The 137,775-nt window shown below is 48.0% G+C and overlaps 3 protein-coding genes across 11 annotated transcripts; 2 read left to right on the top strand and 1 right to left on the bottom strand.

Moving 5' to 3' along the window:
* Positions 1-16,261: 16,261 nt before the first annotated feature.
* zgc:158464 (uncharacterized protein LOC791139 homolog) lies at positions 16,262-84,568 on the top strand. 5 transcript variants are annotated; one of them, XM_055507205.1, is made up of 8 exons: positions 16,262-17,053; positions 29,999-30,131; positions 64,561-64,779; positions 65,477-65,575; positions 71,972-72,118; positions 77,232-77,406; positions 77,502-77,621; positions 81,540-84,568. In XM_055507205.1, the coding sequence occupies exons 1-8, from the start codon at positions 16,625-16,627 to the stop codon at positions 81,724-81,726; spliced, it is 1,509 nt and encodes a 502-aa protein (XP_055363180.1). In that variant the 5' UTR covers positions 16,262-16,624; the 3' UTR covers positions 81,727-84,568. The 5 variants fall into 5 exon arrangements, with proteins under 5 accessions (XP_055363180.1, XP_029001317.1, XP_029001318.1 ...); XM_029145484.3 differs by lacking the exon at positions 65,477-65,575 and having other exon boundaries at positions 16,264-17,053; positions 71,975-72,118; XM_029145485.3 differs by lacking the exon at positions 71,972-72,118 and having other exon boundaries at positions 16,265-17,053.
* Positions 84,569-87,634: 3,066 nt separating this feature from the next.
* Positions 87,635-90,807, bottom strand: ubl7b (ubiquitin-like 7b (bone marrow stromal cell-derived)). Of its 2 annotated transcripts, none has more exons than XM_029145487.3 (11): positions 90,649-90,807; positions 89,605-89,785; positions 89,371-89,490; positions 89,207-89,292; positions 88,991-89,075; positions 88,852-88,909; positions 88,635-88,768; positions 88,508-88,557; positions 88,242-88,418; positions 87,981-88,091; positions 87,635-87,838 (listed from the first exon to the last, which is right to left on the bottom strand). In XM_029145487.3, exons 1-11 carry the CDS (start codon positions 90,790-90,792, stop codon positions 87,698-87,700), a joined length of 1,287 nt encoding a protein of 428 aa, XP_029001320.1. In that variant the 5' UTR covers positions 90,793-90,807; the 3' UTR covers positions 87,635-87,697. The 2 variants fall into 2 exon arrangements, with proteins under 2 accessions (XP_029001320.1, XP_029001321.1); XM_029145488.3 differs by lacking the exon at positions 90,649-90,807 and adding an exon at positions 90,118-90,333.
* On the top strand, positions 90,653-133,400 carry cd276 (CD276 molecule). Of its 4 annotated transcripts, none has more exons than XM_029145490.2 (8): positions 90,653-90,793; positions 93,499-93,565; positions 101,003-101,353; positions 103,002-103,298; positions 118,784-118,921; positions 121,703-121,744; positions 125,720-125,759; positions 132,573-133,400. In XM_029145490.2, the coding sequence occupies exons 1-7, from the start codon at positions 90,791-90,793 to the stop codon at positions 125,740-125,742; spliced, it is 921 nt and encodes a 306-aa protein (XP_029001323.1). In that variant the 5' UTR covers positions 90,653-90,790; the 3' UTR covers positions 125,743-125,759; positions 132,573-133,400. The 4 variants fall into 4 exon arrangements, with proteins under 4 accessions (XP_029001323.1, XP_029001324.1, XP_029001326.1 ...); XM_029145491.3 differs by lacking the exon at positions 132,573-133,400 and adding an exon at positions 126,003-126,341; XM_029145493.3 differs by lacking the exon at positions 93,499-93,565.
* The last annotated feature ends 4,375 nt before the right edge of the window (positions 133,401-137,775 follow it).

Below are 137,775 nucleotides of genomic sequence, written 5' to 3'. Positions count from 1 at the left end.
CCCCCATCACGGCCGTAAGGCTTCTTCCCTCCATTAAGTGGATTTGATTTCCCGCGGAGGGGCCAGAGATGTGACAGCGGCGCCGGAGGCCGCGAGGGCAGCTCTCGCCAGCATCGTTTCCACTGATGTGTCCGGGAGCGGCGGGAAGGTGGCGACGCTTATACAATTAGAGCGCAGACTTTGTCGGACCTCATTTTTGAAAGAGGTTCGAGCCGCAGCCCTCAGAGAGTGTTATTAATTCACTGGCCGCGCAGATAGGAGGATTATACGGCGGCGGATGACAGAGCGACAAGCTAAGAGGAGCGCGGAAGCAACTTCGCCGTGATTATAAGAATGGATTGAATCAGTCACAGGGGAATTATCCAGAACGTGGAGGTCGTCCGGACAAACGTTTAGGAGCCGAAGCCACGGGTTCAATTCATCAGGTGCATCAGCATGTGTTGCTCAGCTTTCCATTAGACCATGATTGAATTAGATGATTTAAAAGCATCTGTTGGTTTCTGGCCACGCCCATCATGACATCACACCTGGATTGGGTTCCATCTGTTCTTCTTTCCATCTGATCTTTCCTGGCGAAGAGTGTAAAAGATGTTTAGATTAAATATCATTTTCACCACATTTAGAAAAACCCCCGGCTATGAATCACAGACACCGATGTGTCTGGAGTCTCAAAGCAGTGTAGGAAGTGCACTGTCATTCATCTCTGGAAGTAGGAAGCTCATGACATGTTTACAATTGATCCACACACACCTCAAGCAACAGTTTTATTTCTGAGTTGATGAACGCTGCATAGGAGGAAAACTGGGAAAATGGATTTCTTGTCAGAAGGTATTAAGTGGAACCAGAACCTCCAATTAGCCATATTTCACATGTCAGCGTGCATCAGTGAGGCTGTAGCAACGACTCAAACGGAGACGAAGGGGGACAGAAAACAGAAGGATGCTTGAAGACGTGAGACAAAGCGAAGGGCGAAAAACGCTACTGAACAAAAAACAAATTAAATGTAAATTATTCGAATCCTTTTCAAGTATTTTGCCGCCTTTGCTTTGTCATTAAGGAGCTGAGTCCGGGACTGTAGAGTCCCATTAAAACCCAGTAGCGGCGTCTCTCTGGAAGCTGCTGCCTCACTTCAGATGAGGGAGCACAAAAATGTTAATGCAATCATGGAGTAATGAAGCAAAGCCCACTCAGTGTGAAGCGGCACCAACGTTGGAGCCACTTTAACCCAAAGGTGATCAGAAAAACCCACCACACAAACAGATACCTCATAGGGATCCAGTAAACATAGGTAGCATCATATTATACTGCCTTAGAATGAGAAAAGTGGGAATATGATTTAGTTCCTGAACCGACTGAGGCGTGTGTGGGTTTGGGTGTTCTGTAAAAACATGACAACACGAGCGCTGAGTGGGTCAACATGAGCTGGAGTCCGTTCTGTCAGCGCTGAGGAGACAGATGGAGCCACGGAAAACTGTCTGGCTCTATGAAGGCAGGGAGACACACACACACACACACACACACACACACACACACACACACACACACACACACACACACACAAACAGTGGTAAACATTTCCAGGTTGAGAAGCCGGAGCCCAACAGCGAGCCAGCACTTTGTGATATGAATCACAGATTGGACGAGAAGACGAGGCACTCGGAGCAGGTGTGCGTGGGCCCCGAGCTCGGCGTCTGCCGGAGGGAAGGGAAGCGGCTTCCTCTCTCCTTCAGGGGCGTGTCTGTACAGGTGGGCGTCGGCTTCTGCTCGCTGCGCTGGAGTCGTCGTCGTAAGAATCCAGAGACAGGCTGCTGCTGGGAAGTAACGGGTTGTCTGTGGATGCGAGGCATCAGGTAGACGAAATCCCGTTTCCATGGCGACGCACGGTCACGAAACATGTCCACAGTTTCCTCTGTGAGTTGTTTACTGGACAGACTGGCACCGGGGTCCAGTTGAGGCCAAACTAATTGGCCGTCGGCCCCAGACGACCCCCGTGTGTGGAACCATGTGGAGTCAGTGATGGAGCCGAGTGAGGAGACAGAGCGGCCCCATGAGCGACGACCGCCTTCAGAGCCCAAAGCTACTGCTGTGCTCGTTGTTTCCACGTCTGAAGCCACTGTGGCCCATAAGTGACCGGCGTGGGAGCACAGACAGACAGACAGACACACAGAGACACACAGAGACACACACACACACACACACACACACACAGAGACACACACACACACACACACACACACACACACACACACACACACACACACACACACACACACACACACACACACACACATAGACCCTGTGCGTTTCCACTATTGAACCAGAGCAAAGAAGCCGGCGAACCAATAACCTGACAGGATCCTAGAGCCACAGATTGGATCTAACATGTATTTGTCCTCGTCTTCATGGATCTGATTAAACTCAGGAATGATTCCCAGAAAGCGGCGTTCTCATTAGTCGGTATAAAACATGAGAGAAGTAATTACACAGTTCTTAAAGGGGGAAAGGCGACGGCGTCCCCACAGTTCCTTATCGCCGCCACTGATTCATGGCTTTTAATGGGCTTTTAAGCCAGATTAAAAACCTGATGCCCCCACTGTTAAAGCAGCCGTTTCACAAAATCACATTCATGAGATTCCCAATAAAGCTAGAGCACCTCAGAGGAATGTAAATGACTGATGAACCCACTTCAAATCGGCAGATGCCTTTGAAGCCTGAAACATTATTAGAAATAATCACGGATATTGCTTTGAAATGCAACACGGCATCTTTCTGTGTTTCCTTAATTTCTCATTTTTCATCGCTGCATGTCCAATATTTATAATCTCAAACGCCTTCGTGGCGAGTTCATCTGAGAGACGACTGGGTGGGTGAATAATTCATTCTCTCATCTCTTTGTTAAAAAGGATTTCTGAGTAGATATTGTGTTAGTTCATCAATGACTTCAGGCCACGAGTGACTGTTGCCTTTATTCTGCTTTTAAATCCACTGCATGAGGGGAAAAGCTGAAAATGGATTTTTAAGGTCAGCTTAGTGTTACTGAACTGCTGTTAATCTTCGGTTGTGTCAATAAATATTCATTTTCTCGGTGGGGGACGGTGATGATGGACTCACTGGAAGCGCTGGACTTTTCCCGTCACACCGCGAGTGACTCATCGGCGCAGAGCAGTTCTGCACGGGGCCACGAGCCACTGAGTCCACGACAGCCTGAACCCTGGCTCCGCTCATATCTTTCACCCCAGCCAGCTCTGCAGTGGTCAGGCTGCTCAGATTGATTGCCCTGCTTGCAGTATATGAGCAACAGCCACTGTGGGACTTAGTTTGCTGGGGGGGGGGGGGGGGGGGGGGGGGTTGTTTACAGCTCAGGCTAACGAACCCGGGTGCTGAACGTGAGGTCATCACTGACAACACATCCTGACGGTCAGTGTTTAATTAGCAAACGCGCCTTTAATCAGTGGATATTTGTTTGACTGGTGAAGAACTGGAGGCTCTTCGGCGCCGGCTCTCTCTGGGTCCGCCACCTTGCCGAGGACCAGCTGTGGTCTGCGATGCCGCTGATAACCACTTTGTTTGACTTTGTTCTAGCTTTAACCATTCCATGATTTCATTGTCAGTTAAAAATAGGAGGAAAATGATCCACACATTTTGGTTTGTTGGATAATGGTTTCAACTAAAAACGAGGAAGAAGTGTCTTGTTATTTTCTCCCCCCGGTCTCTAAATAGTGTTTTGTTGCTATAATGAGCTCCTCTGTGTTGGGGTTTGTTTGTGGGGAGCGGGTGGAAGCGTTTCACATGAGCTGATGCTGTGCGAGGGTCTGTAGAGAGCAGAGGAGAGAGAGAGTGGAGCGTTTGATGATAAGGTCATGGTAGAAAATGTCTCCTTGCTTTTAGACCTTGTTCTGGCAACGTGCGCACAAATGCCACAGACGTGAATATTATTTAGGCAGCGACTTTGACATGATGCGTCGACACACACAGCAACAGAGCAGGAGCTTCTCAGGGATCATGTGTCAGATAAAAAGACCTGAAACATGCTAACGTCAGACAGCATCGCCCTCAACGGACGGAGTTATTTACAGTCTCACGAGGTTTTACACTATGGCACCGAACTGAAAACATGTTCACAAGCTGAAAGAAACAATCCATAACAGACGCAGGCTAAATAAACAGCGTAGCTGCAGGTTTGGGCCGGTTCTGGATGCGCAACCTTCAGCGATCAGTGAGAATTCACAGCCAAATGTAGCGGAGTGTGGGAGGACTGGGCCGCTTCCAGTTGCTGCACATTCCTCCAATCGACAATATTTAATGTACTGGATGCCCAAAACCAGGCTGAGAAGACAAAAACCAGTAGCTGACCTACTGTATGTATGAGTAGACACACTGTGACTGTGAGCCGGAGGCGGAGGAGAGAATCTAAAGAAAAGGGACTCGATGCTCTGTCCACTCCACTTACTTCTCATTTTAAGTCTGGGTAATTACACCTGAAATAGGGGGGAGTGGGAGCAGCTCCAGTCAGAATCACTGTGCAATGTTTCTACAGGCCATTTCTGGACACACACACACACACACACACACACACACACACACACACACACACACACACACACACACACACACACACACACACACACACACACGCGCCTCAGTTTGCTCTGTTGGAGAAATGTGTTCGTGCAAACACACCAGAAGTTTAATAGACCCTTTTTTTCTTGCTTTGACTCCTCTCCTCTTTCCCGTCGTCTCCTCCTCCTTTTTCCTATTTCCTCTCTCCAGCTCTGTATCTATTAGGCGTGACACTCCATTCTGCTTTTAATCACCTCTCTGCTTGGTCCTTCCACAGCCAAATAACTTCATAGATGATGGTCATAAAGGCCATACGTTACCTGTCAGGATACGGCAGATATGAACTAATGATGCTGGACCTGATGAGTTTTAACCCCGTCTTTGCCCCACGGGACCCGGATCAGCTGATTGAACTGATGAGATCAGTGAGGAATTAAGCAGGTGAAAAGGGAACCGCCATGATTTATTCCCACTGTTTAATAATGCAGTAGTTTTACCAGATGTGCATAAAATGTGTGAGACTCTACAACAGGCATCTGCTGATGAAATAAATATGGAATGAAAATTAAAAAGCAGAACTTTTATAAATAACTTTCCAGACACTTTAGTCCTGTTTTTATCAACATGCAGCATCATTAACTGGACTTTTTAACTTGGCTCACTTATCTGCACCATGACATGTGCCTTATGCTTTGGATTTGTGACCTACAAAAGTGTCCTTCTGCTTTTGTCCTTGCCACCAATGAAGAAAGACAAATATGTGTGCGTGTGTGTGCGAGACAGCAATTCGAACCCATGCATTCAAAGTCTCAATCTCAGTGCAGCTTGGGAACGCGCCGGCCTCGGATGGTCGCGTCAACGCTGCCATGTTGTGACGGCTGGAATCACTCCTATCTGAGTCCGGAGGATGTCTTTGCGTGTCCTTGGAGGGGAGCAGTCAAGGATGGAGGGGGGAGGAGGGGGGAGGAGGGAGGCTTCAGGGACTGCAGCCATTTGTATTCCTCTCTCGTCGGCGGCGCGGGGAGAAAGGTGGAGCGACACGGGAGCAGGGCGCAGCGGGAGATTTGGCAGAAGAGCGACGAAGGTGCAGGAATCAAAGCTGCAGCGCTACAGGACACTGACGCACAATGGAAATGAGCCTTCTAGAAGGAACGCACACTGGAGAGTTTGGTCTGTCTCAGGCTGTTTAGATGCTGGTGAATGTAATTTACAAATGCTGGAGTCCGTTGTTATCACCATGGCAACCACACATTCGTCCACCATCACGGCCTGTTTGCATCTGCACCACTATTTTTTTTAAGTTTGGTGTTTTTTTTAGCAAAGTGAGTTTCCTGTTTCCTTTGGATTCTTTCAAGGAAATGTAATCGGTGTCATTGACCAGAGCTGGACCCGACAGATCTGGGCTCTATGCTTACACAGTGTCACCCACTCAGCTGATGACCTCAAGCAGCATGTCTGAAGAATCGATCCTCTAATAGACCCCCACTGTGCCTCATCAGGTTCACCAGAACGGATGCTTGACCCAAACACTCTGTTCTCTGCTACCGAGCGCACATTTGAATGCGAGTGATGAAGAGGTGGCGCTAAAAAGAAATGCGGTCAGTGTAAATAATACCAAACCTGGACTATTGATCTGGTGGCAGAGCTAAGTGGCTCAAACAGCCTCTCTGACATCACCACTGATTTAAAGCTGACGGGGCACTTTTCACAAAAGCACATGTCATAAAGTCATACAGAATCCATCCTGAGGACGAGGATGTTACTAACCACCTAAACAGGTGAGAGTTGCAATTTATAGATTGGTCTTAGCTGAAAGAAACTATTGATTCATCCTTCGATGGAAATGATGAAATATGAGTTGCTTCCCTAGTGATGATTTTATAATCATGCACTGTGCTGAAGTGAGACGGGCTCCATCATCTAAAGGCCGTGGACACTCTCCCTCTGTGTCACCCTCGATCTCACTACCTGCTGCGTTTAGGAACATTCTGAAAACTCGCTTTCAATTTCAATGAGTCAGATAATGTTCCCTTAATGAAGCTTCAGTGATTCATTACATAGTTTTACTACTGACTTTCTGCCAGCCTTAATTCATAAATGTCCCTCTCTTCATTTCGTTTGCTATAATATCAACCAATTCATTTTCTGCTCTAGAATTTGGGGAGGATCCTGTAATAAACTCCCACAGTCAGCCGCATTATATGATGAAGAACAATTTATACAGAAAGGCGTTTTCAATTTCTCAGTTTTTCACTGGGACGGGGAGCAGGACAGAGGAGCACCAACGCCTAAACAGTTTCAGTGCCTGGAACCATTTCATTTAATAAAGGCTCCAAAGAAAATGACTGTAGCTTGTATAATAGTTTATGGTTGAACCCTCTGGTCACGGCAGCTCGATATAACTCACGATTTATCCTTTCATATCATTTACTTCAATTAAATATATTGTGAGTGGACAGCTCCCCTGGGGCCCGGTTTTATCACCGGGTATTAATTACGCTCCCTCAGATGGAACAAGGTTTGCATGTTCAGATGGAATTATTGAGATGAAGTCGGCATGAGAGGAATAGGAAGTGTGTCTGTTCATAGAGCAGTTTGAAGTAGGACTTCATCTGTCATTGAATCACAGCTTAATCCATTAATTACCAGTTCCAGTGACGTGCATCTTCACCTCATTGAGCTCTAGTTCATTTTGGTCTCCTCAGGTCGTGACCTCCGAGCAGTGTGTTACAGGAGAGGATTCTTTCCACGTTTGGGTATTTTTAGCAGACTAAACCCAGATTTCTCCCTGTCTGTCTCTGTTCCCGGAGCCATTTCACCACGGAGATACGGAACCGTGTTCCCAGGAGAAGAGCTGTCACAGGGATTGGATCCCGAGGGAAGCGGTGAAGGTGAGCGCTGCTCTATTTAGGGCCCGGGTTCTGTCATGCTGCAACTATCCAACGGAAAATGCAAAATAGCCCCCAGTCATTTCGTGCTCTTGGTCCGGTCGGCTTGGTTGATGTCCTGCATCGTGTTTTCATTTTGTGCTTTCTGAGGAAACGCTACAGCTCATGCAACTGCTACCAGTGGACTTGAAATCCTTAATCTTCAAACGTATTCACCCACACGCTTTGACTGTATTCTAACCCTTCACCTCCATCACAACATCCCAATCCAGTGAGCTCAGGTTAAACCTCTAATCTGATATGTTGTGCAGCCACATACACATGGGCGGATGCAAACATTTAGGGTCCAGCTGCAGAGGAGATTTATGATATTCCAATCAATAAATGTCACTGCCTGGATAATAAAAATGTTTTCCACTACGGAGAAGACCTCACATTGTGATGGCGTATAGAAACTTGTAGAAACTGTTCAATCCACAGGTAACAGCCTCAAGCAAAGATGAGCTGCTGTTACCAAGACACTGCTAATTGCATGATGAGCACCAATCAGCACTCGGGTGTGTGACGATCTCTGCGTTCAGCTTCCGATTGGTCACGTTCTCCTGCCACTCACCTTGGCCACACCCACTGAGTGTACAGTACGTCCTGGTTTTCCTCCGTCGTTCCCGCGCTCCTCACAGACGATGACTCACACCTGGACTCACCTCATCTTTACATTTCTGTCTTGTTAGGTTGTTTGTAGGTTGGTCCAACGTTCTTCTTTTGATCTCACATGTGTAGATTAAATGTGTCATGGTTCACCTCACAATGAATTCCTCGAGTATCTGAAATTAATCACTGTAACACAGAGAAAACAATGTAGCAAACAATTTAATTAACACAGTATGCCCTTGAATTCATAGGAGCATCGTCCATGTGAGACACTGAAGTGTGGAAACAAACAATGTGAGGACTAATGAGAAACATCTGGACTCAATGAACTGAAAGAAGACTGGAAAAGGATGTTTAAACTACGGGGCCATTTTTTAAAAGCGTTTCTGAACATAATCACTGGCGGACTGTCGCTCTGCGCTGTGCTCTGCTCAGGTACGTGGTCAGTGTGATGGTTTCTGACAGCTGCTATCAGCCTGTAACAGGCCTGGAATTACAGCTGCTTAAAGACAATAGTAGGAGAAAATGAAAAGGGAGAACTGCCTGGAGCCGTCTCAGCTGTCCCAGCACATAAACATACATCTAATAAAGTACTGCTGCTTATTGCCAAGGTGGCAGCTTCCCAGGGAACAGAAGCCCAGCTCTTTCAGTAGGAAGTGCACTATTGTCTCATGTGCTTCACCGTAAATGACGCTGGCAGATTTAATCAGGAGCTGCGGTCACTAGGGAGGTGAAGGTATGTTTCCAAAATGATAATGCTGCAAGTTTCACGGCCGAACACGGAAACATAATGAGGCTCAAACATGCAAATAAACACGGTTTTATGTTACTCAGCGATGCAGCTGACTGCTTTGCTGTGCTGTTGTCTGGAGCGTGTGGAAGGTGGTGGGATTTACTCTGTAGCAGCTGTAGCTACTGATTCTGTCATTTTTATACCTAATATTCTGTTATGTTTTTTTCTGGCGTGGTATCTGGTTTATGTGAGAAATAATTGGATCCTGTTGCTAATTAACCCCTGGTTGCTAACGAAACGCTGTAATATGTCGGCTGATGGGTTCTGCAGCCCAGTCTGAAGAGGGTGTTGGACCCCTTTAGCCTCAACGCCGCCTTCAACCTACAGGTCTGGTTCTTCCTTCCCTGTGTGAGACACCTGTGGATGTGTCACAAAGATGGGTTATGTTTGAAATTAAATTAGTTTAAATAAAAAAACAGAATAGAACCCTAGACACTCTTGTATGGCAGATTGTTCAAACTCATCCACATGTCTTTAGGAGGGTAAACCTTGGAACCTGGACTCTGTGACGGCCGGTTAGAGACTGGATTATTGTCCCGCTATGAGCCAGCAGTGACCCAAAGCTGTGCTGCTAACAGTTTTCCATGTTTCACTCCTTATCATGTGGTGGCAGTCGCTCTGTGGGTAAAGCTGTCAATCAATTGCAGCTCTGACTCATTCTTCCTGACAACATGTCAGAATGTCTGACAACGATTTACTCAAGGAGATTAATAAAACATGTCATTGTTACAATTTTTGTCATGATCCCTGCACCTGAACAAGGTTCTCTGTCCCCAGTGCAGCAAAGCCATTTCCAGTATTATGTTCTCACCATCATGTTTAACGGTTTGAGGACGTTTAAGGTCCTTTGTCAAACAAAGTAGCATCTGTGTGTTTAAATAGCTCAGGTTTGACTCAGTGAACTTTAGTCTGAGTGCTTCCTGCTCCTGTTAACTAATAACTGCTCCCCCGCTAACCTTGTGTTGTGTTTGGCGCTGAGCAGCACGTCCTGCATCAGAGCAGAGTGGACAGCAGATAAAAGTGGAAAGAAAGTGTCAGTGGTCACTGTTTTTCTGAGCGCGTCAGGAAAGGCTGCCGTCAGTGAGAAATGAAGCCAACAGCAGACTGAATTAAAGTCCAATATATTATAATAATTAGTCAGGTCAGGTTGACTCACGCTGGTACTAGCTCTAATACTCCATAAAGTCTGATCCACAGGTTCTAGTGCCTGGAAGCTCAGGTAGAGACTGATACAATGCTCTTTGTAATATCCTCCTTCACGGCTTGAAAGCCTTCTGTCGAGCTTGTGAATCCTGCTGCCTAATTGAGCAGGACTGCGAGATCACCTGTCTACCGTTCACGCCGCGGGATAAAGAGTTCATCTCCTGCTATTTGTGTAATGGAGCTGCGCTCCAGCCGCCGGTGGCCAGTCATCGGCCGCTGAGCCGCCTGGACGTCCTCCCGTCTCCCACGTCGGCCGTCGTCAGGACGTACTCGCGCTCGTTCATGCACAAACCCTCAAGCAAACGACTTTTCATTCACAGCCCTGTGATGCCGACATCTGTGTTTTCGTAAGGAAGGTTTGCAAACTGTTTTTTCTCTCAGCCCGTTCCTTCCATTTTTCTCCTCAGAACATAAAACGAAGATGAGAAGCCCATTGTGCTGTGATAATTTCCCAGGGGCGAAGCCCATTGAGTGCTACTGAGCTGTGTCTAATTTGTCTGGGAAGGTGTTAGAAAGGTGCTCAAGAATGCCGCATGCTCGTGTTTAGTGGCCTGTGAGATCTCACAGCAGAGACTTTCAGCCGCTGTAGTTTCTCACAACCCTGACGTTGCCGACGGAGGCGAACAGTCCGCGTCTCCTCGCGCTTCGTCTTCAGGTGTGTGGCAATGATGGCGATTATGCACCCGGATCTTATAGCTCAGCAGATATTGAGTAATTAAATTAAATCTACGGGGGAACGTTTTGGTCACAACCGTGAACAGAACGTACAAATACATTTGTGTTTACATTGTACGTAACACGACTTAGAAAATGGAGATTCCATCTGGTCATCAGATTTATACCCTTTTTAAAAGAGGTTTTAGCAAAGAAAAGTTCCACTACCAGCCACAGTGACTTTGACCTGAACTGGATCAATATGCAATTATAAGAAAAACTAGTTATTGACATATTATAAGATTCAGAACAGCAAACCAATGGAAACATTAAAATGTAAGCCAGGAATCAATACATAATTAATTCAAACACAGCAACCACATTTTTTATATTTCACTCAACAACATAAAGTTATCTTAAGACAACAAATATCACACAATCATCTCCGAAATGTGCAGGACATTCACTGATTTCTTCTCTACATTACTTCCAACAACATGACAGCAAAGAATGTATAGAATCATTTAGGAAAGCGATTTGAAAGATATTGATGATGGTGAAGATAATAAGAGGTCAGCTCCAACCTTGCTGCCAATCAAAGCCATTTTCAACCTAAGTAACACTTTGGCACCTAATTATCAGTCAGCCACATCATCTTCTATGTTTTCACTTGCCTCCCGGCAGCCACCTATGTACACACTGGGGGGGGCACCAGATGAGGGGGTAAAGTGAAATAGGCAGCAATGAATTTAGGACCCTCATCACCCGTTTGACGCCATTAAACAGAAACGCAGATCAGTCAGTTAGTGGTTGTGGCACGTGCACGGCCTTTGCTGATGCGTTGATGACAGCAATAAAGCAGGAAGCCGCTGGGCAGCATTTCATATCATTTACAGCCCCCAAAATTACAACGCACAGTATTTCAGTGAGAAACACCCCAGAGACCATGGCGGGCTCTTTATAGCTCTCTGCAGCTCCGTCATTAGAAAAAAAAAACCCTCCCCGTTGCACCACCCACCCCTAGACTGGCACTAATACATTGCTATGAGAGCAGCTTCCAAGGACCCAAATTCACTTTATCGCTGGCCAGCCGCAGTTTACCTGCACAGCAGGAGCTCCTCTTTGTCAGAGAAACACATTAGAAAGTAAAATTAAAATGAAAAAGAAAATGAGCACGGGTGCAATGGGGAAAAGAGGGCGTGGCGTCCAATCACGGCCTCCAGCAAGGCAATCAATACGACTTTAACTGCTGGCGATTCTCACGTTGGTAATTGTGCTTTGGAATAATGAAATCGCATTCAAGGTGAAGCATGACCGACATGACGATCGTTGTGTTGATGCGAGAACTGGGCCGACACTGAGACGCAAGACATAAAGACTGGGTAACAACACAAACAACCTGTGTGTAAGATGTCGAATTATGGAGGTAAGATAAAGGTTTTAGAGACAATTATTTTGAAAAACAAATTCATGCCCCTACAATATAATAATTGATATTCATGCTAGCATTCTAAAAAGCTCCCCACACACGCCAGCGCATTATGAGACGGGAGCGCTGGCAGTGAGTCCTCATTGGTCAGAGGCCATTGACTGCAGAGGCTGGTGAGCCACTGCTCTGATCCATCACAGCCTCTGCAACGCGCTCCCGTCGCTAACAACTGTCACTCCTGCAGCCGCGCGCGCAGCCAAAAGCCCACAATGCAAAGCCTGTTGTTGCTTATTCAAACTGAACTGTTTTGATGTTTTATTCTTTCATTCAGCGTGCTTTTAATCACCACTTAAATATGTAATCCATCTTTAGAATTTGCAAATCAGCATGTGATTCGCCTTTGACGTCCTGCATAAAGGCCACGCATCAGCCAGGATTTAAGCCAAATGCTCAGCTTCAGCCAGGCTTCGTAGCATCCTAAGCGTTGCTGCTTCACACTGGATTCCTCCTAAGAGCCAGTAAATCCTTGCTTTGCATGGGCCCACAGTGTGACACACTTAACTGGGTTCAAAAGGTAACATGTTGACTGCAGCCTCTCTTGGCATCAACTTTAAGGCTTCCACAGCCGCGGGAAAGGACCAACAGAAATCATTTCGGTGATTCACAGACACTTCTCCTGAAAAACCCGACAGGGCTTCAAGTCTGCCGCTGCACAACGTTAGATCTACAAACGGCGCGAGGGGGGGGGTTCCGCTGAGGCGTGATTCCATCAGACGTCTGCGAGCGAGCGAGCGAGAAGGTGCCGCCGAGCAGAGGTCACGCTATGCCAACATCAAAACAAGTGAGATTAGATCGGTCCCCGCGCCGGGCCTGCACGCGCTCTGTTTACCTCGCAATAACGCCGCTTTCATTATTTGTGCAATGTGTCTGAAGCTTTAGGAGAACCAGTGAGAAGCCTCCAATAATCCCACAGACAAAATGGACTTTTCAGTTCAAACGCAACATTTTGACACTTTATCAAGTGACTTAGTAACAGTATTTCCTATAGACATAGAGTGCAGTAGTAGTTTGTCTTGTAGCTGCTGGATGTAGAGCTCCACTAGACAGAGGTCAGGCCTCATATGATGACACACTCCACCTGTTTCCATTGTTTCCATCAAGGGCTGTGATGAAGCGCTGAAGGACCACACACATATATCTGATCTGCAATCTGTTCTTGTCCTCCTTCATTAGCACCTTGCTTCTTCTGGTTTCTGGAACAACAGGTGACGGTGGTGCAGTCGCTGGATGAGGAGGTGGAGGTGCTGGCGTTCAAGGCCTGACAGATGCGTGAAAGCGAGCAAACTAGAGGAACGAGGTCGACAGCTCCATTAGGAAACACCTTCTATCAGATGAGGTTCACTTTAAGGTTTGCTTCCTCAGTTTGCTTCATGCTTCGTGTCTTAAATGTTAAGTGTCACGTCCCCCCGTCCTTTTTCCAGCACCTGCTTCATCTCATGTTCAAACTGTTTGCTACGCTCGCTAGCCTCTGCTGTTTACTACACCCATTAAATATTGATTATCCTGCATGTGACCCTGGGGATGCGCGTTGACAGACAGGAGCTTGTTACACCTCCACAGATGTTGTGACCACCTGAAGGGGGAAAAATGGCTTCAAGTGTTCAGAACCTGCTTAAATCACTTAATTGTGTTTCCATGGAGACCACTGGCGCGTGGATGTTGGTATGTGCACTTGACAAGGTACAAATGTTTGAATAAGTAAGAAGAAACACAGTATGAAACCACATTACATTTTCAAAAGACGACAAAACGAAGCCGTGGAGGAGATGATAGATGCAGAGTGTCAGCGTGTGTGCCTGCGGGAACGTTAGAAGCACAACAGACGAGAGGAATATTCATCTGGTTGTGTTTCCCTGCTACTATTCTGTCTTCATTTTAGTTTATTGCATTGGAAGGTTTCAGGGCTATATGTGCATTTGCCTGGTAGGGGTCTCGGTGGATGCTGGAGCCAACCCTGTCACTGGGCAACAGGCAGGATACGGCCCAGACACGCTGCCATTGTTACTGTTAGACACGATAAGGCAAAACGCAGCCTAACAACAACGCAATATTATGTATAATATGTAATAATATGTATTATGTTGACAAGGCGAGAATAGCAAAGCATTCTTGAGCAACGCTCTTATGGATTCATTTCTCAGGTTTTTCAGTTTCACTACCAAATATCCAACACTGCCTGAAAAAGCCCTAAAGCCATATATATTTAAAAGCAAAATGAATTGGATGACATTCGCTACATACAGTAGCATGTTGAATATTTTTGCTTTGCTACAACAGTGAGCGTGAGGGTAAGGTATTAGCATTCACCTATAGCAGGAGGTTTAGGTTCCTTATAAAAACGTGCTCACATCCCTGTGACTTCTACATATATTGGAGGAAAGTTTATTCAACCTATGTCACACGTTCAACCAAAAAAAATAAATAGTTTAAGCTTGGTATCGTCAGCAGATTCCCCTACATTCATACAGGACATACATTCCCCGCAGCCAGCTCTGTGCCTGCGTAGGCTACTTAGAAGTATTTGTGTCCTATGAGGTGCTGGATTACAGGATTTGCATTTTAAAGGGTGTCAGTAATGACAGCCAGAGGAAATTGGTGAATGCAATTGTAGCAATGCAATAAAAGATCTGTGATGTGACTTATGCTCAGTAACCTAAATGACACACCTGCTCCTGCTCACCAAGATCCTCTAATACTTACAGCCTATTACCCTGCGGCACAGCCGGTATTTATATCACATCCTCCATGGATAAGCTACAGCTGCAGAAACACTCTGAATCCTGCTACTGGAACAGGCCTTTCCCTTTGTTATTGTTTTTTTCCCAGAAACTGCAACCAAACCCCATTTTCTCCCGTTTTAAAGCTTTTAGTTCAATATAATACAGTGGTTAAACAGATTAACGTTCTGGCTGTGGGGTGAAATTATTTCTGCAAAGTGCGGGAAATTGCGCGGGTCAGATCGCGCCGTGCAAAGTGCCCAAAGTGCAACGATGGCAGGATTTCAGGACAGGAAAAATAGATTTTGTTTTGTTCTCCGGAGCATGAAGTTGTCTCTCCCAGAGGCCTGCCAGGGTTAAACTGTGATCTGTACACGGTGACTTGCTCAAGGCTGTGTGTGTGGTGTTATTAAAAAGAAATATGGCTTCATAAAACCCCACTGTGCTGCAGCCATGACTCCTGCTAATGCAGACCGTTGCTGGAGAATGTCTCCGCGAGGAGCGAGGGCTCCTCTTTGCCGTCTGCTCTCTGAATGCAAAGGCAATTAGCGTTTAGCACGTGGACCCGTGACCCCCCGAGAGGCTGAAAGACACTTCTGAAATGTTTACTCGCATTGTTGCTTTGAACAATTCACCCGCATCTACTTATTGATTCGCGTTAACGATTTTCAGCTAGAATGATGGCAGCTGTCGGCGTAAAGTCAAGGCTCATTTTTTACTGGTCACTTACAATCAGATTTGCTTTTAAAACAGTCTGCAGTGACCATCTGTCCATGAAACCGCTGGGGACGACACCTGGTTGTGTCTCAAAAAAGTCTAGATGTCTGAAAATATACATGTACATATGAGTACAAAGTAAACTGAGGTCAGCTAGAGTGAATATACAGTTTTAGATAGTTTTAGTTTTTGTGTTATTTTGTGTATTTCTGTTGCACATTTAAACATAACTAGTGTAAAGAAAAATTACATATATATTTATATATACATATATATCCATTATATTGTAATTTTTAGCCAAAAAACAACTCAGTGTGGGGTGAGAGCCCCCTAAAGATCTGATTATAGATTCGCCCCTGCTCTTAAATAATATACGCTGACATTTTATACTAATGGGGACTGACTCTTTCTCGCCTCCAGCCGCTCTGCGGATGAGGCCAGGGGGCGTCCGTGCGTCTGGAGCTCCGGCTGGTGTAGTTCCACTGTCCGGTAGGTGGCAGTGAACGTTCTCAGGTGGGGAGGGCAACTTGTACGCGCTCGTGTGCGTGTGCGTGTGCGTGAAGGGGGGCGTGAGTTCCTCCAGCACCAGCGCTCCCGTGTTGCGTAGTCTGTAAACCTGACGTGACGTGGACAGCAGCCGAGCGGCGACGGCGAGCGTGCGAGCGCGCGCCGAGCGAGCGAGCGAGCGAGCGCGTGCGTGTCTGTATATGTGCGCGCGCGCGCGAGTGAGTGACGAAGCGTGCGGCGGCGGGGCGCATCTCGAAGTGCCCGCGGCTGCTCCCTCCCGAATGCCAGAGTCGCACGAGACCGGCGACGCGCTCCGAACCCCGGTCGGCTGGCCGCGCGTGACCCCGCGCGAAGATCCCGCTCTGACGAACAGGCTCGGGCTCCGCAGGCAGGAAGAGGTGCACCCGAACTCCATTCACCGACCCGTGCGCGATGCCCTGGCAGCATGGCCAAGTGGTTCAAGGAGCACCTCGGATTCAAAACTACCAAAGCACCCCCTCCGGCGCCTCCCAAGCCGGACTACCGCCACTGTCACACCGGCGTGCCCGTCGCGCCCGGCTTCCAGCAGGGCAGCTCCGGGGCCACGTTCCCGAGCGCCGCGCAGCCGGACATCCTCGCCGCCTACAAACTCCAGAAGGAGCTGGACTTCGAGGACCCGTACACGCCGAGTGGACATGTGGCGTTCGCGCAGAGCCTGAACGCGGCGGGCTCGCCGGATGTAAAGTACGTGTCTCCGAAGCACCGACTCATCAAGGTGGAAACAGTGGAAAAGAGCAGCCCGGCGGCGGGCGGCGGCGTCGCGGTCGCGCAGGCGGCCGCCGCCGGGAGCGTGAAGTCTCCCACCTCCCCCCCCGCGGAGCACGACAAGGAGAAGGTGGGTGAAGTTTGACTGCTTCTGATATTAAACTTAAATTCATTTTACTCCCAGTTTCCCAACTACAGTATAAGAGTAGAAGAAGCTGTCGTTAACGCAACCCTCCCATTCTCCGTAGTAAGTACGCTACAAGTACGAATGGCATTTCTCTCTGGTGAATGGGGATGTTTTTCTGCTCTAAGAAAACTTGACCTACTCCTGCGAGGAATGGATCGTTACAACCGGCAGAACTTGTTACCGCATCCGCGCACCGACTGCCCGCACGGGTTGCGACATCCGCCTCCGTCTAATAACTAACCTGCACCGCAGGGAGTGGAGCCGCCGCCGCCGCGTGTTGACACACGGCTCAATATCCGAGCCCGTGTACGCACTTTACGTAGGAACCGCGTTTCCACAGCGCGTCTGCGTCAGATTCCGAAGCAACAATGTGATTTAGACTATTTGCCTTTAATCTAATCCGGTTTAATGAGACATATTCATTTCGTGAACGTTCTTGTGTGCGGCGATGCTTTCGCCGGAGGGGAAGTTTGTTGTGTGGAGTTTATTGATGCGTGATCCTTTAAAAAAAAACACCCTTGCTTCTTTAACACGTGAGCGTTTGTGGTCCGTGCACGGTTTTGTCGCGCACGCGCACGAAGGTACACACAGGATGGACGCAGGCGGCGCCTCGGGGAGGGGGGGGGGGCATGCTGTCACGTCAAGCCTTCCAGGAATTCACACGCAACAGGTTTATTTGGAGAAACCCGAGATGTTCGGTGTCAGCGAGGTTACGGCGCTGCTGCGCGACAAAAACCCCACCTCCACCTTCACATCAGGCCTCCGTCGGCAACTGCGATCCAGAACATTTGTGGTCATTTTAACTTTTACTGCCGCTCTGCTTCCTCCTGCCCGTGTTTACAGTGCACCTGGCGTTTATGACATGTGGCAGGCTCCCAGTTGGCTTCACACTGGGACGTGTGAAGGGCCAGTGCCCTGTTTTCATCATGGGTTTGAAGCCCAACTGCTCACGTCGTCCGCAGTCCCTGCACGTCTTCGACGCCGAGATCCGGAACCAAGTGTAGCTCGTGATGTTCGTTCTCCCAAAATGCCAGTCACTGTTAATGATCTCAGTCTGCAGTATTCATGCGTTATATTCATGCATTACTGTCTCCGTCGCTGGTGAAACAAGCAACAGCGCCGTCATTCACAATTTCCACTGCAGCCATTTAAGCTGATTAAACAAATTACAGTTGTCTCCCTTTTTAATTGAAGCTTGTTTGGATCTCCCTCAGTCAGAAATACAGTCCCCCCCCCCCCAACCCCTCCATATGGCATAGTGTGGCGTAAACACGGGCCCTACATGTAACACTATGAATGATATTACATGTAATCTAAATCAGTACTGACAGCTGGTGGGCTTAAAGACCGTGGTGGGATTTGAGGGTTTCTTTTTAGGTGCTGAGGGTTGAATCAAAGCGACTTAGACCCGGGAAGCAATGTGTGATGAAATCAAGATAAAAATGTTTTCTATTGCTATTCTTTGGTACCTGTTGTCCAGGCGGCTCCTTCCCTCGGCTGAAGCCTGCGAGCCGGAGATACAGAGGATGTGTCGCGCCGCCTTGAGGGATTGTTTCCATTTATCTTCAAGGGTATTAAAGAAAATCTTCCGCAGACATGGCTGCTGTATAATCTCTCCTAATAATCACGGTGACTTAATTTGACCTTGCGTAATTGTCTTTCGTATGAGTCGAGAGCTTTAACTCGCTGTCAGTCACGTCGCAGCCTCAGGGGACAACGAATGCACGACGGGAAACACCTCTGGAAACAAAACGTGATGCCTCTCAGAACGTGTCGTCTCATTTGTTTACATTCGTTTCAAGGTGAATTATTTTTTTTCAAGCAACCAATGAGCCCTTTCATTACTGAAAGGGCTCATTAATAATTAGGCTGAAAACGCACTTATTGAACATCCTCTGTGTTGCTTCAAAGGCCGTTTGGGGCTTTTTGTTCAAAGTTTGGTTGAGGATTAAAGTTTGGCCTGAGGCTGGTGCTTGTCTTTAAACCGTGACCGTCCATGATAATTGTTTTGTTCTACATTTATTTAGATATTTTGAAGGGCCTCCGTGGGCAGATGCAGTGTTTAATACACTCTCCCTTCAGGGAGGCGTTAAAAGGTCAAAAGTGGAGCGAGTTGACAATGTGTTCTTGTATGGAGAAGATGCTTCAGGTTATAACTGCTTTAACAGAAAATTCTGTTGAAGTGAATTCACAGACAAACAAAAAGTCTGTTGTCGTTTACCTCCACAGACCAAACGCTGAGTGCCGGACTCTGAGCAACGGGCGCGCGAGTGTCTTACACAGCCCTGCTTGGTTATATTGATGTTTTAATTACTTGACTCATGAATGCTAATTATGTCACTGTTTACCTAATGCCTGAAATGCCAATAGCAGCATCAAGAGAAATTTCCCCAGGCTATTTCTATTCCAGCCTCTACAGGCAAAATGCAAGATAGAGTAAATAGCATTTGTTTGTGTTGCTTCAGTCTTTGTGTCAGAGGTTTGTGTGCCTGTGTGCATGCCCAACTACTTTGCTACTTGCAGTGTTAAGTTTTCAAGGAACCCCAGTGTCTTTTGTTTTTAATGTTGCCGAGCCCTTCATGCTAGAGCGAGTTGAGGGAGACGATCAATTATCATCCTGCCTCGGAGCTAATTAAAGGCCTCATCTCCCCGCTCATCGCTCCACTCAGCACTAACCCATCTACCTCAAGGACGACCCAACGCAAAGCGGCGACGGGCTCCACTCGCTAGTGTGTAAACAAAAACAGTAGCACGGAGCTGACAGGCTGAAGTTCAGCCCGCTGTCATCAGTGCCTGACTGTCCGACTGTGAAATCGACCATCTCAGTTAAACTTCGCCTCAGCTCAGGGCTCCGGGTGCCTTTTAGTCAGTCACCCTAAGAGCTAGCTTACATATGGACTACAGACATGTGGAGCTGCATCACATGCCCAGACAGTAGGTGTGCAACCAGCACTATGTCAGTCTGATCCTTTTTTTCCACAGAGGTCATCATAAAATAACACATTTAAATGAAAAGTTCAATTACATATTTAAAGAAGTGTTCTAGTTATTTTAGGGATCATCATCCACAGTTGGGCCTTTTGTTATTTTATGAGTCCTTAAACCAAAATATAATTTTTCTCCATTTCTTGGTATATAAATTTTAACCTTAATTTTTTAACCTAACCCTTTTTTCGGAGGGCTCCATTTAAAAAATCTGAAACTTTTGTCACTTCAAATCCGGCATAGCTCACACATTGTGGAAACTGTGACCTGTAACTTTTTCACACACTCTGACCGTCGATGACACATCCGTGCGAATGCCTCATGTTGTCCTGGATACGCTGTGACAGTCCAACCAACTAGTGAGTTAACAAATGGAAACACAACAGTTCTGAAGCAAAGCAAGTTATTAGGGCTCAGCTGTGACACGTAATCGGATCAACGTGTAACAATGGCAGGCTGGAGAGCGGGAGCATAGCTAATGTGCTGTCTGAAGCCATGATAATGTAATCAAGTCGTCGGATTTAAAAACTCCCAGTCTCATGCTGCTGCCTGTTTCCTGAGGTACAGATCGCATATTGTATTTCACAGTAAATATTTCATATTCGGTTTGTGGCTGGCCCCATGAGACATGCATCCGTCACTAGAATAACCTGGCTTCCCTGCATTTGTTTGAATCCCACTGGACTTGGGGTGAGGCAGTCACTGGAAACCCTCTCCACAGTGGGTAGGAAGAAGATGAGGCTAGTTTGACTGCCTGCAGACCGCTGTGTCTGTAAAGCTCAGATTCATTTCACGACAAATCTACAACCTGAATATCTTGCATCGGCCTTTCACCCCGGCACTCCAGACATCAGTGGAGCTTCAGAAATGCATCCCACCGGCCTTTCACGCTCTCATCTCTGCCAGCGATAGGAGAAATGTCAAGCGCGAACGTCAATATCACCTGGATCTGTGAGAGTGGTTTTCTTCAGGGAGCCCGAAAATGGATGAAAACATCAGAGCCCATCATGTTTTGTTATAGCGCCGTTTTTAAGTGCATTTTCTATTTTTCTGTATCAGACGGGGCCTGGATTTGTCGGCAGCGGGCCTGACTGAACGTCCGGGTCGTATGTTGATGCTGCTGCTGCTCTACACATATAAAAACCACTTTGTGCTCTTTGCCTGAACAAAACTGTTATGGGTGAAAATATTAATAATAATGCTTTCACCAAGGTTTCTGACCTCTGAATATTCAGATATTTCAAGTAGAACAGATATACACTGGAGCCCATTATTAGGATATTAGTAATTTCCCATTGCTATGACAAAGTGATGCTCGGGTCTGAATTATCAGCAGATTGATTGAGCCCGGCGTTTTGCGTGTCCTGTGTTTTGCAGCTGTTGTTGTTCTTAATGGTGCTCAGTGGTGACAAATGTGTTGGCGTCAGCAGCGGTTATGATTCACGTCCCCACTCAAGTAAGTGGATAATTATTTTGATAATTACAATACATTATGTAAGTGGCTAAGGCAGCTTGTTGCTATGACTACCTCCCAACTGAGAAGTCTAGTCTGTGGCGATGCTGGCATCAAATGCCAGCTACGCGTGAGCCTCCAGTTTGACCTACTGCTTGCTGAGGTGTCAAAGAATGTCAGGCATTTCCTGAACTATTTAAAGCACGTCCAGGTTGTCTAATTCTCCTCGGCTGGTTCAGGACGGGAAGACATTTTGAAACAGTTCAACTAGAGCCGAAGTAAAAAGTTCAGCTATCTGTCAAGGCGCCGTGTGGTGAATCAGGTCCCGCATTTGTCGGCGTCGCTGGGTGTGATGACGAGTCATGTTAGCCTTCATAAACAACCATCCAGTGTGCGTGAAAAGGTACAAATCACGGCAGCAGTCGCCTTTAGCCGCTGCTTGCTCATCGCCGTCCTCCCCTCCGTCTGGGAGTCTGCTTCTCGCTTTAAGGAGCCCCGGCGGATGCCGGTACTGTATGTTTGTTGCCGGCTGCGCCACCGAACATCAGTCGCGTGATTCCACCAGGTCACAATTAGTCTGCAGACTAGCGCTGCATCCCCGGCCTCCGGGGAGTTGTAGACGCGAGGCTCTGTTTTGTCTAATGACAGTGTGCGTGGCCGCGTCTAGAAGGAGCAGCAGCGGATCGTCACACACCGATTAAAAGGAAATAAATAGAGCCCTGAGCCGGCATATTGTCTCAGACGCAGCTCCGGCTGCAGCCAAATAGTCATTTTTATCAAAATAGTGTGTAATCCAGAGGTCACAGAGAGCTGGCTTGCCTTTGTGTCTCTCTGGGTGGAAGCGCACACTGTTGTTTCTGTGTCACGCTGCAGGAGGCAGCTAGACTTCCGTCGCACAAACAGAGCTGCCCTGTGAGCTGACGGCCACCAGAAACTTCCACCTCGTCCTCGTGGGATTTGAGCCTTTGCCCTCTGTGAATGAGAATCGCCTCACCTGAATTATGAGCTGTTTATTGCAATGCAGCTCAGATATTTCCTTCATTCACAATAGTCGTCACAGGAATGTACCGTAGGTGCCGAGGGAGAGGCCACTGTGTGCAGTTGTTGGGGAAACTAAGAATGGCTCGGCTGCTCCAGGATTAAGGAAGTGCTCCCTTCCTGACAGGAAGTGTTTACAACTTGGTGACATTCCCTTTTTAACTTGACAAGTCTGCGCTCGCCTTTGTGTGTGGGCTTGGTATTCCAGCCGCTGCTTGCTCGCTGAAAAGAAACCAAGGCTCACGCTCTCGGCTGTTTCGCGTTGAGCAATCCGGATGTCGGAAACGGCGACAGGCGGCGGCGGCGGCGCGTAGCTGTTGCTCCACATTTAACACCGCTCATGACAGGCGGTTGTTGATTGTCGCTCGCTCCTCTGGTCACAGCCTGTTGTTCAGTGTCCTGCACAGGGAGGCGGAGAAGCCACGTAGTGATGGCAGCGCTGTGGGACTCCACCCTTTGCACTCGCTCTGTTGTCGGGACGCGGGACGTTCAGGGACCTCGTGGATCCTCGGCGCAGAGGCTCATCTGAGGCCACAAAGCTTCCAGCCTCAGCCACGGCGCTCGCGTCGGATTTGGAAGCTCCGTTTATGTCCTAACTGCGGTTTTCTTTTTCTGCCTGCTCTATAAACTGGTCTCCCATAATCAAAGCTGCTCCGCTGACGAAGCATCTCATGTTAATTTCGAAGGCCATATCTTCAGTTATGATCTCATAGGAGCCACAGAAAACAAAACTGAGTCCTCCTCTTTGCTGTGTGGGGAGTGAGCTGCAGGCATGTGGGTCTCAGCAAACAACTCAAATCATTCTATTCTTGGTTGTTTTCAAAAAATAATAATGAGTGTTTCCATAAAAGTGTACAGCTGAGCAAAATTGTTCATTTACCGCAGGATTATGATTTTTTCCAACTTTCCATTGTAGCGCCTGAATTATTCTCAAGTCTTGTAGTGCACCACTTACTGAATGCAGAACCACTGCCAATAAATCTATCACACAGGGACGGGGGCAGAGCAAGGAAATTGGATTTTGTCAAGCATGTCGTCAAGTACTTAATCTTGAATATCTGCCGTATATTAAGAGCACCTTCATAGGCTGCAACGCACGGCCTCCTCTCCCTTTTCCACTGGAGGTCTTAAGTGGGTGTGTGGGGTGGGTTTCAATGAAGGAGGCCCTTGGCAACAAGTTGGGTGCTTTTTAGTGCTTCATTGCCTTGGGTGCTAAAGAAATATGCATTCATTCATTTTAAGACAATGGCAGACTGAGTAGGAATTTATTGAATACCATCACTAAACATTTAGCTGCAGAAAATCATGAAAGAAAGCGTATTACCACCTACATCAATTCCTCAAAGAGAATTTAAAGGAGCTAAATAATGGATGGGTGGGCGCTTTAGTTTCCCCCTAGATGCAGTTAGGCTGTTTAGGCTATTTGGATGGCACTCATGCTTATTGTATATAAGGTAAATATGTAAATTAATCTGTAGCATCAACTGAGCTTGACATCATGATGATGCCACTGAGGCTGTATTAATTTCACACTTGTACATTTTTGAAAGACAATAAATATTTGGGTTTTCAGAGAACCTCTAATTAATTAATTCTGTGGATGCTAAACATCCTACAGTTGGTAACTGCGCAACAGTATATGTAGAGTAGTTGTATTTACAGCTGCATAGGGCCTTTTGGTTTAACAGGATGTTCTAAGATGATTAATAAACTGTTTCACCAGCAGTCGTTTAATCACAGCAGGTGTTAATTTGCAGTGATATAAAAAAAAAAACTCCTTGGAAACTGCAGCAGACGGAGATGTGATGCTGGAAGGAGACAGAATTACAGTCATAGCAGCAGAGGATGAGCCTATTTATAACTGCCTGCATGAATAAAGACTTTTTTTAACACTAGGTATAGTTTCTAGACATTTTTGCCTAGGAGCCTGTGAAGATCAGTTCATAAGGAGATATATATTTATATATATATAACGAACAATCACAAACATATGATTGAGGCCTGCGCTAACATGTAAATGATTTAATATGCAATTCATACATGCAAATCACACACACTTACCTGATTTACCTCGATGTGCAGCGTAGGCTCAGGGCGGCGTGTAGGGACTCAGACATGTGCCCCAGCTGTTTTTATTAACGCACTGGTAAAGTTTTTCTCCTTTGGCTGTGGTGCTCGGTACGAGTGTCACTGTTGCAGCATCTGGAAGCATTCCCATGCACGCCATGATCAACAACAGGGTAAATCCCTTACGCCAGAAGAACCGGCATGCGGTGCGAAAGCCACCCCACATGGCCAAGAGTGCAGAGATCTGAGGAAGCGCCTTTTAATGTGGTCTGAATCTTAAAGGGGAGCCTGTGTGCAATAAATAAGTCGGCAGCCTGTGCAAATGTCTCTGAAGGCGACATGAGTGAAACTGATGGCTGAGCACATGATACGCTAGCAGGGACGCTAACTGTAACCTTCAGTGGCCGGCAACCTGCACCTTTGCAGCTGCAGTAGGAAGGCCATACAGATGTGCTGCTCGCCAGCGTCACCTGTGGCTAATTATGTGTCATTCATTGTGATATGTGTTCAAAAGAAATGCAGACAGACCTTTTTTTCCCCTGTGAAATCCCATAAATGGTGTTTGTGGATTCAAGGAGGACTGTAACTTGCCCAGTAACTCAGTGCTTCGACTCTTTATTTAGATTAAAAGCAAAGGAAATGACCAAAGATGGAAATAAACAGACTTTCTGAGCCCCAGCATTCTCAAAGTGCCAGCGGTGCGTGGACTGCAGTGGCTTGTGACTGATTGTAAGTTAGCATCTTTATAGCAGATGTAATAATTGAATTAGTTACTGCTGCAGACTCCTAAGTGGCCCTGTAACGGAGACACGCTCCCAGGGAGGCACGCGCCAAAGCAGCAACTGTGTTTCTTAGGAAACGTTTCAATAAAATTCCATTAATGTCAGGTCTTTATGGTGGAGAGACGCACTCCTACACTGTCTCTCCTTCGGGGGGGAGGCGGTCTTCCATCAGCCTAATCTGCTTGGGAGATATAGAACCCAGACGGGCTCAGTCATCACGCGGGGCCGTCGGTAACCAGATTTTCACTCGCTTCTTAGAAACATGAAAGAATGTTATTGATAGTAACTGCATTATGTCAACAGAGAAGCTGTGATCATTTTTGCTTAAACGAAATTGCCACCAGGGCATTCCTGCACATATGTTATGTCTTGGAATGCGGAGTGCAGACAAATTGAAGTTTGGGGCGGATCGTGAGGTGATTCAACGAGCTACAGATATTCGTGTTTGCAGCAAACAATGCGTTTTGCATCCATGAGGAGGAGGACACGTCACGGACAGCGTGACAATCCTCTTTTTGTAGAAATATACTGTAGCTTCACATTGCATCTCGACTCCGCCCCCTTTAAATCACCTCCTCCAGTCCCACTACAGTGGCATGTTTTTTTGTTTTTGCTACACCGATAGCAAAAGAGCTCTGGCAGCAAAAAAAAAGGCTTTTGAAATGCCCTAATGCAATTGAGCTGCTAAGCACTGAGTTGCATTAGGTTATCACTGGCTGAAATCCCTGGTGGCGTGAGACATAAATCACAGCCGTCAGTCCTTTTCTTCTCCCCTCTCTCCTCCTACAGGCTGCTGACTTCCCTGCCGGTCTCAGGGGTCTTCAGCCTCGACTCGCCTCCGATGCATCCAGTTCTTCCTGCTGCAGCCGTGCAATTAATATCATATTCCTCTGTGTGCGTCTTCAATCATTATTTCCACCCGTGCGTTTGTCTACAGGGTGTTTATCTGATTGTCGCGCAGCAAAACCACCTCCACTTATATTTTGCATTTGCTTCTGCTTGTTGTTGATCTGGGCGGTGGTGTATAAATATTCATCTCCCACATCAACTAGACAAGTCATTTGCCCAATATGCAGGCAAATTGACATGCAGCAGCACATTTTTTATAGTTAGAGCCAGACTTTCATCCATGTGCTCAAATGTCAACTAATGTAATTTGCAATATTTAAATTTTTTTTCCTCTTGATTATCTGATAGCCAGTCAAACGCATCCTCCGTCCATTAGGAATTCAGGGAGAGAATTTTATCCGTATTTTATTGCTGTTAATGGAACAAAAGGGGCCCAATCGAATTGTAATCCTAGAAGCTCCAGCGTTGTTGAACATCGAGCCAAAGTGGCAGGTGCCCGTTAAACTCGCCCTCCTTCTCCAAGGTTCCCCCTTTTTTTCTGCTGATTTTGAGATCGGCTTCAGCACCTGGGAGCCGCAGTGCATTTCAACAAGTCTGTCTTTTCTCCATCGCGAGCTGCCAGCGCTCTGGCAGATGTAAGACATGGCCGGCCTGGGATCTGAGCTGTGGAGTTAAAGTAATTTAGTGCGCGCTGTCAGTGCTGCAGACCTGCTAAGGACCCACCTAACACAGGGGGGATGAGGGCTAAGCCAGCGGTGAGGTTTTAGATTCACAACGTAGCCGAGACCTGATGTTACGTTGAGGTGCTGCTGTCTTGTGCTGAGGGGGGGATTTTACTTTCATGACAAGTGTGAGTTGGCTGCAGTCCTGACACACCCTGGCGTGCCACAAGGCAGATGGTGTGTCCCCAGGCGACACCTTCGCTCTCCATCACCCCTCTCCTCGCATCCCCATGCTCCTCCTGCTGCCGAGAAGCCATTAGTGCAGTGGGACAGGAAGGACACACTGGAACGATTTGGATGTAATAACCACCTCCTCCACCCAAACGTGAACAGGGCTGCGGAGGCTCAAACCTCCACATACCATGAAAGGATCTGTCTCGGCCACACATAAGAATATTATTGCCCACTAATGGGTGACGATAGAATACTGTACAGGGCGAAGCCAGTAATAACCATGCAGCTCAGAAAACCCTCTGTCTGTGGAAGATACTTGTCTACAAACAAAATGTTTAGCAACACATTGACCTAAATATAAAAAAAGGGAAATAGATCAAGTGAAAATTCTTTCTACTGCTTTTTTGTTTCACGGGCTGGAATCTGGTAGCTTGAATTAGGTTTTTGAGGAAAAAAAACGCACTGTCACATGGAGGAGCCTCGGCGGCGGAACCAAGGTGTTGTGTGGACATCGAGGCCATGATCACATGTTCACTTTAAATTCTTAATTTTAGTATTGAAATACGTTGAATATTTAGCACCTGCATCTCCATTTTATGGTAAAAGGGCAGAACAACCCGCTTGGAACTGATTGCACATTCCTGTTTTGCCTTCGGTACCTGCCGGGCTATTAGACCCTGACTGTGCCTAATTTTGATTGTTCAGGAAGGTGCTATAAGGTGATGCAAAGCACATGTATTGGAATATAAAGTTTCCTAGTGAAGATTTGCTTTACCCATAAGGTTTTAGCATTGAAGACCGCCGCTTTGCAGCATTGCAGGCTTTGTCATGTATTTGCAATCACATTTAATTGCCCTCTTTGATTTCATCAGGAAGTTACATCATGCACCCCACCTTTATTTGTCTAATATTGTGTCAACAGGAAAGGCAAAAGATGATGTAATGTGTTTGGATCGGCTCCACGCATTCTGTAACCCAATAAGGGACTGCCAGCATTTCCTGAAACTTGCCCAAACATCCTTTGGCTCATGATGAAGGTGCATGAAGTAGACAGGTGGGGCATGAAGTCTGCTGCAGCCTGATGGGCACCGGCCTTCATTCCTTCCATTTAGATTAATCACGTGTTTCCAAGGCTTGAGCTCTGTCTGCGGTGCGTGTATCTGAGGTGGGTGTAGCTCATGCTGCGTTTGAACGCAGTGTAGGATGGTAATGGCACTGCGGCCGTGCATAATGTGGAGAGAGCGCGTCGTCCCCCGGGGCCCGCAAAGATGCTGCCGATCAGAACAGCCCAATCCTAATTAAACTTGTGAGTGAAACATGTATATTTATGGAGGCACACAAACAAACCGGGACAGCGTTTGTATTGGATTTCCCCCCCGCTCAAATTGACAGAGGCCAAACATTTGAGAAACCCATAATTATGTTGTGGCAGAAAAAGGCCTAGTTATTTTTCCCAAAACAGATGGAAAGGGAAGATTGAAGAAGGCAGATCTGTCACACGGTAACGGCTTTGAAACGTCTGTGGCTCTTACTTCCTTTGCTATTATTTCCTAATCCAAGTATAGTGGAGGTGATCTAGCTGCCATCAGTCCTCACTAAACGGCCCATTGAACTTTTTTAGCATTTAGAACTTGGAAACTTGTCAAGACAACTTTTTTTATTTATTACTGCATAAATGTCACCTTGACCGTTATCACTTCTGTTAAAATGAGCCTGCTTCCCAAACTGATGAGGAATCCTACACTGGAAGTTTATGTACCGTATATACATTCAGGTTGTTTGTCTGAGGCCTGGCAGGTGTGTGTGTGTGTGTGTGTGTGTGTGTGTGCGCGCTGCTCTTGGGTGGCCTGCGTACATAGTTTTCTTCTGGGAAGTGTTTTTCTCTCTGTGGTGAAGATGGACAGTGGCTGTTGGCTGAAAGGCCGTTTAGCAGGAGGCACAGCCCGGCTGGCATGAGCCGGGTCCACCTCCAGGCAGCCCCACCCGGCTCCGTCCGCCCCATGACGAGCATGTTGATGATGGGTTTAAATCCCTTTCTGTAACACATGACTCATAGGGTGTAGTGCCACTCATACATATTTACATGTCCACTCAGGTGTATAAATAAGCATTTCCTGTCTTTCAGTGGTTTTAATCTCAGATTGCACGTTGCAGACTATTCTGCCCACTAATTGTCATCAGAAGTTGTCGTCAGAAGGTGCAATAGAGTAAAAAAGGCCTGTTTTCTAACCGCCGGCGCAAACCTCTGTGCTCACACTCATTATATGAACCGTCTAGTAGAAATATGGCTCAGATGGAGGTTTATTTCCGTTCAAAGTGCAGATCTGGCTACATAAAGCAAACATTTCATCGGAAACAAATACCCTCCCACGGCACCGTAGAGGCGGCCTGCTGCTCTGCTCCCTGAAGGTTCGAGCTGTATTTCTGCCTCTCAGGACACACACCTAATTGCCCTCCACTGCACACAACGCTCGGCAAAAAGAGCAAGACTGCAATTAGCCGTGGCTCACTGCCAGCTCGGCATAAATCTGCCAAATTGTTTCTCTTAAGAAAGTTGAGCGTTTGCGGTCCTCTTTCCTCTACTTTTAAATCGTGGGCCTGTCGCTGGGCCGTGGTGTAATTAGGCAGAGCAGCAGTAGCGCTGCAGGGCTGAGAGCGGGGGCATTGTGGTGGGGGGTCGTTTATATATTTTATTTCTGACCTGCCTCAGTGGACGTCACCAGCTCCGGCTCCTCGAGCTCTACCCAGCGTTGCGGAGAATCAGGTGAACACTGTGTTTCCCCTCACCTTTGCTGACCTTGTCTTGTTTGTCTTGCAGCTCATTATCCTTGAAGACTATGCGGACCCTTTCGATGCGGAGCAGGCTGGTGCCGCTCAGACCACCGCGGAAAAAGTGACAACTGAGAACGATGGCTACATGGAGCCATACGAAGCCCAGAAGATGATGGCAGGTACTCAGAAACGTTCGAATTCTAACTATAAATCCTCTAAAGCGTCACTTAGCTTCGACCTTCACAGCTAAGTGACAAATAACTGGATGCCGTTTGTGCTTTGTCTTCATATCTTTTATTCTGTTGACTGTTAATTACTACTGTTTCCAAGCTGTGACTTGAAGCCCAGGTGACCTCATGGCATTTTACATGGCATGTGCAACCGAGCAGAAAGGGCCCGTGTCACCAAAAAATGTCAAAACTGCTTCATAAGCAGCAGATTTGCCCCCCGAGATCGTCCGAGATAAGTCATTAAACAAAAACCAGCTGAGTTAAATGTCCAGAAAAGGGACGAGTGCTTTGGTCTGAGCGGCGTCGCGTGGTGACAACCACTCGCAGGATTTCCAGGAAGCTAGTTTTGGTTCTTTTTGTTTTTTTGAGAGGAGCTACAATAGCGTGTGCTAACACAACAATTCAGCCCGACCACATTCTCCACACAGCTTTGTCAGATCGTACATTCATTCCGCGGCTACGCACTAGTCAGCAATGACAAAGAGCAGAGAATGTGCCGAAAGAGAAGAAATTTGGGGAAAACAAACAGGAGGCGGTTGTTTTTCTCTCCTCCAAGAACGGAATGTTACAAAACTATTTGTGTGAATGTTTCTGGAATAAGAGTGACTGCGGGATGTCTGTGTTTGGAGCGTGATACACTGACACAGTGGTATCATCCACGCGCTGGTACGGCACCTCTGGCCCTCCTGCACATTCTGTATTTCTGTACACACACACACACACACACACACACACACACACACACACACACACACACACACACACACACACACACACACACACACACACACAGCTGCTCCCACAAAAGCAGGACGTGCGCGTCTCGGTCCCTCTTCAGCAATCTTCCTTTAATGGGCCTCCAGACAATCTCTTGTTTTCATCTGTCTTACTGGTTTGACCCCTGGCCCCGTCATTGCCTCAGCTCAGTGCAGAAACTCCAGATTTATCGCCTCTCGCAGGTGGAGAAAGTGGAGGGAAAGAAAAAGGCAGCGCGAGCCTTGTGTGGTATCACTTGAACTGTTGCCAGCGTTCCCTGTGCCTTTCAGATTGGATCTGACACAGGCCCACGTTTGAATGAACTGACAAACTAAACCATGTTGTCAGCTATTGTTTATTGGATCTGATGAAGTTTTCGTCTTTTTGTTTTGCAGGGTTGTTTTCGGGCTTCCTGCTTTTATCCATCATGTCTATCGATTGCTGTTTTCTTGCTGTTTTGACTGAGCTGGCAGATTGTTGTTTTAAGTAGAGCTGTTAGTGATTTTCTCTGGCTCTGCTGTCATCGTTTCTAATGCTCATAATGATCCATGGATTTTTTAAACTCATGATAGATTGATGGTTTCACGAGCATTAAATAAGGCACTTGATTTAACCATACAAATACACAGTTAGAAATTATATTTATTAGGAGGGAAAACAAACCAAACCAATTTATCATTTATATGAACTGTGCTTTTACTGTAGTGTATTTACAAGGACCTTGAGAAGAACGAACTCTTTACTCATGCAAAGCTAGAGTTTTGCATTTCACAGAGTCACCTGTTTTCTCTTTCGCTCTTCAGGCAAGGTTTTCGTTATTGCTGGATGACCTGTACTGTTAAAGAGACCTCGCTGTCAAAGGTCATGCTCATCCTCGCTCTCCTCTCAGCTCGTGTTCACAGACGGCTGCAGATTCTGGAAGATGCCGGCGCAACAGAACCTTTGCATTCGTGGCTTGTCAAAGTAGTTTGTAATTTATGATCAGCCAAAGTTATGTTGCCATTAAAATGGGTTGTCTGCCTCCTCATAAAATGGGCTTTATCTCAGCGGTTAAAACTCAAAGGTGTGTAAAAGGTTTTTTAATTACGTCTAAGAGATACTGAATAAATCTGAGGTGAATTGTCAGGACCTGCCAGACAACCCTGTTGTTTCAACACAGGCTTTATCTTTTTTAAATATTCATCCATTTCATCCGAAGTGAATTATTCAGGAGCTTGACATTGACTTCTACAAAGATGTGACATCATGCTTGTGTAAAATATGCGTTTGCAACCTAATGAGTCAAAAGCATTTAAATGAGCTTATTTGAGTTATGTTGTTTTTTTAAGCTTCAATAGTATTTCTGTACAATGCTTTTCTTCACCAAGTCACATGAAGCAGATCCTTAATGGTCATTTATTTCTACAATGTAAAATCATAAAGCCCGGGGTTAGCGCAGGGCGTGTTGCTCAGTCCTGAAGTGAATCACGGCCTGTTTTTTTACAAAGTGAACTTGCACTTATGAAGATAACAGTCACGTTCCTTGATTACACAATATGCACACATTTATTGCATAAACACACGCACTGGGCCGCATAATGGGAGGCGCAGCATGTACGGCTCGAGGCGGAGAGTGCCCCAGCCGTTTACATAGCGGAGCTCCTTCGGTGTGTGTGTGTGTGTGTGTGTGTGTGTGTGTGTGTGTGTGTGTGTGTGTGTGTGTGTGTGTGTGTGTGTGTGTGTGTGTGTGTGTACACTCCTCTCCCAGGAGCTTGAGCTGCTGATTTATGGGCCTGCTGGAGGGCCATGTCACAGCTTCCTTAACCTGAGAAGCCAGCCCCACCCCCCGGCGGCCGGCCGCTGCACCACCTGCAGTAGTGTGAGGCCACTCTGGCTTCACTCCGTTTCCTGAGCGCCTTGGATGTTTGTCACGTCCACACGCGCCACCGCTATTTTTGTACGGCCGTCCGCCGAACGTGCGCGAGCCTGGGAGACGCCGCTTCCTGCTCGTTGCCAGCTGGTGCTCTGTCATGTTGAGTTATTTCAGCGAGGGAGTGCGGTTCGTCCGTGTGGTGTTTGTGACACCTTTCTAATTCTTCCATTTTGATCATGCATAAAGAATAAACGCACGTGTATTGGCACTGACTCCCACCTCCGATTAGCTGCTGCCGCAAGAAAAGCCTCGAATCAAGATCTGCAGCGTTCCATTATCTGCTCCATTTGACTCTCATGCATTGTTGTAGCTGTTGAGACTTGTTACACTAACAAGTACGGGAGGCCGAGCCAGCACCGCGCCGAGCCGAGCCGTTCCTCCAGCGAAGCCCCCCGCCGGCCAGACGGCCATGTGAGAGTTTTCCCACAGTGCAGCCGAGGCCTGTTGTGCAAACAGCAAACGCGCTCCAGTCCCGTCCACTTGCCAGACCTCAAGCTGCAGCCGCGCCGCTGCCGAAGTGTGTGCGACAGCGCGTCTTTGGGTGGGCGGTGGCAGCAAGTCGGACCAGGACTCATCCGGTGTGAAATACTTAGTTCCAGTGGTGAATTTATGAGTCGTGACCTCACTTAGCTCTCATCCCGACTCCCAGGTCACGCTCAGTCATCCGTGGGCCGCGACGCCCGAGGGGAAAAACCTTCATGTTTTCCATAAAACTTGAGTCATGGTGGATGCGTGTTCGCTGTTTCTCTCGCTTTCACTCTGTCTGGGAAACGCGTTGGGAAATGTCTCCCGGCACTGGCACCTCTTGCTCCACACTCCCGTTAATGGTGGAGACTAGTATTCAGCGCCAAGCAGATGAGTCATTAGCAGTGGAGTTGATTATTCCAATTACTCATAATGGTGTGAGGCTGAGCCCCCTGTTGACTCTCCACTGTTAAAGCTGTGCATGTTACCAGTTTGGCAGTGACCTGGATCTGCGAGGACGCAGTAAGCGAGAATAAAAGCCGACAAATCAAAGCGGGACTTGTGAAATGGGAATAAAATGTAAACGTATGTAAAGAAGCAGTAACGGTGAAGTAAAGAGACTGAAAGGCGGCAGAGGCATGGGAACATTCATATCACAGCAGCTGTGGCTTACTTTATGGGGACCATTTAAGAGAGCAGAATAGAGGCCTGGTGTGCTGAATGGTTTCCATCTCCTCCTCACTCATAGGAGTGAAAACCCACCTCGGGCGATGGCAGGTACATGTGGTGGCACATTTCTTGGCCTGCGTTTATTGCCCCGAGCTGTAACTCAAGGAATATCCGGAACATGTTCCACCCTTGGCAGTTCGTCCTTCTTTTTTTTTTTTTTTTTTTTTTTTAACCACTTCACATCTGTACCATGAACACAGGATTCGTTTGAGTGAGCTGCTGGTATCTGTGGCTGTGTTTTCCTGTGCATCACATCTGTAAGGGGCATTTAAAGGATTGCTTAAGAATGAGATCAGCCACGCTTTTATCAATAACCCAAGTTATGGGTGGCTATAAAAAAGAAAAAAGCGTTAGCTGCGAGACCAGTAGCTGAAAACTGGACAGGGAAGTGAATAATTAACACCTTTCCCCTTCCTCTCACGCCTCGCTGACTCCACTGTTTAGGGCTATTTGGATCATGCAATCAGCTCCCAGGCTCGTTACAGACACCCTGCTATCAAACCAGTCATGTTTACAGCAGACAGGAAAACACAATGTATGAAGATTAAAAGCACTGAATACAGCAAGGCAGGATGCAAAATGTGACAGGCATGAGATGAGGTTTCCATGTGAATCAGCGTGTTTAGCAGGAAATACTTTGAAAGTCATCAGGGGCAGTGACCCGTAGAGCATTTGAAGGGTGGGTTCACAACCGCCTCCACACCAACAGAACCAGCTCCCTCAGTAGTCATTAAGTCTGCGCACCATTCAGTGGTTGCCAGATTCTGTCACACGTGAACTATCCAGTAGTCACATCTGCCCGATCCCACGAGGAGTGACTGGCAGTTATTACGCAGGACTCGGACAGGGTGGTACTGGCTAATGCAAACCAGCGCTCCACGATGCCACAGCTGCTGGGAACTGGGTTTTTGACTTGCTTGTTATTGTTGGAACCGTATTAGTTTAACTTTTATAAAACTGTCTTGTCAACGTCATGTGACGTTGTAGCGAGCGTAGACATGGAATAATATTAAAGAGCACCTCCAGTCGATCCCGGTGGAGTCGACCATATCTGTTAAAGGGAAATTGCAGCCTAAATTTGGTCACAATTATAAGATAGGTTATCACCTGTTGCCTTAAATAACACAATTACCGTAGAGCCTGTTAAAATAAGGGGGCTAAAATAAATTTGAATGATTATATTATTGTCCACAGTTTCTTGCTCCTGTGACTTGTGGTGCAGGAAAAAGTGAAGAAATATATATTAAATATTCTTTTTGTACTGTACATGAACATTGTGCGCCAAAATCCATGCTTAATAATGAGTCTAAATATAAGTTAATTACTTTGTATTTGAGTGTGGCTTGGCACACGTGGTTGTTACCAGTGACTTGGCAGAGAATCACACCTCATCAAATGTTTATTTGGAAGGAGCCGATGGTTGAGGTGGTGTATTTGTCTGACTTTGACAGTGTCATACGGCCCTGTGGCCTCTGTGGCGGAGCTAAAGGTGTAGGAGGGAGAGGGGAAGCACGACGACTGACGAATTATTGATAAAATGAGAAATCTCCAGCCTCATAACCTCCCACCCCATCACTTAGTGATGAATGCCTTGGCTTGGACCAGTCAGCAGCAGATTCATCCTGGGCAGATGTCGATATATCGGACATTCCTTCCGCATTGACACTTACAATGCTGGGGAGATATTAGCTGCCATTAGTTGTAACTGTTTGCATGATCTATCATAGAGCGATGAAGATAATGTAATTTTCACAACACTGCTCATATTATCAACTCATATCATTAGGACAGACGGCGGTGGACCAAGCTCTGGTGCGTCTCCAGCAGAATCACTGCTTACAAAATAAATGTGGCAAGTTGCGTAAAACTGTGAAACCCGTTTGTTTTCCCTTCTGATATATGCAATGGATGAATCATTTATCTTCTTTCGTTGTACCACATCGCCTCCCACCACGGCCCATTTTGGGTCAACCATTCAAAGCATGGGCCCTGAGTGACAGCGTGTGAATGCACTGGGCATTATGCCACATTCAGCAGCAGCTTGGCAATTCACGACAGAAATATAAAAAATCTTTTCCCCGTTCCCTCTTGCAATGAATCCTCTAGTGTTTTCATATTTTCACAAACTGCCTGACTGCGTCTGGAGTCGAGAGAGGATGCTAAGAAATTAGTGTCTGCTCACAAAAGCCCTCCTGCTGGCCTCTGGCCCCCTGCTGTGCCGCCCTGTGCCAGGCCAAGAATGGATGGGATGGCACGGCCGCTATCCATCCATTAGAGCAGAGTGGGCAGGGATGCGCTGGAGTGGGGGGGGGCTGGGCAGTCACTCTGGTGCAGGTTGGAGGTGCTGAAGTCATTCATTTTAAAGTTAGAATTAATGACACCATTAATCCACGTCTGGGCCGCTGCAGTGGAGGACAGGGCAGAATTCATAGCTTCCACCGGCTACCCGAGACCTGCAGCGTACATGCATGAGCTCTGTTCAGACACACACACACACACACACACACACACACACACACACACACACACACACACACACACACACACACACACACACAGAGAACCTCTTTTCTCTGGGTCATTTGATATGTCAAGTATCCATTTGCCCTGAAGTGGTGATAGAGGTTCTTGCTTGTGTCTTTGTTGCAGGCTTTTTTTTTTTTTTCTTGATGGGGGGATATTGGTCCGTTTCTGTCTGGCTGGTGAGCGATAGGGTGAGTGAAAAAGCAAGAGGATGACAGACTTTGTGAATTAGTAATAGACTGGGAGATGTCTGGCACCGATCTGGCTGCAGACCTGCGTTTGTCGCCGTGGCTACGGTCGGGCTGAGGAGGAAATCGGGCCCGTTGACACGACGGCGCAACAGAGGGCCTTTGAGGTGTTAGTGTGAGAGTGGGCGGCCCACACTCTGCAGCTGTTGAAGGACACGAGGGGAACAGATGGACGCATAAAGAAAGACCGAGCAGAAAAACACTGACAGAGACACAAATGTTTCCAATGTAACGAAACCAGAACACGCTGTACCAGAATGTATAGACTGTGGCCACGGTGAATCTATAGTGCATTCAATTAGGTTGTTGGAGAAATGTAACATCCAACGGCAGTAATGGAAAAAGATTAGAAAAAACAAGTCTTAAACCAACGCATGTCCAGGTACAGGCTGTGAGCAGGTGTTGGATTCGACCTTGTCCTTATCCAGGATCAATAAGTGTTGATTCACCTTGCTTTTCAAACATAACTCCGGTCTCACATCGTCCCTCACATATTCACTTGAGTGTGTGAAATGGAGGAACAAGAGGACGGAACGACAGCCAGAGCCCAGGTTCTAGCAGCGCTGCAGATTGCAAATTAAAACAACATCCTTCCGGCACCAGAACATTGTTAGAAACGCCATCATGTGCCTCTACGGCATCTGTCAGCCGCTGTTTCTTGATGCAGACCGGTGCCTGTGTGTGTTGGTGTTGGTCTGTGAACCGTGGTGCGCCTCCGTCCGAGGAGACGAGCCCAAAGCTGCTGTTCCTGTGAGTAATGCAGTGGGGGAAGCTTCCTGACAGCAGGGCTGGATGAGGAGGGTTTGAAGCGATGGAGCCGTCATCTTGAACTGGCGCTGCACCTCCAACACACAAGACGCTCCGTTTATGAGTAAAGACTCACACCTCCCCTTTTCTCCCCACTGTTGATGTTTACAGAGTTTCTTTTGTGTTGTCTTTATCCTTCATTCACCCCCCTCACTCATTCCCTGCCTGTCTTCCTGCTTCTCTGTCAGTCTAGCCAGGAGGCAGTGGTCTGGCACGTTCCTGTTTTCGCTGTGATAGACTCTGGACTAAGCTCTTTTATTGGACTGTTGTTTTCTTGTAAAATAACCTCAGGGCCTTTTTTTTCTCCTCTTTGTGAGCCAATTTATTGGTGACATTTATTCAGGAATGACCTTCTCTGGATTCGTCTTCCAGGGATGCGCAGCGCATTAGCTCTCCTCACAGGATAATCCAGCCATTATTGTGGCTTGATTTAAACATTTACCCTTTCATCTCTTCCCATCTGTGTACATTCCGGCGCTGAACAATGAATGCCGGTGTTGTTTTGTGAGCAGGGCATCTGCTTGGACATGCTGCCTGAGTTCCCTCTTCTTCCACAGTTATAAAGTGATGCCATGCTTAAACGAGAGGCAACTAATTAATTTAAATGGTGAAATAGCGCCATAAAGGCACATGGGAGATTATAACCTTATCAGAGCATGTCAAGTGCGTGTTCCAAGATTTGAGATCCAATTAGCCAGATGGATGGTTACAGCATAACACACTCTCCTGTGCAAACATTCCCATCCAAGCAATGCACTTTAGTGCTAATGGAGAGCCGGTCCACGCGTCTCCAACAATGACATTAAACTAATACGTTTGCACCTGACATTTAAAGTGAAAAGAAACATGTTTTAAGCTGTTTAAACACTTTAGGCCTGTAGAGAGTCAGAGCTGCCAATAATCAGTGTTGATTCAACAAATTATGACAGGGATACTCACACAGATGATCTCTGGCCTTTTTCTGCTCATTAATTATTCCATCAAGAGAATAATAAGTGATTGTAAAGTCATTTTTTTGCCTTTCTTTCATTTAATTCTGTGTCTCTCCCTGCTGTCTGCGTTTGCATCACTTCTCATCACGAGGCCGGCGACTGGTGGTGCAGTAAGGTGAGGCAATGAGCCTGCCCAAGGCCTGGCTGGTGGCTTTGGGCTGTATCAGGTTGGCGCAGCCTGTTAATTTGATCCGGTATGTGACTGAAGGGGCTCATTAGGGACACAGAGGGAGAGGCTCTCCATCACCACCAGGAGACCACTGGCAAGAGTGAAATGGGATGGAAGCAAAAAAAAATGAGGAAGGCAGGAGAAAGCTAATTTGGCAAAGGAGAAAACGGTTCACTCTTGTCAGCATGAGTCAGTGGTGAAGCCCAGACATCAGCCGCACAGCAGACGTAGCCTTTTTTGAAAAAAGTAGACTTTTTGGTCATTTTGATGTGAAAATCCAAAACTATACTCAAGACAATCCTCCATTCATTGTTTTTATTTTCAGCGGCATCACCAGTAAAGTGTGTGAGTGCAGGCAACTGGAAACCTGTGACATCAGCTCAGAAATGCTGTCAGCAGTTGAATGTGTGAGGAGAGGGGAAAACAACGAATGGGGAAACATCTATGAGGGTAGAGGGAGCGGAGAGCGAGAACGGGATCAGCGAAGGACATTCATTTCCATTTGGGTATTACCTTTTTCTCGCCTGCCGTGTGCATCGGTGTGGTCTCAATCTCAGTAGCACCGAGGGAGATGAGATGGAGCCATGGACGGAGTGAATTATTAATGCAAACAACTCCTTCTCCAACGAATCCAATGAGTTGCCTATGATTTGCCTGTCAGAAAGATTGCTGGCCTGGATAAGGGGGACTCCTGGATCACGTGGCGCCTTGAGTTCTGCTCTCTGGGTAATTGAGTCGTGCAGAGTATTGACTCTCTGGTCATGGTGATTAACAGAGCCAGAGCCAGACGGGAGCCCAGAGTCTGGCTCCTGGACCTCATAGCAGGCCCATCCTGTGTGACCTCTGTCCTGAGAGCAGCACCACAGTGACCCCCCCCCCCAACAGTGTGGAGCTACTGATCAGTACTGATAGAGCAGTGGATGCTGGCGGCTACTTCTTTTGACGAAAATAAATGCAGTAAAAGATTCAATAAGGACCCCATTTCCAAAACGATAACATTTGGTATTTTATTGTGTTTTACAGCAAAGGGTTAGAAGGAACAAATCATATTTTAGTATGTTTGCCAAATGGCATTCTCTGCTTGATTGACTTCCTCCTTACCAGTCATACAACCCATAATACTCCGATTGTCCCCAGCATCAGTTATCAGGGCATGATTAGTTGCTGCACCGTATTAAATGTCATCTTCTCATATTCTCCTAATGTTATTGGTGTATTTCTTTTAGATTTCGCATGATCAAGGCGGATGGTGATTAATGTTTTGTTTTGTGTCTCTCCTCTTTGTGTTTTCTTCATGTCCGTCTTGTGTCAGTCTCAGTGTGAACTGATGAGTCACAGCTTGGATGGCACAGTGACTAATATGAATCTGAAATCACGGGGGGGTCAAAGTGAGAAAACAAGAAAACAGACCGAGAAAATAATCATAAAACAGCAGGAAAAATGAATTTAGGCTAACATGAACTTGGGTTTTCTACTGGCGGGTGGAGGAATTTATGAGAAGCGTAGCAGGAAGGTGACCTCTGCTCATGTGGGACTTGAGTGAATCACAACGGGATGAAGCACAGGCTTGCTGACCTGACCTGAGGCTGCAGCCTCTGTGGTGGACAGTCCGGCTCCTGATTGCAGTGGTCCATTCCTCCAGAATACAGAACCAATATTGATTTTGAAGCAGATAAGCAACCAGGGAGGACATGACCTTTTGTAGGTCATTATATAAAGTTTATCCTTTTTTTTCTCTTTTTAGTTGTTGCTAATTATATTAATGAGTGCTCGCAGATTGTATATTTAATAATACCTACACAGTTGTCCATCACTTTTTTCTTTATTTCTCTGACACTATGATTCAACCACAGTCACATAATTCTAGTCAGGCTCCACTGAGAGTTTAAAACTCTGTGAACTTCACCTATTAATGCATGTTTGAGTATGTTTAAATTAAATTGTTTTCCCCGGATTCTAAGCACGAGCCTCAGCAAACCCACGGTCCGGCCACCAATCTGCCTCCGCCGGAGCTGGAGTAATTGGTAATTGGGATTTAAATGACATCAGTTTGACATTAAACAAAGGTTTGGCCTTATTTAGCCGGCCTGATATGTCATCTGTGGCCTGACTCATCCTCAGAGCAAACGTACTGGAGCATCCTGGCGCTTTACTGAGCAAGCAAGGCTGCATCCATACACAGAGTCATGTCATTTTGTTTCCTCCAACCTTCTTGGCATCACTGGCTGCAAGTCAGTGACTCGAGAGGCTGAGTAATCAGATTCACAAGCACACCAATTAAAATAATAAATGTTGTCACGTGCTGCATCACTCTGAGGATCGCTGCCTCAGGGTGACTAGAGTGAAGGATTGCAGTACATGTGCATGATGAGGCTCACGCTTCGGTTACTGTAGCTCTTCAGGCACTTTTAGGTTTAGGTGCTGATGGACAGTGGGAAAGGGAAAATGGTTCATCAGACTGGAATGTGAGTAAACTATTTTACATGTCAAAGGCGGCGAAGCAGCTGCAGTAAAGGCCTGGCACGGCGTCACCTACTGTAGGAAGAGACTCCGCATCTTGTGATTTCCATGTGTACCGGACCCCACGCAGTCACTGACTGTGGAAGAAACGCTACTGCTACAGCGTTAAAGCTGTCATTTAGCATTTAGTTTTGTAAATATTTATGAGGCACTGAAAATAGGGCTCTCTGGAAACGGAAAATGTGTAGAAGTGACAGCGATTTCCATACAATTCCAGTGTTTGGACAAGTTTAAAATCTTCTCTTTCAAAGGAAAGTTTTTAAATTTCCAGACTTCAAAACTTCAGATTCACTTTGCATCGGTGGTGCAGCTGAAGCCCAGTCCACAAGCACAGGTTGTGCATCGTAGCACGTCTGCATGCTTTGATTTACAACAAACAAGATGGCTGATTCACGAGCCCATATGTGCATTAGCTAAACTCTGCAAGCGAAGGCTCGCGCAGTAATGGGTAGTGACAGGATATGAATGTCTGTTTTTGGTTTGTCCCCTATGTCCACAGGGGCAGGAAACCTCGTCTCAGATGTTCTCTGCAGTAATATGATTATCAGGCCTCAGAGCTGATTACGCCCAAGCACATGTGGCAGACAAAGGGACGTGTTGCTTACACAAGGCGGCGGATGAATCAGAGCGCAGAGCGTTTTTGTGTTGCATTGTGTTGGTGATAGCGCTGGTCTCCATGTCTGCATGGCTGGGAGGAGATGTCATGTGTGCAGACTTTCAGTTCTGGATGAGTGAACTGCTGCTTTTGTTGCTAATATTCAGTCGGCGCTCGTGCTGTGTGCGTCTTCTTGTTCCCCGTCTCTGTTCTGTGTCTGTGTTTATCTTCTCTTGTCCACGAGAATCCAACGCACAATCCTGCTTTTCTGACTGATTTATGAATTTTATTGTATTATAAATATGCAATATTTGTGTGTGTGTGTGTGTGTGTGTGTGTGGTAGGCATTTTATAGCCTTTGTGTTATTACTTCCCTTTTGAACACCTTGCTGAAAAAGATACAGATCATTTTTATGAAATTTGCATGCCAGGATTTGGGGCACTGATTCAACAGAGGAATCTGAGTGAGAGGAAACTAGTGAGCAGTCACCAAATATTTAAAGCCGGAGTCTTGTGCAAACACTATGCTTTAAAAACAATAAGAACTTTAGCAAACTCTACAAAGCAATCGAATACAGGTGCTTGTGCAATAATGAGGGTGTGTCTGTTTGCTTTCAGTGCTGATATCACAATTGTCTCATGTCTCCAGGTCACTGTTGTGATATTACTGTGCATTATAAATGGCACAGTGCATCTTAGATGTATTAAACATGTAATTTTCCTGTGATGAGAAATGGATTCTACTGCATAGTTCAATTAGAATAGAGATTACAGAGTAATTGCATTATGGCATCCAGTGATTATTGCTTTGTGATTTCCATCCATCACAGTGTTTACTCGGGACGATTCCAGGCCCTGGTTTGCTTCTTGCTCTGATTGTGTGGGGTAATTGGGACCGTGTGATTATTCATGATGAGCCCAAAGTTTCTCGGTGGCGTGAGAATATGTGCTTTTTGTCACGCGGTCCTCTTGCATTGAGGTAAGCAGGTGATGCTAATATGAAATCCATTAAGCCGCTAAAGGTGATGCCTCAGGCTGAGCCTCCTGACTTATTGCATTCTGACAAAGCAGCTTCATTCCCAGCAGATTGAAAATACTCAAGCTCCGTCAGTCTCAGCAATTGAGGAGTCACTTGCGGAAGTGAATGATTAACTGACTGCACTCCATCACTCCATTAAGTCTTTATGCCACATCCATATGCACCTGTCTCTGCGCTCGACGACGCACCTCTGCCCCTCCTCCTCAGGATTCACCCCCTGCACTGGGCCACAGATGTCTGGCTGCATGGCTTCACTGTCTGCCTCCCCGCTCCCCCTCGGTGCTCTGTCAGCGGGTCCACATGTCACTGTCAGCAGGTCACCAGCAGGGCATCGAGGCAGGGAACCCAAGCCCATCAGCACCCCCAAAGGGCCCGGTACCGCCCGCAGCCCGGTCGTGCCAGGTCAGGCTGGTCCCATCATGGGGTTGAATGGAGGTGGACTCTGTCCTGAGGAGAGAGGATGAATCGCTTGCAGAAGCTTTGTCCCGGTTACGGCATATGGTCTCCCCAGTTATCCTGGAGCCTTCGGGTCACCTGCGAGCGGAGCTGCTGGTGAGAGCAGGCTGTTTCAGTGGGTGAGCTGCAGTGAGGCCGTGTCTGTCCTCTTTTTGGCAGACGCTGGCTGCTCAGCGGGCACTGGGACACAGGAACGAGCACAGAACAGCTGGTCCATTCAGAGCAGACTGCTGCCCTGCAGGAAACCTTCTCCGTATTAAACCCTGGCTCCTCAGCACCCACAAATACACAGAGGACACTGGGCTCTTCCCTTTCTCTCCGCTTCTTTTGCTGCCTCTCTGTCCCCTGGCTGCCGTCCTCATATTCATTTGCTTTCAGCACCTCATTCTACATTATAATTTATTAAGCGTGAACTTAAGTAAACCTCTGTGATTTCTGTCCGTGGACGTTGCGTTTTAATCAAAGATCTTCTGAAAGTGACTTAACGAGAGGGCGAAGCTGTGGATGTTGTTACTTGTATGTGTTGTTAATTAGTCAGTGTGTTAGCTCACGTTCTCCTTTCAGAGTGTGATGGAATGAATCAGGCTAATGTGATTACTCTGATCAAACGAGAGGGGAAACTGACAGCAAACTCCTTGTCCTGTGGTTCTTGGAAACACAATTAATGCATTTGGCCGAGCCGGCCTGACTTTTTGCCAATACTGCTTTCTGTCCTCCTGTGTGCTCAAGCAGCCATTCACAAAACTCATACCCACGTCGTAGCTGGCGTAGCCTCATTTTCTATATGGCATTTTCACCTTTAGCCACAGATGTGCCGGTGCATTAATGCAGAAGAAGAAATGCAGCATGGCTCAGGAGGGACGTGGAGAGACCCTCGCCCTCTTCAGCCTCTGCTGAGGAGCCAGTTCTTCCTCTTTCTTAACAAGTGGTTTTAGCACAACAAAACCCTTGAGCAGTAAAGGCTCGATACTTGGATTGCACCAGGTGGGTCGTTTCCTGCCCAGAGGAAGGCAGAGTGTGCTTTTAGAGTCTAAAAGGCCGTCAGAATAACAATAGGCTCTTTCAACAATGGGCTTTGAGCTGCCTGCAAACAATTATAATAGCAGTGTAGCAAATGAACAGGTTTTGGCTCCCGTGTGTATATAAATACATCCCAGCAACATGCAGCTGACTTTGTACCCACTACTAGAGAATATTACCTCTATTTTCTTTTATTCTTATTTCTACCTGGGAGTCTGTTTGTGCTCATTTGAGCTCAAAGCCATTTTGCCACAGTGTCTTATGAAGAGGGACAGAGACGGCTTCAGAAAGGTCACCAGAGAAAACTGTTATCTTGTCCATGATGAATCATTCTAAAAACGTCAAGCACGGGATAAATCTTGATCTGCGCCTAAATGGCTGATCAGCATACTGCAGTGTGACTGCGGTTCCATCTGGAGTAATTGGACTCTTTGGGGTTAGTTGGAGCAGTGGATGCTGCGCGTGGAATCCCAGCCTTCCTCCGCTGAGCCTGACCTAGTATTTCCAGCGGCAGCTTTGCGCTCGGAGGGTACCGACGGTGGCCTGCTGGGGGCTCGGACGGTGGGGGTGGGGGTTTCTGTGCAGCAACCGCAGCACTTTTACTTTTGGGAAGGCTTGCAGCTAGCCTTTGTTCTCTATTTCTCATCTCAGCCTCTCTAGATTTCCCTGGGGAGGTTTGTTATCACCCCCTATATTTATCAAAGTTTCTCTGCAGTTCAAGCCAGGCCCATTTTTCCCTTGCTTGAGAGCCGTGCAGCCCACTCAATGTGCTGTACAGTAAACAGTAAACCTATTGGACTGATCGGATCCGTGGTGAGAGACAGGACCCGGTGACGACGGATGAGCTGACTGTATGTTTACCTGCTGCCTTTGGTGATTAAGCGATCAGTGTGGAGGCGTGTGGCAGCCTGTGAAACAAGCGTGTGAACGGAGGCAGAAGCACCCACGCGCTCCATCCCCTGACAAAGGAGAGACTCCACTGGGTCAGACAGTGGCTGACATTTATGAGCATTGTCCCCACTGTGCTCCTTTCATTCCTCGCTCCCTCCTTTCACTTTCTGTCTCCCCGTCTCCTCGATTGCGTAAGAGCTGGGCCGCTTTTGCTCCTGGCAACTGAGGGGGTTTAATTGAAAAGGAGATCCGGCATGAGAACTCCCATTCCTCTTCAGGCCCGTGTTCTGTGAAGGAACAGTAATGTACCAGGGGAAGGAAGACAAAATGTACAAGGGAATCAGTGAAAGAAATGGGTCATGTTCCTAAAACAAAATGAAGGGCTTGTCTGACATCTCCGCCTGCCTCTGAACTATGCTTAATGACCCGGGATTCCTGGGTTTGCTTTGTTTGGTTGAGCTTAACTTTCTAAAATGCATATGTCAAAACAATTGGTTTCCAGTGTTCAAAATAATATAAAAGAGGAAGTGAAGAATTATTTTTACTGAATCAGAATCTTGTCTTGAAGCTTAAACCCATTATTTAGACAGCCCCATGATATTATTTGTATGATTGCTGGTAAATGTGATTTCTCGCAGCTGTATTTTAATTTGATTGTTTTCTTTCAAAGCACAAATATTAATGTAGACTTTATGTTTGGCAAAAGAAACAAGATACTATAAAATAATTCCATTTTCATCAGTAAATAACATTTAACATTAGTGCAGACACACAATGTTAGTTAATGAGAGATGTTCAGCTTCCACTGTGAGGAAGCTGCTTTTTAACCAGGTAAACAGTGACGGCACCGTGTGTAGAAACAAGAATGTAGAGCAAACTCATGCAAACAAAGGGCATGTTTGCCTTTTTGTGCAAATAAAGCAAATAATGTGTTTCTGCAGCTGCGAGGATTAAGATAATGCCCCTCCTTATTGTTGAGCTGCGGTGCCCTGATCCTCATTACTGTATGTACTGTACGTCTTTACCAACGGACGGGTTGTCAGAGGAATGAGCCTGGATCAGCTGATGCTTATCAGGTAGTGCCAGGGCTGCAGAGGTACTAAATCTTTCAGATTTACCTTGGAGACCTGAGTAGGTTGAAAACGATAAGTGTGCGCAGCTTCCTACACAGCAGAACGACACTACGCAAACACAGGATCCCTCTGACTGATCATTTATTCAGGAGGATGGGAGGCTTTACAAGGTTAAAAGCCACAGTCAAAGGTCTGCTCTGCCTATTAATTGCCTTTGATCCGTAGTTGATGCATAATTAAAGTAGTCAAGCAAACGAAGGCAGGGAAGATGGGGCAGAGAAGATCCACAGTAAATGCTTGAGTGGTGGTTAGAAGCTTCGGTCTTCAGTTAGACAGCGGGTTACTGATGGCACATAGGCCTCAGGTTTGCTTCATATCATCATCATAACATGATTTAGACTTTAAAGTCGACCTCTAAGGTAGAAACCATCACCTGATGCGTCGAGGACCGACGCCGAGAGCTGTGCAGTTATACCACCCGCCCCTGCAGTGACGGCTCAATGACTGTTAGGGGCCTGAAATTAAAACCTTTCTGTAATTTTTTTATTTTAACTAACTCTAGATTTTTGCAGTGTAAAGAAATAACAGTTTTACAAGTGATATGTAGCTGTTTTCTGTAATTAGTGCTCAGTCGGGATTCGCGCTGCTTCTGTTACATGTTCGTCCTGCACGTACGGCAGCGTGGATGTTTTGCTGTGGAGACAGTTTCTCGGTGCTGGTCATTGTGGTGTGGAAACTCATTAAGTAGAGTGAATTTCTCAGTGCCTGAGTCAGCGCTGTACACATTTACATCATGTCATATTCTGCTGTGTACATAGGGAAGCTGTGTCATCCTGCTGATAAATGACCCTGTTTATTTCTTGAGCGGCCGTATAATCATTAGAGAGCTGTTATTATAGGTATGTAACTCACTGAAACACTGTTATATTATGTGTTTCTTACACAAACAACACACCTGGAAGGAAAACACGCTGCAGGTTACGCTCAAAAACGAAAACAGCTGACTTCTTTTACAGCCAAGACCTAAAGCATAAACAGATGTTTTTCTTTGCTCTTTTATTGCATCTGGCCTCATTATTATTACTTGAGTAAATAGTTCTCTATTATTATTAAAATCCAATAAAATTACATTTTGCCTGCATGATTCATATATACATATTCATATATACGAGTAGCAACAGTAACAGTCTTTGTTCTCTCCATTATACACATCAGTGAAAACATGACAGAGATGCAAAGGTGTGTGTGTGTGTGTGAGGGGGGGCTCTGGTTTGATTCGCAGCTGACGTAATAGACGCACAGGCTCAATGCTGAACCAATGAACCTTTTACCCACGGAGTAGAAAATAAAACAATAGAAAACCAATAGTTTAACCATGTAACACACACACACACACACACACACACACACACACACACACACACACACACACACACACACACACACACACACACACACACACACACACACACACACACACACACACACACACACACACACACACACACACAATAAACTGAATAAAACATGACTGTGTCTCAAAAAAAAAGGAATCTGTGTAAACTCTTAATTCACATCCTCATCTGATAAACTGAAAGCTGGAATCAGTGCTTCAGAATGTCCAGCAGTGCTGTCATGCTATTATTAGACTCCCAGGACGTTTCGTTCTTTCTGTGTGCGTGTGCGTGTGTAGCAGCAGCCAGGTCCCAGCCTCTGGACTGGCAGCTCTCCTTCACAGCTGATTTATATTCATTGAGTTTATCCATGTGTGGCCCTGGCCTGACCTTACATTTTCATATTTGAAACATCTGATTGTCCCTGTTGTAGAGCGGCCGCCTGCTGATTCCTGCGCTAGATAAACTCTGTTACGGCGCTGGCTTCTCATTGATATCGATCCGACAGTCATGGTCAAACGGAATTATCATCGTACATGTGTCACGGTGCAGAGCAACACTGATAGAACTCTCCTGTTCCTGTGACTCAAGCCATTTCATGTAATGTTATAATTTCAGTAGCCATCATAGCACTAATAATAAAGTAAAATGTTATCTTAGAACGTTGTGTATTCTACGCAGCCTCTCTGAGTTCCTCAGTTTAAGGACCTGCTTCACTGTCCTCTACACCACAAATCTTGTGTCTGTTTTCTGGAGGAGCAGCGACCCGAACGCCTCCTCCCGTAGCCTGGAATCCACTCCACTTCTCATGGGACCCGGCGCTGCCCTATCTTGCAAAGTTTGTCTACACTAGTTTTTGCAATGCTCAAGTGCTTGTAAAATAAACAGACCACAGGATAGTATCAGTTGGGCTCGGCTGAGGTTTATGATAAGGGAAGCGCTGGGTTGCAGGTCAGGCTGCAGACACTGATCCACCGCGGACTGGATTTTACAGTCACGCACACATGGAGATGGTGCCTGCAGTAGCTGATCATGCTGACAGACTGGGGCAACGGCTCCCTGTCATCTGGTTGATCAGGTTTGGGTTCTTTGCTATTTATTACCAGCGTAATAACGGTTAGAGCTGTTTGAAAACCAACTGAATAGTAACTCAAACAGTTGAAGCAGCTCCTTTTTATGAATTTCTTCATCATTTCTTGTTTCTGTTAAGCTTTCATGCACATTCATGAGTATGTGCAGTCATAATATTCCAACTACGCTGCACTTGATGCTTTCAGGAGTGTTCAAGTAAAAGGTCAGTTGGTCCTCACACCGACAACATGCCCCTTCATCCACTCATCACAGCTCTTCAGACCTCCCGGCGGAGACCCTCTCCTGTTGCTGCCAAGAATCGTACTACTTTCAATCAGGACTCTCCAGCTCCTTCTCACACCTCCAGTACAATCTCTGGTCCCATTATTCCGCTAACTGACAGACCCTGAAGCCCTGACAGCCACTTTACATTGTAACATAATAGTCAACACGCCTTTCGTTAAAATACCCTCGCTTTGTTTAACAAACAGAGGAAGCTGAAATGAGCGTGTTCTGCCTTTTTCCACTTGACGACGCACGACGAGATGACTGACTGTGACATTTAATGGCGTTCCAAAAAAGTAGGGGCTTCAACATGTGGGTGAGTGCAGGTGTAATTGAGACATGGCGCTCGGTCAGCAATCTGACAGTAAGCTGTGTTTAAACGGCAGGAAAATGAGAGCTCCGCTCCCGTTGATTGAGGTAATCTGATAAGCATTCGGCCTTGAGATGGATGCGCTGTGGATTAAACCCATCTGGATCACTCCATTAGGGCCGCTATTAAGAACAATATGTAGTGTGGGTTTAATGCGTCTGGATGAGGGAGAGCAGCTCGCAGGTGCGGAGCGGAGCGGGATAACAAACCCCTGCAGGTGTGCAGCTCCTGGTCCCCGAGGACCCCGTGACCATTAGTTCACATGCAATTTGGACTTTCTGCGAAAGGAAAACAAACTGCTAATGAAGCGACTACTGCACATTTACCCCATGAAACATGGTCACTGAATCATTTCTATCCCAGTGAGTGAGGGTCGGCGCTGTAGCTCTATCTCCTTCAGCAGGAAGCGTGGAGGCTGGGACGCGGGGCGAGCGCTGAGCGGCCCTCTGTTTGTATCAGGCCTCCATCAGCGTGACAGGGATGACAGCGGAACGCGGAGCAGCTGCTCGGCACCATTACTGCAGTCAACAGTCCTCCCAGCGCTCCCTCCCACTCTCCGCCGCGTTCAGCTGTCTGGCTTTTGTTCTAATGGAAGCACTGTCTGGGCTTTTGGAAAGCGGTCAATTAATCCCAATTGAGGGAAGGAGGGACGTCGGCGTGTTACTTAATGAACGTCAGGAGACAAGTAATTATGACGTGTCTGGAGAATGTGGCTCTGGCGTGAAAATGAACCGATCTGGGCCGACGCATTAGTGATAGGAGAAATTTATGTGATGGAGATGTATTCGACTTTACTGTGGACCCATCTGTGGAGCGCGACTGGTGAATAGAAATGAGCTGATTTGTGATGGAGCATTAAAGTTTTGTGCAGTTAAGAAACTTGTTTTCAAAAAATAGTATCGATTCTTTAACATCTGGTTGCGTTTCCTCATCTCCTTCTCCTACATTTTATGGACTGAAGTCATAAACACAACAGAATAGACTAATGTATGTTTCTTCACTGTGCTGCAGGAATTAATACTGGGAACAGTGTAATCATTAAGTATGAACTGAATTCATACTGGATTTATAATACTAAAAACTGAATTTATACATTCTGAAGCCGTCATGTTCTTTCTGTCTCTCTCTTTCCTTTTCAATTCAGCCTATTTCTCCTGCCTGTCTGTGAAACATGCTGAAACTACCAGGCCTATTTTCTGCTCGTGTTTAGTCCCTGAAGTCAGCAGAAGTGACCATTTTGTCATTTCAGTCTGTCTGTTGTCCTTCTTTTGTGTCTGCATGTACTGTACAGATTGGTTGATTCTGTGTTAAAGGTAGTAAATCCAGGTTCTGGACTCTTTAGCTGAATATTTATGACCTATGCTGTGAAGTCCTCTTCCCTCACGTGCCGGGCATTAATTGTGTTTGGAGGTGAGTGGAAGTTGGAGATAACTGTCGCTCCACTTAGCTAGAAGTCATGTCTGTCGTCCCGCCAGCCGCCGGGGTTGTAAACACAGCAGCTCTTCTTGCCAAAGTACTTCCACAGATGGCTCAATGAAGCACTCTGCCTTGTTGTTCTTGTTTATTCAGCACTGCTCATCCCCGTAATGAAATAGCTTCATTACAGCAATTTGCACTCGTTCAGCATTCTGGGAGAGCGCGCAGATGCTCCAGTTTGCCAGCACGGAAATAAATGATGCCCCCACTCTTAAAAAGCTACTGTCGTTCGAACTTTACACGCAGTGTCGCGTCCCAGACAGACTGAGGACTGTTTGAGCAGATTGCATTGTGCTACAGTACATTTAGTAGGGGAGAGCGAACCGGCAGACGACGGCTGGATGGAATAGAGTCAATCTGCAAACCACGGACCTGAGCTCAAGAAGTCCAGAGGTTTAGGCAAGAAAAGCGCTTTGGTTCAGGTTGAAAAACGGTTGTGTTGTCATTTAAACTGTGTCTGTTGGATGGGCCTTGATCCAAACATCAAAAACTTTAATAAGACTGGAGTTAGAAAACCAGATGTCAGATGTAAGAGATATAAGAGATATGTAAGAGACAAAAATATTTAAGAGGAAAATAACATTTTCGTACATTTGATATTTTGGTGTCAGAACATGTTTACATCATTACATACATACATTACAAGTGATGTGTTGAATACTAATTAGGACTCGCTGTAACTAGCAAACGGCCTCTTTACAACCTTCTCTGTGCTTGGCGTGTTTGACTGTCACGTTGTGAGAGTCAGCATCTGCTGACGAGAGTGAACGGCATCTGTGGCTGACAGACAGTTAGAGGGAATGTTTGTGTTCCTCAGTTTGACCTCATTTCTGGCAGAAAAAACAGGAAAATATAACAGAAAGGAGAGAGACCCTCTGTACCAATGTACCAGTGCTACTCTGACTAATATAATAACTACTGTACTGACTTATGGCCATTATCTCCTCCTGACTGAGACGGTGTTGTGGACTATTCTGATCCCCTCCGTATGTTTGGTCCATGTAATAGTGATTCGTTTCAAAGCTACATACACATACGTAGTCTCTCCGCCTCAGGAAGCGCCTCCAGAACCGGCCACACCAGTAGCCACTGACTCACCATATCCTCTTGTGAAAGTGCTCTTTGTATTGTTTCACAGCACTTCAAAGCTCTGTGTGGCAGGACACCGTTGTCAAAGGACACACAATAGAAGAATAGAGTGAAATGAACTCAACAAATAACGTCATTCTCATAATATCTCTACTGACTCCAGTCTTTGCTCAGTTTCTCTCTTATTATTTATGGTCAATGAAGAGTCTGAGGAACATTTGTACTGTTGCACCGACAGACACTTGTATTGTATTAATACTGTCATATTTTCTTACTTTAACACATTCAGTATGGTTTTATTTACTCTTCGATGGTCCTGCTTTCACTCTGGTAAAGGTTTGTGCACTTCTGAAGGTCACATGAGAAGCCAATAAGGTGAGAAGATAGAAGTTCACATGTGTCTCCGTTTCCTGCTTCTATGAATAGTAATTGTTTTTGACAGGACGTCAAACTGGGCTCTCCCTGACATTTGAGTTTCCTTTGCTTTTCTTGTTGTATTCACTCTACAAATATGTCGGTGGTGCAGACGTGTTTTACAGTTTACATTTGCTGGTGATTCTCTCAACAAAAGGCAAATGGATCCGGACTGTGATCCGGTGAAGGTGCAGTCATGGGTTTGTGCCTGTTTTGTCCTCTGCTGGACAGACCAAAGACTTTCAGCTGCTCAGCAGTTCTGCCACGCCAGAATAACTTTTTCGGACCCTCGCTCTGAGCTTTGACGTTCTTCAATTTGCTTGCACATTCACAAAGTGCTCTTTGTGGCTTTCATTGATGAAGCTCGTTCCCGCTCGATCGATTCGGTCAATATCGTTCACGCACGCTGGAAAGGAGCCAGACCAGTTTGAGTCTGATGAGGGAGGATATGGCTGCTAATGCTGGCAGCCGACCGTGCCTCTGGTGACAGGATGACAGGAAATCCACCAGGGTAATTGTTAGTTTGATCAGATGGCCTCTGAGCACCTGCTCAGTTTTCTTTCTTACACTTCTGCAACTTTGATCAGCACATCAGCATGCTGCAGAGTTAGCAGTGCATGAGTGAATGGTTGCCTGCTAGGACACCCTTTCTATAAAAGTACCTCTGACCAACGTGACATTTTTGACAGTGAACCAGCACTTCACCAGTATCCTAATTCACCAAAATCTGAGTAGTCTGAGGATAATACTGCTAAAACTAGATCCTCATTCCTTCTACCCATATCCTCCAAACTGAGCCAAAGTTGTTTTGCTCTCAGAAGAACTTGGACTCCACTTTTGCTTGCTCCCATATGCTTAGCATTTGGGTCCAACATGAGGGCTTATGGACAGGCCCGGGGCCTTTCACAGTGTGACAGATGGTGGATTATCCAAACAAGTGTACAAATTACCTAGGATTCCCCTCTGTGGCCGGGTCCGTCTGAGAACAGAGCAGGGCCCGGCAGCCAGGCCTGCCAACAGCGGGTCAGCTGGCACCACCAGCGGCTCACACACTGAGCGGTCTCACTTCCCGGTCCTCTTTTACCTCCCTCTGTTTTCTTTCTTTATTCCTTATTCCACTATTGTTCCATTTAACACAATCTCATTTAGCCCAAATACACAATTGAGCTGTTTTGGAGTCTGAGCACTGCTTCCTGCATTGTTAGTGTTCAGATTCGTGCAGGCTGCAGATGGGCTCGTTTTGATTGATTTCATCTCGCTCGGCTGCTCCATCCAGGAAACTGTGTGATTATGACACGGATGCCAGCGAATGGCTCACGTTCAACCAGAATCTGTTGTTGGAGAGACAATACAAACAAGCTGGCGTGTGCCATTAGTTCCGCTGAGCTCCATTTTTAGAAGACTCCGGTACGAGGCTAATCTCGTTAAGCCCGAACTGTTCTAGGAAGCCATGTGTCACCTTCCAGAAAGCAGGACAACCAATCCACCACTGTCATACTTTAGACTTTGATGATGATAAACGGAGCTCTTAGGACGTGAGTCTTAAGTCTTAATAATGACCAAATGGCTCTTTCCTAATTGAATTGTCCTGCAGGCATTACACGGCCCATGTAAGTGTATGAGGACTGGAGCCAAAGGAGGCTCAAGATTGTTGGTGCTTTGTTCAAATAGACCCTGAACGGCTAATGAATGTTATTAATGAAGCCTAATGCAGGCGGACAGCTGTTTAAATGCAACCATTGCAGAGGAACAGATGCGTCCACAACAACCACACGGTCTGTTCCAGCCAGTCGTGTTTTCATTTGTGACTCCTCGGCCTCGTCAATATTTCCCAGCCGCATCTGCCTCTTCGCGCCGTGTGCCAGGACCTGCCGGGCTCCCCGTTTCTCCAGTGCCAGTGGAAAGGTCAGCCATCGTTTAGTGCGGAGTGTGTGTCTGCTGGTGTCACATCCTCCGCAGCGCGTCCGCAGGAATTTACACAATAGCGGTGGAAAATGTCAGTACACGGAGCGAGCGCGGTGATAAGACGTTATTTTTGTCCACCGCGCCGAGATTTCCAAGAATTAGCCGAAAAAACGAGCTCCCGGGCCGGAAGTAGTGAGTGATGAATGGGCCCGTATCACGGCGTAAGCACAAAAACAGGCCGGAACGTCAGCAGATTTCTTTTTGGCTTCGGTGTCTGAACGAAAGACTGACAAGTTGTGGAGAGTCTGAGCCAAGAGAACCCGGCCCCTCCTGTTCCTGACAGGATTCTGGTAGCTTCCTATGTCTCAGCAGGAAGTGCAAGAAGTCAGACTTCTCAGGCTTTCATCTCCACACCCACAGCACTGCAGCCCGTGTCTCCTGCATATGCTCAGTGGCTCGTCTCATGCGCCACTGGAACATTCTGTCTTTATGTTTGTTGGTTTGTCTCTCTGCCGCTGTCTGTCTCATGTTAGGCACACACACAGATATACGTACATGTATAAATAGAAAGCCATGTAGTCATCCACTATAGACTCCAACTCCCACTCAGCGTAAATCAGAAGTCTCTTACAGATAGACGCCTCCCTTTCCTTCTAGCATTTCTTCATCTGCCTAATATTCTGTCAGAGACTCCCTCTTAGCAAAGGTATGTTTTATTCATTACAGAAAACAGAGGAGGCGAGTTAGAGTTACACTTGTCAGAGGTTAACAGCACAACTGTGCATAGCGGGGAGATTATGAGTGCTCGGCATGCAGCCACCTCACCAGTGTGGAATCCAGTGTGCGCGCTCCCCGGTGTGTGCGGATGAGCCTCGGTCGGGGGGGGGGGCAGCAGGTGTGAGAACGTGTTGGCGTGTTAGCGAGCAGAGTGGGCTTTGTCAGGCCTCAGAGGGGGGGGGTGGCGATCGCGGCCGGTGACTGAGGTTTACGGGCGTGTGCGCGGTTGTCGGCCTCTGGTTTCCGCCTCGTGTGCGTTAGTTTTTGCCTCTCGTGCGCACAGAGCGGTCGCTCCGATGCGTTTGCGTACGTCTCCTCTGACCTTTCTCTCGTTGCGAGTGAGTGTGTTCGCCCCCGCACAGCTGGAGGGGCAGAGGAAGCCCTCCGTCGCCCGGTTCTCACAGCGGACGAGGCCCTGAAGTGGTACTTTAAACCCCAGTAACGCGTGGTCCTCCTCCCAAAGGGCACGACGCACAAAGGGAGATGGCTTGAATCAACACTGGCATTCCTTTAGGAAAACACGTTCGGCAGCTGCACCCTCCCCGCCCCGCTGACGGAGCGCGCTTCCAGCTCGAGCCTCGGCCTCGGTCTACGCTCTGAGGAGGCGTTTTTGGCGTTGGGGAGGAATTCCTGCTATGGTGGAAGGAGACACAACCTCACTCCCGAGGGAGCGGATGAAACCGATCCGGGCATCAGCGAGGCATGTTTACCTCCTTTAACCCCCCTCCCTCCTCCTCACTGGGATGGATTTCCCAACGCGGGCTGAACCCGCGCTTTGGCAGCAGCGTGGCTGTGAGTTCATGCAGACGTGCTCTGACACATCCCTTTCTTCTGCTACGTCAGTGGTGTGATCCATAGCTTGGCATTTTATTGGCTTTTTTCAGTGGCATCAGCGGATTCCTGGAGCCGGAACAGGGATGAGGCCGCGATTACTCACTCAACATCAGCCATTTTTATTGGCCCGCGCGTCTGTTTTACCGGCTTGGCGTTCAAACCTACGCGCTGTAGCTGCTGCAGCCCACTTCCAGTCAGCTCTCGATAAGCAACAGTGACACAGCGCTTTCCAGAGCGAATGGCGGTGCTGGCACCGGTCCCTCGCGGCGCCGTAGTTTCATTAGTGGTGCTTTTTGGGTCTTGGGCTATAAAAGCCTATGGAGGCTGAGGGACGAGGGCACAGCCTTCTGAGCAACTGGTGGCGCTGCTGCTGTTGCTGCAGAGGCCCACGTGGCACGACGCAGCCACATGTCTGGGTTCCGGCCAACAAAGAGGCACCAAGGAGCGACTGTCTACAAATAAATTGGTCTCTCCTTCAATTGATATGTTATTAAAAACAAGTAGTGTCAAAGCCGAGGTATTGAAGAGAGCACAGGATGAACACCGGGCTCCATGGATGGATCCCATTTCCAGAAACAATCACGTCAATCTGCCGTTTGAAATTAAATATTCTCATCGAAGTGACTTTTCCATTACTAGCTACTAGTGGCGTAGCAGTACTTCAAGCTGAGGTCAGTGAGGAATAAGCCAAAAATCTTTAATGCTAATACCCACACACCATCAATCGCAGCCTATAAACCTGCCTCACTACTGCAGTATATGAACCACTGTGTGTAACGTCCCCTGGAAGTGTAGCCGAACTGCAGCAGATGTGGAGGAATTTGCTCATTAGGCAGTGATAGAACCAGCTTAGTCAAGGTTTACATTGCAGCGGATTTTTGTGGGTAATCAGTTTTGTTTACTAGAGCTCATTTTCTACACTGTACCCTCGGGGTCAATTTGCATTCATTGTTCAGTCTTGTGGAGTTTTTTGTTGTGTGTTCGACTCATTAAGGAAAATGAGCTTGTCTTTATGGCGCAACTCTTTGTAGAGTGCGACTAAAGCAAATTCGAAGAGGATTTGAAATACGGAGTTGGCTTAAAGTGAGCCTGAACTGATGTCTGGGTTTCTTTACACGCACTCGCGCCCTTGTGGGATTCATCATTTCTTTCTTTTATCGCCTTTGTTGTGTTTCGCAGCGTTAAGCCGTCTGCGCTACCAGTGAACCAGCCTCATTTGCCCCAACGACACGCATCTACAGCAAATGTGCTGGTGTCTTTTCAGGCAGACTGATACTGTTGTGTTTAGTCTGGTTTGCTTCTCAAGGGCAGGTGCTCCAGAGTATCACTATGTAAGCGCTGCTTATGAATTTTAAAAACCTTTTTATTAACAGCGAGCCGTGGAAGAAACTAATGACATTTGAGAAACACATCCCTTGACAAAAAAAAAAAACTGAAGCAAGAATTTTTTTTACGTGAGGTGTCCAATGATCAATCAGTTTATGCGAGCTATGATTCATGTAAACTATAGAAAGCAGCTGTCCCTTCTGCAATGTTAATTATGGTGAGAGAACAAATAAGAGCAAGGGAAGCATTTATACTAAAGGCAATAATGTGAGCCTGTTTATTGTTCTATTATTTAAAGGCTGGTGTTTCATCAGTGAAATAAAACATCCAAAACAGTTCTCCGTTGCTCTGAGCTGCTTCTGAAATGAGCCGAAATCCTGCTTAGCCACATACAACATAAAGGATTTTCATATCTGCCACTTCCCTTTCAGCAACAATGGGGCACAAGAAAGTAATGCAAATGACCACCTGCTCCACTGTCTTTATTCCCTCCGTCTGAACGGGACCGGGCTGCGCTCAGCTGCACCTGTGTGGAACGCGTTTAGCATATTTCTAGACGGCGTGTGGGTGAAACGCGGATGATATAAGCAAAGGTTATATAAGGACGTATGGAGTCGGAGGAGAAGAGGGAAGTACTATAATGATGAAACTGGTGTTGGTTCGCAAAGACAAAATAAGACCATATAAATGAAGGAGTCTTTGTTTTATTTTTATGGTATTAAAATATTTAGTAAGAGGATTATGGCTCTCATATCATCTCTGCTTATCTCTCTCTGTCTCTTACTCATCGTTTTTTGGGGGTTGAGTTGCACCTACATCATTCTTCCCTACTGTGCGCTGGTCCGTCCACCGTGTCAGAGCGAATCACACTGGACAGAGCTGACAGGTCGGACCGGACCCCAGAAGCTGCTCTCGCGGCTCTGACGTCCGATCTAATGCCAGTTGAGGAGACGTGGAGCATCCACAGACACAGCGGCCCCATCGTCCAGTGCTGCTCACTGAGTCAAGTACAGATGCAGAGAGTAGATGAATAAATCACTGCTTCCTCAGTAGATGATCCAACATCATGAAGGTTGTGCTTGAACTTCAGATGGTTTTAAACAAAAATCAGTCATATTTGGTGACAAAGGTATTTTCTGAATTCCTAAAAGTTCCAACCCCTTCCCTGCATTTAACACTAAAACCTCTGTGCTGGCTTTGGCTCAACATCCCACCGAGCTCTAGGTACGACAGTCTGTTAGTTTCCCATTGTTTAATCTGTGGGTAGTCGTGTTGCGATGCATTGGCTCACGCTGCAGGTGACCGGGCTCAGATCGCACGCAGCCATGTAAACGGCCAACCGTGGTAATCCACCCGTGATCTGTTTACTCTCCACACACGCCGCCGCAGCGTGGGCCGCGCCGGCCGAGAGGCGGCGTGTGAAGGTCAGGCGCCGACAGACGTTCAGGCCGCCGCTGTGTGACTGTGTGAGGATGAGCAGGAGGAGATGGTGAACGGGTCACAGTGCTGCTCCAGCACAATGAGCCCTCTTGGATAAAGGTAGCAAATCAATAGCAGGCATTACAGCCTCCCCCTCACTCCCTCCCTTCCCCTGAAGATATGACTGCTGCTGCTTTAATACTGTATATATATATTAATTATTACTGTATGCCCTTCTGTTGAACCAGTTGCAAAATTTCTTGATTGCCTCCATTTCCTTATCCTTATTTTATGCCTAATAAGACTCGTAATGAGCCGTGACTTTGAAGTTCAGCGGCGCTACGAGTGGTGTCGTTCTTCATTTTTAAGATTTATTTATGGTATTAACTGGGCAACATGTTAAATAGTAAAAGCGAGGTCACCCATAGTTCACGTTCCTCTGTTTGTGACCCAGTTCGTCACAGAGACGCGTGGGCGTCGCGGCGGATGACAGACAGCACGGCGACTGTCAGCTCCGCTCAGCTGCGAGCTGATGGATTTCATTTCCCACACATTTATCTGCTGCAGCTTCTGTGCGTGTGTTTGTGCTGTGGGGAGAGATTATCGGATTATCGCGCCGTAAAGAAAAGGGGAATACTTGAAAGTACGCTCGTCGTACGCGCACCTGGAACGTGCGGCGGCGGCGCCGTCGTTTCCGAGCGGCAGCTGACGTTTTGAACGCTCTCAACCAAGACTTTTCAAAGTTAAAATGTAAATGTGACCTCCGCTTGACCTTGATCAGGGCTGTTCACTTTCCAAAACACGGTGAGGGTCTTCACATCCCCGGAGGGAGATGAGGCGGTTGAAGGTTGAGGGGCTGAGGTGCTGGGTGGGGGGTGGGGGGCAAATGGGATTCGCCTCCTACTGCTGGAGGCCTGTCACCAATAATGGGCTATTGACCCCCATTGGACTGTGGGCATGAAGTGACTATTCATCACAACCATGTCCATGTGTCTTCAGACTCCCCCGGCCCCCTCCTCTGCGACCACACAGGCAGATTAGGCAACATGACAAGAGCATCCCTCCCCTCCTCTCCTCAGTCGTCCTCCCCCGTTTGTCTCCTTTCTACTCCACACAACCAATCCTCTTCCCGTGGTCTCCTTCCCTTCCAGCAGCCGTGCACGACCTGAACTCTGGGTGCACTCTCCTCTAATCCGGCACCAGTCTTATCTCGGCTCAGGAACAATGGCCACAGAGCAGGCCCGGCTCGGAGCCCCGGCCTGCAGGCAAATAGCTCCGCTCCCACGTGGCTGCGGGACCCCTCTGCGCCCGGCGGCCTCCGCCGAGCCGTGCTTGACTGTCGTCCAAGTGTAATTCCTACGGCCGCAGCGCCGCGAACGGCTAATCTCGCCTGTACTCGCTGTCGCGTTGTCGGCCCGCTGATGTACCGCTCGCCATTCGGTGATTCATGTAGGTAGTCGGGCGTCTCTCCAAGCTGCGGCGCCCATTCGTCTCCAATTAATGAGCTTTCACCTCGGCGCTAACGAGCTGTAATTGCGATTGTGGCCCACGTCGACGTTGAGTCCCTCAAATGCCTGACGTCATCCAGCGTTAAAGCCGCAGATCGAGTCGAGTCCTCATGTCTGGATGGTGGATTATGTTAATTAGCAAACGGGAACCAAACTCAGTGGTGCACTCGTCTGCCTCTGGTGCGCGACCTCAGGCTGTCCAGCATCCGCTGAGGAGTGACGCCATCGGTCCATAATGAACAGCGCTTTCAGCTTCGCTGCTCTGCATGTTTGTTATTCCTGCCAGTCTCACCCGCTATCTCCCGCTCCTGCCTCCCATCACTCTCCTCCACTTCCTCCTGCAGGCTCTGTTTATTTCTCCCTCAAGGACACACTTGCATCACCTGTTTCTAAATTTTCCCCCTCAGCGTCTCTATTCACTCGCTGTCGCTCTTTGTCTTTGTTTTTGTGCTGATACGTCCCCTCTGCCTCTCTCTGACTCTCCCCTCTCCTCCCCCTCTCTCCCTCTCCTGCTTTGTCTGGCTTACTTCCGTCATGGCCTCCTCCTTGTTTTTGACTTTGGTGTGTTGTCTCTTCAGACTAAAGCGAATCTGTGTACATGACAACATGTTGTGGAAGACACACTTCAGTCTCTGTTCCCTTGGGGCATCTGGGGAAGAAGTCCATTTATATATACATGAGTGCACACACCCACGCCAGCCTGCCTTCACCAGGACTCTACATGTGACTGAGTTTTTAACTCATCTTTGACTTTGACTTTTCTGATCCTATGATCTATGTATTATGCTTCTTTGAAATACTGTTCTCTGAGGTTTGCCAACACAAAGACGACTCAACTTTCTGAGCTCTGCCTACAAGTGGCGCTCATTACGCAGCATTTGTCTGTCAAGACATACAGTACGGTGTCAGGTTAAACAGACAGGCGTTAAGAAGTAAACTAAAAATAGTTAAGCGTGAAGCGAAATACTAATGCACGTTCTCTGTGGTTTGGAGCTCCAGACTCCACAAAAGCATGGAAGTGACAGGCAGCCAGAGGCCTCACGGTGCACCCACCACCAGCCTGCACAGTGTGAGCCCAGATCAAGGAAGCGATGACGGGAACAATAGGCACGGCTGCTTTTGTTCTGTCTGCAGGAGGCTGATGGAGATGCAGCAGCACGCGGATGCACGTCCCACTCGCAAATGGACAGTTTCTAGAAAGGCACGGGCGTGGGTGAAACAATCAGACCTCATTGATTGCAGACACTTTGTCTCTAAATATCAAATCAAGTGAGACATTTGGAAATTGCGTGGGCTGTAGCAAAAAAGGAGTCGACCAGGAGAAAACATGCTAATTTATGCCTTTTGTCTTTGCTTCCTTTTGTTCTTTCCCAACACTGAGACATTAAAATGAAATCGAAATTGGGCCGCGATGTGAGCACAAAGCCGACAGGATCGTTTTGTCTCCGCGTATTGTAGCTCCTCTCGCTGAGGTCTGGGGGGGAACACTTGACAGCAAGTGGCTCATTTCAGTGCCGCTCGCTAAACAGAATGACACTCAGCACTGGGCCTCCACGGGTCAGGGAGCAAACACCTTCCCTTGTCAGCCACCTCTGTGGATCGACCCGGTTCGCTCTCCACAGAATCAAATCAAACCTACAGATGAGACTCGCTGATATAAGGGCTGTAAGGCTCTCCAAAGGCAGTGCTGCCTTCCTTAATTGTGTCTGTGTCATGGTACCGTCGTGACCGGGTCGGTGTCACGGTTTTCCGAAGCGCATTTTAGCATTAGTATTCATGAGCGTGACCTCGCCCGTTTCCCTCTCAGCAGAGCAGTAGCACCTTGTTAATAACGGAGCGCTCTGAAGTAGTTAGAGCGACGCAGGTTCAGCGACCCAACCGGCAACGAGGGACGAGCAAATCCTTGAAGCTGGCCAGTGTTTTCCTGAGGTGTGAAGTCAATAGCATTTAATCCTTCTCCAGTGCAGAAGAGATCCCCTCAGTCAAATCCACACAGGCGCTGTGCCTCCCCAAAGCAGCGTTTGCTACTGTTACTGGTGAGAGTCCTGGTGGTGAGAGTTGTGGATGGGTCGGTCCGTCTTCTGCTGCAGCAGGATGCAGCTGCCAGGTTCTTTGGAGCGGATGTTTCCTGATTGAATCCAGAGTTCCCTGCCTGCATCGTGCTCTGCTAATGCGTCTTGATGTAAATAAACAGGAGCATCCCTGAAGCTATGGCAGGAAAAGTGTCCTCCTCTAGGATTAATCTGTCGAGAACCAGAGAGAGAGAGAGAGACAGTGACTAAGTCTGAATCTGTCAGTTGTTGCAAAGCTTAAGGTTTCACCGCCTTCCCTGCATATGGAAAAGTATGATCAGCTGATTGGGTTCTTTATGATTTCCCTCCTGAAGGGTTTAAGTGCAGCTGCTCTACTCCCCACCCCGTCCATGTCATTTTTTAGTGGTGCTTGACAGATGCTTTGGCCTCTCTAAACCTGTTGAGTGCTGCACTCTTTCTTTTAGTTTAATGACTTCTGAGCGCACGGGCAGCTCTGAACTGTGCTGTAATGTGAGACTAAATATTGGTTAAGTAGTCAAGTGTTGATGGGTGGTAAGAAAAAAGGCAAACCAGAGGAAGCGCGGCATCTGGAGAGGACATCCGGGGAGGTACGAGAGGCATGGACGGAGGGTGTGGAGCCTGACCTCTGACCCTAAACAAAGGCTAGAGGTCAAAGACAGGAGATAGACCGAAGCTGTGTTTGAACATGCAACGCTGTCGGGCCAATCACTGCAATTTGCCTCGACAGATGCGCCCCCACCCAGTTTGCCAGGCGTGCCTCAACAGGAGCAGGCTCAAAGAGGGAAAAGACGAGAAGGGGGAGGGATGGATCAAAAAATCCAGTCAGATAAGAGAAGGGGTCAATAAAGCTGCTATAAGCGCACACAGGGTCTCGTCTGATGAGGAACCGGGGAGTCTCAGTCCACTGCAGCAGTTTATTGAAGGCAGCGCGTCTTTAATAAACTGCTCTCATTTTACCCCTCCTGGCAGCCTCCCTGTGCTATTTGTTCTCCTGCTGGGGCAGTAGGGCCTAATCATGGCGGAATCTTGTTATACCAAGTCTCTTAACATCCAAGATCAAAGCCTGTGAGTTTGCCTAATGCAGATTACGTCGATATACAGGACCGAGCGGCCTCGTCTCACTCCACGCCTTCACCACCACCACCACCACCGGCGCGTAGCTCCATTAGGCTCAACGCGTTGCTCATTTTTCCGCAAGAGTTCCCTTGGGCTAAGAGGCAATTATGCAGTAGTGTGGCATAATATTTCATTCTCTTCACATTGCATTACTCTATGCTGGTGCTGGCTGCTAACAGCTTCATGGGGCCCAGGAGGAAGGGTGCAGGCTGCTAACAGCGTCATGTGAGGAGGGAGAGATTGGTGAAGAGAGGAGAGGTTCTCAAGGGCATGAGGCTTCATTAGGAGTCAGGTCTGACTCACCTCCTCACACGGAGAATAAAGGGGGCAGCATGCATGCATTCAAATAGAAAAAGACACATCCTCTGTCAGACATTGTTTCATATATGATAGGGCGTGTGGATGCAAACTAAACGCCATCATGGCCTCATTACTTCCTGCACAACGACTATGATTTATTCCCACCAGAGTGGGTTTGTACCATTTTACTGGAGCGGTTTCCTTGACATCCTCTCTCATGTCACAATGTAACCCGCACGTCAGTGCGCATGTAACTTTAATTAGCTTAAAAGGGAGCCTGAACGTGGAATCGGGGAAGGAGCGTGGTGGGAAACGGAGGAGGTGCTGTCTGTTCGGCTCCTCCGTGACAGCAGCCTGGGGCACACCAGCGTGAGGCGCTGTGCGTTGGTGGCCTTCGTCCTGCCAGACCTTCACTTCAGCTCAGCAAACAGCCACTGTCATGCACTACATCACAGCACCAGCATCAGCACCAGCATCAGCAGTTCAGATGAATTCATGCTGCACTTCGTCTCTTGTTTAATAAGGCTCCTATAGTTTTCAGCTCAGCCGATGTCACTGGCTGCATATCAGTGGAATAAGAAGGAGGCAAGTGGCAAACATCAACTTTGAATCTATTTTACCATGCAGTCAAATCATTCCTCATCATCATCATTCATGTTTCTCATTCATCACACGCAACCAAACACACACTCTGCATGTCAAACTTTACAGAATGCGTTGCCTTAGCGCTCCCGTCATTAATCCTTATTTCTCATGCGCTGACAGCGTTCTGCCCCCCAGTGCGCTATTTGCCATGAGGTTTCACTGCAGGAGCCCACCATTAACGGCCGGCCTGTCTCTTGCAGAGATACGATCTGGAGGAAGGGGGTCCAAAGAGGGACCCGCGAGGCAGCTCCCCCTGTACGACACGCCGTACGAGCCGGCCGAGAACGGCGGCGACTCGGACCCCGAGCCGCCGCGCTGCCCCAGAGAGAGCCGCCTGCCCCAGGACGACGAGCGGCCCCCCGAGGAGTACGACCAGCCCTGGGAGTGGAAGAAGGAGCGCATTTCCAAGGCGTTTGCAGGTAAGCCAGCGAGTTCCGCCTCGACTGTAACCACGAACATAGTGGAACACACGAGGAAGCAGGTCAAGCAGCCGTAGAACTACTGGAGAAGGAGATTTTCTTCTGCTTTGCTTTTTCTCGCAGAATCCTTACAGTCGCTTCACCTTCAACTTAAACAGCTGTATCAGCTTGACCTGTTGCCTCTGCTGACCTCTGCTAGTGCTGATGTAAACACTCACGTGTAAATTGAATAGTTTCACTCTTTTGCTTAACTGAGCCCAGTCTCTCCTTTTCTAGCTCTAACATCTTTGGTCATGGCGTCTGTTAGGTGTCGGGGTCTGATGCTGCTTTAAACTATCTCACTCTTCCTTTTTCCTCTGTTTAAGCACCAACTGCTTTCATTCGCAGGGGCCCGGTCTTCTTTTTATCTCCCTGCCTGTTTAATCTGAGTTGATGCCTCCGCTGCTCAGGGATGGGGGTTGGGGCATTATTGGTTGTGCGGGTGCATGTAGATGCAGGTAGTCAACGTGGTTGGAGAGCTTGAGCATGGCTAGCACAGCCATAACATCAAACAGGGCTGTTCGTGGAAGGAATACGGTTTGGGGAATAAACATATGCTCCCAAAATCTTTAAAAACACCAAACCTTTGAATATCTCTTAGAAAAGAACGTCTGCAACCCTTTTTCATCGCCCCTTTTCTTTTTTTATCCTTGAACAGCTCTGCTTTGTTATGACTGCATTAGCTACGAGGGCTCTGTAAATGGCACTGGATCAGATCCCCACAGACGAAAGGACTGCACCTCAAAATCCCTCACAGGTACCACTGGAGACGGGGCGGGGGGGGTTATCTGTATAATCTGTTGTTGGACCTGGGACAGTTAATTTGTACGTTTGGTGTTTGTTTCCTATTTCTTATTTAAATCTTTAGCACACAGGTTAAAAAATGTCTACAGTATAATGTGTTGCTGTGATTTTCTTTCCCAAAGCTGTAGAAATTACAATTTAAGCCAACTGTTGATTGTCATTGTGCCAAAAATACATTCCACAAGGTCGGGGAAAGGTCTCCCTCTTCAAATACAAAATGTTCCTGATTCATGCTACTAATGTGATTGTTGTGAAGTGTACTAAACTAGTGCAGCCACTGGAAACACTCAGCTCAGCCTTTCAGTGGACACGTGCAGCGACACTCACTCGCACTTTAGCGCGGATGTGAGTGAGTGAATCTCTGTCCTCTGTTTCTCTGCTCCTGTGGAACGGAAATAATGGACAGTGCCATCAGAAAAGCACCAAGTCAGTGTTTTCGCACACAAACCTGGAGCTCAGTCACGTCTGCGTTGAAGGATTGCTCTGTTTTACACCAACCAACCACCAAACACAGACACATGCTGTGTAGCGCATGGAGAACTTCAAACAGCAAACAAGTCCTCGTAAAGTAGTGTTCCATAGGATTTTAGCTTCCAATTTGCATTCACTGCTGTTCCATTAACGCAGTGTTGGTTACAAAACAAAGGCTGAGAGGCTGATTAATAGCCGTGTCTGAGATCTGACGGCGGATCTGTGTGTAACGTCTGGGATCTTTGATGCAGTCCTTTATTGCATGCTGGTGGACGGGTCCCACGTGACCCCTGATGACGTCATCCATGTCATTTTCATCCGTCCTGCGTTTGAAGAGCAGCCGAGCGCAGACCGACGTGTCTGAGGTCTCTGTGCACTAATTACTTAAAGACGCTGCTGTCGCCACTCTGCATCCTCCAGGTCGGCCGCTTCGCTCAGCCGCTTTAAAAATGCTGCTCTCGTTTTCTGTCAATTAATCCCTGCTTCCTGTTTGCTTATGTGTATTGTACACACTTTTTTCACAGGAGTCACGCTGTTCTGCCTCTGCCTGTCATTAGTTAAATAAGGGATGCTGCATTCTTAATCACTTCCCTTCTCTCCCTCATTATTTTCTTGTCAAGAAGCACTTTTGAAGGAGTTTGTCGAGGGCACTATTTACTCACACGTCCCTCTCACAGGCAGCTTCCCTCTGTTGATGATGGCTAATTGAATTCCCATTGCATGTCAAAGTGTTGGCTGGGAATTAGAGAGATAAGTCTTTAAGTTGGCTTTCAAAGAGGAAACTTGGGCCTAAAATGTCCTTGATTTATTGCATTGCTTTATTCTGTTTTATGTTTAGTGGAGGCAGAAATAATTCTTCACTCTTTGGACAAGACATCAAGCACGACAGGCGAGTGAGACGTCGCTGGAACGAGCCTTGTCCAAACAGTCCCGTTGCTCTTACAGGTGTCTGTGTTGCCGGGTCTTGGATCCAGACATCAAGGGGCTTAGGGAAAGTTTCCCACCTTTCAAGGCTTGGACTTGCGCGTCTCCATCCAAGACTGTGATCATTGCATCCAGCTTAGCTCCATTGTGGGGAAATAACATATAGCTGCTGTGTTTCTATCCCTTTGTGAGCCAGTTCTTTAGGACTGTTGACAGTGGTGTAATCCCCACTTCATGCAGTAAGTCCATTCGGTGCCTCCGCCTGGAGCTGCTGTAGGCGTTGTCAGTGCTGTTGTCAGGTTGGGCGCTGGTTCGTCCTGGACTTCCCCGTCGTTTACAGCTGTGGGACCCATTCGTTGGAAGCTGGCAGGCTTAAAAAGATGTTTCATAACTCTGTTGCTGACGGGAGCTTGACTCCAGGGCTTAAAACATCTACAAGTGTTTGCTGTAGCAGCTTTGAGGGTTGATGAAGAGTCACTTTATGGGTTTGAGTTTGTAGCCGACTAATCTGATTCGTCACATGGTTTTGTTTATTAATGCTGTATTTTTTTATGCACATTGGAAAAGAGTTTAACGTAGCCACAGTCCATGTGACCAGTCCATGTGTTGGTGGTGACTGCGTTATTGCCCAGATCTCAGCAATTGAGGTGCTGAGTAAAAAACTTAACTATACAGTAGCTCTGTGTGATGTCAGGTTTCCAGGAGAGCGATTTTCTTCAGTTTCCTCCTAGTTTCTATAGTTGCTGATGCACCTTCTGGCTGTGTAATACCAGGGATTGATGACACTGTTCGCCATTTGGGTTTCAGACACTTTGCCCCTTTTGCAGGTTATATTATGCCAATTATTTGGGGAATGGAGGTCTTTGCAAACAAAGTAATGGCGTATAATGAAGAAGATGCACAGCCCTGCTGTAGCGTGGCCCGAGTGTGAAGGAGAAACGGCAGGAAGGTTGATTTAAATAAGAGCCAGGTATTCCCATCACCGCGGTGCACCAGCATAATGCAATCTGCAGAAAAGCGCATTTGTCTTCATTAACGAGAAGGGGACAGGAGCAGACTAATGCTCCCGCTGTAACCCTCTTTCCTCCGCTGTCCCACTGTCAGTGGCTGCAAACACTTGGGCCGCAATTATTATTCACTCCCGGTCCGTCTCCTGACAGGTATGCATTGGAATGTAAATTCCAGGCCTTGTTAGGGTGTTGGGAGGCTGTGTACTTGCTGTTTGGTTAATCACTCACCCTTGCAGAGACCCCCCCACCCCCCCCACGTCCAATATAACATACGCACACCAGTCACAGCCTCTTCTGGCTGCTGAGGAGCTGATGGACGACCCTGGAGGTGAGGAGTGACACAGACACGTTAGAATTTCACCACTGGAACGACAGAACGTTGGCTTTCGTGTCCGCTGGTGTAATAAATATTGCTTGGCTTCATCCTCCCTCTCACACCCAGACGTGGGCCCGCCGCCACTGGAAACCTGACCCTCGTCACAGCAGGTCTGGGACTGGGAGACGTGGCTGCAGCACCTAATCTTCTTGCCCTTTTTACCTGTTACTGACTCCCATTCCCTGCATTTAGCATGAGAGATGAGCAAACGTGCTTTTGGGATGTTTTCATGATTATTTGATGAAGACGGTTGGGTTTCCTGACCCAGAAATCCAAGGCTTAAGACTAATATCCCCAAATAAATAATAGAGCGCCTTGGAGTGCTGTTCTGAGCTCCAGCCCATTGTTTTGTGTCTCTCTGCTCGCCTGGTCTGATTTCCCCAGCGCCGTCTGTCCCTCCTCAGCTCGCTGCGTTCCTACCGGCCTCTGAACTACACCCTGCTGATAACCTTCCTCACAGACCTCTTTCATGCGCCTCAAATGTGCTTCGCCTTCTTTCTCCGAGCGCCGCCACAGGTCTTATCTTCACTCACACACATTGGCCACACGTGCCAACGCTGTGCACCTCACCAGGCCCTGCGGACGCACCCGCCGCCTGCCTGTCATCGCGTCTCCATCGCCTGTTTCCCCCCTCACAAATGGGACGGATGCAGTGCGTGGAGTTACGAGGTGGCATTTCCATCACACAGTTGTGGTCTGTGATGATTTCTGTGGCGATGGAGCGAACACGTCTTCAGAGGAGGTGGGCTTTGTCTTCTCATAAACATCACAACCTTCCAGCTTGTTTGAATGCGCATGCAATTAGCCAACCAAATTAAGCAGAACTAAATTAAATGGCCTTGGTGGAAACAAGCATGGCTGGTGATTTATAGAGCGGCACCGTTTCCGGTGATAAAGTGCCATGAGCTAATGAAAAGCCCGGGCAAACAAATATCTGCTTTTAAAATAGATCACCTCCGAGAAGAACAAAGGGGAAAGTAAACGGATTAAAAAGGAGCTTGTGTCCACTCTTCAGCAGCTTTCAGGCGATTTGATGAATTGAGTCATCATCATAACGCTTCATTTATCACTCACTGGACGTTCAACCCTGGTGTCCAACCAATGTTTCATTTTTCAAAGCTATGAGTGACACATGAAGCTGATGATTGAACTCTGTTCACAGCACTAACAGGACTGTGTGTGCAGCAATTGCAGTGACAGGTGCTTTGCTAATTCAGAATATTCCTGCGTCAACGGGAGAAACTGTAATGATATAGACTAAGAATTATACCAAGAAGAGATTTAATTTGTTTGGTGAGTTCACGTACATCTGTTAATCTTTGTGTGTATTTGTATAATTTCCTCTCTCCTGTAAATGCTCCTGCTATTGTATGTGGTGCAGTGCAGACGGTCGCGGATCTGTCTGTAGAATCAGAACCATGATGAGTCGCGTGTGTGTCTGGACAGCACCGATCTGTACCTTTGTTTACATTGATCCGGCTTCGTGTGAGGGAAAAAGTCAGCCAGTTGGCTGAAAACACACATTACAGGTGTGGGACTATGAGAACGTCTGCATCGGTGTGATTAGCTTTCTGGGCCAATGTGTTAATTTGCTGTGGTGTGTGGAGGCTCCAGCTTTTGTCGGGTCAGTACTGAACCTGTGTGTTTAGGGTTCTGATTATCCACATGGCAACGTGACATCTAGATTATCCCGGCCCTTGGGCGTTTGCAGCATTTTCATATATATGGTGTTTACAAAAACACACAGAATCGGTTTACCTTCACTTCCACAGTGTTAAATATTATCATCCAGCTGTGCGACCCGGCAAATATGATCCCCAGCGCTGTCCCCGTCCTTTCTGAGGCGCCGCAGCCCAGCCAGGCTTCTGCTCCCCGCACAATTACACGCTAATCTGCAATGTGAAATGAGTATTAGGCTTTTAATCTCACAGGAAGCGAGTCCCCTACTTCACCCCAACGCAGAGGAAGTTCTATTCTCATCCAGACGTTGTGACCTTCTGCCTCCGCTCCCGCGCTGCCGCCGCCCCTCGGCTCTCCCCCATCAGCACACGCAGCGAGCAGCTCCTCCTTCCGGCACCTTCCTCCACATCATCCCTCCGCCGCCGCGGGCCGGCCGTTTAATTGCTTGTCGGACTGCATATTCTCCAGTTTCCACCTTCATCCCGCTCGCAGATATTGCTCCTCATTAGCATGTCGTGCACCACCGCCCTGCTGCATTTTCTGGGAGGCTCGACTCGTCCATAACATTATGTTCATGCTCCAAATGAACTGCGTTGTGCTGTGCCTGTTTTCCAGCAAATGAAACACTTTGACACATTAATGCCATTAAATGTGGGCAGCTATCGTTCCACTTATAGACACCTGATACTCCAGTTTATTACTGGCAAACTGGGACGCCCATAAATATTAGTTATGCTTCCAAGCTGAGGTTGACTGTGTTATACTGACTATGATAATATTTCAGCAGCAGCTTGTTGTTTTATGACCATAATGATTTTCGCTTCGTTCACTCCAGTAACATCTCCGGTTCCGCAGACACTGGCATAAACATGTTCCCCAACAATGAGGGTTTCCCACATTCTTAACCTCCATAAGAACATGAAGCGTTGTCCAGGTCCACACAGCTGCGCAGGTGTCCTTTCCAAATTCCTGTGCTGTGTTTTGGATTTTTAGATACAGATGGATTCTCCAGATTATATTTTATTGTCTCTGCAGTGTGTGAAACAGCACACCGACCCCTGTCCACAGCCCCACGTGTTGAATTACTGCGAGCAGCTGCGTTGCACCTCTGAACACAGTCTAACACTTCTCATGGATGATGAAAATGCATTCCCCTCGCCGTCCCATCCACTGAATATCATCCGCTCCTTAACCAGGGACCCGTCCTCAGTAACAGGCAGAAGAGCACTCCAGTTACAGCCGGAGGTTCTACCCACCCAGCTGGACACTGGCCATCCATCATTTGGGGAGCAGAGCCAGGGTTGTCTACATGATTGTTCATTCTAATGTCTTAATGTTTCAAGCTCAGTACTAAAAATATCAGCAGAGTGCATGATGGTGTGCTGTGGCTGAACTCAAGGCAACTTTATATTTTAGAGGATCCATAACGTTCCATCAACATGGTTCTAGTGTTTCCCTGGACCCTACAGTAAAGTGAGATGTCTAGCTGAGTCTGAGCTAAGATGAGATGATATGAAAGGACTAGATTTGTGGAAAGGGTTGTGAATCAGTAGCATTTTTTAGCATTTGACCTGAAAATTAAATCTGCATAATAATAAACACTTTATTTTGTTTGTTTGAGGGGGAAATTGATTCTCAAGCCTCAACCCAAGTCCTTGAACTAACTTCTCTTGCTTTTCAGCCCTGTTGTGTTCCTTTCTTCTCCCAGTCAACACTTGCTGCTGATTCTTGGACCACAGGAACCGATCCTCTCCATAATACTTACACCCTCTGCTTTTGTTGTGTATGTCACTTACCCAACCTCTTACCTTTTCCTCTCTGTTTCCTGTCAACCCCCGTGTTCTGTGTCTCCGTCTCTGCCTCGCGTCACCGCCGGCGACATTTGCAGTAGAGATTAAAGTGATCAAGGACCTACCGTGGCCCCCTCCTGTCGGCCAGCTCAACACCAGCCCTCCCCTGGTGGAGGAACTGGAGTCTCCCTCCCAGACAGCCCAGCCCTCGCCAGGACAGATGGGCTGTGACCAGCACCACCATGGTGGGTGTTGGCGTTCCCCACTCTTTGCCGCTGTTCTTGCCCGTCGGCGTGTTTGTTCCTGAATCCCTGTCCTCATCCTTCGTCCATTCATCCATCCATCGTCCGTGTGCAGCCGGTTTCTGTACAGGGGCAGATGCATATTCCTATCACATACAATCACTCTCTTCAATGTGCAGCTCAGTGTTGACTTATTACAACTGTAGAGGCTCTGTGTGATGTGACTTTAGGTATTATCTTAGTAATAGCTGCACTTTTCCATCTGGATCACATGTGGCAGAAAATCACTAACTTCTGTGCCGGTTTTAGGGCTGAAGGCTCATTAGTTTTAATTGTGCTGAACTGCCTTCTGCATGCGTAATTATCATTTGCTGTGACCCCTATTTCCTCTTGTCAACATGCTCATAACTGTCCCAGATGTCCCTCAGCCCCGTTGTTCTCCACAAGTTGCTGGCGTGAACTAAAAAATTTGAGAATTGAGAAAGAATTTATTGTGCTATTTTTATTTTTATTCTTTTACAATGTCCAGGTTCTAGAGCTTTTAGTTGATTTTCGAGTCCTTTCCACAGTCTCACCGTCTCACAGCTGTAATTACCAAGAGAGTAGAGGGATGTATAGCAGAACTAATGTCAAGCATGGGATTTCCCCTGGCAGAGTGGGAAGACTTAGAGTGAGGCCATGTAAGAGGACACCGCTGTGTGCGGCGGACGAGCTTGATTTATGTCCGTAGATTCATGGGAAAGGTTCTGATGTGAGCGAGTTTGAGATTGGCGTCCAGCTGTAACGCGATCCTCTCTCTGTCTGAGCCGGAACGGCCCCACTCCAGATCTCGAGGGGCCAAAGGTCACTGTGGCAGACGTGGGGGTGGGTGGCGGCCCTCACAACCTCGGTGAATACAGTTACAATGCCCTCGTCTGACCCCAGTGCACAGACAGACCCTGAGTCAGGCACCCAAGAGTGAGTCCTCCGTGATCCACAGTGTTTAAATACTGGGCTCGGCCACGGTTTTCTGATGAAGCCAGTTGTTTGCTCTAAAATAGGCTCAGAAAAAAAATCCATTACAGTTTAGGAAAATATCCATTATTCATTCAAGCTCATTATCAAGCTTTAAATGCAGATTGACAGGGCAGATATTGCATCTGCATATAAATAGAGAGTTTAATAATGAGCCTTTGTTTAATTGTTTACGCTCCAACAATGAAAAGATTAAAACCCAAAGCAACTAAGATATATCCAGATTTAGTTTAAACGCATTCACCTACTGACCCTGGACGTTAATTTCTCTTTGTCAGGGCTTAATTAGCGTGTCATTTAGGGATTTCTATTAAGAAGGTAAACATCAATTCATTTAAATGTTCGGGCTCAAAACTATTTTAATAAAACCTGTCAAATAAATCGTTATTCCAGTAAATCATTATTTGTGGGCCTCGTGCACAAAAGAATGTAATTCCTTTTTTTTTCAGCTCCCACGTCCTGGGGTATCGTACCACACGGAGCAATATTCTCAGTGTGCGGCGCATTCTAATGAGATGGGGATCTGTTAATCATTTCACGCATCCTAGCAGGAAAACTTAATTTTCATCTCGCAATGCAGCGGTGGGCGCCGCGCCTCATCCCTCAGACTAGTCATCCTTTTTGATGGGAGCGCCATTAGTGAATGAGAATTAATTAGCCAGGTTAATTGGCGGAGTTTGTTGGAGGGGTGTGTGCAGAGTGGGAGCAGGAGGCGTCGGTGGTGAACGCTGGCGTAGGTTCACTGTATGCATTCACTGCTTTAAGTTCATGAATCCATTTAATTCCGCTTCTTGACGTGAGATGCCTGTTTCTGCTCGTGCTTGTGGCCTCATAACGTCCTGCGTTGCTCTTCTGTGTTGCACTGCAGCAGTTTACTTTGTGGACTGGCTGCAGTGTAATCATGGAAATGTTATTTTGCCCTCTGTGTTTATCCTGACCAATCGCTTCCCTCCATCCGTCTCTCGCCCTCCTCAGCCTCTGTGTTTTCTCCGAGCGCTTTGTTGGGGAAGCGGTTTGTCTCAAGTGGGCCGGCTCCTCAGCCATCACTCACCATGTGACTGACACTTCAATCTCATGCACAGATTCCATTTGCTGCGCTTTGCAAACAACAATACTGATAGCGTGCACTCAGATAGCCCTGCACATTTGCGTGTGCGTGTGTGTGTGTGTGTGTGCGTGCGTGCGTGTTTGGTGAAATATATGTGCGCACCCCTGTCTCTCTTAAGCTGCCTCTTAAAGCCTTTGTTCTCCTGTGGCCCAATGCTCTCGTCAATCTCCTGTCGACTGTGTCTTGTGTGCCGCAGAGGAAGACGGATGGCTTTGGTTCACCCCTAGTGATGCTCTGCTTTAAAGCATAAATTTACAACAGTACAAAGCTTGCAGGGGTGCCGTCGAAGCAGACGCGTGTCTGTTCACACCTGAGCAAATGTAATAATGCCTTTGTTGGGATTGGAGGTGCTCTCCTGGAGGTAACGTCCTCCACGGACAGCTGTGCGCTCTGGCTGCGGAAAAGTCTGTGCTCTGACAGGGGAGGTCGGGGGGGTGAGCTCCTCTGAGAATAGCCACTCAACTGTTTCCACGTGGCAGAGGAGGAAAAGAGGGTTTAATCAAGGTCAAACGGAGCACTGATTGTGCGGGATCCGGCCAACGGGGAGAATTAGTGGAGGAGATGCGATGTGCTGAGGTCAGGCAGATGGTTGAGAGATGGCGTGTGAGGGAACCAGCACAGCAACGTTTACCCTCAAGACACAACAGCAAATGTTCTTATATGCAGCTTAAGGCGATGGCGCCTCTGCTGTAATGTTAGACGCTAATCACAGCTGTTACCGGTCCGTCCCTGTGCGGACGTATTGTGTGTGACATTTTCTCCCACTGGAAGTGCACGGATATAAAAGAAAAGAGGCGTTAGAATGAGACACCAGTGAGTCAGAGTGATGGTTTAAAAGCGAAGGTAAAGGGCGGAGGGCGGAGAAGAGGACGGGCTGGAACGTTTGCAAACAGGCAGCCAGAGATTCAAATGGAAGGACGCAGGCAGGGGCCATCGGCTGCGTCTTCATGTTGCGATCTGTCAGCGTTGACGGGGATGAGCGGAGAAAACATGCATCTCCCTCGTCCCCTTGGTCAGTTTCCATGGAAACGCAATTTCTCACCCTTACACATATACTGTACGTTCATCCCAGTCGCGCTGTGTTCCCGGCAGTCGGCGTGTAATTCGGCTGGACTACACGGGAACATCAGGAACTAATGACGCCGTGCGTGTGGAGTTGGAGGCAACACGGGAGCGTCGTTGTAACTGTCTGTAGCTAAAGCATCGTCCCTGAAAGAAGCCAGGCTGCATGTTACTATGAGGCTGAGGTTGGAGCCACATTTACCCAGCTGTCATGCAAGCAATGCGATCTGGCCACCATTCTGGGACCCGGCTGTGGTCCGATAATAAACAGAAGCGCAGAGGCCAAGATAACAACGGTAGCGAGAGTCAATTGGAATAATCATTTCCACGAGTTTATGTTTGGGGACGCGCATCAGTGAGCTGGAGGCCAGCGAGTTCAAGCTGGAGGAGAGAGCGGAGGGGAAGGGGAGCCCCGTGTGGCCGGAGCTGGAACTACAGCCGGCGTCGGGCGACGGTCTCGGCTCATTTCGTTCAGCAGCAGAAGTGCTGCTGTCAAACACACAAGTAGGCGACAGCCGATACCAGCGGGTCCGAGCAGACGCTGCTGCTTCTCAGGGACCACAGAGTGAGATGTGGAACCAGAATTAGGAACGTGTCTTCTCTGCAGCTTTTAGTTCTAGGTTTCTTTGTCATGTATCATCCTAAACTCAGTGTCATTGACTTGACTTTGCCCAAATAAGAGTTTAAAGTAAGTTATAAAAAATTGTGTTCAGTAGTAGACATTTAATAGACATTATATGATATTAAAAACGTGTAAAATCCTTATTAATCTCCTCATTAGACACACAGGGTCCTGTGTTTTTCCATTTAGCGCCGTTTAGTGGTGTCAGGTTCACGCTCGCTGAAACGTTGACGCGTTCCCGCGTGGCTTCGACTGATTGATGGATGCTGACGCGCGGCGCGCTCGGTGTGTTACGGGATCACTAGGCTGGAACGCCGAGCCCAGCGCCTGTGGCCCGGTCCCAGGTCCTGCCGGTCCGTCCACAGGTGGCAGAGCTCGTCCTGGTAATTAACCAGACTCTGCACAGACAGACACCGTCCAGCCGCGCTGAGCGTCGTACCGCATTGACTCCTTTATCAGGGGCTCAGCTTTGATATGTTGATCTTCAAGCCAACAGTCTCCAATGAAGGCTTGTCACACGGACGCTGCTGGTGTGTTATTGCTAGAATAGCGTGTCAGGGTCTAAATAGGTCTTTCCAACAGCAAGAGGGCTGTGACATCAATTACAGTGATGGATGACTGGGGGGGAAATTGGTGGAAACACACGTGTGCATCCACACAAGGACGGCCACACAGCTGTAACTCAGCCAGTCGTTTCCTTTCACATGATTTTTTTTTGTTTTTGTTGCATGTGGCTTTTCTTGTTTTGTGGTTTGAGTCATGAGATCAGTGCAGGTCACCTCCAGCCCCTGAGAGTCGACCGTGGGACTTTTGAGGAACCACGTTAATGTTTAACCTGCAGTACGTGTGTGTGTGTGTGTGTGTGTGTGTGTGTGTGTGTGTGTGTGTGTGTGTGTGTGTGTGTGTGTGTGTGTGTGTGTGTGTGTGTGTGTGTGTGCGCACGAATGGATTTCCAAGTGCACTTGTTTGCATGGCCATGCTCATTTGTTTGTGTGCGTTCCACACTTCGTGCTCACACGGCCGTCGGACCAACAGTTGTGTGACTGCTGTGGAGGAAGTTTGCATGCGTGTGTGTTTTCTCACAATGGAATGTGTACACAGGGAGCACAGATTGATTTATGCCTCCTCTGCTGTGTGTACATGTCCTTCAGGTGCACGGCCTGCACAAAGTGACCGTGTGTGTGTGTGTGTGTGTGTTCAGGTCTCTGTAGCAGCTTAAATTTTTTGGTGCCCTTAATACGATGAGTGAGGTCTGTTTTGTTGTATTGATGTTTTTAAAAATATCGTGGGGTCTTGTGTTTTCTCTTCAGTCCAGTTCGATGGCGTGGAGAAGTCTCGAATGTCGCCTACAAAGGAGGGCAAAGCCCGTCCCCTTCAGCGGCACTCCAGCGGCTGCCTGGTCAACACCAAGATGTCGTCCCTGGACCACTGCAGCTCGGCGCTGGGCGAGCGCATCGACCCAGCGCTGCCTCTGGAGAGCCAGTTGTGAGTCCGTTTGCCTGTGTTGGTCTCCGGGCTCTGACTCCGGTTTGTGCGGCCGCTGCCCAGTCTAAATTGCTCTTCTCCCTCGTGTGATGCAGCTGGTACCACGGCGCCATCAGCCGAACAGACGCAGAGTCCCTGCTCCGCTTGTGTAAGGAGGCCAGCTACCTAGTGAGGAACAGCGAGACCAGCAAGAACGACTACTCCCTGTCCCTCAAGTGAGAAACACACCAATGATGGATAAAATGTCATTTACCTAATGGAGCCCAGAAGCCAGTGTTGAAGCAGCTCCTCTTGTTTACTGGTCGCCCTCCCAGCTTTTAACAGTCCTGCTGTGTTCATATATGTAGACCCGCGCCCTCGGCTCCGCTGACTCTGCCGTTTCACGATGCTAATTCTCACCTCTCGGACCTCTGTCTCCCACCTACTTCCTGCCTGTCCTTTGTCCTCCACCTCTCTGCCGTCACCTCTTCTGGCGCTGCCGGCTCCTCGATTCGCTGATGTGCCCACAACTCTGTTAATGATGCCTTCCCTCGCGGTGACCCCTGACCCCCGCCTCGTCCGACACGTGGGGCTCTCATTGGTTTGTGCTGCTCTGACGTTTGGTGGATGTTGCAGCTTGAGGGCCTGCGGTGCGGTCGTAGCACATTGTTTTGACAGGAACGCATGGCCGCGGTCGGGCTTAATCATTCATCACCACCAGGTGTCAGAACCAGGCGCCGAAAGAGCCGCCGTCTGAAACCCAACGGAGGGTTTACATGGAATCCTGACGCGGCGGATGGTTGTGGTTCGCGTTGACCGGCAGGTTTAATCATAGCACATTTGAAGAAATCTTCACAGCTTCACGATGACCTTCAGATGAGCTGGAACTCTAATATGCTGAGAGAGCGGCTCAGCCTTTGTTATAAGAGCAAAGCCCGTGCAGCCCGGGGCCGCTGGCGCTGCTGATGCCACTGTGGCCGACCGACCGGCTGCTCTCACTCAACCCTCATCCGCTCACGCTCGTGTGACCGCCGCCGCCGCCGCCTCGTAGCTGCCGAGCCGCTCGCCCTCCGCCCACTCCAAACAGAGCACCCCGACCGTCCACGCGTCTGCACGGGTGCATGTGCGCTAAGCGCCCGAACGCAGATGAGGCCGCGCGCTCAAGCAGGCGAAGCCCAACGCGTTCCACGTCGAATGCGAGCGAATATTAAAGCGCTGGAGTCGATCCGCGCGCGGGCTTTTATAGCGTTCGTCCTCAGGGCCACGCAGGGATTTTATCAAAGGAGAATAAAGCCAGGCAAAATAATGCTGGCTGAAGTTGCTGAGAAGGATAAAAGGGATATGAATGTAATAAAGTGCGGTGAGTGGAGGCCGTTGTTAGTGCTTCTGAAAGTCTCAGGGACAGAATGGGCAAAAGCTGCTACAGCTGCAGAATGAGGAGGGAAATGTCCACATCTCCAGTGTAATCCAAGCAAACGAGTCAAACTTACGAATGGACCTCTGATAAGACACAGTTCATTCTTTTAAAAGAGCATAAAGTCTTTTTTTATGTTCTTTAAATGTTCTAGCCTTTCTCCTGTAGTGACCCCACTAACACTGGTGTACGAACACTAATTCACATCCCACAGCTGTCGAGGCTTCCCCCAGTAATGAGCTGCACCATCAGAGCAGGTGTCTCACTAATGGGCGACTTGGACGGTGGAAGGAAGCCCCGCTTTGAGTGTTCTGTCTTCCTGCCACATGCTTGCGTGTCCAACACGGGCCCCGGTGACGAGAAACCGAATTCAAGTTCTGCAACACGGAATGTTGTAGCTGTGGAACCAGTGTCATTTCTGCGGAGGACGAATCGAAAGCGTCGTCGTCAGTTGACTGCACACGCCTGGTGAATGAGCGACAGCAGAAGCACCTGCAGCAGAGAATTAGCGGGTCTCGGAGTGAGTCGGCGCCCGCGGGCCCGCGTGCCCCCGAGCCTGGCGTCTGGCGCCCTCGGCATCAGCGAGATCAAGCTGGTGTGAAGGAACGACAGGCGGCAGCGCTCGGCACAGAGGTGACTCTGAGTTCAGGCTGCTCACGCCGAACCGTCTCCCCCGCTGCTCCTGCTGAGCCGGAACCCGAGGTGAAGCTCCTGCATGTCTGAGGGTGCTGAAAAATGTATGAGGCCACGAGGTGGCACACGTGTGTCCTGCATTATTGATAAAGACAGACGTCGCTGAGCCCCGGCCCCGAGGAGCTCGCCGGCCGGACTCAAAGCCTTCCGCCTGCTCTTCACCCTCCTCTCTGTGAACAGAAAGCCTTTTAGGGGGTTGAATCATAATAAACCCCGCTCCGGCCTGTCAGAGCACCGTCACTCGTGTCTCGGCCCACCAGAGAGCTCTGCACGGCATGAGCAGGCCAATGTTGGTGGAGGGTGGAGGTCCGTGCAGCAGAGCACGCGGGATCCAGCAACACATTGAGAGGCGCGGAGTCTGACTTTGTGCAGATTCACCCACATGACAGATTTAGTGCTAATCGATGTGCAGGATATCTGGTGCCCAGCGAGGCTTAAAAAGGTCAGCGCTTCTGCCGAGGGTCATTATCGCTCTGCCTCTTTCCGCTGCCATAGATTTTATCATAATATGCAGGAGGTGGGAGACACGCTGCCGTTGCCGTCGGCTGCCTCTGCGGCTCAATTTAACGTCGCAGACCTCAGGAAGAGGGGACGGCGCGCCTCCCGATGAGATTAACCCCGATCGGGCAATGGAAGCCCTCAAAGCCAGCGATGTGATAACGCTACAGCGACCTGCCGGCTCCGAAACGGCCCTGCATTCATTTTATCTGCAGCCCTGTCCTGTTTTCTGTCTCGGCAGGACTGTAACACGATAAGCAGCCCTGAGCACCAACTGGAAAATCAGCTGGGAGTCTAAAAATGATGCTATTGATGTGTTTGCCTTTTTAAGTGTGGCTCTTTGTAACTTAACACCTGTCTCCCTGAGCTCCGCATGAAGATTCACCAGATGCACTCAGCAACTTGCAGGATGCTATAATTATAAGGACCTGTGGCAGGGGAATCTGCTCTTTCTCGCCTTAAATCATGATGAACTTGCTAATGGCATGATTAAATATGGAGGCCAGAGGTAACGAGGCGGTTTGATAGTCGTGTTTGCTTCAGCCTGCAGCTCCTGAGCTCAGCTCGCCTGTAAAAACGATGCTATCAACGAAGCCCCTGGAATACTCTGCATCATGAGGCGAACGCGTTAGGATTTCACAGCGTTTATTTATATCCCTGCAGACCGTCATCGCCGTCATCACAGCGGTGAAAAAAGACTCGTGTCATCGCTTGAACCGAAGCGTTAATATGCAGAAAATCACCAGGATTTATCAGCTTGTTCTCGACGGCTGTCCCGGAGTTGAACCCTGCGCGTTCCTCCTGCGTTTCATCTGTGTGTGCACACGTGTGCGTAGCAGAGAAGTCGTCCACAGGCGTCGCGCGCATAATCATGAGACGAGCAGAGAACGTGAGTCTCGCCTCACGTTTGAGCCCGAAGCTCCATAACCTCTACTGTTTGCGGCACATAATGAGATTAAGCCACAAATATGTGCACAAACAGTATTTACAGCGAGTGTTTGTCCGGCGGCGGCAGATGCAGCACGAGCCTTTTTGCTTTATTAGCTTGGCGCGTGTTTATCCACCATCACAATCATCACATGCCTTGAAGAAGGTTCCCCGTTTCCAGCTCTGATGAAGCAAGTCGACGTCTCTTACGCCCATGAATGGGACTTGTAGATACTGTAGCCAGTCGATGTCTGCGATTAGCGGCGAGATGTAAAATGCATCGATCCAAGGCTCCTTGTAACACGGGGAGCTTTTAATTTGCTTTGCATTTATAGCTGCAGCTTAAGTGATTTATCCTGGGAGTTCATTAGCCTCATCCTTATGCTGGGGACGTGAAGCCCGGGACCTTAAGCGTCCCGGCTGTGAAGTTATCAGAGGGATTCCGGCTTCGGAACAATGTCACGTACTGCAGGGAGCTGCTGCCGAATGAGATGAACTTGTGCAGAATAAATATCCACTTGTGCTGCTGAATTTTATTTCCGCGACGTTAAAGGTGGAAACGGCCCCTCTGGACGTCGTCCTCACTGGTTTCTGCTTGTGTCCCCTGTCTTTCTGTCCCCAGGAGCAGCCAGGGCTTCATGCACATGAAGCTGTCACGGACGAAGGAGAACAAATACATCCTGGGCCAGAACAGCTGCCCCTTCGACAGCGTCCCCGAGATCATCCATTTCTACTCCAGCCGCAAGCTGCCCATCAAGGGCGCCGAGCACATGTCCCTGCTCTACCCGGTCGCCATCAGGACGCTATAGTGCGGTGGTTCCGCTGCAGGCGCCGGCACTCGGGCTGATGAACCCTCCCATACCATGATCCCGGCTCACCTCACTGGCAGATTGACTCCAGACCTCCTGCATAGAATCTCATGTGGCAGGAGTCTTTAGTATCTTATTTAGTTTTATTTATGACAGACTCCCACTTCACGCGTCACGGCTACGTATCTGATGAACACTGATCCTCGAGCTACTTTACTTAGCACTTAACGGTCGAAGAACAGAAAGGTACATTGAGACGTGTCGCTGCGTTGTACCTTTTATGACAACATGCTTTTATTTTCTAGAGAGTGCACATGGTGACAGCTGTGCAGGAACGAGCTGCTCTGACTTCCTCATTCGGTTCGGCTCCGGTGATACTGTAACTGTTTGCGACTGGGCCCGAAGATTGTAGGAGGCGTGCGAGAGGAAAGGACCTTTATGAGGCACGTTAAGGGAAATGGTCCGCTTGGGCCCCCTGCGGTGCGGCCGCCTGGATATTGAATAAAGCTGTCTGTGAGAGCGTGGGGACGGATCTCTATCACGTCATAGCGCATGCTGCCTGTTATCCATCACCGAGTGTGTGAAGGCAGCGCGAGCACGACAGCGGTGAGACGCACGGGGAGCGTGATGGACGCGGCAGCCCGTCCGACGCAGTACGACTGGCTGAGGCTAGAGACCGGAGCCTGTCCACATGGACCAAATGACCCCCCTCCACCCCTGCTTAGAATGGCTTTGCATCAGGAGAATGAAATACGCCTGCATTGTCTACCTCAGAAAATCAATTTCCTTCGCCCATCTTCAGATCAATAGGTACAAAGGGATTGTGGACATCGATGTGCCCCCCCTCGACATTCCCAATTCCCTTGAAACGAAATCATTCATTTTTAGGAACATGTTTTTTGTTAATTCAACAGTTTTAATAAATCATTTTCATAGGGGGGGGAGTTTTTCCAGTTCAGCAGTTGTATGTATAGTTACTAATATGATACCGTGTGATGTCAGTAACAGATATTTGGTTAATGCCTTATAATGCATGGGTCAAATCAGTGCTCTAGATCAGCTGATTTCCACTTCTACTTTTAATGATTGTTCTGTGACTGTAATTTATTCGGGGATAATTATTACTGATGTATTTGTGATCGGCCCTCGTCCTCATGGCTCTGTGCCGATGCGATCATGTTCCTTAGGCCTCCGGCCTCTCAGTGTGGTGCTTCGCGTCTCTGTTGTTCCTCGTCCCATGTTCGCCTCAGTGGCCTGACTCGGGGACGCGGGTCACGCCGTCTCCTGACCAACAGGATGTCGAGCCTCACGAGAGGCGATGGTCCTTTCCCTCCTGGACCAATCACAGCGCAGCCTGTTCGAACCACAAACGACCTCCCTTCACCCCGGTCACGCTCCCACTCAGTCCTACTGTCATTTACCCTTTACTACTAGATGTGCATACATGGGTGAATGTGAGTATGCATATGTCCAAAGCATTCATGTGTAAAGCTTTTGTGTGCAAACGAATGCAAAGACTTTAAGCGTGTGTTGAACCTTGTTGGTACAAACTGTTAACGGTTCCTGTTTGCAGCTTTTTATTCCCCTGATCTCATAAAAGTACAAATTCCGCCTCATGATGCACTAATTGGCTTTCTCTCCTTGTATTGACTCATTAGCCACATTTGATTATAGCAGATCTGACCTAGGTACAGACGCAGCCCACAGCATGGAATCCTGCTGACCAATCACAGCAGACATGTGCATATTGCCAACAGTCTCCAGACCACGCAGGGCTCTAATCAGCGCCGGGTGCTTGTGTGGTCAGTCTGTGCACAGTAAAACTACTGTCACTGTTTGGATGGTGGTGAATGAGCAAATCCAAGGGAAAATGGAAATCTGTGGCCACTACGTGTCCAAAGTGGACCCGTTGTCTTTCTGTCCACCGTGTGCTATGCAACTACAGGACAAACTGCAGTGAACGGATGAGGACCGGGGCCAAATGTTCTATGACCAATGTGATGGTACAAGACGTCCACAGGGATGAGGAGCAATCAGCCGAGTGACCCGGTTAGCAGAGCAAGTGGGATTTATACAGATGTTTATTTTATTGGTGAAGTCGTGTGAGGGTGTCTGTTCATGTGATGAGACCGCCTCTACAGCTTTATTAGGCATGAGATGTTGTTGGAATGGACCTACGTAGTTGGTTGAGAGACGTTCTGCTACGAAAGAAAATGCAAATTTAACAGATACTATACGTGTGATGAGTTTTTCTGTTGCGAATGTTCCCTGTCTAAACAGTAGAGTCTCTATTTAGTTACTGCTGCTCATGAGGATTCCTCTACTAGAGGGAGGAGCCAGTGTATGATGGCCGCGCTTGGAGGCCTTAGCTTTGAAGAAAGGAAAGGAGGAGGAGGAGAGGGAGGAGGGTTTCAGTCAGATGTGCTCTTCACACTCAGACGTCCTGAGCAAAACCTGAAGCCGCCGCCTCCTTCCGTGTCTTAAAGGGTGTGTGTACACGCAGCTGTGCATGCACGAAGCAGTGTGTGTGTGTGTGTGTGTGTGTGTGTGTGTGTGTGTGTGTGTGTGTGTGTGTGTGTGTGTGTGTGTGTGTGTGTGTGTGTGTGTGTACTGGTGTAGCAGCCATCAGCCATTGACTTGCCTTGTGTGTGTTTTGTGTCGCCTTGCTGTGGTAAAGGGACACGGATTTGGTTTCTCTGTGCTCATTTTTGTGCCACGTATGTATGCACTACTATAACATATCTGTACAGTCCCTCATGGCCAAGTGTATATACTGAATGTATTGTATGGGGACATAGAGGCATCGAGGTTCAAAAGAAATAAAATTGGGTTTATGACTAAATGTCTGATCATAGTTGTATTTTCTTTACACGCATCAGAATGAAGCCAAAGCAGCAGCTCGTCCGTGCGCCGCCGCCGTCGCCGACGGTTACCATGGTGAAAGCCTTCGATAAATAGTGAAGCGACTATTGTTTGAGTCAAGGGCAGAATGCTGGAGCTATTACCAAGCCAGCGCTCCAGCTCTGGTTCTGTATTGATCCACTTTGTCACCAGCTCCTGTGATATTAGTTTGAAGTGTCTGTCCACATCTTACTGTAAAGTGCTTTACTGCAACATGCACTCCACAGTAAGATGCCTTTTATGCTTGTGCGTTTTCTAATCATTGCAGGTTGGTTCCACCAATTATATATTAGCAATTATTATAATTATTATTTTCTTTCTTTGGCAAATTAAACATTTGTCTTGTTTTACAAAAACACTGATAAAAACTTTAACACAATAAATCTTGACTAACTGGAGTGAATCAAATGCAAAAATATATATATAACTAATCAGAAGATTTTTCTATAAACACAGACAAAAATCAATAACCGTAACGGCGACCCATTTTCCGTTGCTGTGGACAGAAAGTTCTATGTGTTGTATGAACTTTTCATCCAGATGCGTCGCCACCTTCCTTCTAAGCCTCCATCTCTCCTTCTGGGATGTTTATTTTTAAAATAAAATAAAAAAAATTAAATTAAAAATATGGTAAAAGAAATTGCTCAGAGTCCAGCTCAGTACTTTTGAAAGCAATGTGCTCAAATAATCCCTAATCCCTTAACCCTAGAATTACATTCACAACGTTATTACAACAATGCAGTTTTTAAAAGCAGTCTATAGCAAGGTGTGAATTCAAGAGAAGCTCCGAGATGAGGTTGAAAGGAAACACTCTCTGTCTCCAGAGTCCTTTTAAAGTGTGTAGCATCTGCAGCTCACAGCTCGAGTCAGTGTCCTCTGACTGACAGCCAGGCAGCGATGAGCTTCAAGTGTAACCTGACAACGACACCCGTCTGCCTAAAAGTTGTTTTTCTATGAATAAGAGACCAATTTAGAGGAAAGTTGCACTCAATGATCTCCTTTGTCTTTGAACATTATTTTAGATAAGCTGTTTCTTTTTCATCCCAATCAAACCGCAACTTCAGTCAAAACAATAAGTTACTATTTAAGGTTTCCCTTTAAACCTGCTGTGGCGCCTGCGTGATCTTTGCTTCTCCCTCTGCTCCTCCACAGACGCTCCACCAGGCTTTAAAGCACCTGAGACCAAATGCATCAAAAAGGCATTTGTGGACAAAAAGAGCGCCGAAGAATAAAACCATAGCTTGACAGAAATGAATGAGGCACGAGGGGATGAAATGGCCTTGTCTCCATCAGAAGCGTATTTCATATTCAGCTCAGTCACGGCGGCAGAAAGCAATCTGAGGTAGCAGACCTCATGTTAATGCCATGTGAGGTGGCTCCATTGAGGGGGACAAAGCACATGGAGGGCATTATTCCCAGCCCATTCTTTCCTCCTGCCCTGGCGCGTCACGCGAAGCATCCAGAGACAGCGGCGCTGACATTGTTGTGCTTGTGTGTGAAGGCTTGATTAGAGCCTGGTTGCTCTGCTTCTTAGTGGCTTATTGAATTCGGCCCATGATGACACGGTGCAGACGCTTCCTCATTACCTGACTCTGACTCCCTGGGCGCTCGGGGAGTAATTGGGCAAATTGGTGCCCGCTTCACAACCACCGGCTCCATCCATTAGGGAGCAACTTTTCAGCTCTTTGACTTCCTGTTTGTGCCCAGAAGTGGGTTTTTGTGACACTGATGTTTCCATTTGGCACAAAAAACACTCGTGTAACGAACTTCTGTTTCTTCAGTTACTCAAAACCTCTCAGACGCAACGTGGCAGCTGTTCTACCATCATTTCTGCTCCCTCTGTGCTCCAAAGTGTTGGTTTCACTCGAGATGGAGACGGTCGCCTGCAGTTATTTTATTCAAATGAATTTGTAGGAAATAATACCACTATTTAAATGTTCCGTAATAATCTAGCCATGTTTTGATCAAGGCCTATTTGGTTACATTTCAATGTTTTTATTTTCTATGTAAACTCTAATTTACCTGAAACATTTAAATTTGACATCAATGCAAAATATAAACAGGAACAGAAACCCCCCTTTGTTTCCAAATAGCAGTGTTTCATCACGCTTCATTTTAAATAAGTTACAGACTTTTATTCACTACTTTTTGTTGGAACTGTGACACTGTTGACACATTTTTTAAATACCCTTGAAAGCAGTCGGAGGTGGAAATTGCCCACAGGTGTGCCTGCCCATAAAATGTTAATAGGGACACGCGGTCACAAAGCGCTGTTTGGTGCTGTGCTCATGAAAGGGCAATCCGCTGATTGAGCTGTCACATTCACAGATGCCGTAATAAAACCAAGCAGGGCAATTACTGGAGATGGAGAATGGTCGGCAGAGGAGGGGGCACTCAGCGTGTCCTCCCCCTAAAACGGCCTGATGGGAGACGACAACACAAAGCAAATGTAGCCGTCGTAATAAGGCTGGTGACGAAATGGAGCTCAGCTAATGGTAACAGGCCTGTGAGGAAAAAAATTCATAAAAAATGCTTTCACCTTCTCCGTATGACTCCCCATTTATGGAAGTGGTTCAGTGAAAAATAAGCTCACAGCTGAAAATATAACAACCATTCATCAAACTATGTTTAACAGAGGGCAGATCAAGAACATGACTTGAAATTAGGAAAGAAGCACGAAGGAAATCCAGAAATGTGATATTCACCCACGTTAGGATAGTAATGAACTACAGCGCTGCCATCTAGTGTCCAAACAGTGGAGTTACCAGTAAATGCAGCACAGTGCGTTACTGCTAGCTGGTAGACTCTACTTCTACAGATAAAACACAGATGACGGATTAACTGTTAACTTTCATCCAGCCTTTGAGCTCAAATGGATGATTGTATCTGTCCAAAACAAAGCAAACATTTAGAGACAATGCCCCCAATTAAATATCATAGACAAACTCTTGGATGACACTAAATGTATATTTAAGGATAAAACAGACAATGAATGATAAATACTATGTCGAACATGTCTAAAGCTTTTATTTAACATTCTGGACAGCATGATGACGAGCTCAGCATGGGCTCAGAGTCCTGGGCCTCCAGCAAATATGAGCTCGAGGGCAGCTTGAATGTCACCATCTGTGGCCTGCAGCGCCCTCAGCATTAGCTCCTCATCCTGGATCCCCATGTCCCTGAGCTGCTGCATCTGGGACTGCCAGCGGCCCTGGCAGGACAGGAAGCACATTTACAGAATCACCCGTTAACCAAAAACCTCTCAATCGTAAGCAAACAGGCCAGTTAGTATTCAGAAAAGGTTTGTTATATTCAAAGCATGTTCCATCCATGAAGTCAGATCATAGTCTCACCTGCAGAGCCGACATGTTGGTGGCCTGCAGAGCTTGTTGTAGCGCTTGGCTGAAAAGGTCGTTGCTAACTGGTGTCCCTGATGGCATGGGGGCCACACCGGAGGGGTCCACCTGAAACCAAAGGGGGAGCGACAGTTAAGCAAACAACAACCGAGTCATTCTTTTGTCTGTGCTTGAGATCGCGTGTTTTTTAAAATCACTTCAGTGGCTTAAAACCAGCTTGTCTTTCTCCATCTCTTCCACAATCCGGATCAGTCTCACCTGATTGGCTGTCGTGGGAGTGACTGCACTGCTGTCGGGAGTGCTGGCGAGGGCCAGAGCCGTCGCCAGCTCGCTCTGCGTTATTGGCCGAGGACCCGTTGCGCCACTGTGGCTCAGAGACACGGGTCGCATTCCTGCTGAGACCCCGGCCCTGTTTGACGGACCCGCTGGGCTGCCCTGATACAGACCAGCAAACACAAACACATTAAAGCCTTCAGCAGGATCGTTGTGGTCTCTGGTTTTAAGTAGGAAGCGCATTGACTCACGGACTGAAAGTCTTCTTCATCGTCAGACATGCCCTCGAACATGAAGCCTCCTGCAGGAAGCAGATTTATTTTTATGAACTGAATTTGCAAGTATTTTCAATGTTTACAAAGCATTGTGTATTCTCACCTGGCATATCACCGTAGGAACTGGCAGAGACGTTGCGAGAGGAGCTGCTGCTGGACTGTGCAGGCATGCTGCCCGCCACCGAGTGCAGCACCAGGATTATGGCGTTGACGAGTGCTGGGTGTGAACTGATTAATCTGTGAAACCACACGAGAAGTTCAGGCATCACTTTAAGTGACTTTGGTGTATGTACTTACATTACATATAGTGGATAACTTACACATCCAGCATGTTGGGGTCTGTGAACTGCACAAAGAGGTCTTTATCTTGGAGAACCCCTTGGAGAACAGATTCAAGGCAAACGTTACTTTAAAACACTTGTAATGAGACGAGATGCTGCCAAACTAATCATGTCTTACCTAAAGCTACGGGGTCTGATCTGAGCCCCGGTGTAGCCACAATGATCTGGTCCAGGGACTCTTTATTTGTTAGCATTTTATATACCTAAATGTTGAGAAAGGACAAGCTAAGGCAACGGAAAAGGTGTTTTACAGATCGAATGATAGAATCTAGTCTAAAACTACTAGTCCTATACAACTGAAAGTAAGCTGACTACATGCTTTACACAAACTTACCGAATCTCTGTAGGCAGAGTTGAGAGGATGAAGAGCAGCATGAAACACCCTGAACTCTCTGGCTGCAGTAGCTCTGTTCACCGGCTCTAGAGAACCACAAACGTGCAGACTCACACAGTGCGTTCGGATCCACACGTATAGTTTCTTGTGTTCATGACACCAACCTGGACTGCTCTCGGGCTCGGGCCACGTCCTTTTGAGAATGTGTAAGGTGGATCCTGGTTGAATCCCACAGGCATCCAGGGTCAGGTCATCTTTCAGTTTCCGCCCACAGTGGACCAGCTCTGGTAATAACAAGAGCACAGACAAAACGTAATGATGGTGCTTTTATTTAAAAGAACGAAGCGGCGCATCTGCATCTACACACAGAGACAAAGAGTTCGGATGCTGTGACAGACCAATTAGTTCAGGGTCCGGGACGGAGTCCGAGAGCTGAGCCGCTACCAGCTGCTTTAACGTAGCGACTCTGTATCCTCCTGGTGGAACATCTCCTGGCATCATCTCCGGGAAGTGGAAGATGGATTTGGGCTGATCCACCAGCTTCAGAGACAGGTGCCAGTCTGAAGAAGCCATGTCTGCCTGGTTACACAAAGAAATCACTAGTCGCAGTCTTAACACGGAGCTACAAGTTAGATCTGAGCAACAGTCGGGCTACTGATAAGCACCAGTGAAGTGCCCTGTTATTACTGCTCGTCTATCAAACAGTAATAAACACTGCGATCTTCCGTTCGTTCTTGTTATGAGACCGACTGAAAGCAAACCCCGGTTAGCTATTAGCATGTGCCGAACTGATCACTTAAACGCGAGCTACGCATTGCACGACTGAAAACACCTTTGGCGACGTTACCGCATAAAACTTACAGAAAACAACACAACGACTGCACACGTTTTTAAAATAACTGCATACTCACCCCGTATATTGTTGACACTGGAGTTACTTCCTAGTGTTGGTCACGTGATCTGTGTGACGTTTACGTTCCGTGACCATAAGAACGGAAATCTGACCACTCGCTATCGCCTCTAATGATTCAAAATCCAAACTGGAAACGATCTCAAACATTGCACCCAAACACAAAAACACTCCGCTACGCTAATTTTAATAGCTGAACAACTGCGGTATTATTGTTGTTATTACTGTCTGGACAATCAATGCTCGCAGATTATCTATTTAAATATATATATATATATGACTAGACAATACAGTGTGATTAAGTTCGATGTCATTTGATGCGCTCAGCTCGGTGTTTTCCTGATAAAGCGCTGTAACGTTGCTGTTCACCAAACAGTTAACTCCGGGGTCGGGTCCCCTCGCCGATGACGTCACCGGCAGACAAAGCAGCAAGGAGTGGTTAGTGCGAGGAGAACCGTCCCAAATCAATGGAACGTGTCCGCACACTCTTAAAAAACACTCATCCACAGTTTCACCCGCGGCTCGAACGCACCGCTGTCGCCGCGTCTGCTGCTCTTTGGCGGGCTTCGACTGTGACGGGAATGATCTGCTGCGGGAACTCCCTGTAACGGAACCGGGACCGAGGAGACGCCGCCGCTGGATGCTCAGCGGATTTGAAGTTTCGCCCACGTAACATGGTAAGAGAGCACAGAACCCAGTAGGGCACGCGGCGAGCCGACCACCGGCGTCCCGGTTCCCGCTGGGCCGGACGCGGTGCGGCGCCGCCGGGTTCGTCTACCCCGGGTTCGTCGGGAGGACCTCGGGAACCCGGGGGAGCAAAGTTGGCCGCACTCTGAGCCCGGTTCAGCCCGACGGGCCTGCTAAGCTGCCTCGCCCTGCCGCACGCTGGAACGGGTCAGAAACGGGCCGGAACGGTTCTGAACGGCGTGGACTGCGCCCTCAGTCGACCCAGCGGGACGACTGCGGTTCCTTTGACTCGGAGGAGGCTTGAAGTGCGCTTACATCCACCGGAAGGTGATGTGGTGCATTCACGTCCTATCACTGAGGTCATAGGTCAAATCACCAGGTGTCATCCACTGTATAAACAGAAAGCAGTCCCCAACTGTAGGCCTGTACTGGGCCACCACACAAACCCAACGGGTCGGTAGATGATTCAGAAACTCTGAAACTGTCTGAATAAACCAGGAGGAAATCAAAGGTTCAAAGAGTTGGGAACTACTGAGACAAGAGGTGACTTTTCCTGTGCTTGTTCTGCTCAGATCACATGGTGAGATCCAGCTTCCTGTAGTGTGTAGGATGTAATGTTTACTATGGGATGTAGCAAATGAGCCAACGTTCAGAGATTCTAATACAGATCCTGTACAATGTGATGCTTTGAAGGGCAGTCATTACATTGCTGCCGTTTCCAGCTGCTCACAGCAGGAGACTGACTCTCAAACGGGCCTTTTATCAGTTTAAATAAAAGTTGACAAGGAAAAGTTCTATAGAACTTCTCATCCATTAGGGTTTGGGAGTTTATGGAGCTCCTCTTTCCCAAGTTTGACAGACTAATGCACAATTTGACTAAGTAATGCAGTAATTGACACGTGAGCACCTCTATGAGGTAAAGTCACTCATCCGTCAGAGGCAGAGTTAGAACCACCGGTGCCGTATGGGTTTGAAACGCTCCCCTCCTTCCGGTGATGCGGTACCGGTGTCATCCAGATTGAAAATGTCCCCATCGCCAAAGGCTGAGCGGCTCCTAATGGCTCAAGGAGCGTGGCAATGGTTCCAGCCATATGCCAGCCAAGCTATCGAGTCCAGGGGGTCGGTGAGATTTGTTAAATTAGCAGTGTTTAATAACAGCCCTGTCACCCAGCGGCGCTAAAAAGACGAACCGCCGCAGGTTTTACCAAAGCGCAGCTCGGCGATAACTCAGAATTCCACCACAGTGAAATTATAAATCTTAATGTTCCGTAATATCCGAGAAGCTTAATAATCCTTAGCACAGTGTGGGAATGAAATAGGCCGGCGGTCGTAGCTCAGAACCCTCGTCAGCGCCGCGGCTGTCAGTCCTTCGCTGACCTTTTCTTTTTCACTTTAACGGTCTTCGTTTTCGAGCGCGGCGTCGTGAAAGCGTCCGGTGAAGAGCGGTGGTTCTGATTGACTGGCGCCGCGCGGTCAGGAGCGCGGGCTGGGCCCACACCGCGCCGGCCCGCTCTGATCGCCGCTGTTGCGCAGACTCGTTAAAGACGCGTCGTAAAATGAAAGAGGGGGGAAGGAAGCTGCGTCCGTGCTCGGAAGGCGGCGGTGAAGCCAGTGAGTCGGGAGGACGGGCCTTCGTGGCCTCCTGCTGAACGGTCGACACAGACGGAGTCGGGCGGCGCTTTTCCCTTCTTCCGTCTCGCGGTGAATAATTGGTGTCGCCGGCCGAAGAGAGTGGACTTTCAGTGGCGAGTGAGGCTGTTGTGGAAACTTTTATGACGAGGCTGCTCTCCTGCCCACATCCTCTTTGCTGAACCCAGAAATGGAGCCTCATGGAAAAGTTTTGCTGAAGTGCCGGGTGGAGCTTCAGCCCACGCCAGCATTCAAATGATTCATACGAGCAAAACACCACAGCCGGTGCGGATGCTGTACTCGCATTAAAAAGATATTGAAAGGAAAAACAAACAGTGTGTTGCTCGGGGCGACGGTTGGCTGAGCATCTTTGTGTAGTCTGTCTGACAGTGATGGTGTAAAAGAAGAGGGTTAACCTGAACTAACCTCATCATGATATGACTAAAGGATCCAAAAATAATGTCAGTAAATGACAGTATAACTGGCTGCTCACCTCATTTCCTGTCAGAATACTTCTACAAAAGCAGCACAATGCTACAACGATCATGAAGGAGACTTTGTATGACATAATAAAACACTGGTTCAACATAGCAACGTTTAAAGCACATTTCTGAAGGAATGAAGCTTTTCTGTCGGTCAGACTTACAGGTACAGTGTTGTCCTAATCTGTTATTAACTGCCTGTGATTGTAGAGCAGTGGTTTTAAATCAGGACTTTTCCCCTTTGTCTCAGTAAAAGGTGGTACCAACCGTGACCTCCATCAGGGCCTCCAAGATAAATATCTCTTAATACTTTGATGCAGGGCAGATGGAGCAGACGGGGACAATAGTCTGTCTGACTGGACCTGCTCTCAAAGTGGGTTTTTTCCTCTGGAAACCAGAGAGAATGACTAAAGCGTCTGCTGTGGGCTTTGAAAGTCCCCATTTGTCATCGCAGCTGCCGACCAGCCAGGGGAGGAGCAGGCCCCCGGAAGTCCCCACCCGGACTCGGCCCCTCGGCCGTAACACAGACCTCGGCCTCGGTCCTGCTGGATTTGACTCCTGTTTCTGTTCTGCTCTCTCTGCAGCCTTTGAACCCACGCTGGACCATGCTCTCCCTCCTGCTGCACGTAACGCTGGCCGTCCAAGCTATGGGTGGGTGTGGCCTCTCCATCAGATCTGTGTGTGCGGTGGGCAAATGCCACCGCTTGTTAAACAATACGCCCTGCAGGGCCTATTAGTCGTCCCAGGCTCCACTGCAGCGGCGCCTGAAACGAATGCGCTCAGAGTTAAAACGGAACAAAACACTCACTGCATTCAGAAGAGTTGGCAAATAACATGTTCTGTGTTCCACCGCCTGTATGAGACAGTCTGAGATAAGTCATTTGTCTGATTCAAGCTGTAAAACCGAATAGCGTGAGCTTCTTTGACGCAGGTGAGCAGCAGAGAGCTCAGGTCTGGGGTGAGTCTCTGTGTGAAAAGTGCAAGAAGAGCAGTTTTTCTGCTGTGACTCAGAGTGCGGTAGGAAAGTCATCCTCCTGTATTTCGATTCTGGGAAGTGATACGTAATTAATGTCACAACCGACGACCACAACACCCGGTTACACTTGAAACAGTAGCCTAGACTCATGTGATGGTGCTGCAAAAAGGAGAGCCACTTTATTAGGTACAGCTGTACAGTCATCAAGTCCAATAACGGTTGAAGGTTATGAAGCTCTGTTTTTAAGTTGAAGCTGTCAGAGCAGTGATAATTCTCCATTCCATGTATTATTAGTACATATGGTTCTAAAGTTATCGTCAGCTTGTGATGTTTCTTTATATAAACTTATAGACTGTTAAGGAAGGAGAAATGCCAGGAGCAAAAAGTATAATGGACTTTAGCAGATGTACAAAATTCATAAAGAAGCCTTATCGGCCAAATCTCCGTCATTAAAGAGATATTTTTTGTCTGTCCTGCTCTGGTTGAGCTGCCACAACCTCCTGTCGGCCATCAGTGGCACATTTCAATCTTGACTCCGTGGCCCTAAGTGTCTTCAGTGGTTCATTAGGGATCCGTTCTCTCCCGGCGCCAACGGGCCTACGGGCTGCTCATTACGTGGCGTGTGGCCTCCGCTGCCTAACGCTGTCCTCCCACCAGGAGGGAGGACGAGGAGCAGGAGGAGGGGGAGGTCTCAGGGACTGATGGAGCTCTTTAACTGCGGGTAATAGGCTATTGTCGCTCACACAATGATTCAGTTTGTCTTTAACGGGAGAACTAAGTGAATTAGTTGTAGTCCAGTGTGAATGTGCACGTTTAACATCGATTGATGAATCAGAGACACCTCAGTCTGTGTGTCTGTATCAGTTAATGACACGTTACCAACATCACAAGCCACAAGTAAAAATAAAATAAAACAGACTTACTATTTTTTCTTTATTATAGGAGACCAGTAATTACCTGGGAGACTAATTAAAGGTCAGGTTGACTTAAAAACAGCCGTGTGTGTGTGTGTGTGTGTGTGTGTGTGTGTGTGTGTGTGTGTGTGTGTGTGTGTGTGTGTGTGTGTGTGTGTGTGTGTGTGTGTGTGCGTGTGTGTGTGTGTGCGTGCGTGTGTGTGTGTGTGTGTGTGTGTGTGTGTGTGTGTCGCAGATCGCCGTGTCCCGGCAGAGAGCCATGGCTCAATAACAACCAGCAAGTGTCCTTGTCAGAGGCTTGAATGTGTTTAGTAGTTAAGTCAAACCACTTTCTGTCGTATCAACACGATTCATAGAAGAAAAACACAAGGACAACACGTCACAACGCCATCGTCTCAACGACGTGACTCTCCCAGCTGGTTTGTGACATGACGGAGGGCCGTGGCATCACCGCCCCTGCAGAGGCTGGATGCTTGATGCTTTGGGGTCATAGCCTCCGCTGCAGACCCCCTGCTGATTATTCTTAATCTCTGGTTCCACATAAATGTCCATGCGTGCACAGTAAGAGCGGATTCGTGTCTGGCTCCAGCGCCGCACACAGCAGCGTCAGCCAGCGTCAGCGCTAACAGGAGGCTAGCTGGCTAAGTGCCTGTTGTCGTACCGGGCCCAGTTAGCTACAGCACCCGCACAATTCGGGTTTCACCGGCAGCTAATTGAAAGGAATTAGCATAATTGGGTAGATTGCATCATGCGTGTAGTAGTGGGCAGGCGCACATTACGGCGGCGCCGCAGAGCGTGACGGCAGTCGTGCGTGTCTGCGTCTCTGGTGGACTCTTTAAAGGTCTGCTAACTGCCGATGCCCCTTCCCGTCCTCCGCTTCTCTTCACAGCAATTGATTCTGCAGAGAGGGGACACTTTAGCCTGTGCAGAAATTCAATTTAGGGTTATTACCCCGTATCAGTGATGTTCTTGCTAATTTGATTGCGTCCAGTGAAGTATCCTTTTAAAAACATTCGAGGACGGGCTCAACAAATATTGGTTTCACCGCAGTGCATACGTAATGGCCTGCCTCTCTCGCCGCCTTCCACGTCCTGCTTTTCTCACAGAGTGCTCATAGAAACGGAGTACATTAACCAACAAGCACCTCATGATTATTTCAACAAGTCCTTAAAATGCTGCCTTGTTGGACTGTTAAAAATTGATAGGGATAATATGCTGAGGCTGCGGTTCTTGGGGAGGGCGAGGAGCCTGGAGCCGTGTGTGAGCCTGCTCTGTGTCTGGTGGCTGGTGATGAATGAGCTGTGCTTGGAAAGCATCACGGCCGCTGATGTGCGGAGGAAGCGGGCGAGCGAGCAGCTGCGGCGGCGGCGGCGACACGCCTCCGTTCCGGGTGTCGTCTCTGTGACGTGGTGCACGGGGGCCCTGACGTCCAGACCGCAGCACAGCTGAGCCCTGGCTTAACCTCCATAGATAAAACCTGCTCGATCTCAGGCATCAAAACAGCCTCTTCATCTGTCCTACACTCTGAGTACGTGGCAGTCATTTGCTGTATGTAGCTCATCATTGTTAGGAATGACCTGGTCTTAAGGTGGATCTGAGTCACTGACTCTCTCTCCCTCCATCCACCTCCTGCATCCGTTTCCTGCTCGTCCAACGCTCTCTGTCTCTCAAACTAGGCAGAGGCCAGCCATTATCTGCCCACACGTCTTCACTCACCTCTATTATCTGACTATCGGAGCCCATTAACAGGTAATCGACGCTGTATTAGATGGCGCGCGGCGGTGAAGGAAGCGATGGAGCAAAGATACAAAAAGAAAATGGCACAATAGAGTCCTGGCTGTATCTGAGTCCAGTCCAGTCAGTCCTCGTCTCTCCCATTAGCCTTAATGTGAGGGAGGGTGGTCCCACCTGGAGCACAATAGGAGGGGAATATTCAGGCCACTTACACTGCACAAGGCTCAAACTCCGGTCCATCCATATACAAGTAGTGACACAGTGCCATACATCAAGTCACATTGGTTGTTAGGTCGTTGGTCGTGGTGCTCGTTTCATCTCCGGGTTTTACAGAGATCCATTACGTCATAAGAAGAATCAGCGTGAAGAGGCTCACGGATCTTTTCATCCTTTGAAGTTCAGGTGGTGCAAAATGTCCAGAGAATGAAAGACGCCGGGCTGCAATCCCGCGTGTGACCAGGTGGGGGCAGTGGTGTAAAAGCGTATTTGTCCTGCTGGTCCTGTTGGTGCCTGATGGAAACCTACTGTTATTGCAGTGTGTTGGTACTGCTCCTGTTTACTTTGCTGTGTCAATATTGCCCGTGCAACGCGCCCACTAGTGCCTGTGCCGGGGTTTCGTCATGTTGCTCCTTCAGACCCCTCCAGCCGGGTGCTCTGGTTGTATGTGGGCAACAGCGCCGCTGCTCGCGTTATCGAGCTGCTGATAGTATCACTTTTATGAGGAAAGACTATGAGGTGCCAGATTTTGTGTGATTGAATGGAATTGAAATGAGTCGAGCTGCAGGGAAGCCTGGAAGATTTGGTACCGAATTGCTAAAATGTGTATATGCTGGATAGTGATGGAGCAAAAGTCTGAATTATGTGAAGTGTGGATGCTGCTGCAGGTTCAGATATTAGCTAGTTGAGCGAGGGGGCGCGTGCTGCTGTGTGCGTCGTATTAACACAGTGTCACAGACGGGACAGGCGCCCAGACACTTGTGTACCGCCGCTGTGTACACGCGTGACCGTGTGCGCGGCTGCTGCTGGTCATGCTGATGGGAACCTCTGTGCTCGGGAGCAGCTTTGTAACAGCGTTCCCATTGTAGTGTCAGCTTACCTCGTGTCCAATTCCTCAGACAGTGTGCTGCTGTGGAGCTGTCAGCAGTCGTACAGGTGTGGAATATCAATGTGTTCTCTGGCCTTTGCGTGCTTCTTTCTGCATGAAATTGTGTGTGTGTGTGTGTGTGTGTGTGTGTGTGTGTGTGTGTGTGTGTGTGTGTGTGTGTGTGTGTGTGTGTGTGTGTGTGTGTGTGTGTGTGTGTGTGTGTGTGTGTGTGTGTGTGTGTGTGTGTGTGTGACCTGCGCCTTTAATGCCTAATGATACTGATGCACTTTTGCCACTAACAGAGCGGATCATTTTGGCATCAGCACGATGGGTTTGTCGGAATGCGGTTGATGCAGATCGCTGCCAGTGGAGCTGCCGCGGTTCCGCCGGGGTCCGGGTCCGGGGCCCGTGTGTGCGGATACAAATTAAGAACAATCAAAGCGGTGATTGCAGGAAAAACAAAGCTTTGCCATTCGAGGCCTTTTTGGAGATTCTCATATTAATTTTAGGACCAAACCTGGTTTTCCTTTAGATCTAAAAAGCAGCGGTGTGAACAGTCAGAACTTCTCCCATCTACTTCTTCCGAATGCTCCACAGAGATTTTTCCCAATCTATTAAATGTACGATTTCCATCTCAGTCATTTATTCCATGACAGTAGCCTTGTGCGTGTGTATATCTGTGTATATCAGGTGTTGTCTGCTAGTTCGTTGGTGCTGCATATTAAAACCTTTTAATTGACTTCCTCTTAATTCCTTTTTGTCTAATTGTTATTGTTGTAGCGTATTCAGAGACGTATTACTTGTCATTTCCTACCACCACTTGCATCATCCTGCTAGAACTCCTTCTTAAAGCGGATCCTCATGAAGTTTCTCGTCCTCACCCCATGTTAGCATCTCTGGTGGGCATCGATTAACCATGTGCAATCGCTGGGTTTAAGCGGTCGGCACTGAACTAACTGCAGCTGGAACTGGACAACAGGTGCCGACGCTTGTGGCGGCGTGAGATCACTCGCAGCCTTCTCTCGCCAGCCCCGGGTCTCGCTGAGCCGCGGCCCGTTGCCAGCGCTCACAAACTCTGTAATGAGTTTATTTCATGTCTGCTGTGAAAGTGCCTGTCTTTGTCTAGCAGGCACTCAGACAGAGCCAAGGCCCATAAACACAAAGTGCAGCGTGTAAATTCCCCCCGCCTGGCATCTCCCGGGCTGCCCTCTATGGCTGCTGAGCATCTCTTCATAGAGGAGGCTGAGGGCGGGGCCAGACCCCCCTCTACCCCCTCCGGGGACCCCTGGGCCTGGCTCCGAGGCGTGACCCGGCCCTCCAACCAAACACCACTTGTGTTACGATCTCCCACTTACACTTGTCTCTTTGGAGAATGTGTGTTTTTTTCTTGTCGAGAGCGGAGCAGAGGCGATCAAACGGCCACGCAGCTCGTCAGAAACGGTAAACAACATATTTTTTTTAACAGCGGGAGATCAAACGTGTGCTGTGATTTGCTCGTTTCACAAGTGGCGCATCAGATGTGCTCTTTCCATGACGTCAGCTGCCCCGGCTCTCCTGTCCGCCCCCACCCTCCCTTCATGCAACACAAAATGCTCCCGTTGCGTTCCCAAAATGTGGGTCAAGGTCTCGGCACAGGGCCGATGTGTAACGCCGCGTGCTCGCGGGGCCCTGGAGTGAGCGCTGGGTCGCTGTGAATGTAGAATGGAAACGTGGCGTCGGTCTGGGTCTGAGGCTCCACCTGTTTTCTCTCTTTCCCTTCATCCTTCCTGCATGAAGTCAGAGGTGTGAGTCATCGCAATGACTTAATTGCTGCCTGTCCTTCTTCAACAGAGACGGCTGCCGCTGACCTTCCATTCCTACCAAATCACCAGCCGCCCATTCATTACAGCAGCGCTTAGGTCATCTCTAAAGACAGGCCATATTCTTTACTACTGAGAACAGTGCTGCTGGCCCACTGCGGTCCACTCAGTAACCATGGGCGCAATATGTGACCATAGGAAACAGTACACACCTGATGCTTAGTTTGCTTGTTTTTATCACAACACATGGAGAGAAAAAGCAAAAAAAGCTTCTGTCTTTTCCCCTTTGGGAGTTCAGTGAATAATAGTAGTGACCAAACGGCTTCTATTTGCTGCAGGTCAGAGGTTTCAAAGAAAAGGATGGAGGCTGGGCTGTCACACATGCCACATAACTGGTCTGGTTTCAACTGTGAGACCTTAGGTTCCTTGTTTGATCCCCTCATACGCTCTGCATCCATGCAACTCATTGGTAATGAAGAAAAGAAATGCATGGGCTTGACATAAGGAGAGGAGAGCGTTGGGCTTCAACGTGTGAGCCAGTAGGTGGCACTGTTTCTGCAGACAAGCGTCCCGGCTGCTGTGATGTGCAGTGGCCACCTTGCCCGGATTGGCTGCATGTGATTGAAAATGGGTCCGCCCTGACTTCGCTCTGCCCATCCGTATATGAACCCTCTCAGATGAAAGACTTGTTTGTTGTTAATAGGGAAAGTAATTATTGCACCTCTGCTGCAGTCAAACATGGCAAAGTGTTCCAGCACTGGCACTGGATGTGTGATGGAGCTTAAAAGGGGGTGAGGAGGCTAAAATGCCACTGTGATTATGACAATTAGAGGAGCCGAGTGTAAAGTCGAGTGTATTGCTGCGGGGGCTGACCGGCTTTTTTCCTCCCCTGTGATGCTGATGAGTGTATCAGCTTTGTATAAGAGCAGACGGGGATCAATGGAGAATGCTGACTCCTGAGGATGCCACGGATGCACTGGGCACTGCCTAAGATGGTTTCTAAGCCAGAACGATTACGCAGTGTACTCTTTGCTTTGTCTGGGCCTGGTCTAGACAAACAACACGCACACACACACACACACACACACACACACACACACACACACACACACACACTGATTCACTGATGAATCTGCAGCGTTAGGATTGAACAATTTAAAAAGTCCTTGAAAAATGCACATCCAACATCCAAGAGTTTAGCTGCAGATGTTTGTTTGCACCTGTGTTTAAGATTTAAGCAGCGGTCTAACTCAATCTGCAGCTTCCATCTCTGCCTTGCAGTGAGCGGGGCCGTTGCCAGGAGGCAAAGCCAGGGGCCAAGTAGTGCTTACTAATACTGTGTGTTTAAGATTTTAAACTAAACAGAATCAACTCATTCTGTTTGTGTTAGATTTTAATCTGAGCAGGCTACAGTAGGTGGATGTATTTACATTCAGCAAAGTCCACATTTGTTTAACATATATCTGTTTTCATGGTTGTCAGCTTCATCCGCCAACATATACAGCAAATGACTTCCCTAAGGAGAAACTACTGCTGTCTCTTCACTGACACCACCCATATGTCCCGCGTCTTGTCTCGCAGCGGTGATGGAGGTGCTCGTACCAGAGCAGCCCGTGGTGGCGCTGCACGGCGCCGACGTCGTGCTCAACTGCTCCTTCAGCCACGCCAGCCCCGTCAACCTGCCCGATCTGACCGTCTTCTGGCAGCTGACGGACACCAAGCGAAGTGTGCACGGCTTCTCGGGAGGACGGGACCAGCTGGCGGACCAGGCCCAGAGCTTCGCCACGCGCACCCGTCTGTTCCACTCCCAGCTGGGCCTGGGCAACGCTTCGCTCCTGCTGAGCCGGGTGGTGGTGGCTGACGAAGGCAGCTACACCTGCTTCGTCCGGGTGCAGGACTACGGCAGCGCTTCTCTGCTGCTGCAGGTGGCCGGTGAGTCAAGCAGGATGAGTGCATAAATAATTAAAATCACAATGCTTATATTGGTATGAGTTAAATATGGAAAATCTTTGACTTTCTGAAGAGAGATTCATCCATAATAAAACAATTCCTTAGTCCAAGTCATAAATATATGTATTCCTTCAGGTTAATTCCCATTTATGTTAAAGTTCTGCTCTAGAAATTTATTAGCGCAGCTTCATTAAATGTGAAAAATTGCCAAAGGCAGATATGAAAAATGCAAACATCAGAGGAGGTATCCTTACTTGTCCTCTCCCTATTTATCTAACTAGAATGAATCGGAGTCCTACATTTCCCATAATGTATTGTAATAGCGTGATGGGTTTGCCAGGTGCGGTGCAGGATCGTTTTTCTATAAAGGTTTATTCTGTGTGTGTTCAACACATGAGCGTTAATGAATAGATCAATTCTGAAGCATTAGCTCACGTTTGCACTGTACCTTCCTTTTAAGTTCGATTTGACTAACAGTAACAACACTTGTTGCCACATGGACAGTAATTTTTTTTTCTTTGACCAAATGTAAACAGGTGATAAACATTTTGCTCTGGGCTGCTGAGAAGTGTGTTTTGGTCAATAACCGCTGATTGTGGTCTCTGTCATGGTCAATATCTGCTGACTTTGATTATCAGCTGTTGTTACAGTCAATCAGCCATCGCTAACATCTCCTTTGCCTTGTGACTACTTTCACAGCTCAGAGCCTTTTATTTATTTTTAATGATACTCGGCTTCTCTTCCTCCCTCTCACTTTTTCTATCTGTTGTGGAATTGTTCCTGTATTCTCCAAGGGTGGATGTGCATTAGCTGCTGTTAATGAATAACATTTTCTTCTCCTGGCCGGACAGAGGGAAAACAGTATCTCCAGCAGTGACAAATTGGTTCCATTTTGTGCATTAGATTTATAGATGCTTTATTTTTAGCCGTCCGCTGGAGTCAACGCTGTGGACCTCATACTGTGCTGAAAGGAAAAGACACTAGCCCTTTATGGAACCTGCCTGTCCGTCAAACAGACGGCTGGGGAAGTTCCAATGTGCCACGCGTTGAGTCCACTTTTCAACCAGCAGCTCAGACAAACTTATTTCACTTTGCTCTCCACACCACCCCGCTGTTTGCTGTGCATTGATGGGCTCTGGGAATGCATCCGCCACCTCCGTTCCCGTTTTAGCTCAGGGAATTGGGAAAACGTGATTTTGAGCCGAGGCCGGCGCCGCGCCGCTCGCCTCCACCCCTCTCCGTCCTGCTCCGCGCCTCGGGCTGAGTCGTCCCTAATCCCTAAGCCTGACACTTTCCTCTAAGGCCTGCTCACCTTGGTGGTTTTCCAGCCGTCGTACTGCTCGTTTATTCTGGAGCGAGCTGGAGTGTAGAGAGGATGCATCAGGATATACCAGCGATAATGTCTACGTCTATGGGATCTTAAGCACTGCGATATACTAAACTCCCTAAATGTGATTAAGAATGTAATAGGAATCATGTCAACGCTTCCCAAGGTGACTCTCACTACAAAGAGCTAACTAAATGGAGTTTGTGTGCTCTCTCCTCTCCTTTATCTGCCTGCCTCTGTCTCTTCCACTTCTCCTGAACCCTCCCACATCCTCCCCCTGTGAACCCCTCCTCTTCTCCTCAGCCCCTTACTCCAAGCCAGTGGTGACTCTGGAGCCTGAATCCAACCTGCGGCCAGGCGACGAGGTGTCGCTGACCTGCGTGGCCTACGGCGGCTATCCCGAGCCCGGCGTGATATGGCAGGACGGGAGCGGGCGCAACCTCACCGACAACATCACTAACTCAGTGGTGGCCAATGAGGAAGGACTGTTCACCATGAGCAGCGTGCTGAAGGTTGTGCTGGAGCCCAACAGCACCTACAGCTGCCGGGTGATCAACCCGTTGCTCGACGAGGAGGGCTACGCCTCTGTCACGATCACAGGTGGGTGTGAGTCTCCGCTTTGGCAGATTGCTCCCGGATCCTTAAGCGAGCGTCGTCGCATCGGCCCTGGTGCAGAGTAAACAAGCTAATGTTCTGTGGAATCCTGCAGCGTCTGAACGTTAGCAGCTCAGACTTATCTTGTTCTCAGAGATGCATACGCAGAGTTTCTCATTAAAGACTTGTATGCTTTCATGAATCAATCTGTCAGTTGAATTTTATGCTGCAGAGGCTTTTTCTGTGTCTTTCTATTTGCGTCCTGCTAAAAGTAAAAAGTTCAGCCCAAAGAAATGAATGAGAAATAATGAAATGTCTAATTAAGGCCCAACAAGCATAACCCATTAGTTCTTGTGAATCATTAAATTGAATCGCTGGTTGATTATTTTCCTGAGGACAGTCAAATAGCTGTTTATTACTATGGTGCCTTTTGAAATATGTAATAAAGGATTGTGCAAGGTGAAGCCATAGGTCTCCAAGATGGACCAGACTGTTTGGGGCCTTATTGGACTGTGTGTGGCAGTAGGTGTGTGCTTAGGCATAATGGTGTCCTCACCCCACCCTCCACCAGCATCACCCATGTCCCCCTGGCCCTAGTGGTGTACTGTATGTGTTAAGTGCAAGGAGAGTGCGTGTAAGGTGGGCCAAGGCTGAGTCTCTAATGGGAGCAGCCCGGTGTGAAATGGCTCATAAATAAGTAGAGGTGGCCGAGCCTGATCTGTGGGCTGGAGCTGGTACTGGAGCTTGGGCTGTTGAGGCGGAGGTCAGGGAGTGCTGCTCCACTGGGCTGGGAAATGACTGTGCTGTCTGGAAACAGGATGGCGGATTGGCAGGCCAGGTTTGCTGGATAGCTGAGGGGGGGCGGCCTTTCTAACGGTTTGGTTGGCCTCTTTCAAAACAGGACAGATAACCAGTGAGGGGAGCCACCGGGGGGGAGTGAGAAGGTATTAAACACGCCGTGAGAATAAAATATGGCTGCAAACAAACGGTGCTAAAATATAAGCGTGTGGCTGCATTGATGCACTTTGTCAGGTTTGGTTGAATTACCAGTGGTTTTAACACATGCTCTGTTCTGGCTCCTGTATTATGTCAGAGGCCTAATTGTTTTTAGCTAGGTTCACCTTTATGCTGATTTATTTTTTTGTTTAATTCGTCATTAGCTCCAGGGTGACTGTGCCAACTGTTGGTTCAGCGTGAGATACCATTTAATATAAATGATCTATTTCACGTTACTCAAAGGCAACCAGGCGCATCCTCCTGTTACACTGACATACTGGACTGAAAATGACTGTGAGGCAGGAGCTATTGAGGTATTTATACACTTTGGTGATCCTTTTCCTGACCTACTAAAAAGAAAAGACCCAGTCGAAGAAAACAAATAAGCTCAATACACCTAAAACCTGCTGTAGCATAACACGAGGGATGGAGTTCTAAAAATGTGATGTAGTATAATAAAAGCGACAAGTTAAAGGAAATGTCCAAATAAAATTGGTGGAACCCTTTAAAATGAAATCAGCGGTGAGACTGACTGTTTTCAGCTGAGTTACACTGTAGGAGTCATTGGCAGCACATTCATGATTCACAGAGGATTTCCAGTAATTTGTGAGACATGATACAGGAAGAGTCTGAAATGAAAATATATTTGCATTTGTTTACAACAGCTGGTGTGTGCTTAACAGCTTCTGTAATTAATTTTGACCTAGTAGGACTCTCATACTGGAGTAGCTGAGTGTGGAGTGTGCTGGGCTCGAGTTGATACAGCGGGCACACATGCTCGCTGTATACACTGCACGCCACACTCAAACGGTGGAGAATCCCATTATAAGTGTGGGGGAAATCTGCTTTAAATTCTAAATGGACTATGAGAGTGGGGGGGAAATCGAGGAAAGGATGGAAGAGTAAGAATGAGGGGGGTTGGGGGGGGGGGTAGAGAGTGAACAAGCATGTTAAAATTTCACACTCTCCACAATCTCTGATTGAAAAATTACAATAGTAATACAAATCTCCCCCAGGCAGAACGGAAGTTTGACAAGGTTAATTTTGAGAAAATGAACTCTTTACCCACACTGTGCAGAGGCCTAACCTGCACTTTAACAGTGTGTTCGCTCGTCCAGGCTCGTCTTCCCAGTCAACTCGCTCTATCAGAGACCTCCTGAACGTCAACACGTGCTGGGTGAGGAAGAAGCCTGGCCCTTTAAATGACCCGTGGGCCGCCTCCACGCCAGGCCAGGCCACTCGCGTACTGCCGCTCGCAGCTTTAAGGCAGTAAGAATCCACATCCTATAATTTCGCCACAGAGCCTTTTGTGAATGTGCAGCGTTAGTTATGCATTCCGTCCACTGGCGCCGTGTGATTGCGCCGCGCCGTCTGATGGCTGGGTTTCAGGACCTGTCATTGAACACCCCCTCCAGCGCCACCCCCACTTCGTCTGCTCGCGCTGCCGATGAGGACGGCGCCGCTTCCCCGGCATCACTCTGCTGGCACAGCATTTACAGCCAGCGCCGCGCGGATGGAGATAGATAGGGAATGAGGAGAGGGAAGCGATAGAGAGATGAGGCCGGGAGATAGAGGGTGCCAGGCGGGCTGGGTGAGGAGGGGTGAGGAGGGGTGAGGAGTGGATGACAGAGAGTAAGAAGGAGACAAAAACGTTTGCTCAGCTCGGAGTTGTGGCACTGCGACCTGACAGCCAGGAGACGGACTCGTTGGCAGGGAGGGAGATAACCCCACGTGCCGGAGAAGACTTTCCGCTGCATTTTTACTACCGGTCTGGAATAACAGCACTTCCCACCGTTGCTCGGCAGAAAGCACGTCCAGGATTTGCCCCCAGTCCAGTTTCGCGTCTACCGCAGTTCCAGCACATTCGGTCTGAATGAGTAGATATGAACAGCTGCTACTAGTTTAATGTAACGCTGCATTTCTTGGTTTCATGAGTATCACTGCAGCTAAAATGAGTTGCATCTAACAGGCCAGGTTTTTATCACTGTATCAAACATACTGTAAATAGAATTACTTGCTTTGGCTCAAACTGCCATATTTCTGTTTATATCTGACTTCCAGATGGGAGTTTTGCAGTTTTCTAATAATGCTGACTAAGACTAAAGTCAGAAGGGCTCTGTTGATCAAAGCAGAGGGTTGTGGAGCGACAAAGACACAATGGACACCAACCTTTTTAAGCAATAGGACCTTTTTCTGTATTACTGATGTATAGATTCATGTATATTTTTGGCAATTAATAACTAGAAACTCTTTCTGCTCAACTCTGTGTCTTTGTTTATGATCAGGAACGTTGATCCAGCTGCTGGTGTTATTGTCCCCAGTGTAGTCAAGGAAAGGTCCTTCTGCAGGAACGCGTCTAGTGCTAAACGAGCAGTGGTGGCCCAGTAAGTCAGGACCAGTGAGAAGCACTGGTAAAGAAAATATTGAGTTACATGTTTCATTGTGTTGTGTCAGGTCCTTCCTGCTTCCTTCAGAGACTAATTATTCTCCTCCAGTCACGCAGCCTTTTGGGGATTTCCCAAGGACAATGTTTATTATACAAATTGAGTAATAGAAATGATGATATGACTGTGACACGTGTGCAGGCTGAACCAACCTTCAGTGAGTAAAAAACAGCTGTAATTACATTACAGGCATTGACCTTTGTGCTGCAGATGGAATCAAACTCAGGTGCTAATGATTGCGCGTCTGCACAAGCTAATTTCTAAGCTTCTTTTTGATTTGTGACAGCTCATTTTCTGCCCCCTTTATCTATAAATATCTAACATTCATGCTTTACTCAAGCCATGATGCATGAATTCCCCCCATCTTTCTTTTCTAACTGGTGCTATAAAAAATTTCTCCAGAATCTTTGATAGCGGTTGTTATTAATTTAGGATAAAATGTCAAATTCCTTAAAATTTTCTTTCTAGAATAAGTGTGAACTTCCAGTTTCTCGTGAACTGCTTTCCAGGCGTGCGCCTCTCTCTGGCAGGATCTTCCATCGGAACAGAATATACGGCCTAAAATAGTCTTGTTTCCTTCAGCTTTTTAAACAAGCCACCGTGTTTGTCCCTGTTCTGTACTGAATGAGAAGTAATTAAAATGCAATTAACAGAGCCTTTGGAGAAGCCGAGAACGGCAGTATAAATGAATCTGTTGCCACTAGAGCAGCGAGCAGGCAACTCCCGGCGACGCGGCACCATATTAATTAGTGTCCAGTCCGCAAACGGGCCTCTCTCCTGCTGGATGTGTGCGCGGCCTTATCAGGAGCTCAGCCGAGGAAAACAAGCGCGTAGACGGATGAGCAGTGCGGGCTGTCTAACACACATTCAGGTAGGAAGCAGCGTTGTGAGTCCGTTACTGTGCGTCATATCAGGCTTAACAGCAGCGTCTGACGCATCTGAAGGTTCTTCTCTGGGCCCTCAGTGCAGGAAGCTGAGTCCGTGTTATGGCCCAAGCCGAGTTATTCGTCATGCTCCCAGACCTGCTGTGGGCGACTCTGAGGAAGTGGATCCAGTTGTGGACGGTGGTTTGTGAGCTGCTCTTTGAGACCAGCGCGGCGGAGATAAAGTGAACTCCTCTCCTTTGTGTGGGATTTATTCCGCCTTTATTCTTGCCCCCTCTCTGCCTTTTCGACTTTTTAACATTACAAGCTTCTTAGACAGAGGTGTGTGTGTGCGTGTGTGTGTGTGTGTGTGTGTGTGTGCGTGTGTGCGTGTGTGTGCGTGTGTGTGTGCGTGTGTGCGTGTGTGTGTGCGTGTGTGCGTGTGTGTGTGCGTGTGTGTGTGTGTGTGTGTGTGTGTGTGTGTGTGTGTGTGTGTGTGTGTGATTGTCTACATGCAGTACATACACCTTTGCTTTAATTCTGCCTTCATGGCTGTGATCAAACGCAGGCTCTTTCTTTTGATGCTCCAGCACCATCATCTCATGGCAGTGTGCTCTTACCCCGTGGCACCTTCTCGCACACACTGCAGCCTGACATCTTTATATGTGTCCCCGGCTCTGTAGAAGCCTTTCTCGGCCTGTCCTCTCTCACTTTCCTTTTCAGGACACTGTATTTATGATGTCAGTAAACGCACAAAAGCCCTCTTTTGTTATTGATCGGGTTCATTTTGATTTGGACTCACAGCAAGGACTATCATTGGGACCGGTGGGGCCCTGCAGTGTGCATTTCACACAGCTCCAGCTAAATCCTATAAGAAGGATTGGTTTCGGGAGGTCTGGCATCAGTCTTGGCTTCACAATATGAAATCATATTAGTTTCAGCAGTTCAGAGCTGCTGGGAGCAATAGCCACCAACAAATGACTGGGCACCTTCGAAGTTTGCTTATTTAAATATTCAGGCGTTTATTTAATGTTTAATCGCTGCACCTGATAACGCCATGAATTATTGTCTTGCAGAGGATGTTTGCATCCTCAGTAAATTGCTTTGTTCTGTGCATGCAAACAGTCCAAATTAGTGGCTCGCTGCACACAAAGAGCATTGTCTCGCACTATAATGTGTTTTCAATTAGGAGGCATTGAGAGATTTAGCTTATTCTCCAGATAGGTGGCTTCTTTCTTCGATAGCCCTGGAGACCAGTAATTGATTGCCAAGTGTGAAATGGAAGCTAAGAACACACAGTGTGGCCGCGTCCCAGAGGAGAGGACTTCCAGACGGGCGCCGTCCTTCCACTCGCTCACCTCCCAACGCGCTGACGGCGTCGCCTGAAAACGCGCTCGCTGACTCACCGCCCGATAAGAAATGCACCTATTACAGAGCTCCTCATTCCAACCGCAGTGTCAAATATCACAGTAATGACTGGGATTAAGCCGCGCTGCGGTCGCGCTCTCTGTGATACCGGCGTGAATGGACATGGACACGCGGTGACTCACGTCCCCTTCAAGCTGCATTAATGTCTCCTGGCCGACTCGGACTCCGTGGCCACGCCTGTCTCTGCACAAGTCCAGCTTATTACAGACACGCTGTCCACAAGGAAACAAACCCGCTCCTCTCACCTTATTAATATTGTCAACTGAGTTTAATTCATCACTTGGCCTGTGTGTGTGTGTGTGTGTGTGTGTGTGTGTGTGTGTGTGTGTGTGTGTGTGTGTGTGTGTGTGTGTGTGTGTGTGTGTGTGTGTGTGTGTGGGTTCAAAGTAAGTGCAGCAGCACAGACAGCTCCGTGACCCACGCCGCGAGCGCGTGTGTGAGATCTATAATGTATCTGTCGCGATGCTTTCAGGCACTTACTCTAACAGATGAAGAGTGATGCCGTTTGTAGCGTCGGGCCGCTCTCCTCGAGCACTTGTTACGAGGGTTGAGCAGCCCGAACAGGAGCGTTTCACAGGACTTTGGCCGCGTCTTGGGATCCCCGATGCATTCAGGGACGCTCGCAGAGAGAGCAGAGGCAAACTCAAACTCCACTTAGCGCTTCGCTGATGGAGGAACTGAACGGTGGGACGTGTGTGTGTGTGTGTGTGTGTGTGTGTGTGTGTGTGTGTGTGTGTGTGTGTGTGTGTGTGTGTGTGTGTGTGTGTGTGTGTGTGTGTGTGTGTGTGTTTTAGTGTTAGAGAGGGAACATGTATGATGTACGACCGCCGCAGCTCCACTGGAACCACTGCTGACTGCAGAATGACCCACAATCATTTCTTAACAGCTTTTATGTTACAGTAAGTGAATTTACTGTGAGGTTGTTTTTATAGGACACAAATCATCCTTTTTCTCTATTACTTCAATACACATGAATACATTAGCAGTCATTTTTATTTACACACTCTTGAATTACTCATTTTCCACATTGAACTCTACTGTTTCAGAGGATGATTCCTCACAGGCTCTGGACACAGCTCAGTATTTCACTGCGTTTCAGTGAAGCCATTTGACTTAATGTGATGACGCCGCGATGCGACTGCGTGTAGGTTTGAAATATGTGCTGCCTCAGCAGAGGGATGGCTTCCAACCTGAGATGAAAGCAAGTGTGTCCTGTTTCCCATTGTGTACCACTGGAAGAATTAGTGCCGGATCCACAGCAAGAAAAGAACCTGTCAAGGTTACAGAGTAAAATGGGATAGAAGTTGTAATCCTGTATATTGTAAATCTGCCATTGATCCTTCAAGAATATGTTAAATAATGTTTCTGGCAGTATTTTGTTGCTGTTTATCAGATGTTTTAAAGTGGAGGACACGCAGCCTCAAAGACAACGGACGTGTCGTCGTAATGGTGCCGTTTATGACAAAAAGGGAGGAAAAGAGGACAAAATCAATTTTCCTCTGTCTTGAAGGTGCCCTTCGTTTAGAAGGCGCCTGTAGACGTCCGCTGCCTAATTGCTGTGAGACGTATTGATCAGCCATTGTGTAGTATGTGTGTTATTGAGCTCCGTGCGCAGCATGTAAGAAGTACACGCACCAGAGTCCTGCACTTCCTGCTGTTGACATTTTATAGTGAATCTGTATGAAACAACCGCCTCAAGAACACGGTCTCAAACTCGCAGTCCAAGTGCAAGACATTTTCTCTTTATTCCCTCAGAAAGTGCTTGCCTGCTGTTTATAGCGCTGACCTAGTTCACACCCCGGCACCTGTAAACAGCCAGTCGCTTAGCAGCTCCACGGTGGCGTTTCAGGGCTGATGTCCTCGCTTGGGAGCGGACGAGCGGAGCGCTGCAGCCACGTCCAGGCTTCATTTTACCACCTCCTCCACTTCAAGTTCAAATCTGATGTTTGTCATGTGACTCCAGCGCCGTCATGCACATTGGCTCTCGACTCTAATTCAATATCGTAGATTGTATTTGTGCCTCATTTCGCCTCCGTTTTAACCTTTTAAGTGCTGCAGGTGTCAAAGTTGGTCAGTGACAACAAAACAAATGTGAAATAACTAGTTAATGTAATTACCACCGTATTCAAGACCAACAAAATATCAGTTCAAATAAACTAATGGAGTTTGGCCCAGAGTTATATTTTGCTATTACGCTTTTGTCCATTCTTGTTCTTGCCGTCTAAACTCCTCTGTATTTAATTAGACGTTTGCTGTCTCGTCTCTCCACCAACCACATCTTAAAAGCTTTGAAATCATTAATAGCCTCTTGTTTCTTTGGGTAGAGGAATAATGAAAGTGTTTGTCATAATCCTCCACATCTGCCTCGTCTTTAAGCAGCGTGTTATTCTCCCAGCAGGCTTCAGCTACTATCAGTTATCCCTGTATTGGTATTTATTTTTCTCCAAGCTGTAGGGGAACGATACGATCGTACAGTGAGGACGTCTGATTCCGCTACTGCTGCGGCCAGCTGACGGTAAAAGAAATGACCCCCTCTGAACCCAGGCCAGCTTCAGAGCTTTGAGAGTATTCAACTCTTTCTCCAGTAACCACCAAAGACTGCAGCAGAGGAAAATGAGATATGCTGTTTCATAATGAGAGCCCGAGGCAAAGACATACAGAGATATGTCTTAAAAAAAAGTCTGCCATCATATATTCTCCCAGAAATAAAGCAGAGGAGGAAGCGAACTGAGAACCCGCACGCTTTAAAGAGGTCCGGGCAGTTCTTTGTATTCAAGAAGTTTGTATGTAAGAAGGAAAAAGCAAATGGGGGAGAGAATACCACTACAAATACTGCATGTTGTGACTTAAATGGATGGTTCAGTAAGTGTCATGTTCTAGTTCATATCTTGAATGATATTTCTCACCCACTTTGCGCTTTACTGATGCAACACAGGGGATGTTTGAGCAATAGTTGTGCACTGTGCGCACACCGTCTGTACAGGTTCAACAGCAGCGAGTGAATGTGAGCTGAGGAGAAATACTTCGCCTGCAGGATCGGGGTAATAGTTTAAAGATTTGCTAATTAAGCTTTTATTATAGACAGTGAATTCCTATAATAAATGTAATGTGGAGGAATGTGCCATCGCAATAAACCCTCTGAAACTTTGGATAGAAATCAGCAGGGTCCATATTCAGTGAAGACGTTTACAGTCTTCCTGCTCTGTGCTTCGTCTTTACAGCCCGCTGATAGTTTCACTGACAACATATTGAGTTGATTTTTCTGTGACGACCAGAAACACACCTGTCGTCAAGGACAGCGGGTGCGAAGGCGCAGAACCCCGTTTGGCCTGTTCGCTGCGCGTCCTCCGGTTTGAAGGGCTATTTATCCCCGTCGCTCCGCGCTCGGCGCCTCCACTTAGCATTATCTCCCAGCCACATTCCCTTCCATTACAGGTAGCTGTCACTAGTGATTTGGTTCGACACATCCTGCGGATCTCGCAGGCAACTCTTGTTTTAAAGCTAATTAAAATTTAGACATCGAAACATTGTTAACTGATTATTTCACTCCAGTTCCGCCTGCGCGGCGAAGATGGCCGTGCGAAGAGCGGAGTGAGTGACCAGCAGGAAAAAAGAAAAAGAAAATCAATAGCCCATTCTGCCTCCAACATCTTAATGCCACTCTCGGTGGAGGGGGATGTGTGAAAGTGATGGAGTCTCTGTCAGTTACTAGACATCAGAGGAGTTTTTAATTGAGCTCCCGTTGGAGCTGGGAGGGACAGGAAGATGATGAGAGGCGGCGCGGCCGATGTTGGATGAGGTGAGCGGAGCGGTTGTGAGGCAGCGTTGTCGTCCACCTTCAACCTCATCCCAGGGCAGACCATGGCAACAATTTATTACACCGAGGCAGTGGAGATGAGCTCAATAGTAATGTTTTGGAGTGTAATTTAATATCTGGTGGAGATTAATTGCACGTTCCACAGTAGAGCTACAGTACACGCATTCAAAGTGTGTTTTTGTCTGATTGTGTTGCTTGTGGTTGGAGGATCATTGGTTTTTGCAGCCTCAAAGCTTCTCTCTCTATGTGTGTGTGTGTGTGTGCGTGTGTGCGTTCGTGCGTATGTGTACATGTGCGTGCGTGTGCGTGCGTTACAGTCTCTGCTTCCTCGTCTCATCATTCGGACGGGGCCTCAGACCGGGCCAGTGCTGCTGTTGTCTGCTGGAGCCCCGTCTCAGAGCCCCCTCATGACGCGTTTCCTCACGGTGGCCTCCTCTGACCACGCGCTGCTCCTTCACCCGTCACTCTCTGGCCTCCCCGCGTTCACTGTGGCGGCACCGTGAAACTTTAAACTCCAGCTCTGATGCTCTTTGATGTAAGGTCTGGCGTCCGCTCCGTCGTGGAAGGAGCTGCGGCCACAGTTGATACATACATGTATCGTCTCTGGCAGCTGCTTTGTTGGTCTCTGCTGCGGCGCCCACTCGTACCCTGGTCTCGTGTTCTCCCAGCGCGTTCCCTCCGCCCGCGTTTTTAATGTGAGCGCTGCACGCGTGGCTCTGAGCTGTGTGTTCCCATAATTAGCGAGTCCACTGGGTCACAACTGGACTCCAGCGGTGCCCCTGGCTCGGCATCGGCGCAGGGCTGGAAATCAGCTCCTGAATTCATCTGTGGCTTGAGTTCCCAGCGCTCGTCTCCAGGTAAATCAGGGAGTGTCATTGAAGGTTTACTGCGGTTAATGTCACGATTCTGCCAAGCTGATTTGTTTACAGTAGTTTACAGATGGTTTGCTGTGAACACATCCCCCAACATGCATTATTAAAGCAGCCAGAAGGCAAATTTCCCTGCGCTGCACTGTATGTAGACGAAAAATTGGCAACATGCAACATATTGGAACGCAATAATATGCACATCTATATATATTCACACGTACATATTTTTAAGTATGGTTTCAGATATTAAGCCGTCAGTGTTCTGTCTGAACAGTGTAAATGCTCTTTAGTCCATTTGCTTTTCTCTTTGCCAGATTTTGGCAGGTTTCAGGTAAAGTATTATTATATAATATGTGTCCAACATCTCCTGTCCTGTGTCCAACTTACTTTCAACCACATCCTCCCGATTCACACTCAACTTACGGTTTGTCACTAAGTCGCTGAATTGTAAACGGCCAGACTTGTTTTGAGGAAAGTGCAATGGCTCTAATTTAGACCTTGCACCACGTTTGCCGGGTGCAGCTCAGAACCGCCTGGGTCTCATTGTGGCCGTTCTCTGTGGGACGTGATCGATGGCCGGCAGAAAGTTTTCACCTGCGGATCAATGCGATCAAAGTCTGGCTCGCTTCACGTGGGACGGCACCAGCTCGGCCCCGTTATAGACGGCGTCCACTGGAGAAGTCTCAAAAACGGCCAGACGGCTTTTGTAGTTGTCATGCTGAGAAAAACGGGGCCAGAAAGTTCGGCCTCAGCCTGCGGCGCCGAGGGGAGGGCAGCAACGTCACACGGCGTGTAGATTGTCCGGGAGATGAGCGTGCGGCTTTCTCTGCATGTCAATTAGACAATGAGGTATCATCTCGCTGAAAAGCAATTTATCGAAATGCAACAGGAGTGAAGGCGAAGATGCTGACAGGACAGAAGCCTGTCGCCATCCGTCTTAGTTTGCCAAATTCTTCTACAGGAGCGATCTCCTTGTCCTCGTCCTGAGAGAAGAGGTGTTCCCTGGAATGAACAGCTGGTGTGTGTGTGTGTGTGGGGGGGGGTAATTTATCATTATGGGGTTGAATGGCAACAGAAAGATTTTGACGGTCACCTTTATGCTAATGATAATATACAGTAGCTCTAATCTTTGCTCTTTCCTCTTTCAGTCTGGATTGACTGCGACCTGTGACACTGAGGCCTCACATTGACGTTTCCGTCTTACATTATTGTGCGAAGGAACGTGTGCAGGGTGACGTGTGACATATAAAGGCCTTCCCCGTCTCCAGGGGAGCGCCGGCCTCCAGCCGGGCCTCGCCGGGGCTCACCCTCCAGGCTCGCCCCTGGTCCAGTTTGCTCCTCTGTGATCAACACCCTCCTGCACAGGTCCTGGTGTCTGTTCCTGTGGGTTCAAACCAGGCGTGATGAGACCGGCGTGTTGATCCGGACACTAAAAGAAAACCCTAATTGACTTCTCCTCTCCTCTGCCTCATCCCTCGTCCTCCCGATCTGCAATGAGCCTTAAGGCTCCTCTTAGCCCGAAGCCATCCCTCTGTCAGGGGACGTTGCTCTCCTTTGGTCACAGCTTAAGAGGCCGGGCTTCTTCTAGGCAGGTAAAACTAGGGTGACAGTTGGAGAGAAAGCAGCTTTGATCTCCACTGTCTTCATGTTGCAGAACCAAGATGACAGGCAAGGGAGTCTTAGGAGCACTTTATTCCTCCACAGGTGCTGGAGAGAAAACACTCAGGCTTGTAAAATCCCTGCAAATCTTGGCTCTCACATTTACTGAAGTCCAAACAATACCTAACCTGGCCCCTTGTGACTCCACTATAGTGTCTTCCAGAGACTAAGGGAACCTCATTTCTCACTGGTGATGTGCCCTGTGTTAGAAACTCCATATGGAGGTGGTGTTTTATTATACTCCTGCCTGCCCCCATTAAATATCTATTTTTACCATAGCAGCCTGCTGTGGCCTCCTGTGATACACAAAACAGCCCAGGTAGAGCAGCACCTTGTAGAAGAAGTGGACAGAGCAGTGGAGGATACGCTCCAGGTGTGTCTTCTACAACCTACATAAAATGCTTCTGGACTGAACATTAACTTAGGCTCCATTTAAGAGACCACTGGTACAGGTTTATTATCTGTTGTTGGTGTTAAAAAAATAGAGCTAAATCTAATAGCACACCACTGTTTTATAGATACTGAAGCTACTATAGTGTTGACTCAATGTCTCACCAACATGTTCATAAAATCTGAACAATGTTTTGTATCGTATTGGATTTGTGTTATATTTTGGAAGTGTTCCTGTAATTGTTTGCACCACAAATGATTTACAACTAAACCAGCAGTGCCCCGTTTCACCCTCTGGGACATAAACTCTGTCCAGTGTCATAATAAGCCAATAACGGACGCTGGTGGTGTTTTCTAATTTGCTCCATGTCATTTTTATATTTTAGTTAACCAGGAAATGTTGTATTAATCCAGCGGGAAGCGCTGAGGAGGTGTCACAAAAAGCAAACGCTACCATGTGCAGCTTTACTGGCGTATATCAAAAATATACAATGCAATAAAAATTCATAAATGCAGCAAGCAGTTTAAACATGCTGAAATGAGCAGAATTTCACAATGACTCTAGGTTTTTATATGGTGGTAAGTTATGTGGCAAAGCAGAGAGAAAACCACAGAGTGGCTTCTGCACCTGACGGTTGGGTGGCGTGTGGGCTCATTTCATACTGTACCACCCCGACACAATACAGCTACACGCCATTCTAGCACAGTTTCTTTTGCCTTAAAGAGTATAGATAATTTTTTGAACATGTGATTTTTCTTGGCATCAAGGCAATTGCAGATGTGTTAATGGTAATGTGACGGTGCAGCTCAAAACAGTCCGTCCTCAGCCTTTTACACTGAGGCAGCGGTGGGAAAAAAGAAAAGAAATGGTAGGTAAACAGAGCCATTAGAGACAAATCTATTTCTGAAGAAAACAAAATCACATCATCAACAAGAAAAGAAGAAAAATATGATCCTGCAGCCCTTTGGGCCCCGGCATAGCAATGATAGCCGGCTGTGGCATTTGTCTTTATCAGTCTGCCTTGAGGGAGGGAGAGTGTGGTAGGAGGGCGCGAGAATAGAAGGAGGATGAGAAAGACAATGGGAACAAAGAGGAGCACATCTTCTTTACTCGTCACAAAGAGACAGACACATCTGTTACTTCTTCTCTGAGCATGAGCTCTCACATGTTGTGTGGCTTGTCTGTTAATGCGAAGTGGCTCGCAGACGGCCATTCTTTAACGATAACGGAGTTAAGAGGCGAGTGGTGGTGGAGCCGCGGCGTCATCAGTCACGAGCGGCCCGGGGACGCGAGCGCAGCTTCATCATCGTGACAAGATGGACTTTCCAGATCGGATCCGTCGCCTCGTGCCACAGACGCTGCACGGACGGAAGGTCTGCGGGTCGTCCTCCGCACGAGACCCTAAACAGACACCCTTCAGATTAGATCACAGTGATTACTTTAAAGTCGCATGCATCACCAGCCTCGTTTTGGCCTATAAATAACATAGAATCTGTTGCTGCCATTTGACCGAGATGCCTCAGATTTGAATGGGGGCATCGCGTGCTTTGACTGTGCTGCTGCTCTGAGGTCGTCATGAGGCACAGCCGCGCTTCAAAATAAAAGCTATAAAGCTAACGCGCTGACATACGTTTACCGTGTTAACCGTCGTTCTTCCACACTTCCTTGTAACGTGTGCTAATTAAACCAGAGAGCAGGGACGGAGAAGGTACAAAGCAAACAAATCCTGATCTGATTTATTGCATTCTTAACACAAGGAACTGTTGAACGCAAGTGTCCTTTTAGAACTGAGAATGGGGGGAACTCGCCCCGGTTCCGACCAGATTTCATCAACTGCATCAGTAGCGTGTACGAATCTCTCCATGACCCTCTGCTATAATTAGCGAGTACAACTTCTCCTCTGTGGCCTTTCTTTTATTTTGTTTGTGGGACAATCAGGTACATTTATTTCTCGGCGTCAGATGGACTGGATTTACTTCTGCGCATTGATCATCTCCCAAAGGTTCCCTCTGTTTGCCCTCCGTCTTGGCAGGATGCAGCCCGTCTTCATTGTTGATGCCAAGACTTTACAGATGCTTCAACGTTTCCTCTTTCCAATGTCAGCCATATTTAAGTCTTTTTGTTTTTTTATCCGTCCGTGGTGGCCACTCTCTGATGGAGGCCTTTCTGTGCTGCAGCCAGACTCAGACATTTAGTGATGCTACTGTTTCCCTTCCTTCTCCTGCTGTTCAGTTTCAAGACCCCGGGGAAATTAGTCACTGTCTCTCTTTTGATCTGTTTTTGTCCTGCTGACGAGTTTTTATTTCTCCTCATCAGTTTCAACTTGCCAAGATACGGTCACTAGCTTTGATATGTCATTGTCTCCGAGGCAAACTGAACCTTTGTCTCCTGATTCTACTGTGTGTGTATATATATTTATATATATTTTGCATGTGTTGGTGCTTAATAGTAACAGTCTACTCAGTACCAGCGCAGTCATATTATTACACACATTTAGAAGTTATAGATTATTAAACAAATGCATCAGACATCTGAGCAATGTGCAGCAGAAGGCAGGGGGTGGGATAGTTAGCGCCAACATCCTCTAAAAGCCGTGCCAATGCTGTTTGAGTGTAACGACAACACAGTGTTGTGTGCCTGGTAAGTTATCTGCCATCTGGACCCAGTTAAAAGGCTCCAGCATCCTAATTGGACACTAGTAAAGAAGATATTGCGCAGTTCACTTAAAGAAAAGGTTCATGATTATTTCTGTTCCGCTGTGTTTGAGTCAAACCTAATAAGGGGTTGATGTGATGGCAGAAATAATGATGGGAATAATCATCATTAGTGCAGTCATGTTGTGTTTTAGTACGTCTGCAGTCTGGATGATTCAGGATTTTTATGACAACAACCTAAAACAGCAAAATTGTCAAATAATGGTGATGGCTGCAGCGGTGACAGTCGTGCTCTGTTTTTAGCTCTGCAAGAGTGAATAATGAGCCTCCCCTGTTTCTCCCCCCTCTCTCCCTCTGCCCTTTGCTTCAGGTCAGAACATCGGCTTCCCCCCAGTGGCTCTGTGGGTAACTGTGGGCCTGGCTGTGTGTCTGCTGGTGCTGCTCATCGCCCTGGCTGTCGTCTGCGGCAGGAAGATCAAGGAGAGCTGCGAGGAGGCCAGGAGAGAAGGTAGAGGACGTAGCGCCGACGCCCCAAAGCAGGGGTGCCTTCAGAAAAATATGTTGGGTAACATCATGTTTTAAGCTGCCGGTGCAAAGGCTAACCGCATAATGGACACTGACCTATCATTCACTCAGACCTTCATTAAAACACACAATGACGCCTTCAACGCTTCACATCTTGGGCAGTAGATAATGTGCGTAATTGCGACGCGTTGCCTGGACCGTGTGGGAGGCCCAGTGAAACGACAGGGGCCGAGCAGAAAGCAGCGATGAGATGTTAACTGCTCAAGGAACTTTGGGAATCCAGAGGGACTTCTGCCTAATGCGCATTGCCGGGACCTTGGATGGTGGGACGCATATCTTCTGCAGTGAGGAACATCATTACTACGGTCCAGTAATTAGCGTCACGAAATAGCCGCGGATCGCCGCGAGTGCAAAGAGAAAAAGTTTTGAAATGAGATAGATAGTGCAAAGCCACCAGCTCTGCTGTAATGAGATCCGCTCAGAGTGGAGGAGACATTTAAATAAAGGTCAGCCAGTGTCTGCACCAGGGCCCAGAGGTTTAAAAATAAATATGGAAGTGACACAGACTCGGAGGAAAGAGTAAATAGCTCCACAGAACGTATGAAATCAAATGAAATGGAAAGAGAGAAATATAATGCGGTTTCCCCCACAGGCCAAGGGCTTCCAGGGTTGTGGGGTCGTTCCTTCGGTGGGGCGGATGAGGAGCTCTGGTTATTTTGCCTGCAGCCCCAACACTGAAAGCGGGATTGATTATGTGGTCGTCCAGCGTTGGCCTCAGTGAGACGTGCTGCTGCCGGCGGTGCCTCTGCAGCTTTGAGTTCACTAAGCAACAGCCCAAAACTGAACCTCGGCCGGTGGTGAACACAGACGCAGACCTCAGACCAGGTTCTGTGCAGACGTCCGGGCTGCGGCGGGGGCTGCGCTCGCCGCATGCGTTCACGGGCTCCAGATTGGAGCCGACTCGCGTCATCGCGTCCGGGCGGCTCGGACGGACGGGTCGGCGCGAGTGGAGGAGTGAGTAAGTCGCTTCTCGCGCCTGTCAGGACGCATGTGCTGCACCCACACGCGTGTCCTGACCGAGCAGAGCAGCCTGTGGGAGCGCTCCTCCCGCTGCCCTTCCTTACGTAACCAGCGTGACTGCGGATCCAGTACGAGCCCCGATCCAGAGCCACTGTTCCATTTATCTGAAGCTCATTTCACATTTAAATGAGCGTGTCATTTAATCAGACCTACCCCTTGTGACCATGTGTAGGGGACGTGGGACCGATCTCCCCAGTGTGACGGATGAAAGTCATGAGGGAGCCAGTGTTTCCCTGAGGGGCTTTCACAACACTGGAGCGCATGTTTTATAAGGTTTAATCCCCAGTTTAATCTCCTGTGGGGTCACGTGACACCCATGAAATAACAGGGAAACACTTTTTTAATCGCTGTGGAAACTGTTCTTGAAAACATCCACAGAGAAGCTTATCCTGACACCTGATATTACAAAATGACAAATATGTTGAATTTAGATTCAGAAGGAAAATATGAGCAGCTTCAATGCTGTTGTTTGCAGTGATGTCACTGAGGATCACCAAATATCGTTGAAACTACACGATGAAACCTCATTCGTGACGTCACTGCCGTTTGGAAAAACACAGACGGGAGAGGAGGATGACGGGGAACTCTCCCAGCCGGAGGCGGCCTCTGCTTCCGTCCCATAATTCTCTCGTCTTTAACGAGAGGTTTTCTTTCTGCCTCTGAGTCTGAGCCACAACCGGCCTGCTTCGTCCCCCCCTACATTTTGGCTGCAATGAATAGGGACACAAAGTTTTAACACACCCAGTGTACAAGGATTCACTTCTCATTACATGCTCTGAGGGTGACCTCATGCTCACCCTGAATCGTGCGGCTCGTTTCATGAAGCTCCTTCTTCCATCGGTGCTCGTTCTCCGGGGGATTTCCACCGCTGCCGCAGCGGTTGATATGTAGTGTGTGTGTGTGTGTTTCAGTGCGTGGATGGAACGGCACGATGTGGAGCTGGAGGACGAGAACCTGGTCTGAGCGATAGTAATAATGTTTGTTTCATAATACAACAAGACAGGTTTTTATAAAACGTGATTTCAAAATAGAGCATGAAACGAAGCTTTAACAGAGGAGCAGAATGTAAAGTCTGAATTAGGAAACCCGCCACGTTCTGCTGCTGTAATAATAAGGATTTTTGTTTAATTTCCCTGGAGGATTATAGTCTCTGCTGTCAAAGTCGCAGACAGTCAGGGTGAATAAAAACAAATGATCTGTGTTACCTCGATAATAATTTCGTTCCATTATCAATTTAATATCATGCCTAATATCAGAAGCTAAACGGTGGATCTCAGGTCCAACGGCAGTGAATATGGAATATTCCAATAATCTCGCTGAGGTCTAATTTTAGCGTGCGTGTGTGCGTGCGTGCGTGTGTGTGTCTGCGCATACGTGTAAATGCGTGTTAGCATCACAGCCATCACTGAGTTGCGTCCTCACTCTGTTGACAGTGGGTTTTCAGAGAGCCAGCAGCTAAAGCCTGATGCGATTACCGTCTCAGTGGAAGCGCTGGACGGGAGGTTGAGGGACGGGCACGGATCAGTCCGCGCACGCTTGTGTGACGTGGTGGGGGCCCTTTCGTGGCGGCCGGCCTTTGAGCTGTGCAGCATCTGCTCACCACGGCCCCGGATGACGCGACTACATTGCGGCTGCCGTTTGTGGTGGAGCTCACACTTCTAATGGCTTCTGTGTCTTTCCACAGCGGAGGAGGCCAAGGAACTGGAAGAAGGGGAGTCAAAGACAGGTCAGCCAATTCACACCCCACCAGCCTCTTTCTCCCCAGGGTTTTAGAAGCATAACTGTGCAGCATGTGGTAAATACAGCTGATATAAGCTACTCTTATTTGCTACTCAGTGAGAAACTCAAAGACTTTGCAGCAGGTTTTCCAGAATTTTTAGCCTAGATGGAAATTCATTTTACTACTCATGCAAACAAATGAATGCACTTAATAATTAGTTCTTCCTTAATATTCAGTTTAAATTACTAGTGCACAAAATGACAAACAATTATTTCCATGAACCTCCTCACTCTGTACTTTTCTTGATAAATGAAGGTAGTTCTCTGCGAGCTGTAGCCAAGGCTTCTTTAAAAAGTCTAAACTATAATCTCCAGAAAGTTGCTGCAGCTGGAGCCCATAAGCACAGAAGGCGCCGCGGAGGAACACACGAATGAGTGTCCTTCTAAGACACGGATAACACACTGTTCCTGAACTGGCTGCGTGTTGGACAACAATAGACAGAAACTGTCCTTGGGAGACTCGGTTCCAGCGCAAAAGAAAAGATCGCAGCTGGCCAAGATGCACAAACCGAGCACCGTCGACGACTAAAAGCAAGTTGGAGGTGTTTGAATCCAGGTGAAGAACATGCTGGAGAGATCTGACGCGCAGCTCATGAATAGATGATGCTCAGCTGATCAGTGAAGCGTAGGGGTGGAAGCGTGATGTGTGTGCGAGGCATCATTGATCAGCGTCCTGGAGACGGGAGCCCCTCCCCCCGGGGAACGGCCCAACTTTACAGCCAAACATTGATCCCAAACAGTCTTGCGTGTGATTTAAGATTTATCTGGAGAAGAAAGCAGGTGCAGGAACACTGTCCGCGGTGGCTTGGCCCCGTTCAAGCTCCACATCTGAAGCCCTACGGAGTTTACACCAGCAACAGCAGACCTTTAGGAAGAGCTGCAGGAGGCCTGGGGGGGGGGGGGGTCTACCCGCTGAACCACTGCTGCTTTAACATGTTGTGTAGGCTCAAATTCTTTCTCATTTATACGTCTCACCTCCCTGTGAATTTAATGCCTATTCAGTTACACGCAAGGGATTTTCAGGCCTTTCTTACATTCGATAGAATTTAGAGAAAGGGTTCGTTCAGGATTTTATCTCCAACTTCACAAGAGTGCCTCTGAACCAGGACGAAATAATTATATGTGTGCTTAATATGAATTTGACCTCATGAGTCCAGAATTAATTTTGCTATTAGCAAGCGGAGCAAGCGTCCTCAGCCTGCCCACCCCTTATTGACTACGCTCGCCGTCCTCAGCACTTCTCCCTCAAGCAGCGCTGTCATTAGAGTTATTCATTTGACTTCGTCTAAAGTCTGATTGAATTATTTAGACTCTCTTTGAACAGCGGACTTAATACCATGTGATTTTAATAGGCTGAGAGGTGAAGGAGTGTCACCGAATGAGGCGACTGTTATTCTCTGATGCCTCCCTCTCTGAAGATCTGTGCCGCCATGAGCGGGTTGAGCGATTCCATAACTCGGCCGCCCCGTTCCTCCAGCTCCGCCCACTGTGGCAGCGCTGGTGCAGCGAGAGCGGCGTTTCCGGCGACGAGCGAGGAACTCGACTATCGCTCTGCTTGATGCAGGTGGGTGCAGCAGGCGGCGCGCTGGTGAAGTCAGCCTAATAGCGCTGCATCCTGAGACCGCGCGGAGAGCACTCCAGACAGGCAGCTTTGTTTTGCCATCTGGCTCCAATTGCGCTGACAAAGGCGGTGGTTCCTGCGCGGAACAAAAGAGGCGAAATGAGGCTCACTTTAATAAACCCAGGATGATGGGGAGCCACGTTTGTGTGTTATCTTAATGAGCTGTCCAAAGGAGAGCGTGCCTCCCCTTTCAAAGCCAGCCTGATTGGAACAATAACCAGTGATAACTGGGGACCCGGGCTCTTTCATTTGCAGGAGGGTAGGATCCCATTGTTGGCTTTACAGCAGAGGGGACTAATGTTTAAAAAACAGCAGAGCTTGATTCTGGTTTTATTATTTTTTTTTTGCTGGTACACAGACACACTGGAGCACACAGGCAGTGCTGGTGTCCATGAGTGCATCCCCGTGCAGACATGTGCAGAGTGCACCTCAGGTCTCTGCATGCGCTCGGTACCACGAGCACCACGCGGCCTCCTGAATCCTCAGCCATTAGGGCTCAGGTCCGAGTCCTGCGTTAGTCAACGATCCACTTATGTGGACCCTGGTTAAGTTGTGAGGGTCGTGTCGTCAGGTTCAGAGGCATCATTGCAACTATTTATTTACTTAGACTTTTGTCTGCATAAAATTAGGACGGCTGTAGCCACCAAATACAACTAACAAAATCATTGAGTTTACTTTTTTATTCTTTTGTTGCTGGAAACTGCCCATTTAGGCTGTAGCGGTATGGAGCCAGTTTGTTTGTGTTTAGTTTTGCCTTTTCACAAGAAATCCACCGACAAAGACTTTGAAGAAGACGACTGCTGGCAGGCAAACACGCATGTAAACAATGTAATATTTATCTCCCCCATAAGGATGGAGCTGCACCCACCGTGTTTGTCACCCACTCTGTTTAGGTGGGAAACACAGCATTTAAAACCTGTCACACGACGCTCCACAGGGCGTCGTTACCAAGGTTTCTTATTCCCATTTGCTGCATTCGCATCCATTCGCTGGGTTTCACTGCAAACCACCAGCTACAGATGCTGCAAAAGATGAGTTGGGACGATTCACCGCTAAAAGGTGGAATCGGATTGTTGGGGGGAGCAGAATTACCCGAGCGAGGCCTATTAAAGCGTTGCATACTGTATTCTCGTGGCGTAACCCAGTTTGACAGACCTGCAGGTCACTGATCTACCATTCCACATCACCACAGTCTGCAGTGAGAGGCCCTTGGAAAGCAGCCTGAGGCGCCTCTGCTTGACATGCACCCCCTCTTCATTGGCAGCGCATGCACAGCACCGGGCTCTCCCAGCGGTCACACATTACTGGCTAAAGATATGTAAATAGAACATTCATGTTGCCTTCATTATGAGATGTGGGTCACTGGATAACTTCAAGAGTGCTAATTAAAAGAAGCTCCCTGCACCGCGGCCTAGTAGCTGCAGCCGTTTTATTCAAGCGCGGCACTCGCGCTCGTCGCTGCTTCGGCGGCGTGGAGTCAGCGCCGTGTTTACTACTGTGTTCTCTCCAAGGAGCCACTCGGAGAGATGCCTTTTTGATGCCGAGAGTAAGAAAAGTAGTTTGGCAATAATGGGAATTATAAACCTCCCATCACATCCGTCATGTACAGTATGTCTCACACGACGAAACCCACTCCTTGTTCACGCGCTGATGGCTTTACTGTTATTTTGAGTTATAACATATAAATGCTTCATCATTTTTGCTGCGGTTCCGCTGCTGCTCCTTGATGTTGGGAGGAATGGGGGGAGGTTATCCAGCCTGTGAGGACGACGCCTCCTGATCAGCAATCGGACAATCGTAGCTTCTGAATCATTGGGAGTAGTGGGTGTCACCGCTAATGAACCCGGCCCGGTCCGGCCCGGTCCGGCCCGGTCCGGCCCGGTCGTCTGCCTGCTTTGGGTATCGCACAAAAACAACAGTGCAAAAAGTGACGTTGTGAGGAAGCGCTGCCACTTCAGGAGTGAATCGGTCTGTACGGACCCCCCCCCCCCCCTTCAGCACAGCCAAAGCCCGGTGGGACGGTGCCTATCCATCTCACTGGCCCAATCTGCCGCCCCGGTTTGCTCCCACATGAGCACTCAGCTGCTGCGACTAATTAAATAAAGCGCCGTGCCCTCTGCTTCCTGTTAGCCGTGGCACAGTTGATGCGCAGGGATGGAGCGGAGGCAAAGGCCAGTGATGGAAGTGGGGGGAACGTGATCACAGCTCCAAATCCTGCGGCGAGGCTTCGCTGCGCAGGCGTCCGTTCACGTAGATACAGATGTTTCTCTAACGCAAACGTTTGTGTCCTCTCTCCTTTAGCCATGACACCACTGACAAGCTAAGGCCGCAGTGAGTGAAGGTGAGTGTTACACTGATATTTACACTGTTGGCATGTTTTTCTCTACATTTGTGCTGCTGGGGTCAGGTTGACTTTTTTTCCTCCTCATTACAATGGCCTGGTATTTTTAGCAGTAATGCTCTGGAGGACATAGTCTCTCTGGAGGCTGTGGGTAAGTGCTGCTGTAATGAGGCTTGGCTGCATTAATTCAGCAGACAGTTGGGGATATGAGAAGCCTTGACATTTTGACTTCCGAAATCACAGGGTCACTGGCTGATTTCATTTTGCCTGGCACGCGGACAGAAACTCGCCGCCGAAGCCGATCAGCAAGCGTTGAGGGCGTGATTCATGCGTTCTGAACCCGCAGCGTGCACATTTAGTCAGACTCACGTTACTGTGGGTTATTAATCCGTGAGCTTCAGCCTGTGGAGGACACGGTAAATAATAAGATGCTGCTGCCTTTCAGCAACCTTTTACTGATTCTACTGATTTTTCTTAGGTTTGCATTGAGAAATTACGAATTATCAGCAATAATGTTTATATTTTTCAATGTTCTCCATTAATATATTTTATATACTGAATAAAACCATAGATTCTTTCTAGGCTGAGTCTTACTCTTCTGGTTTACTGTATAATTTAGGCACAACCATCTGGCGCAGTGCAATATTTATGCGTTGGCTCGTCTGCAGTTCTCCGTTCACCAGTAAATAAGTGCTCAGAGGTTTCTTGGTAAAGATGATTTCATGTAATTTAATAGCTTTTCTTTATTGGTGTTTACGTTGTAAGAGCTGCATGCATGGCTGTATTTCCTTTATTACCTCAGTCCAATCTGGTCTGGTGGACCGGCAGCTGTAGCAGAGGCGTTTCCCACAGTCACGGGAGTCATGGGGTCGGCACCGCTGAGGGAGAGCAGTGAGCGGGGCCCTCCCAGCGGTGGCCCCGTGTTCACTCAGCCGAGGCCGGCCCGCGTCAGGCTCCATCTCCCCCATCGGAAGGATCGCACGGAACCCCATCAGCCAGGAGAGCTCAAAGCCTCGCAGCTGTTGGTGGGAGAGCTGCCGTACAGGGGAGTAATCAACAACAGATAGGGGCTGTCAGGCCACGGGATGGTTTCGTGTTCAAAGGAGAAAAATACCTTTCCCTCTTTGTTGTGACATAGATGTTTTGATATTGGACATTCATATTTGGAGACATTTTGGAGACACTCCATCATTCGTTTGACAGATATTTATTTTCCGTCACCGTGGCGCTGGAGCGAAAGCAGGAAGGTGGAGCTGATCCATAATTTGCTGCAGAAATGAGACACCGCTTTATTAATGCACCTTCTACCGGAGTTGGTAAATACTTCTATACCCTGTTCAAAATGTGACATTTAGACTCATTTATAACGAGTGGAGCATCCCTTTTATCTGTCAGCATAGAGGAACGTGTCCAGTTGGTGAGCTCACTCGCAGAGGAGGTAAAGGAATCCGCTGCTGATGCTGCAGTCCCTCCATCGTCTGAGTCCCACTTACTTCCCCACTGACGCGCATTAGCATACAGTAGCAGCGCAGCGCATGTCCGCTCTCCGCGGGCCTCTAAATCTTCCCTAATAACCAACAGTTTGGTGTCAGACGTGTGAATATTTTTCGTAACAAGGCTGGGCAGTTCCAGCTCCTTTTATTGCACCCTGATTGGCCATTGCCGTAACGCCGGCATGCAGAGTGGCTGCAGAACGGCTGAAGGTGTAGGAAGTAATTTCCTGTAACTAGCTAAAATAAAGTCTGGCCAGCAGGAGTCAAAGAGAGGACATTTGTCATTACTGTAGTATCCACTGACCTTCACAGAGGCCGTTATTGCTAAGTAATATCCTACAGGCCCCTGGACCTTTCTGCTGCTGAATCATCCCCGATCAATTATTCTAATATTTGTGTGGCAGTTTTGCTATTGATTAATACATTTATGCAGAGTGCAGCATATTTCATTTAATAAAGCAAGCCTCTGCATTTAATGAACTTGTTTCAGAGTCAGGGGGTGCTTTGTTTTTATAAACCTTTGCCTTATCGATACATGTGTTCATTCCTGACTTATGGTCAGCCGCTCAAATCTTTATGGTTTCATTAAAGGCAGCCAAGCACAGATAACACAATAAACGACAGTCTGCAGCACACTGGGCTGTTGCCACTGTTGGTGCGGGTGTAAATATTATGTACTGATCATTATGGCGACTAAGTGGTTGCTAGTGGATTATGTTCAGCGAATTTAACGTCCACATTAGAGATCGACGAGACGGCCGCTGCGTTCACCGGTGTCTTTTTCTGTTTTCTGCCCAAAACAATGAATATAGATGCTTTTAAAGACGTGCTGAGGATTTCTATCTATACATAATGTATCTGTACTTTATGCTCATCGCTCTTATTCTAAGGAGCCCTGCATTTAATTCTCCTCTCTAGACTCACTGCAATCGTCCAAAAGCCCGTGTGACGTTTTGGAAAATTGTCTACATAAAAATGCTAATGGGACCACAGGGTCTGAGCAACGCTGCTTCCAACGGCGTTTGCGAAAAAGCTGAATTATTTTTCATGAAAATATTGTGCTGAAAAGTGGCCGTGAAACTTCTCCGGTGAAATTTAGCATTGGATTCCTAGTGTGTTTAAAGGGAGCGCCATTGTGCAGAACCTTGGCCTAGAAATTCCGGCACACAAGAAGAGGATAAATATTAAAAGGCAGACATAAAGGGAATAAAGAAAACTCAGTGAAATGCAGAGCAGCGTACAGTAGATAGTCCCGGTCAGCTACCTGGGGACTTTCAATGAATTCCAATGAGAGCATGGATTACATTTTTTAAAGGTAGCCCCTATAGGTGCAATTAGTGCTACATAATGGCACTTCCCCGTCCTCCAGCGCACTTCTGCAATATTGATTTAATTTTCAGTTGTATATTCACTGGACTGTCATTCTATAGAGTATGTCGTATTGTTTTAGTTTTTGCAGTAATAGCTCAGCGTTTACATTGGTCTATTCATAAATAGTGCGATGTCTTTCAAAGGATGGAAGCGCTGCAGTAAAAGTTGTTAAACTAACAAAGAGTTGGGTTTAAAAGGCGGGTTTTTAAAAGCCTCGTCCGGGGGCTGGAGATGAGAGGAGATGGGAGCTCTCTGGAGAGTGAGACGGGACCTCCTCCGGCTGCTCTCTGCCGCGTGGCAGGTGAGGCTCTGCAGACGCTGATGCCGTCAGACAGGACACTTACACCGCGCCGCGTCCCTTCAGGGCGACTTCCAGCAGCTCTGATTTCTGCATCATTTATACTTTTGTCTCAGTCGCTTATCGGCATTTTCATACATCACGACCCCGTTGCACAGTGCACGTCGTGTGAAGGAACGGGTCGCAGCACTGACGGCCGCCGAGAGGAGCCGATAACTTAATACAGCGGCCCTTATTGATGTCAGGAATCTGTGGCGTGGACGTGTGGGCTGAACTCGGCAAACATCCATCCACGCCAGACGCAAGCCGTGTAAAATGAAACGGAATGAGGCGAACGCGCTGCTGGCTGCACATCTTCCCCTCGCATTAATTGCGAGGACATGGAGCCGGTAATATGTTAGCTGTGGTAGGAGTTGAACAGCGGCTGAATCACTGATCAATGACAGCTAATGAACATGGCAGCAGTTCTGCTCTGTTTGCGTCTCGACAGAGCGGGGCCTCTCCTGAGAGCTCTCTTTTCTCCTGTTTTTGCCAGAAAAGCACAGGAGCCCTCATTGAATCCAACTGCCTCTGGGCTCAATTAACTACTATAGATTAGTCATAATGCAGATGAGAGGCTGTGAACAAGATCAACGATGTGGAGAAGTTGGCAAAACGCTAATGGAATTGTGCGCATGGATACGGACAACTGGGACGTTGTGATTCTGTAACACGCCAGAAGACATGCCGCAGATCAAGAAACAGTGGCGGAGAAACAGGCAGGCGTCGCAGCAGCGCAGAGCCTCCAAAGCATCTACATGTATAATGGATCAGCCTTTAGGACGGACATCAGCTCCGAGGAATGAAAACTGAAGCGTCCGGCAGACGCAGCATCACCTGTGACGCCAAACAGAGGAAGTGTGTGTGTGTGTGTGTGTGTGTGTGTGTGTGTGTGTGTGTGTGTGTGTGTGTGTGTGTGTGTGTGTGTGTGTGTGTGTGTGTGTGTGTGTGTGTGTGTGTGTGTGTGTGTGTGTGTGTGTGTGTGTGTGTGTGTGTGTGTGTGTGTGTGTGTGTGTGGACCGTTATGTCTTCCGCAGCATATTAGCATCACTGCGAACGCAAATGAGAAATACCCCGAAGAGTAGAAGAAGTGCTCAGTGCTCAGAAGCTGAGCATTTCGTCTGTCCACCTACGGCCCTTTTAATTGCTGAATCCAGTCTGCAGTGGTTTTGGAGCAGTCATTTGATCGCCCGTGTGCCTCCAGTCCGTCTCTCTTTCAGTGTGTGGCATCGAGGTGTAGACACAGCGGGGTTTCACTGATTATGCATCGGGCTCCAATGGCTCATTGCTTTTAAAATGGATGCGCGCGTGTACAGTACAGCGTAATTAACCGATACAGTATCTGTATATTTGTGTTGCCTCGGTAACGAGCTGTGATGAATGGAAGCCCGCTGGCACCGGCTCCTGGCTGCGCTCCGTTCAGCGCGCGCGGCGCCGGTCACCTTCACGCAGCATCAGGAAACAACCCGAGAGCGGCGCCGGTGTGAGGCGGTAAATATGGGTCCGCGGGCGGCGGCGAGCGTGCGAGTGGCGTCATGAAGGGTCAATGCGTCGCGTCTCCCTCACTCACGTTGGAGCCTTTACGCTGACGCGGAGAATCAAGATTAATGCACTCCTGGGTTCCCTGTGAAGGAGGTCTCATAACCACCACGGGGGGTCTGCCTGCAGGCTGCTGAGGGCGTTCTACCTTAAAGCGCAGTCAGAGGAACGTCCTGCTGCCTCGCACTCACATCGGAGCGGTGACGACGACCGGTCGCGCGCTCCGCACGCCGTCGCCGTCGTCGTTGGGACAAAGTGAGAGATGCTGAAGGAACGGGACGGCGGTGCGTCGGGAGGCTCAATGACCTCTGTGCAGTTCCACGCTTGGTTGAGTCTAATAATAATAATAGCCTGTTAAAGTTCTGCCCACGTTCATGTTCACTGCTATTTAAATACGTCCCACACTCCCCTATTTCCATCCCTGGGACCCGTGGGAGCTCCTGCGGATCCCAGTCTGGAGTCCCGAGAGTTATTTGTTCGATTGTGACTGAATCCATAAAAACAGAAGGACACCATGGGCTGTGTTTGTTGGTAAATACATTATAATTGGCTGCATAAATAGCTGTGGTGTCACCGAGGTTTAGCTCTCTCCTCATTATCCCCAATACGTCTTTAACGTTGTTTACAAACCGCTTCGTTCGTGGCCGCGTGTATGAAGCTCGCGCCGCTTTGCCTTCGCTTCCATCTGTGTGGAAAAATACGAGGCCACGAAGGTTGTGCATTGTAATGGAAATGAGCGCTTTTCGAGTTGACGGTGGTTGATTAGAATCAAGCCCGTGCGCCGCTTTCACGGGAGCGCCCTCCTGGAGCGCGGAGGCTGTAAATGAAGGCGTCCGTCAGCTCGGTGCCGAGTGGAGGAACGCTGCGTCCTGCAGCAGCTGCGGATCCTGGACAGGAAGGCGCCGGCTGAACTCTCAGCTGGATACGGCTTCTCTCCCTTCAGTGCGCGTGTTAACAATCCTAGAAAAGCATTTCCAGTATTCTGACTCTGAATTGCATTTGGGTGAAGACTCGGTGGCATGACTCCACTTACACATACATGTGGTCGCGGCTCTCTGGGGATTTGAATTTGATGAGAAAACGCACGTGTTGATGCAACTGAGGGGGACGTCTGGACTGGGAGCAAATGGAAAACACCATGGAAAGATATTCTTGTTGCAGTTAAATGACCTAAAATGGCAGATTTTACAGGGTTTTGGCTCTGGCTTTTTGAAGCTGCTACCAACGCCCTTCTAATTTAATTTAGGATTCATCCACATCACAGCAGCCTGACATGTTTAAAATGTAATAAAGGCTTTAAAATCCGTGCCAATTAGAAGCTCACTAATGGAAGTCGCACAGGTGCAAACAGTCAACCCTCTTCTAGCTGCGCAACGTCTAACTCCGAAGTGGACTCCTGGAAGGTTCAGTCAAGTACAGTCTCGACGAAACGCAGGGCATGAGCGACTAGGCGGGAAATGATTAGCTCCTCTGTGGGTATTTAAGTCCAACGTCTCACCAGGAAACGGCAAATAAAAGCTCCGTCCTGATGGGCGACTGCGCTGTTGTCATTTAGGAGTCCGGTCGCATGCGGCTCGAGCCGCCCGGACTCAATAATGTATCTAAAGGCTGGACTCCGAGCATGTAGCCGAGTGTATTGCTTTTAAATGCTTCGAGTAGTAGAGCTTCATGTGTGACATAATTAAATTCCAGCCAAGTTAATTCAAACTGTTTAATGATGCAGGGAGAAGCATTTCTTTGAGTGTGCTGGCGGCGCGGCCGTCCACAGGGGTACGAGTGAGGAGAAGCATTACGAGTTCACAGAGAAGCCGGTGTGTAGGTAGAGGCGCCTGAAGGGTGTCGCATCCTTGTTAACACAACTTCCTCTTGTGTGAAAGTCAAATTTGCCGAATTTCTTCTCTTGTTATTATTTCAGAATATGGCGATAATTATTGTAGAAGTATTAATTATCAGCATGTGAGCTCAAATCATATCAGAGGGATTAGCTCATTATTTTCCACAGCTAATGGCGTGTCCCACGGTGAGCGGCACCACATTTTACTGCTCGTGTTGTGTTTTTGTGTCTGCTTCCAGGGGCCGGGCGGCAGGTAGGAGATGAGTGTGGCGGCTAATCCCACTCCACCTATCCATCAACCTGGAGACTATTTCCAGCGTCCCCCTACAGAATGTCAAAGCCTCACTGAGCAGACGATGAGTCCATCATCTCCTCTTTTTTTTTTTTTCTTTCCCCAAAGACTTTCCCTCGAGTTTCCATCACGACACATAAACACATCACGCGGCGGTCTCCCTTCCTCCCTCCTCTCGGCGGCGGCGGCGAATCGGCTCGAGCGGGTCGCGCCCGTTGCGCTGTGCGAAAGGGAAGCGGCGTCTGAAAAGGACAGCAGCCCGTCTCCCTCACTGACATCACTCTGCATGGGCTGTGATGGGCCATTTGCCCAAGATCTCCTGTTTAAGCGGAAATGAGATACTTAGAGAGATGACCCTGCCTCAGCTGCCGTCACTGTCACTCCACCACAGAGAGAGAGAGAGAGAGGGAGGTGGGCTCCTGTAACTCCTGCACTTATTAATTAGCATCTGCTGGAGCTCCTACCTGTCACTGTGTACTGTTCTGCCTTATTCAGGAACTTAAGGGATTTTAAATTGAATGCACGCAAACCTCCAACATGCTCTGAGTGTCCTTACGTGTAAGAACTCGTTTTAATTACCTGTCTGCTGGTTTTCACCGCTGGTGGAGAAGCTTCTGCCGCTTCTAAAGACTGGACTTCCTGTTTTATCTGTTGTTTTGTCGTTTTAGGTACTTGAGCGAGTTCCTTTTTGCCAAATGTCCATGTATGAATGCCAAAGCCATTTGGGTCTGATAACCAAGTGCCTATTTACATTAAAGAGACCTGTTAAAACTGAGTGGTCATTGGTAATTATTGCTCCTATTTGTGCTTACTCAGGCAGAACAAGGTCGAGTTCATTACAGGCAATTCTTCACCCGCTGGATTAGACATGCTGCTTAAATCCTCCCTTCAGCGCTTCCGTTTTTCGCACGCAGGCGCTTGAGCAGTTTTGATTTGAACATAAATTATACAACAAATCTTCCATTTGCATGCAGGTCAACAGTGACTCGTGGAATTGTTGCTCCCGTTTCAGGGCTAATCCCCCGTTCTTGCAGATGCTCATTTATCCCACATTTATTTGTTTTAAATAATAGGTTTTCTCTGTGCCGCTGCGTTGCTCAAGTCTGTTTTTGTATTAGCCCCAAAAACGCTTTCCGATCTCGCCGCCGACACACACACACACACACGCGCACACACACACACACACACACACACACACACACACACACACACACACACACACACACACACACACACACACACACACAGCGTGTTCTCCTCCTAAGCTGCATGAGAGTGTTGATCAAACCCCAGGCTGTGTCCAAATGTGCAGATCTCTCTGTACAGTAGCCCTTGACCTTGCTGTGTGTCCTTTTGGCCCAGACACCCGCCTGAAATTAAATTACAGATTAGTGGCTCCAGGCCCAAAGAGGGGCTTATTTGGTTGGCCCCTCTCTGAGAGGCGCTCATTCTCTCATTCAGACACTGGAAAAATGTCATGCTGTTTAAGGAAGAAGATCTTCTGTCTCTTCTGTCTGAGCTTTGGAGGCAGTGGTACTGAAACGCGTAGGTTTCTATGGGCCACACTGAGGGAAGAAGAACGGATGCGAGGAAGCCGCCTCGAATGGAAAGAAGGAAGAAAGCTGGATGAAGTGTGATGAAGCAGCCCCTCAGCGGTCGCTTTACACCCTGCTGAATGTACACATTGGAAATTAAAAAAATCACTCTTGTGAGACAAAAGGAGCAGATGCCGAGCTCTCATTAATGTGGAAGTCTGTCAAGCCTTCCACAGCCCTTAATTCCAAATTACCTTCACTTCAGACGGCGGTTAAAGTAAAAGTGACCATCAACTGCAAGCGTGTTCTTATTAAAACTGGTTACTGGCAAATGAATGTGGTCGTTCCTTAAAAACATCAAAACGGCTCCTGATGAATGAAGAGCGGTGAGTGTTAAAGGGAACCTGCAGTTGTAGCTTGGAACCGTTTTATCGTCCTCCATCTGTTGCTACTGCATCACTGCGATGCTTCTAAAGAACCGTGATGTTCTCCTCTGGAACCAGACGGCGTCAGGAGGACCCGTGAGCACAGGGTCATACAATACACGTAACTGATCCGGTTTAAAGTCTGAAACCACATCGTGTGTCGCGATAGATGCCTGTTTGAAAGCTTTTCATCCTTTTGCTTTCTTTTAAGCAGAAATCATCTCAGGAAGCGACAGCGGGACGTTTGTCCTGAGCAGCAGACGCTCGCGTTGCCAGAATGTGTCCCGTGTCTTGGCTTTGCTAATGCTCAGTGCCGGGGAGAGGAGCAGCGGTCAGTGTAACCGGCCCACTGAGTGTGCTCACGCTACATACTGAGTAGCCGCATATTGTTATTGTGAACAAATATTTTGTCTGAGCAAACACCTCAGGAGTCGCATTTGCTCAAACGGAGCCAACGCTTTGTCAGATGGGACGAAATGGCGTTTTGGCGCCAGAGAAGCCGAGCTCCCATTTCCCAAAAAGCTCCTCCGCACTCGCTCCACGCAGCTCCGATGGCGCTGGCTCCCAGTGCTCCCAGCTTCCCAGTAGGTTCATGTGAGCACTTACTGTGAGCTCGTGTGCATTTGACGATTGATGATTTGAAAATGGGGCGGCAGCAGTCGCTCAAACGCCGCCAGCTGCTCTTTCGCCAAATGCCCCCTGCAGTTTTTTGTTGTTGTGTTTTATTCAGCGTCTTCACGTCATCATTCCGCTACTTCATGAATAATAGTTGTCCACTTTAATGGACGTAACCTTAGTCACAGTGAGGAGGCGGCTGCCAGCTTGGTTTTTCCATGCTTTCTATTTAGGATGATTCTTTTTTTATTTCAGCAGTCTCATCAGGACCTGTAAACTCCCACCAGGCCGGCGGTCGCTGCACGAACGCGTAGCTGGAAACACCGGGAAACCTGCTCACCGTCAGCACCTTTGCATCATTTTTATGATCTGCTGGGTCCGTTTTCCGCTTAAAGACGGAAAACAGCGCCAGCCTCTTACCCGCTTTTATTTCTCCCGAGGAGCTTCAGCCGTGTGTTTAGAACGCAGACGCTGAAGCGGAACGTAGCGCTGTCAAAGCAAGTAGAAACGGAACATTTGTTACTGTAGCTACTAATAAGTGCTGTTTTATGATGCTAGTAAATAGGATAAGGTTCACAGTTCATTGGCAGCAACTGAAACAAGGGACGAGCGTCCGTTCAAATACTATCACGTCGCCAAGGAAACGCCTGCACACATAAAACACCATACGTCACTGGGGTTCTGTTTGGATGAGCTGGTTCCTGGTGGACAGCTCGTCCTCCATGTGCTCACTCACGGCCGGGCGGAACACATCAGAGCGGCTGAAATCATCCTTTCAGGTGCTGTAGAACCGCCCCGTGGGTGTGGGCCGGGTCGAGCCTTCGTGGGCGTCAAACGGAGGGCGCTGTCGATTATCGTCGTATAAAGATCACGTCCAACTCAGCTCGTGGTGTTGAAAAGGTGATGTGTTTAAAATAAATAAATAAAAGCTCCTCATCTTCATCCACAGCACCGACAAACGCTCCGCTGTGCAGCGTTAAGTAGGTCTAGTGGGGTGTAGGTGTAGTGGCGTGACAGCAGGCCCAACAAATGAGTCACTGGAGTCAAGGTACTGTGTATTAATAGGGATTCATTGGGACTCGTGCTGAGGTTGTGTGAGTGAGAACCAGAACCTCCATGGTTTATTGTTCAGGGCAGTGCTGTGATACTGTACCTAATGTATAGTGATAGCTGGGTGAGTCTGTAAGAAGTGCATCTGAAGAAAAGCTTGTTATGTTTTGTATCAACCTCTTTGTGTGTCTCCTTTCAAAGCGCCGCGCCTTCGTGCCGGGGCGTCTTCCAGTTAGTTTCGAGGTTAGATCAAAATTCCTCGAATAAATCATGATGTAAAAGCCGGAGAAGAAACAGAAAAACTTGAAAGCACCTGAATTTCTAACGCTCTTATAGAGCGCGCTGAATGACAAGCTGCCTAACAGGGTGTGAGACGCCGGCACGAGGATTTAAGAGAGTTAGAAATGAAGGTTCTGTTGGGCCAAGCTACAATGAATTAAAAAAAAGCAGCGAGAAGTAAAGCCCCAATCCAAATTTTAGCCAGGACCTGCTGTGAATGTAATGCACAATTCCTTGAAGGGATTTTATGTGGCTGCAGGACGGGACTGTTACGTAAGGCCTTGTGATGGTGCTGCAGTTTCAGAAATGCACAGACTAATATTTACAGGAACGATCTGGAGCATCAGCGCAAACACAGACATTAAACCAGCGTGAGCTCTGGGTAAAGAGAGACCTGAGTAGCCTGGAATAGCAGCCGTCAGGGGGCTCGTCATACAATATGGGACAGGGAGACTACGTGTCAAAGGTCAAAGGTCAAAGATGGAAAACAACGAGCCATGAAAAAGCAGCATCACAAAAGCTTTAAATATCTATCAGCCTAATCAGCAAATAAAAGCCCCAACTGTACTGAATCAATAAAGACACAACTCTAGTCAAGCTTCAGTGTTTTTGGCTTAAAACCACTCATTCATATTTAATGTGAACACAATTGTCTTCCCTCAATTTACACCCGTCATCCTTTCCAGCATCTTTGCAGCGATTCCAGCGCCAGCGAAAACGCTTATTAAAGTTTAATCAGCGCTGAGCGGCGCCGCGTCAACCTCCCGTTGTAGGTCCGTTCTTACCTCCGTCAACGCGTCAGACGAGCAGCGAGTGTACGCGGTGTGTTCGCTACCGTAGCTTAGCACACGGTCGCTCCACCTTCACAGACAGAACAGGGGCCCAGTCTGCAGCTAACAACGAACCCACGAACCTGCAGCTTTCATTCAGCTCCGTCTGCGTGTTTGACATTTAACCCAATCCCTCATTAGCTTTAATCACGATGAAATGATTCAACCGAACAACTTCTTGGGAGGCGCTGGAGGAAATCGCGGCCCGAACTGGGGAGGAGGCGCGGAGGCTTATTTTAGCAGCTCCAGCGTGTGCTTTGTCAGACTCATTCGCTTGTGCTGGGCTCGGCTGTCCCTAATTAAAGTGTTCTGCTCTGCGGAGTCCCAGTCTGGTCCTGAGCATGCAGAAGCTGTCTTATTCTTTCCATCCATCACATCTACTGTAATTACTTTTGTTTACAGTGGAGGAAACGGCA

This window comes from Betta splendens, chromosome 3 (genome assembly GCF_900634795.4).
Source record: "Betta splendens chromosome 3, fBetSpl5.4, whole genome shotgun sequence".
In the NCBI taxonomy this organism is placed as follows: Eukaryota; Metazoa; Chordata; class Actinopteri; order Anabantiformes; family Osphronemidae; genus Betta; species Betta splendens.
This window is presented reverse-complemented; position numbering and strand designations above follow the sequence as displayed.

Coding starts and splice junctions, on each gene's coding strand:
- zgc:158464 (XM_055507205.1), top strand. CDS start 16,625: ATGGCCAAGTGGTTCAAGGAGCACCTCGGATTCAAAACTACCAAAGCA. Junction 65,576..71,971: donor CACCTCAAAATCCCTCACAG/GTACCACTGGAG, acceptor CGACATTTGCAG/TAGAGATTAAAGTGATCAAG. Junction 77,407..77,501: donor CTGCCTCTGGAGAGCCAGTT/GTGAGTCCGTTT, acceptor CGTGTGATGCAG/CTGGTACCACGGCGCCATCA.
- cd276 (XM_029145490.2), top strand. Junction 103,299..118,783: donor CGCCTCTGTCACGATCACAG/GTGGGTGTGAGT, acceptor CCTTTGCTTCAG/GTCAGAACATCGGCTTCCCC. Junction 121,745..125,719: donor AGAAGGGGAGTCAAAGACAG/GTCAGCCAATTC, acceptor TCTCTCCTTTAG/CCATGACACCACTGACAAGC.
- ubl7b (XM_029145487.3), bottom strand. CDS start 90,792: ATGTTACGTGGGCGAAACTTCAAATCCGCTGAGCATCCAGCGGCGGCG. Junction 89,076..89,206: donor ACTCTGCCTACAGAGATTCG/GTAAGTTTGTGT, acceptor CTCAACATTTAG/GTATATAAAATGCTAACAAA. Junction 88,769..88,851: donor GACCCCAACATGCTGGATGT/GTAAGTTATCCA, acceptor GTGGTTTCACAG/ATTAATCAGTTCACACCCAG.